Genomic DNA, 121,819 nt, shown 5'->3' on the forward strand with positions numbered 1-121,819 from the left:
ATAAAATTTGTTACGTCAAGACGCAGCCCCTAGAAGATCGGTTCTGCTGCTACATTCTTATATTTTTTGCATGCTATGTTTTTTCTCTACCTTGTTATTTCTATGTGAACCGTCATTATAATATTAGGGTAATAAGAAGTTTAAAATTTCTTGGTCTCAATAAATTAACTGTTTCTTCATTAATAAGAAAATTTTACATTTATACTCTCTACATTCCCTTACACTCATGCTATAAGATGAGAAATGATGCTCTATAGAAATTTATGCCCATTATTTCATCATCTCTAACACGCTTTATTTTTATGTACCATTCTCTCCGCACGTATATCCCTAACTATTTCTGATACACCCTCATCTTCAGTGTTTCCGTGACGACTACCACTATCGCGTGCAAACATTGTCTATAACCGTGATATAAGCAAAAATTATGAATATACCCTATTCTCCCTAAACATTGCATATGTTCACACTCTTTCAAGTTGAAGTCTTTTGGACGCAGTAATTTTCCCTTCAGTTTGCAATTGAAAGATAATAAATGTAATTAGAATAACTCATTGACTAATGTAATCAGTATAAGAACTCATTGATTATGTCATATTCCAGTTTAAAGCTTACTTCTATGTATTCTTTTAGCACTGGGTGCACTTCTACTGTACACTTATCTCCAGTAGTTTGTAAATGTCAATCAGTAGAAACAAAATCATATTCTTTTATGTATATTTTTCTTCTATTTTCCAGAAAAAATACAAAATAAATACGTCATTAAGTTATACAAAGATCTCAATCTTACAGTAGAAGAAAGAAATAAAATTTTGTAACAAATTCAAACAACTTTTCTCAAATATAAAGATTTACTTTTTCACTTTAATCATGAAGTAAACTAACTTTCAGACAGTGAAGAAACACAATTGATAATGATTCTCCTGCAACAAGCGTGGTGAATGATAGTGACAGTGACAGTGACAGTAATAGTAAAATAGATACTAATCATACTGATCATAAAAGCCAAGTAAGTCTATGAAAAAGAAATGTTGAAACACCATTAAAAGAATTTAAAATATTGAAGACTTCAAAGATTATATGAGAAAAACTCAAAATCGATAATACATTAACATAAATGAAGATTCATCTTCATGCTATACGAGGAAAGATGACATGAATAAGTAAATCATAACTCATAATGGAACCTATATATCTTGATTTAACAAATGTTCCATTTAAAGATCAAGAAATGATTATAGATGATTAGGCCTAATCCTTGTCCATTGTCATATTCAACCACAAAACTAGTTGGAGTAAAGAAAAATTTATAGATTATATTGTTTCAAGAAGATGTCTTGCAATGGTTAAAATAGTGGAAAAAATCTATTTAAGGAAAAAAATCAAAAAGCCCGATTATTAACAAACTTTAATTCTTTTGAAGATATACTAAAAAACTTCGCACAAATAATAAAATAAAATTTTTGTGGGACTACGGGAGAGATTTCTCTCCAAGAAGAGGCGAATAACATATTCTCAAAACTAGAGTTTGTTTTACTTACATTAATTGGGCGTCACTTGCGATAGGGTTAATCACTAGGAAGATAAATCATACTTTGTTTGCTTCCCACAAAGTTACATGTTTCGGAAAGATCCCTATGAAACAGCACATGCACAACATTTTAATGTTAAAATGTTGTGCAGACAAGCTTATTTGCTTGTCGGTTTCTATAGAGTATTAATCCCAAACAATTAGCTTTTGAGATTGACCAACAATCATCGTCTCTTTTCTTGTGATAGAAGGATTGATCTTATCAAAACGCAGCTCCTGGAGTACCGATCCTGGTGGTAGCAGGATCGATTCCATCATAAAAATCTTTACGGCTACGACATAAAGATCTTCATGCTATGACGTAAAAATCTCTAGTATCACATATACCTTGTTCATATAAACATGATTCTTTGGAAAAAAAAAATTAAATAAAAGAAAAAGAGTTGGAAAGTGAAAAATTGCCGTGCGAGTTGAACAACAAATAAAGAAAGGAGCAGAAAAAAAGACAGAACAAAACACCTTTAATTTAATGATAATTATACAACTGTCTTATGGGTTGTTGTGTCTGATTATTGCGACTGTGTTGTTGTGTCTTATTAATGATCATTCATGAGTTGTTGTGTCTTATTAATGCAACTGTGTTGTTGTATTTTATTAATGATTAGATCCTTGTTTGTGCCCAGCTCAACACACTAAAGAAACAGTCTTGCTTTCTCACTCTCTCATGGATCTTCCTATTGGGTGTGAGCTGAACCATGAAAAAAGAGCTCTTAATTACAACAACCCGAACATATATACCAGGTCATACAATATTCACCATGAAAGAATTCTCATACTTATCCACCATCACTCGGATGATATGGATTCTGTTATAATGTGGAAGATTTTCTCACTTCAAGATTGTCGCTTTTTAGTAAAAGTAATAGTACCAACTCAAACTTCTACTGTTATCACAGAATCTTCTGAAAGAACATTCATGGACTTTCTGAACGTAGGTAGCTAGGTTGTTCAAATAGGTAAATTTGGCTAATTGGCTGTTATCATCTCTTTCTTGCACTTACTCAAATCTTCAGGTATTATATTTTACATTTTTATTTTATTTTTTACTTTTGCTTTTGCTTTTGCTTTTGCTTTTGCTTTCTTCTTGTACACATGTGTATTCTGCCATTTGGTTTTTTTAGAGAGAGAGAGGGCATGTGTATGGAAAAGTAACTATTATATTCTTGGTTACTACTGATGTTGAACACTTTGTAGCGAAGTTGGGGCTCCCCAACGCCCACAACGCAACCATTCCAAATTATGACATTGATTTATACTGTGAAATAGTATGAAACATTCTTATCCCAGGCGGACTTAGATTGTGCACAAAATGGTCTTTACGATCATTCGCAGTACAGTACGCTGTTTGTCAGACTATAGTGTGCGTCGAAGTTTCTACAATAGCGTAGGTAGTCGAATGGATTTTCAACATTGTATGGAGTCTCACTAACATAATCAAGATTTTCAATGTAGTAAGAAATTTTTTTACACTTGCCCTTAATCTCTGCATCAAAATCTAGTAAATCACCTAAATTAGCTCTTAATCTCTGTTTCATTTGCTGAAAAAGTCCTAGATCGGTTCTTGAAAAATTCATAACTATAATATTAGCTTTTTTCATATATTTACATCTCTGGTAGGCCAACAATAATACTAGGTGATACATCATCCTTACATCTCTGTATCACCCGGTATTATTGTTGGCCCACCATAGATATAAGTACAGGAAAAAAGCTAATACTATAGTTATGAATCTTCCAAGAACTGATCTAGGACTTTTTCAGTAAATGAAACAGAGATTAAGAGCTAAGTTAGGTGATTTATTGGATTTTGACGCAGAGATTAAGAGCAAGTGTAAAGAATTTTCTTACTACATTGAAAATCTTGATTATATTAGTGGGACTCCATACAATGTTGAAAATTCATTCGACTACCTACGCTATTGTAGAAACTTCGGCGCACACTATATTCCGGGCAAAAAAAATTACCTTCAAGCAGATCGAACCTTAACCGCTATATGGCCAAGCTATTTATCTACAGTGCATGATGTTCTCAGTAGGTTCAGGTTTATGATTGACATGGTGGAACCATTTGAAGCATAGCTGCTTGGTTCGTTTTGATATTTGTTTTTTAGTTTTTGGTCAAAGATCTTTGTCTAAATTGAACTTTTGCCTTTTTTTTTTTTTTTTATAGCTTTGTGTTTTTAGTTTGATTTGTTTGCTTTTTTTTTTTTTTGGCCTCTTGGTCATTTGCTTGTTTATGCATTTCTTGTACGCCCACGTGGCTCTTTCTATTCAATGAAATTGATTGTTATGTTGTGAGTTAATTTAAATATGTGTGTTTGAAAACTAAGAAAACAAATAAAAGTAGTTTGAAGGAATTTTCTCCTTGATTTTGAAGAAAACAAAAGCAAAAAAAGTAGGGATTTATGCCACAAATCCCGAGTTTTATACAAAATTAATTATAAAAAATAGATAATTAGTAGTACACATAGTGGAATGAAGAGTAAATGGTATACAAGAACAACATATAAATTAAGCTCAACATCTAACACACACACAACATATAAATACATTTGTGGCATTTAAAAATCTCCATCCATAATTAAACCTATGTCTTGGTTTGTTCAAAATACGTACCATGTTAGGTACGCACAAAACATATCAAACCCATGTCTTGGTTTGTACAAAATAAATAAACCATGTAACCCTAACTATCGTGTTAGGTATGTACAAAAGATATATCCAAAATGATTCTTAAATGTAGCTTTAAGAAATTGAAGAGTTCGTTCAAAAAAAGAGAAAAAAGGTCACCACCATGCATGTAGTCCTCATCTACCAAACTGACCAAAAAGTAGTTGTTTTGCACCTGCAGAAGTCATAAGAACAAGATCGTGTCAACGTAAAAAAAGGTGTTCGCAGGGCTGTGTGATAGGCATGTATTTGAAGAATCAAACCATAATTATTTAATATGTAGTAAACATGCAAGAAGATACTAGGATGAAGAAAGCAAACCTCCTCAAGCAATTTCCTAGATGAGTCGCCCTTAGGCTCAGGGTAAAAGTTGGCCCATCGTCTGGATCCAAATGATCCATTCTGCTTGTTTAGGCCCAATAGATTAAGCTACGTCATGTGCGACATGTTGCATATGGTGTGCGATGAACTATTGTACATTAACATATTATATTATCAAACTATTAATTTAAACTATTAGTTTAAAGGTCTATTGACTTTATGTATCAAATTTCAATGTTATTTCATTTTAATTACTAAAATATTTATGTCATTTCACTTTAGATACTAAATTTCAATTTAGGTACCAACTTAAAAAAATATGGTTTTACTGAGCTATGACTGTTTAATAGTCACAACTTTTTATTGATTTGTTGTTTTTTCAGTGTTTGCAAGGCTTAAACTTTAATGTTTAGTCTCTAGGTTATAGGACTTCATCTCCCAAACCTAAATCAAAAGCATTAGACTTTTATAAACTTTGAATTTTTATAAATTTCGAATAGTCACAACTAAGTTCGACAATCACAACTGTATAACAAATTGATTTATGACCTAATTCAAAATGTCTTGCTCTAGGTTAATACCTAAACTAAAAAAAAAATTAGTGTCTTGCTGAAAAACTATTGATATTTGATATTTAATCCCAATTTTCTATTAGTTTAATAGATATTTATTTAATTTGAATGTATAATTCTTTAGATAATTTAGCAATATATCATGGTATATATCCAACAAAATAGCATTACCCTATATAAATTAACATACAAGAAAATTTGTATTTGTCCACTTAAAAGTGCAAATAATGAGAGTACAGGGTGGACCATGATTACATATTATATTATTTGCATACGCCTCCACAATTTGGCCCCGTTTGTTTGACCGGAATCCTAGAATATGAATAGTAATTGCACTCATATTCCTGTCTATCCCGGAATGTAATGAGTTTTCAATTTCTATTCTAATGTTTGGAATAAAAACATAATCAAAGTTAATGGTAATATTTCCTGTTATATTTTCTGATTTGGTAATTTACACATATCAATATAATAGGAAAGATAGGTGTCATAATTATGTGCCAATATTTCCTATTTCTCAACGTTTGATAATCTTTCCTATTATATTTTCTAATTTTTCAATATAGCCAAATAATAAAAGAATACATATGGTAATTTTTTACATTTCAGATTAACTATGGAATAGAAATACCACCCCCCTCATGGTATTTTTATTCCTCTTTTTTTATGGAATTAGTTTAGAGTCAACTAAGGTCAATTCCTTAGTTTTGTTTCCTTTCCAATCAACCAAATATCAAATCTTCCTGGAATGAAATCTAATTCTTATTCCAAACTTTGGATTACAGCCAAAAAAATATGACCTTTATGTATTGCTCCAAGAATGGGAATGAGTTTGAAAGTTGGGTGAATGGTCTTTTAACCAAGAAGATAATAGAAACATTTTTTTACATGCAAATCAATCATAAAATAGAGAAAAAAGAAAAAAACTGTAATATACTTGTCCAATGAAGTGTATTTGTTGTTTTGTGGATTTTGGCCTTTTTTTTTATTTATTTATGTATTTGATGTGACTAGCCTGTTAGGGCATTTGAGCTTGTTAATGTAACTTTTTGTCTTCTAGGCTATTTGCCTCCATAAAGTCAGTATCTTAGAAAGTTGATCAACAAAAAAACTTCTACCATGGGTGTATATATGTATATACTATTTATGGATATATACAACTATTATTTCTATTTCTTTTATCATATGATAATGTAGCGTAAGAAGGAAAATATTACTTATTCTATATTTTTTATGTTTTTCTTTTTCAACTTACATGGATATAATATACGACATCACGTCATTACATGTTAGTCTCTCACATAGTTAGGTTGGAAAAATAGGTAGGCTGAATAGCATTGCCTGTACATAAACTCTATAGCATACACATCCACAAGTTATGCTTATATTGACAAATAATTTTTGGTGAATCTTTTTTTTTTTTTCATAAAATGTAGGCAAAATGTTACTTATTTTTATTTCTCGTCTCAACTTATAGTACCATAACATTATCCCATCACATCATTACATGTAAGAGAAAACCAATACCATATCACATATGTTTTAGATGGAGGATTCTATTTTGAGCTTTGTAGTTTTGCTTTTAGGATTTAGTTTTTTTATGGATATTTAATATTTTGTTTGAGATTTGAGTGTATTTGGACTATGATTGACTCAGTACGTTAATATTGTGAATCCGTTTGACTCGTGTATTTGGATTATGACTGACTCAGTACTTAATGTGATATCATCACACGTAACTTGTCATATAGATTTAAACGAAAAACATTGATAAAGAAAAAATTGAGTTGCCTAGTATTGTTCAACAAAGTAAATCTAAAACTTAGAAACAAAGTGGCTTGTGTGTTATTAAATATATGTTAGAGGCTTCTTGGTGGAACACCATTCTTTCTAAAAGAAGGGAAAAAGACATACATATAACATATGCGATGACATTATATTTATTTTTCTAAAATTATAAGACATGACATTACCTTCCTTTTGACTGCTCTAACCAATCAATTCTTCGTGTTTACAATCAATTTGAATTTAATTGTTGAAAGATCAGCAGTTAATTGGAAAGCTAATAAACACATTAAATCAATGTTTCCAACTTTTTTAATACTAAATTAGTCTAAACTTCCTAATTACTCCTTTTGGTCAATTTTGTAAAGTTTGTGTAAAGAGCTGAGGACAAATTTGTAAATGTACAAAAACTTTTTAAGACAATTAATTACCACAAGGACAAATGGACAATTACCCACAACACATAGAGGATGATAGATCCACCGCTCTGTCCCTAATCAAACCCAAATAGCAAATAGGTATATAAGCTTTTCTTTGTTACAGGGATTGTATGATATACAATTAAAGTATAAAACTATAACATTTAAAGGTGAGCTTTAGCCTTTAGGGTTGGTCTTAACTCTTAAGAATTTAGGGATTTTAGGCAAATTATCTAAATGGGGTCTTGGATCTTTATGTACTTTCACGTGAAGTTTTAAATATTTTTTTTACATTACTTGGGCCTAACTACTTCTCATTCCATTTCTGGAAATTTGATAATCTATGAACCATCCCTAACGAATGATAAGCTCATGTTTAAACACGATGAATCACTTCGTATCAACCTGTGACCAATAAACTTTCCGACCTCGTATGAGAATGGAAAATTGGAAAACTATAGTCTACAAGAAACACCATTCGCTTATATCAATAATACACTGTCTAATGTAAATATATAAAGAGTGGTTATATTCCCACCCCCATATCTTATTTTCTCACCCATATTTAAATGAAAAAAATAATGAGAAATTTATCTTTTTATAAAATAACCTCTAAGGACTTGACTAAAAAAAAAAAGAATATAAATCTATTCTATCCACCCCTCCCTACTCACACACCACCTTATAATTAATAACCTAAACTCCATAAGCTCTAAATTTTATTTTATTTTCCATATCTTTACTCCTTTTATTATACTATTTTTGGGTTATGGACAATCAAATTGACATCGGAAAGAATTTACCTAGTGAATAGGAAGTAATAAGGTTAACACATAGAGTCAAGAAGATTGGTGTGGTGAGAAGATATACAAATGAAAGAAAGAATAAGGTTGAGTAACCAAGAGAGCACAGGTAGGTTTTTGATTGCTCCAAGCTATGTCCTTGTTTTATCTCTTTCATATATGAATATCAAGCTAAAGAAGAAACAGTTAGCAAGCTTGGCAACTGGGCGTTCATGCATAATAGCTACGAGTTGGTTTCAACTTTCATGTGTGTATATATATATATATATATTACGAAAAAGAAGTTGTCAGTAATTATTGGATGGGTAAAAATGTTTATTATGTTTGAGTTGGTATATCAAAGGTATTATATGAATAAAGAAAAGTGTGAATAATATTTTAATATTTTTTTCAAATTTAATAAAAAGTGTAAAAATAAGATGGGTGAAAATATAACTTGTAATTTATGAAACCCATAATGATGAGAAGATCTTATGTGTGAAAAAAAAGAAAAATCCTATAAATTGATTTCAAGTTATATAATCGCTATATGACATCATTAATATATAAGTCATTCAAATAATTGGATTTACAAACAAAAGGGCAATCTAAGAGGGGTCACATTCACATACACAAATGCACAACAGTAGATTTTGTTGGTTAAATGTCAGAAAACTCTTTTTTTTTTTTTTTTTTTTTCTTGTGAGGTAGTATATTAGATATAAGTCATATAACCTCCTCAAAGAAAAGGGCAAAAAAACCCTTAAATTTTGTTAAAAAAAAAAAAAAAAAAAACTCCTATTTGCGGAAACACGTGGCTATGTTCCCACTATGCTACCACGTAGGAAGTAGTAGAATGCTATTTCCAGCTCAAAATGTAGGCAAAGCCATGATCTCATATTCCAAAACCAGTCGTTTTTCTCATTTAATGAGACGATCAGACAAACTTCACCGTAATTTTATTAACTGCATGTTACATATGGCGGGTAAAATTGGAAAATTGGGAAAATAATTATAAACAAAAAGACAGAAAAGTAAAAAAATTTAAAATCAAAATAAATAAACTAAAATTATAATAGCGAAGCTCTTGGTGGGTGGGAGGTGCGAAATCGAGGGCTTTCCTCAACTCTCAGACTCTCTCTCAAACACAAACATTTTCTTTCTCTCTTTCTCTTTCTCTCTTGGATTTTTATTGTGAAATTCCATCGATCTGTATGTTATTTTGTTTTTTTTTTAAATTGAATTTATGGTATTTCTCTTTCGAACGCAATGCGTTGAATTCAAGCCAAAAAAATCCAAATCTGCGATATCGGTTTTGCTTGATTTGCAGTTCTAGAATTTGCAGGGGAGCTCAGAAACCCTAGATCTCGTTCGTTTCGGGGTTGTATTGTCTGTGTGTTTTGGGATTGGTGATTTGGAGGTGGGTTTGTGCATGTTTGTCTCTGGATCTCGGGCTCATCGTTGTATTGGAGCTCCAATTTCGAGGCTTTTGGCTTTTGGGGGAGGTGTGTGTAGTTTTAGAAGGATTTGAAGCGGTGAATTGCGTCGCGGATTTGGTTGATGGCTTCGAATCCTCCTCCATTTCAGGTGGAGGATCAGACCGACGAGGATTTCTTTGATAAATTGGTTGAAGAAGACCTGGGGCCCCCCGAATCGGGCCCCAAAACCAACGAAGGAAGCGATTCCGATGACGTAAAGGCCTTCGCCAATCTGAGTATTGGTGATTCTGTAGCTGCATCTGAGGATTCTTCGGGTGCTGAGAAGAAAGCTGAAAAGAAAGACGAAAAGGGTCATGTCGATTTGGTTTCGGAAGAGTCGAATTCAATCGAACCATTCGGGTTTGATAGCGTAAATGAGCCGAAGAATTCGAATTCGGTTAGTTTTGATGGAGTAATTGAGTCCAGCAATGATGGGGCGGGATCCCAATTGGTTTCGGATTCGACCGGGAGCAAGAGCAATGATTCCGGGGCCTCAGGTGTTAAGGAGGTCGGGTGGGGTGCGTTTTATGCTGATTCTGCAGAAAATGGGAGTCATGGGTTTGGATCGTATTCGGATTTTTTCAATGAATTGGGAGATCAGTCTGGGGATTTTCCTACCAAAGTGGACGAAAATTTGAGTACTGAATCGACAACTATACCCAGTAATGAAGATCATCATACAGCCGAGGGTTTGAACAATTCGGTTTATACCGAGCAATATCAAGAGTCTAGTCAGACTCATCAAGCTTATGGAGCAGCTGTGGAGGAAAGTAGAAATGAGCAGCAGCCGGATCTAAATAGTACAGAGTATTGGGAAAGTCTCTATCCAGGTTGGAAGTATGACTCTAACACCGGACAATGGTATCAAGTGGACACTTTTGATGGGGCTGCCAGTGCTCATGGGAGCTTTGGCACTGAATCGGCCTCTGCTGCTGGTGATTGGGCCGCTGTCTCTGATAATAATACAACGGAGGTTTCTTATTTGCAGCAAACAGCACAGTCTGTTGCAGGAATTGTGACTGAAACTAGCACTACTGGTAGTTTGTCTAACTGGGATCAGTTCTCACATGGGACGGCTAATGGGTACCCGGAACATATGGTTTTCAATCCCGAATACCCTGGTTGGTATTACGACACAATTGCCCAAGAATGGCGGTCATTGGAGGCGTATAATTCGTCTTTGCAATCGACTGCGCATGTCCAGAATGATAGTAGTTTATATAGTGAGTATGGGCATGCTGGCAATTATGGGTCACAAGGGGTTGGTAGCCAAGGTCAAGATGGAAGCTGGGGTGGGTCTTATGGTAATTACAATCAGCAGGGTTCAAATATGTGGCAAGCTGAAGCTGCAGCTAACACTGCTAAAACTGAGGCTTTTTCAAGTTATGGTGGAAACCAGCAATTGAGTAATTCATTTGGTTCAACAGCAGTCAACAAGGATCAGCAGAAGTTGGTAAATTCTTTCGGAGCAGTTCCTTTGTACAACAAAGCAAGCCAAGGTCGTGGTGAGGCTAATGGGACTGTTGGGTTCCAAAGCTTCATCCCAGGTGGAAACTTTAACCAGCAGTTTAATCAAGGAAATGCAAAGCTGAATGAACAAACACAATTTTCAGATGATTACTACGGCAGTCAAAAACCTGTAAATTATTCACAACAATCTATTCAGAGTGGCAATCAATTTTCATATGCTCCTAGTGTAGGAAGATCATCTGCTGGGCGTCCTCCACATGCCCTAGTAACTTTTGGATTTGGCGGAAAACTCATTGTAATGAAGGACAATAGTAGTCTTAGTAATTCGTCATATGGAAGCCAGGTGATGCCTTGAAACCTTTTCTCTTTTTAAGATTATTTAAGGCTCCATTTGGTTGACAAAAGGCTGAGGGAAGGAAATACAGGGCCAAATCTTTTAAGGTTGTTATATCTTGCACTAGTTTCCTGGAATAAAAATAAAAGCTAGAAATAATTGTTTTTATCGATTGATATTACTGTATTAAGATTTACTGACTGGATTTTTTTTTAAATACAATTTGGTTGGTCCCAAAATCTTTTCTTATATTATCTTAGAGTTGTGGCCAAATGGAGCATTCAACTGTTTGTTTACATTGATGTCGTGAAAGGCCTAATTTTTCATGTTTTATTATTGGGTGAAGGCTCCCGTAGGAGGCTCAATTTCTGTTCTGAACCTGATGGAAGTTTTCACGGAAAAGACTGGTGCTTCAAGTTTTGGAAAGAGTAGTTGTGATTATTTTCACGCTTTGTGCCAACAGTCCTTTCCAGGTCCCTTGGTTGGAGGGAATGTTGGAAGTAAAGAGTTGAACAAATGGATTGATGAGAGGATTGCTAACTGTGAATCACCCGACTTGGACTATAGGAAAGGCAAAATATTGAGGTTGCTTCTTTCTTTGCTAAAGATAGGTTGTCAACATTATGGAAAACTTCGATCTCCTTTTGGTACCGACACTGTATTGAGGGTAAATCACATTCCTGTCCTTTGATCTTGTTTCTAATGTGAGCCACTTTTATTACTCTTGTTGTTTCCGTACATTTAAGACTGCAATTTTCTGTTTACGTACTTCTACTGATAACTGTATGATGTCTATATAGGATGTAACTAGGTAAGGTTGTCATGCCATGATCCGCTGTATTATTGTGATAGTGGACTCTCTATAAGCCTAAAGCAAAAGTTATATGAGATAAATGCTTTCCAATGCCCCTTTCATCAAGCTGCCTTAATTATTATGGCGTAACTGCGTGACTCAGATGCAAAATTTGACGCTCTGAGGCCACAGTAACAAGGAATTCTATGAGATGTTACATTCTTATTCTTGATGCTTTAAGTTATTAGGAAAGATGTGACAGAAAAATAGCGATTTCGTATTCCTGTGGTTACCTAAGCTATATCGAGCATACAATTGGAGGTTCAATGAACTTATTTAAAGTGATTGCTTTAAGAATTTATGTTCTTCTGTAAGTATTGGAGAAATAATGGTACTGTTTTGTAGCTGTAACTGTTGAAACTTGTCTGAAGTTGAATTCTTGTTCTTTCAAATTGTCCTGCATTGAGTCTCTCTCTCTCTCTCCTTCTCATAAGGACATATCTTCCCATAATGGTTTCTCAATTTTTCTTTATAGCTATATTATTCTTTAAGAGCCATAGAAATATCACTAATATGTATTTGGTATACTTTTGGGCTTCTCTTCTCTATAGGAAAATGATACTCCAGAATCAGCAGTTGCCAAACTTTTTGCATCTGCAAAGACCAATAGTGTACAATTTGGTGAGTACTGTGCTGTTAGCCACTGCTTGCAGAATTTGCCTTCAGAAGGACAAATGCGGGTATGGAACAAATCATTCCGATACCCATCTCTTTTCTCTTCATTGTCAAAATTTCATTTTGTAATAGGTTTGATTGTATGTTCTAGGCAACTGCTTCTGAGGTACAAAATCTTTTGGTTTCTGGTAGAAAGAAAGAGGCTTTACAATGTGCACAAGGAGGTCAGTTGTGGGGACCCGCGCTTGTTCTTGCTTCACAGCTTGGCGAACAGGTTAGTTGATCATTTCACATTATATCTGGCAACTTAAATCAGATGCTTGCTTTTTTGAGGTACATTGTCAGTTTATACTGAAGCATGAAGTCATCTCACCTTTTTTTTTTTCCCTCTTTCTTCCTCTGGTGGGGATGGTGGCTTTGGACCAATTCAGTTCTATGTTGATACAGTGAAGCAAATGGCACTTCACCAGCTGGTTGCAGGATCACCTTTGCGGACTTTATGCCTGCTAATTGCGGGGCAACCTGCTGAAGTGTTTTCTGCTGACACTCCATCTGAAATGAGTTTTCCCGGTGCTGTTAATACGCCTCAACAGCTTGGACAGGTGAGATATTTTTAGCAGATTTGCCTTTTTTTTTTTTCAGTTCTTTTGAAAAATAAAAATAAAAAAGTGTACCAAATTTTTTAGCAATACCTTTGCGTTAAAAAGGCTTTTGTTTTCCTTATATAACTACAGTTTGGTGCAAATAAAATGCTTGATGATTGGGAGGAGAATTTGGCTATGATAACTGCAAACAGAACGAAAGATGATGAATTGGTGATTATCCATCTTGGAGATTGCTTATGGAAGGATAGAAGTGAGGTATGATATCGTAACATGTAACTAGTTTGCTTTACATCTATCAAACTTTTCATTCCTTTATCTGACATGAGCTATGTGTCAGATTACTGCAGCACACATCTGCTATTTAGTTGCAGAAGCAAATTTTGAGTCTTACTCAGATAGTGCAAGACTGTGTCTAATTGGAGCAGATCACTGGAAATTGCCCCGAACTTATGCTAGTCCAGAGGCCATTCAGGTGCTTTCAGAATGCTGTTATCTTCTATGCATTGTCTCTTTCATTATTTTTCTGAAATTTCTTCTAGTGCAAGTCTCTTTTCTGGATGCCGCTGTTGTACCTTGCAGAATGCATGCTTTTAATGAAACAGTGCTAGTAGTTCTGGACTCCAAGTAACTGTAAGATGGTTAACTTTATCAGAGATTACAAGGTCGAAAGTTGATGCTTTCTGTAACTTCACAGTATGATTACACTTAACATAAACCAGGACTTGGACATTGTAGATCAGTAGCATCTAGTCTCATTTGTCTCTCTTTTCCCTTCTCCTAAATCATAATTGAATTTTTTTGGATGTTTTTGTATAGAGTGGGATGCATTATATACTTTTCACCATAGCCTGTTCATTTATCTTCCTTTCTCTGTTTGATCTTTATTTCTTTTAATGTATACCCAATGAGCTACAAATAATGACTTCATAACATCCTTTTTCTTATCCAGAAACAAAAAAGAAAAAAAAAAAAGACAATAAAGCGAGAAAAGATAAATAAGAGTTGATATGCGCCTGACACAAAGCATGGGATTATTGCTAGTAATGTAAAACCCATCATAGGAGACATGGTTAGATCATCTGACTTGAAATGTAACAGTGAACTGCCATGTCAACTGGTATTATTATATATCGACCCTATTTTTCTTTGATAATCGCAGTATTCTGACATTTTTCCTAAGTTGTGATGTCACCTGGTAGTCCTGCATATGAATCGTATTTTCCTCTAATGATTATAGTATTCAGACATTTTCACTAAGTAAACTATATCTCTACCCAAAAATTTCTCTCATATCTTCAATATAAATTTTCTCCTGTTGTAAGTGATTCTTATTTGTTTGTTCATATGCAATGAGACATAATAATTACCTGATAAGAGTCTCTTATTAATTACCTTACGTATTTCTCTGTTGAGCTTATACTCAATTTGTCCTTATGTTGGTTGGACAGAGGACTGAATTATATGAATATTCAAAGGTGCTTGGAAACTCTCAGTTTATCCTTCTACCATTTCAGCCGTATAAGCTCATATATGCATACATGCTTGCTGAAGTTGGAAGAGTTTCTGATTCGCTGAAGTAAGTATGTGTGTGTTTTTTTCTTTCCTATTTGATGTTTTCTTTCACATTTGGTTTTCATAACAAGGTGCATTCAATTCAGGTACTGTCAAACAATACTAAAGTCTTTGAAAACTGGTAGAGCACCTGAAGTGGAAACATGGAAGCAGCTAGTATTATCCCTTGAGGAGAGGATTAGAACCCATCAGCAGGTACTTTTTTGTCCTATCGTTTGTATGTTCACCATCTTTGAGCTATTATGACTAATCCCTCTGAATGCACATTCAATTTGCAGGGTGGATACTCTGTAAATTTGGTTTCTACAAAGTTTGTAGGTAAATTGCTCAACCTTTTGGATAGTACTGCACATCGTGTTGTTGGGGGCCTACCGCCACCTGCCCCATCCACATCTCATGGAAGTTCTCAAGGTAATGAACATTACCAACAGCCAATGGTCCATAGAGTATCTGCTAGTCAATCAACAATGGCCATGTCGTCATTAATACCTTCTGCTTCAATGGAACCCATAAGTGAGTGGGCAGCTGATGGCAATAGAAAGACAATGCATAACAGAAGTGTTTCAGAACCAGACTTTGGTAGAACTCCAAGACAGGTGTGTAATGCTCTCCGAATGGGTAGATTTTGAAATTCACATCTGCACGCATACAAATACTCAACATTAATACAACACCCTATATTTGCCGTTGATCACCTCTTTGGTTTCGGTGTGCTTGATTATACAATCCATGTGGCATCTAACTCATGGTAACAGGTTGATTCATCAAAGGACTCATCTGATGCACAAGGAAAAGCCTCAGGAGGGACTTCTCGCTTCGCTCGTTTTGGTTTCGGGTCACAGTTGTTGCAAAAGACTGTTGGTCTAGTCTTAAGACCTCGCCCAGGCAAACAGGTAGTTTTTGAAGTACTTTTATATATTAGGTTTTTCTTTTTCCCCCTTCTTTTTCTGAGAAAGAACAATGGAAATTATTTTTTCTGGTAAACCTTCTATAATGAATTTTCTTATGCATTTGCTACTAAAGGCTAAGTTGGGAGAAACAAATAAGTTCTACTATGACGAAAAACTTAAGAGATGGGTCGAGGAAGGTGCTGTACCCCCAGCTGAAGAAGCTGCCTTGCCTCCTCCGCCGACAACTACACCGTTCCAAAATGGTGTGTCTGATTACAACTTGAGATCTGTTTTGAAGAAAGAAGGGTCTCCCACTAATGGAAGCCCAGATTCACAAACTTCAACTTCTTCAGTACCAACATCAGGGACCCCACCTATCCCACCCAGCTCAAATCAATTCTCAGCTCGTGGACGGATGGGTGTTCGATCCAGGTACAACAAACTCTCTCTCTCTCTCTCTTTCTCTCTCTCTCTCTCTAAGTGGAGGTCATCTTAGTGATGTCCTTGGTTGAATTACTACAAGTCCTTTCTGTTGTTGTAGCAAAGGGTTGCTTCAGAGAACTTGAATATTTGAATGAAACTGCCCAGCCCTTAAGCCCTTAAATTGTTGGTGGCATAATATTGTTTGAATCAAACTGTCAAACTTTGTTTTAAAAGCAGACTTCCTCTCCAGCAGGGGTTTCTGTACGGAACTGGAGAACCAGATCACCCAACTGGCAATCCTACTGGTAAAATGAACTTGGGCGTTATTCTGACCACACTAAAACACAGACAGTTTTTTACTTTTTACTAAAACTTTCGGTGGCTTTCAAGCTTGGTCTTTGAATGCATTGAAAGAATACCTGATTTTCATCGTGTTAATTTAGGGTTCATTTGAGTTTGTGGACTTAGCATTATTAATTTCTTATGTTCATAAAATTGAAATAAAACTTTTTTCTTCAGCATTTGAAATCCCCCCTTTTCATAAATAAGCAAAGTTTATATGTGGATTCTTTGAACCTAAGAGATTACATTTTTGAAGTCCAATTGAGCAATTTACACTAAAGGTTCAAATCATAATCCCTCATTTTAAATCGTTCCACCCAAAGTTGTTTCAAGGTTTTAGTATGCAAAACTCTTTGCAGAACAAGTCAATGCTTTTTGATAAATTACCTAATTTCTTTAAAAAGGAAAGAATTATTCTTGAAAGCTTATGCCGTTTCCCAAAAATTTCCAGTAAGCAAATGACAGGAATGATTTTGACTTGACTATTGTTTATGGGATTTTGGCAGATATGTTGACACTTTCAACCAAAGTGGTGGAATGCCTGCAAACTTGTTCCAGTCACCTTCTATTCCACCTGTTAAGCCTGCTGTTGCAGCCAATGCAAAGTTTTTCATCCCCAGCCTAGCATCACCAGGTGAACAGACAATGGAGGCTATTGTTGAAAGTGTGCAAGAAAATGTTACAACTAATGAAAATCCTTCAACATCTGCTAAGAATGATTCATTCCATACGCCTCCACCTTCATCATCAACGTCCATGCAGAGGTACCCAAGCATGAGTAATATCCAAGGCATGGGAGTTGCCTCAAATGCCAATGGATCTGTTCCCTCTCAGCCACCTCACTCCCGTAGGACAGCCTCTTGGGGTGGAAGCTCCAATGGTATATTTAGCCCTCCATCTCAACCGGGTGAAATAAAACCTCTAGGGGAGGCATTAGGCATGTCCCCAGCTTTGTTTAGGCCTAGTGAGCCTTCTCTAATGCGTGTGCCAGTGAATGGAGGCAGTGTTGGTGATGATCTTCATGAAGTGGAACTTTGAGCCCAAGTAATGAAGATGTAAATATCAAGTTTTGCTCCTAGTGATCAATACAATACTTGTGATGTTCCTGCTCCTGCATCTCTCAAAAAGTCAAAATGGTGGTATGTGCCGGCAGTAAGTTCATAGAACAATTATTTTCTTTCTTAAAATTCCTACACGCCCACCCTAACATGTATGCTGAAATGTAATTGGCGCAATTCCTAAATCCTGAGCCAATATTTTATTTGAATGCCCAGAGAGTTGCCACCATTTAAGGCTTGGGAGCTGGGTTCTTTTTTTTTTTTTTTTTTCCTTTCTTTAACTAAAAGGCCTGCATGGGCACCATTGTACAGATCATTTGTTCATTTGTTTAAAAACAGAAAATATTCCTTGAGGTGGATAAAAAGGAACCTCCACCGATCTTCTCAAGGAAAAAGATAGTGTATTGAATCGAGGGAAAAATAAGATGTCCTGTTTGTTCTTCGGATATAGATTGCTTTTCCAGTGCCAACGAAATTGAATCAAGCATTTAAAGCTAGAAATGTTAAATAAATTTGAAACAAGTTTCCATTGTTATCTAGATAAACAAATTTCTTTCGTCTATTGCGGAGAACTTTCACTTTTTATCCCTTTGCTCGTATTAAAGGAAAAATTATAAGATATAATCGATATACCGTTACGTGGTATAATTAATTTAATCCAATATATAAGAATATTATTTGACGATGTGTTTATATTAATATGATATAATATTAATAACATCCACTTATATTATAACATATAAATTGATTATATATGTGTCAATATATTAATTTTAGTACCGTTATACAAAATAATATTAATATCTCGTATTAAAAGGCTCAAAAGTTAACTAAAATCACTACTGTGAAAACTGCTATTCTTATCTGGAATTTTATCCTTCAAGTTTTTTTTTTCCCTTTTAGATTGAGAACTGAACAACCCATGACATAGATAGTTGAAGGGAAGATTTGAGGGGGAAGGTTTTTTGGTTTTCTTGGACTGAACCTGAGTGTAGTTTGTTAAAAAGAAAAGATTTTAAAAAACGCTAGATATTGTCAGCCAAGTAATGTGTGTAGAACTTCACTAGGACAAACAATATATAAGACAACATCTAATATCTTCATAAATATTTCAGTTCTTACACGAGATATTGACCTTCAGGCCTAAAAGAATGGAAGCCCCTTTGAGGATTAAATTTTGTTACACAAAATAAGTTGAGAAAACAGTAAAACAAAAGGGGAAAAAAACTGTTCTGCGATCAAAGAATGTAAGCAATATACGTATCAAAATTCTGCTGAACCAGGTGTCCGGGGAAAAGGGATCACATCTCTGATATTATCTATTCCAGTTGCAAATTGTACAAGCCTTTCAAAACCTAAACCGAAGCCCGCATGAGGAACTGGAGAAACAACAAGAATGGAGATTTAAATATCAGGCAATTTATCTATGCAGAGTGTAGAAGCTTGATAACTAAATAACATCAACAATATTTAGGCATTGAGAAAAAAGACAATTTTTTGCAACTTTGTTAGGTTCCACCTAAAAGAACTGTAAAGACAGAAGAAAAAAAAAAATTCCAATTGTAAACTTTTCACATCAGAACTCTCCAACAAATTTTTAAAGTTCAAATAATAGAATCCCTCACCTGAACCGTACCGGCGCAAATCAAGATACCACCAGTAGCTTTCCTTGTTCAGCTTTAGTTCATCTAACCGACCTTCTAGATATTCAAGCCTCTCTTCTCTCTGGCTTCCGCCAATAAGCTCGCCAACCTGACAAAAGAACATCACAATATATTAGCAAACATAAAACTATACAACAGAAACAATAGGCATGAGACTCATGTATAGCTTATTCACAACCTTTCAGATTTTATAAATACAAGGACATGCACTAAAATGTTAATATTGCCATGGAACCACATGGGCCATATGACGGATCTAACTATCACCAAATTCAACGTGATTGATTGCTGGACCACAAAACTTGGGGCTCTAGAACATCCTCCCTCTGTTATCACTGTCATTTGACTTGTGTTTGGCTTGTTGAAGTCTTAGTTGGTTTTAGGATTCCTAATCAGTTTAGGAAACTAGAGAAAAGTGTGCACAAGTATTTCCTAGTAGCTTTAGGAAATAGTTCTCTTGTATTCCTAGTTGATTTAAAGTTAGATTTAGGGAAGAAAGTTCCTTTCCCTATTCTAAAAGGTTTAGGCTATCCTAATAAGTCAAGGAATGTAAGCTAAACCCTATAGTCTATAAATAGGGCTTGGCAGGTCTAAAAAATTTAGAAGAGAGGAGTTTCTCAAGTCTTCATAAGTTCTGAAGAAAGGCAGAAACACAAGAGTGATAGAGAGGGAGAAGGAGCTGCGGGTAGAGGGTTAGTTTTAGGGTTTCAATAAGCTCTTGTAATCTATTTCTAATGTTCATAGTGCAGCTGTGATTCTCTAAAGATCACACGGGGACGTAAGCAAAATTAGCGGAACCTCGATAACAAATCTTTGGTGTTCTCGTGTGTTTTTCTATCTCTTTTACCCTCTAGAATAAATTTTAGACAGAAATAAAACTCTGTTAATAGCTATTTACAGGCGACAACCATAGAAATGAAAAAGCATATCCTAAAATTACCCGGGGAACCAGCATATCCATGGCTGCAACAGTCTTCCCATCATCATTTTGCCGCATATAAAATGCTTTGATCTCCTGAAATAAATGTCTTGAATAGCTTCAGAACAGTAGTTCCAAAAGTGGAATTAAATGTCAAATTAGTTTTCCCCTTCTATGCTTATTCCATAAAATAGGAAAAGATAGAAAATAGGGGTTCATGCCTTCGGGTAGTCTCTGACAATTACAGGGCATCCGCTAAATGCCTCTTCAGTTAAATACCGTTCATGCTCACTCTGCAAATCACACCCCCACTTGACCTAGAAACAAATAAGAGTTCAGAATGCAAAATGTAAAGACTTCTGATTGCCACATAATGAGAAAGAATAATAATATTGCCACAGATGCACCAGTATATGATGATGAAAAGAAACAGTTTTTTTGTAACCAATGAACATTATATGAATTCTGTGTCACAACATGTTTTACCTATTGAAAATGCTAAAAACTATTAATGGGTATCTTCTGACTCATTGAACTTAATCAACTAAGCTTCTTTTCTAATATCAAAGTATGCTTAAAGAGGTATCACCCGTTATATACCATGAACATCAGCCTGAGTTACCATTTACATGTCTAAAGCTGTGTATTTTCAAAAGATCAGAAAGTGGCAATCCAGTACTACACATATTGACAAAATTAATGCCACTAGTATCTGATCCAAATAGTAGAGAGCCATTTTTGGGTATGGAAAAATTTAAATATTAATCAAATCCTCCCCAGAGCCTCAAAGAAAGGAGCAATGGTTACAATGAGGTCAGGTCGCATAATTTTACAGAATTAGGTCCACACAAAAAAAAAAAATACTGAAGACTATCCCTACAATAGACACACTAGAACATAAGTTGAGTTGATAAGGATGGGAAAGAACGGAAGATTATGGCTTTTCAATCGGTTCAGATTCCAAAGATCGTTTTTATCTTCAAAAAAAAAATTCTAGAGATCATATTTTTTTTTTTTTTGCCACAAATTCTAGAGATCATTTTAATATCATGACAAGAGCATCAAAAAGAAACTTCTAAAAAAACACAGTACATTTAATTAGCAAGAAAATTTATTAAAAGCTCTAAGTGGTTGGTCATACAGGGAATTCAAATTTCTTTTTTGCTCTGAGAAGAAGTTCAACTGCATCAGTATAAGTCAACTCCACGAAGTCTTTCTCGACCACATTCTGTTGATTGGACCCAGAGAGAGAGAGAGAGAGAGAGAGAGAGAGAGAGAATCAGAGAAAACAATAATTATTTGAATTTTGGAAAGCGAGGCATTGAGCTAAATCAGCACATAAATGACCAATTCAAAAAACAAAATATTTGAAGAGGATTTAATTCATAAGATAAAGGATTAAGGACAAGTTACACCAAGAGCTCATACACTCAATCGGTCAATGATTCCTTTCTCAATCCAGCTATTGAAAAATTCCATGTCTTCCTTGCAATTTTCGAGGATATATCTCACCTTCAAGCATGAAAGTATATGTTACTCTAAAATACAAAAATAACAATGTCACTTGACAATTTTAGCATGCTTGCTGATGAGTTTGCAAGAATAGTCTGATAATAGTGTTGATGAAAATAGTTTTGAAAGGTAACATACTACATACTGGAGATAGGCAGTTGCACAGGCCATGTCATCGTTCAGATCAGCAAATGCAAGTTCCGGTTCAATCATCTTAACCAAGGCAGAAAAGGGGAAAAGATTACAAAAAAAAAAAAAAACCCTGAAAGAGCTAAAATAACATGTAAGAAAAAAAAAAAAACTAAAACTTACCCAAAATTCAGCCAGGTGCCTTGACGTGTTGGAATTTTCAGCCCGAAATGTGGGACCAAATGTATACACCTAGAAAAACAATGCATCATTTTATCTTGAAAATATTTGCACTAATTGCAATTCCACTTGGTACTAGAATGAGGATAAAGAAAACATACATCTGAAAGAGCAGTAGCATAGGTTTCAGCATTGAGTTGGCCAGAGACAGTCAAGAATGCTGGTTTCCCAAAAAAATCCTGACATCAACAATTACATAAAAACTAAGAAATGGAAGTCACATCAATTGCAATTAACTATAGGACCCCCAGTGGCATTGGTCTTTCCAAATAATATCAAGTCCAATCTTAGAAATGGAAGCAACAGAGATAAGGAAATTTTCAACAGAAAAATTCCTGTTATGATAGTTTATTATAGGACATAATATATCCCTGCAGAATATCCAGTCGTAGCATAAGATATTTAAGATGAATTCCATCATAAACATAAAAGCCAAACTTTTGGCATACTACCTCTTTCTTAATTGTGATGTCAAAAACTCTCCATCCCAAATTGCAAAAATTCAAATGTTGTATAGTCTGCATGTTAAACTACCCATGCGTCATTTACAGGTTTAAGTCTCAATTTGTCCATATCCTGTTTCCTGATTAATACTCCTGGGCAAAAATAATTTAGGCTTCCTCGAGATGCTAACTTTTACAAGGAATTCAATCTTGGACACATATAACAACTTAGTGGTACATTAGTGCCATATAACTTGATAGAACCAGATGAAGCCAAATGATGCCATATTCATCACAATAATGTCATGCTCTTATTTATTTAATTAGATTCAATATATCAGATGAACTCCAAATAAGGGACAAAGGGGAAATACCTCTGTTTTAAACTAGAAATTCAGAATGCAAACCATCACTCCATAATTTTTATAAATTAAAAGATACAAGGATATATATGTCGAAGGTACTTTTCTTTTCTTGTTTACTTTTCTATGGCAGAATAGACAAGGGAATGGTGATAATAATGCAATAATACACTTGGTGTGTTGTTGCACTTGCTTTGTTATAACTTAGAAAAAATTTGGAAACAAGTCCAACTCACTTGTGACCAATCAACAAGGCCATCCTTCATTTTTGGAATGCCATCCACATGAGAAACAGAGGCTTCTCCGGAGCTTGGAATCTGTTCATTGAACAAATATTAGAGTTTACAAAAGCATTGAGCAACATACAGAAGATTTAAATGCAATGGCAGTGTTATAAGACTTAAATGCACTACAAATCATTCTAAATGGCCTCTAGTATAATATGACATGACACCATACACAATGCATTATCTTCAAAATGCTGACTGCCTATGTATCTTAGTCATACGTCTCCAAGGAAGCATTAGAAAACAAGGAAACAATCAAGCAAGCAAATCAATTCAGCTTAAAATACAATATTGTCCCCTTGAAAAACATATTATATATATATATATATAAAGTTTGTATGAATGGCATATAAGACAAAAAAGGAGTGAAAAAACATAAGATAACTACTACAAATAGCATACTAATACACATGCTGTAAACTAATATATGATTTCAGCAGCTCAGAAACAGCTATGCTTTGAAGAGAAAAAAAAATAATGAAATAAGAAATTTTACAGTGCTCACCAAAGTAGTCACACAGAATTGTTCACCTGCTCCTTCACAATCGGAAGCAGTAATAATGGGACTTGAGACCCAAACAAATCCATTTTCTTGGAAAAACTTGTGAGTAGCATATGCCAAAGCATTTCTCACTCTTGCAACCTAAAATCAGACCACACGGTAGAAAAATAAAAGATAATCAAATAACACATTGTAGCTCCAAAGAGAAAATACCCGAAAGATGCACATGAAATTGATTGCCATGCTAAAATTTTGTCATACTCAATTAGGTAAGACTCTGTCTTAAACTGATGAACGCATTGGAACAACAATTGAAAGATAAAAGGCAGGTAAATCTACAGAAATATCAAGTTGGATTTTGACAAAAATGTTGCGTGGTATAGGACGATCTAGGTCACTTAAACTTGAGCTTCTATACAAGCTAAACCAAATTATATGGAGGCATCTTAGTCACCCATCAAAGGTCAGTTTCAGCACAACCACTCACTTTGAACTGAAAATTAGCTATCAGAATTGTTATTAATGCATATTTATTGGCTCCGAAATATTTATAGGTTCAAGTGAAATTCTAGTCTGGCTAACCGAAAGCCATTTAAGTACCCAAAATATCAGATGAGTATCTTCATTATCTACATATACATCTCTCCATCTCTCCATCTCCCCCCCCTCCCCCCCCCCCCTTCCCAAAATATTAAAAAGGATCCATTTTGCAATTCTCATCCCTTAGACATGCTTCCACATTCTGAACCACGATGTCTGAATCGCTCAAATAAGATTCATGCATCATAGGTGATATATAAAAGTAAAAAATAAGAAAGATGTAAAAGGAAGGCTGATTCAAACACAATCAACAACATATAAAGAGAACTTTCTAGAAAGATCAATGCAAGCATATGCTGAAAATGAGAAGTGAATTTAATTAAGATAAAATAAAATGATTGACATAAAAACTAACAGAAAGAAAAAATGGAGCTAACAAATTATGTAATTACAGAAAATCAGTAGCAACAAAGAAACAGAACCCTACCGCACTGAAAGTATTTGTTCTTGGCCGAAGATGAGCTTTTGTTCTCAAAAATTCTCTGCTCACCCTTTTCTTTTGGATGGGATAGGAAGGATCACTTTTTCCAACCTACAAGGTGAAGAACACATACAAAATTATTCCAATTATTTTGTTGGAAAACTAGCAGCTTGAAATACATGATGAAATGCAGATCTGTATTTGCACATCGAAAGGGAGCAAACCTACTTCTTCTATTCCCAGTTATCCAGGTCATTTTTTCAGAGAGACACCTCATCACTGCTTGTAATTATAATTCAAAGTTCTCTTCGTTATAAATTACTCATTAAGAGACCTGAGAGTAAGACATACCTACATGAACACATCCCAAAAGTACCAGACGATGTGGGACTATGCTAACACTCCCCCTGAACACCATATCTAGAGCCACTCAACCCTCCCCCTCCACACAGGGCAGGAGACATGAACCTAACTCATCCCTACTATACAGATGCATTGAAACAATGATAAACCTATGGGTAGAACTCATCCTTAAAAATTGACTTCAAATAAAGGGTGTCCATGTGTTTATACAACACACAGAACATCCCAACAGTTCCCAAGGGGTGTGGGACCGTACTAACAATGATAACAACAAGAATTCAGGACTCAGGCTTACATCTTGATGCTTATCCTTCAAAAAAGAATCTACTAAGTTCAGGCATGGTCCCAATACATGGAACAGTAGTCCTTAATTAGAGATATATCATGCTTTTTATTTATAGTAGGAGGCTTGAGGCAAAACCCTTCACCTGTAGTTGTGTGAGTCAAAACCCTGACCTTTTTCCCCCAAAAATACAGACTTTTTATAAGGCACGAACCCCACCCTGGGCCCCCCAGGCAGTGCATGCACAATGAGAACCAAACCCTAAATCATTGTGGACATATCAAATAAATGTAGTAAAAGATTCCATTTTAAGTGATTGCATGGTCCTAAACAACGCAACATTGGTACAACTGGAAAACAATGAGAAGGGGCAAACAGGACTGAAGAAATGATAAACTCCCATCACATTCCATCAAAATAGCAGACAAGCTAGACATAGATGACAAGAAATACTAACCACAACAATTTTCTTGACCTTCAATTCCACTTTTTGCTTTGATCCTTGGCTTGTAGCTAAAATCCCTTGCACCCATATCGATGCACCAGTTGTAATTGAGCCAGATTCTACCTATCAATAAGCTCCACAGCTTGAAGTAAAGACACAATGATATGCCTCAAATTCCATTTTAATTATCAGGAAAATTCCTCTTGCTCTAACACAAAAGAATGAACAGAACAAACCCATATTATTATAGATAGAACTCATGCAAACCAAATATAGACACATTCCATAAGCAAGCCCAAGAATGCTTGCTCCTTTCTTGAAGCCTACGCCAATTCTAATACACATTGACTGGTAAAAGTACCTGATCATAACCATCAACATCTGAACCCATCACACATTGCATGTTTGACAGACAGGACCCATCATTAACCTAAATACGAAATTCAACAAAAAAATATATTCAAATTACTAAACGAAAACCAAAGCATTAGGAAAAAGAATTACTTACACAATTATTGTTATTTGTTAGAGTTACCTCAATGAACGTAACGCTGCTTTGGACCCGAAGAGTCCGAACCCAACCCGTAACCACCAAAGTCTGGCCCAACCGGCCCAGCCCTTCATCGGGCCCACCCTTGATGTCCGCGACCTTGAGCTTCTTCCTGAACTCCCCAACTCTGCTGTTGCCGCCGCTTTCGGCCTTCCACTTTTCGGCGATTTCCGGCTTGGTCCTCTCGGCGGCGCCGCCGGAGTGAAGAGCTCCGGCGATAACGGTGCAGAAGGAGCTGCGGCGAGGGACGGAAAATGGGCGGGGAATAAATGGCGGGAAGATTGGAAGTTTGGATTGGGTTGGGGTTTTGGGGTAGAAGGAGAGGAAGCGGAGGGTGGTTGAGTAGGGGTTGAAGCGGAGAGAAGGAGCTGGTGCTAAGGCAGCAGCCATTTTTGTGCTTCTGTATTTTGGTGGCTTTTGCTGTGTGACTGTCTTTCAGTGGCGCCTTTTAAATATCCGCTCTCACACTTCGTCTGCCTTCCTCCACGATTATTTACACTAGTTTTTTAAAAAATAAAAAATAAAATTAACACAATTGTTTTACATCCATTGACTTTAGCCTTGAGCTATGTTTTTTTATTTTAATTTCCAAAATGATTATGATTAGATATTAAATTTTGATTTATGTATCAAATTTAAAAAATATAGTTCTACCGAGCACTCGTGGCTGTTTATGGAGCACTCGGGAGACCTTTTTTTTTGTGACCAGTTTGAGTTTGTGTTAGTTTAGGACACATATTTATGATTTGTATTAATGTGGGACAATTTGCCAATTCTGTTAAACTTTTTGTTAAAATGAAAGATAATTTGGTCATTTTATATTTTAAAAACAAAAAATAATAATAAAAAACTATAAAAAAATTTTTAACTACTACAAAAATCATTAAAAGTTTAAAACTAAAAAAAGTTAACATTTCAAAAAGATTAAAACTAAAAACCCACAAAAATAGAAAATTACATAAAAACAAAAAAACAGAAAATGAAAAAAAAGCAAATTACCCAAAGCCAAATCGGGCTGGGCTTGCTGCTGGGAGGGGATCGGGGTGGGGAGGAAAGGGGGAAAAGAGGAGAGTGGGTTTTGGGTTCTGAGTTTCAGGTGGGTTTGTGGATTCTAGGTTTTGGGGGTTTTGGGAGTTCTCAGTTCTGGGTTTTAGGTGGGATTTGTAGGGGTCTGGTTTCGGTGGTGTTGGTGGCAGAGGGTGAATTGAAAGGAGCGGGGAGATAGAGTGAGGCAGAGAAAGAAGTAAGGGGGTGGGTTTCAGTGGGAAGCAGGGGGAGGGCCGGCAACAAGGAGGAGAGGGGAGGGGGCACCTGCGCCTGCTGGAGAGAAAGGGAGGGAGAAGAGAAGGAAAGAGAGAGAGGGGCTCGGGGTGGGGGGAAAAAGAAGAAGAAAATAAAGAGAGGAGGCGGTGTGCACAAGATGGGGCTGGGAGAGAAGGAAATGGGGCTGAAAAGGTAAGTTCGAGGCTGGCAAGAGCACCGAGGTTGGGTGGAGATGGGATCGAGAGAGGTGAGAGATGAGAGTTTTGACAAATCATAAAATTAGTTTTAAATATTTTGATTTATTTTTAGTAGTAAATTTTTTGCTTTTTTTTTTTTTTTTAGTTTTTTTCATTTTTGTTAACAGAGTTGACAGATTGTCTCATATTAATACAAATCCTAAATATGTGTCTTATGTTGAGAGTAATGTGGAGCAATGTCCCACATCGGAAAACTAAAGCTTAGCATATGTGCTTATAAGCCTTGGGCCTCTCCACCCATTGCCAATTGGTTTTTGGTTGGATGCTCTAATTCTATCATGGTATCAGAGCTTGGTTATCCGCATGTAAGGCCTAACTGCCACACGTGCTCCCACGTCACCCAATACAATTTGTTCACGTGTAAGGCTCAAAATATCGCCACACGTACGGGGGCGTGTTGAGAGTAATTTGGAGCAATGTCCCACATCGGAAAACTAGAGCTTTCTAATTCTATCATCTTAAATTAGCACAAACCCAAACTGGTGTCCTAAACTAAGATTAACCCCAAAATAAGTGTCATGTTTGAAATTTTATTTTATTTTTATTATTTTTTTTATACAAACTCAACTGTGAATGTCTAACAATCACAATTTTTTTATTGATTTGTTCTTTTTTCAGTGTTTGCGAGGCCCCCAAGCCTAAATAAAAAACATTAAACCCTTTTAAACTTGAAAGCAAACGTGACTTTAAAGCAAATGTCTAACAACCACAACTTTTTTACTGATTTTTTACAACTGTGACTGTTCGATAATCACAACTTTAAAATAAACCGAAAAAACAAAAATAAAAAACTAATGAAAAACCACCGAGCGCTATTTGTCAAAAAATTCACATTTCATACAAATTTGTGACCTAATAAAAAATGTCTTGCTCTAGCTAGGTTAGTACCTAAACTAAAAAAAATTAGTGTCTTGCTGCTTTGTTGAAAAACAATTGATATTTGGTATTTAATCATTATCTTCTATTATTTTAACACAATTAGCTATTGATGCCATGATATTTTTATCTCAAATAATACAAGAAAAAAGAGAGAATGATCATTGAAGTCCACTTTTAAGCCTGCTTTGTTTAATAATTTACCTAATGTTTTCAAATGGTAAACTGGGCATATGATTGTGTTAGTATATTTATTTTTCACACATATACATGTAACAAAAAAACAAAAGAACCAAACAGTCTGTAAGGTCAGATTGAATCTATCTCCACCTTCCAGTTTCTATACAAAGCCCCTCTCTTCTTCACTCAAAGAGGTAATGCACTCTCTTTATCTGTCCCTAAGTTTAATTATGCCAATATATTTGCAGTGGATGGAGAAGAACCATAACTTTGGAGACAAGGAACACATTTTTCTCTCAACAAAGTTTACATATCGGCATGCATTAGGAACTGCCTTATTTTTCTTGATTGCTGTTTTATAGTCCAGTTATCACTCTCTTCAACAATGCATAGAATTTTTGGTTGTTACAGGGCCTGAGTAATTTAGATGCCCATTTGTGTGTTTGTGTTTAGCCTTGAATGTTTAACATTCAAAGAAGATGCATGTTTTGGAGTATATGCCAAAGATTGAAGAGATATATCAGTTACACTTCCAAGTTCCAACGCCTCTAGGAAGCGAAACTTTATGCAATATTACACAGATTTAAGTTAAACTTGTGTATAGGCACATCCCAACACAGTAGTAGAGACCCCTTGCTAGTAGTTGCGCTTTGAGCCATGTGCAAAAATATTGCAATGGTCAATGTCAAAAGTGCTGCTGCAGGGTTTTTCCATAACATACAAACTCATCGCAACGGCCAGTGTCAAGAGTTCAATATCAAAATCTCAGGCTTTCAAATTCCATGCTCTGTCTGCTTGAACTCATTTTAGGGAAAAAAAAAAAAAAGATCCTTAGCATGAATGCTTCAGTCCAAAGAAAAGAGTAGTAGAATCTCACTTTTCCAAGAACAACTGTAGACTTTTTATCAGAAAACAATATGTGAAAAGAATAAACACACATCCAAAAAAGAAAAAAATGATTTGGGTTTCCACAAGGCTTGAGCTGTTTCCTTATTTTATCTATTTTGTAACTAATGACATGGACTCAACCAGTTTGTTTCTACAATAGAATGCAAGGTTTGACAGAGGCTTATTAATGAAACTCACTGTTTAAATGTAACATTACAGAGGCTTCCCTGCATCATTTCTCACAGAAAGCGAAAGGGAATAACAAAACAGAGCCACTCTATTCCATAAGATTGCTTTTGTATTTCAAAGATTCACACAAAAAGGTGTCCCAGATGCGGCGAAAATTTTGCTGATGATTGTAGGGACTCTACTCAATTTTCTATTGAATCATCTCAAAAGGAGACGCTAACAGCATATACAAGAACAAGATAAACATGTCTCAGCTGATCCCACAAGCTACTTCATCTTTCTAAGCGTGTTCACGTAGGTATAACTGGAAAATGCTACAAAAAGTTTGCGGAACCTGCAGATATCAAAAGCAAATCTTTTAAAAAGGAAGAATAGCTCATTGGACTGTCTCTAGAAACATGTCCAATTTAGGGATGGCCAGAAATTTATTACTTTGATTTTTTTTAAGTTGATGAAAGTCAATAAGATTCACAAAAATGGGAGAACATTGGTTGAGATCTCACAACAACGGTTTCCAACTACTCTCAATTTTTTTTTTTTGGTCTAAATACTTATTAGTTTATTTTTTCTGGTCGAACTACTTTCAACTGATAAAAAGTAAAAACATACCAAACCCATTGGCTTGAATGTTGTGCCATCGCTAGGAAGCTCTTTCGGGGCTGCTCATTTAGCAAGCAATGCAACACTTCGTGTGAGCAATGCATGGGATACAAATCAGACAACCATATATCCAATGGTCCGCTATACTTGCGTAATATATTGGTACTGACCTGGAAACAATAATGGGGACAACAAAAGATAAATTTATCACTAGTTGAACAATATATATGCTTAGTATATGCTACTTCTTTAACTAGAATTAGAGTAACAGAGTGCAAAAAAATAAAAAGTCATCACCAACATGACATTATTATGTAAGAACTTAGTTGAAATAAAGTTTCGTTATTTGAGAACAGATCAGAATTTCAGAATACTTAATGATTGTAGATGGTATTAATATTTGTGAACCTGTCAACCACTAGAATTGGAAGAGTTAACTAAAAGCCACTGATTTGAAATAAAAGAAGAATAAAATCTAAAGAAGAGAAAACATACAAGTTCCCAGGCTTCAATATTCCTTTGTGAAGATGCATCTAAGAGCTTCCTGCTTACAACATGAACAAACATTAAAGAGACTTGGACCATATTCTATCGAGCAACAGTAAACAGATAATACACAAAATTGTCATCCAGGAAGTGGTACAGCCACCAAAATGGGAACCAACAATAGGCAACTAACTGAATTCATTTAAGGCAACTACATCATTGTCTTATTTTATGCAGTCACAACAGTTGTAAGAATTTGCAGGAGTATTCTCATCAATTAATAATGTTTTAAATGCTGTGCGGAGACCTAAGTGGAAAACCTTTTTCAATGAGAAGACTTCAGTTTGGGCTGAGTGGTATACACTAGGCTAAGCAACAATACCTCACAGCCAAAACTAGAGGTTCACTCCTTTCATTTTATCACCGTCGGAAGTACAATTAAAAATTAAAAAGAGTTTAAGCTTTTTTTAAAAAAAATTTGTCAGAAGAAGTTTCACTCCTTTCATTTTATTTCCTTGAAGTCTTAACAGTTAGCAAAAAAAAGTACCAAAGAAGTCCAATACATTTGTAGTAAATTCAAGACAAAGGTAATATCAAAACAAAATGGCCAATTGAAGACAAACCATCCACATCTTTATTAAACCAACTTGCTAAAAATTGGAAAATTTAATCACAATTTCTACCAATGAAACAATGTTCAAAATAGCTACTTTTAACTCTCCCAATTCCTTTTAGGGGATGACATTAGAAGTTAAAGTTTGTCTGAAAGTGGTAAGTATGTAAGGTTTGAAACTTTAAATGATAGATGGTAGAAAAACTGACCAGCAAAAGAATATATTCACTTGACGTAAAGAGTAGTTATCAATCTTAACTTTTTGTAACATTTATTTTAGTGTCATAAGATATCAAACATATATAGGTAAACATATAAGAGGAAACTCCTTTCAGTTTTAAAAATATTAATCAAATGTGATAACAGAGTTCAACTAACCTTACCCCATAATGCACAGCACGGTGATTACAATGGCCTGAAACTCCGTGATGATCAAAAGTAATTATCTGATAAAGCCCATGTGGAATGGATCTTAGAAATTAGAAATGTGATCGAAACATTAGCTAAAATTTTTTACAAAAACAGCAGTCCACTAAATGCTTATTGCATCACCATGAAAAGACAAGAACTTCAGCAGAACCAAAATTCACCAGCAGAAATGACAATAGATGGTAGAAAGATAAAGCATTAATTTGTTTTGAAGGGTTATCTTACCAAGTCAATGTCATGACTCACAATTTCCTCTTCAATAATCTTTGCCAGTAAATTATGGTTCCAAACTTTGCCAAAACCATCCTAAGGATTGAAGAATATGCAGTTATAGACACCTCAAGATAGTAATAGAAATTATACTAGTTGAATAGTTGAGCAAAAACCTGAAGATCAGGGTGGTCAAGAATCTTCACATGTTGATGTGGAACCTGAATATCCAATTTCGAATGTTATAAAATCTAAAATAATGCTCTGGTGAAAATACTTAACAATGATTCATAGGTTACAAAGGAAAAAAAAAAAGTTCTGCAAGCAACAACCCTTAATAGGATCTTCAGGATTGGATGAAATGAAGTTAACAACACTTGAACAACTTTAGTGATGGGTGGAATGCATGTACAGAAGCTTAAGTTTTAGCTCACAACATTATACCAAGTGAATTTCAAAGCCTCAACTCTCTTGTTCCACATTGCATACTACCTTGAGGATTGCAGAAGCCTGGTAGAGCTCTTCTTTTCTGGTAATTCCTTTGCCATCTGCATCACCTACAACAGATGAAACTAAAAATTAATTACTCTCTGGAAAGATACATAACAATTAGTTACAATAAGCTGTGGTTAAGGCTAAATCTATTGTAACGCAATAGAATGAAACCACCAGAAAGATCTGGAGGGAAATTCTTATCCCATCCCAAGGAATGGGCTTACCTTTACTCTAGATACATTTATGGATGGAAAACTTAACTCTTGTATAAGTTGCTACTCAAACTGCACTCAGTGTGTAAGTTGTTACTATAATACACACAAATCTTATAAGTTGTGATTATAAAATTTTTAACCCACAAAACCTAAGTTATTTTCACTTTTCCTGTTGGTTACAGAGAACCAAAACCAATACTTCAAAACCGATTAAGTAGAGTTAAATAGTTTCCATAACCAATGATGACCTCAGCTGTGCTGTATAATTTACAACTCTGTCATTTGATCTGAAAGATCCCTAATAATAGTCTAGGGTTGTGTTTATGTAAAATTGATCCACTTGATGTAATCAAAGGAAAATTACCAAACCAAGTACAAGGCAAGGGGTTCAACCTTGTCTTTGTCCAGCAGAGGAATTCGAACAATAATATATAGACAATCCACAAACTTATCTAATGTGGAAGAGTTCCTACTTCAAAGGGCTATTAGGAGAAAAAGTCATTCCACCACAATTTTAATTTGTGAGCAAGTTTATGGTTTAAGTTAACGGAGATAGAAGTTTAATTAAAATACCAAAACGAAAAATGTAAAATGTCTAACAAACCAGTACATGTATCTGAACTTGAAAAATGCAAAGAAAAAGTTATATGCAGATGAAAGTATGTTACAGATTTTAAACAACAAAAAAAAGTGAGTATTACCAATTGACAAGCATAAAATGTGAATATCATGCCCTCTCGAGGTGAGGTAGTTTATTGTAGGAGTAAAAAACCTGCAGAAATGCAACAAAAAGTTTTAGCACAACATAACTATAAATCGCAATGCATCACACTATACACTTTGGCCCAAAAAAAAGACCTCATCTCTAAACATAAAAGCGTCACAGTTGGATAGGAAAAAGAAAACCCTTCAAACAAATGAAATTAGGCCATCAGCCAATCAGTAGAGTAGTGCCAACACCCATTTTTCCCTTTTTGGCCACTAAGTAGTGCTAATCGTCATGGATAATATTTAACTTTGAAAGTATATTCATATATCAACATAGAAGGGCATTAGAGGCAAGCTGATGTTTATTTGGTCAAGATAAATTCTCCCAAGACCCCATTCCAACATTCAAGAAGTACCAACTCAAACTAAGAGCTAAAGAACTCAGTTGAAATCAGCAGTATTAGAAGCAGTGATAATGCAATTTTGTATGGCTATGCTTACATGGACTCATCATCTGGGTGGGCAACAACCAGCAATACATTTCTCTTGTTGACACCACCACCTGATTTAATGAATACATTGTACTTAATCAATAAACAGAAAAAACACCCAGAAAAGAAGAAAGCTCATGCAGACCACCCACCATTACTCGAATTATTCAAAAAAACACCCTTGGAAGGTGAATATGAACCAAGAAGAATTTTGCATAGAGAAGCTACCCACAGTACAATCACAGAAGAAATAATCAAGAACCATGCCATCTAGCATGCCCCTGCAGACACAAAAAACATGTTTTCTGTGATACCCAATTCATAAAAACAAACAACCAGCACTCCGAAGTCAAGAATGGAACAAACAGAGTAAGCCCACAAAAAAAAAGATTGAATATAGTCCATTGCCTGCAATTTTAAGTAGCATTTATCAAACACATGGATTCCAATACCAGAAAACTATGAATGCCATCAATGGTAGTAAGAGTTAAACATTCACTTATAAATAAGCAATACTGAGTCTGTGATGGGTTTAAGGAAGCCTCAAAAATTTGATAATAACAATAAATCCAATAACCCAATATGGATCTCCGATAACTAAAATGAAATGCATAAAAACAGTTATAGATTAAAATAAAGAGCAAGATCGTGCTCTTGAAATAGATTTCGAGGTCAGAAGATAAAGAGGAGTTAAGTAGCGTGCTCACCTGTATGAGCCAGAGAGCAATCTCTTTCTGTTTCAGACGAAAATTTTCTCAGAAAATTACTTCTGGGAATTACCAGGACGGATTCAGGATTTCAAACTGGAGTGGGCTAAAAAAAACTCGACTGTACGAGGAAATTTCATTAATAAACAAAAAAGATACACCTAGCAACCTTACTTCTAGCAATATGCAACTAAGATTTTAAGATTGAAATATGCAGCTTACCAAACCAACAATAATGAAATATACAACTTGTTTTCCGAACTTCCACTTCCAAAGATTGAGCTTACTGAACTTGGCACCTGAAATTTACAAGCAATCCCACATCAATCAAGTTGATCACATATGCTTTTACTAATGAAATCTGTGTCCATATGTTCGGACATCATATACTCTCTCACACTCTACGGGACCAAACTTCGTCTTTGTCTTCTTTTTACTAGAATTCTATGATTGCTTTTATGGCCATCGGCCCATGGCTTGTTCTATTCAGCAACTGGAGACTATACATATACAAGTTAGACTTTACTAAGTAAACAAGAATGCAGATAAACATACAAAACAATTCTACTGGAGTAATGGACTTGCTCTTTCTTCCTGCCCCTCACCAGGCAGTCAGCACTCCCACCCCATATACAAATACAACGCAAGTATTGTAGCTGATAATTGGTAATGGAGAACCAAAAGCTATATGTTTAAGAAAAAAAAAAAAAACTGATTTGTTAAAAATTTGGGGTAATATTGAAATGGGTATGGGTCTGATCATTGGGAATTCGGGCATAAAATCCAACAAAATAAAACATTCCTAAATTTAATCCCTAAATTCAAATGGGGTTCTCAGTTCTCACATTTAAACCTAACCTAAATACTCAAATTTAATCCCTAAATAACTAAATTCACACCTAAATTCATCCCCAAAGATTTAAACTAAAATTAAACTTAGAAAAAAAAAAAAAAAAAAAAAGAGAGATTCAAGAGAAATACCTGCCCATGCGGAAAATAAAGATTGAAGGCGATGATTTGGATGGCTAGTGAGTGGTGAGACTGAGTGAAAACTGAGAGTTGAGAGTCTTGAGACTTGAGTGAGAGTTGAGACAGAGCGAGGGACCAGAGACCAGCGAGAGAACGAAGAGTGTGGTCGTTTTGTTATTTTAATCAGGGTGGGCTGGGCTTATAACATACTAAAAATGTACGACATTCACTCGTCCCAATCGTCTATTTCTATTAGATCCCCCATCTTTGACAGAAGAACACCCTAATCATCCATCCCTTACGGGCAAGACCACCGGACCGGAGCAAACGATGGACCATCACCACCAACGCCTTCAGCAACAACAGTTCCAAGCCCAACAACAACAACACTTCCAACAACAACAGCTTCAGCAACAACAGTTCCAACAACAACAGCACCTTCAGCAACATTTTCATCGTCAACCTCAATTACAACAACAAAATTATACTACTCAAGCTTATAATACGTACCAATCAAACCCAGCTTATCAATTCCCTTATCGGTACCCACAACATGCACAACAGCAAGTACAACATCAACAGCAGCAACATCCTTATAATTACCCATCAGCCAATGCCTATCAGCAACAACCTTATCCACAACCGGTCCAACTTCCCGAGCCGGCACAGGTCCAAACGCCCGGGGTTTCGGTCCGGCCGCTGCTGGACCCCACGGAGACTGCGGCGCTTGCCGTGTTGTCGCGGCTGGGGCAATTTCCAGGGACTCAATGGACGGTTCCAATGCATCCACAGGTAGAGTGTTTTGGTTTTTTTCATTGGACTAGTGGCATTTTCATTTATTTGGGCGATTGATTTTTTAGTTAAATTAATTCTTTTTTTTTTTTTTATATGATTGATAACAATGAGTTGGGTTGGTTCGGTTGCTTATGTAATGCGTTTTTGTATTAATAGTGGATTCAATTTGGAACCCCCATTGTATACTTCTTTGCATAATTGAAGTTCTATAACATATGCTTCATTTTGTTGAATTTGGATTTCTTAAGAGCTTATTGGGTCCGCTTTGGTCTATAGAATTTACATGAAATGACACACAATAAGGAGTGAGTGCACTCACTTATATCAATGAGTCAATGACCCTATGTTCAGAACTACTTTAGTTAATTTCTTAGGTAACCCATGTACTATGCAACTTTCATTTTCTTTAATTTGATGTAACATGCTTGACTGATTCTACAGATGCTGTTGTTTTGAACTGTGGCCCTTAGCATGATTTTCAAGTGCCCATATGTTAAAATTGAAAAAAGCACTTATTAGTTGCTTTGTTTTTGTGTTGTTTGTTTGAATTTTAGTTAGCGGACTTATGACCTTTGGTTTTTGTTTGATAATGTTACAAATGACTGTATGTTTCATGTCATTCTTCACTAATCGATCTTAGGTATATAATATGAATTCTGAAATATTTTGTAAAATAAAATTTAATCTGTAAAATTTTAAAAAATTGGTCTCCAGAATGAGCAACCATAAAGCAACTGAAAAGACAAAAACTATGTGGATCATTTTTTTCCATAGTTGAGACAATTCAACCCCATTATAATCCAATAGAGGCCCTTGCCATTGGGCACACTCCACTTTTTGGTTAATCTCTAGGGGTTTTTGGTAGCCATCGTAAGAGTTTAATTTGCATAGTGTGTCTGATCTGTTGGACTTAGGTGCTGTTTGTTCAGGGTTCTTTGTAAGATTTCTTGATGAGTGCAAGATCTTTTACCAACATGGTGCCCAATCTTTTGCATCAAGATGGACAGATTGAGGATGTGGCAGAAAATGGTTGGTTGTTCTATCCTTCTGTTTCTTTTGTTGTTTTGCCCAGAAAACAAAAGATTTGGTGATAATGGACTTTAGAAATAAGTAGTAAGGGAAGGATATCTTCTTTTCTTTTTTCTTTTTTCTGGGTTAAGTGAGATACCCTTTCCTTATAAGATCACATATACTTATTTTATAAAATTCCTATCAATACTTGAGGAAAGTAGGCTGCGATTATCAGGAAATCGTCTAAGTTAATGACATGTTCTGGAATCAAACACTAGTGGAGTTTTCCTTTTAACGTTTTTAAATGTCTTTTCAATATTTTAGTTTACATGCTTTGAAAACACAGCTCTGTGCTGGTTTTGGTGATCAGAGAGTGATGACTTGTGTGATGAGTGATGGCTATAATGTAGTTGCTTCTCCAAACCTACCATATCTTCTTTCTTCCAGACACCATCCTCTTCCCATTTTTTGTTTTAGAAGTTCTCTGGTGAAATAATAACATACTTTAAGATAATCTGCATAAACTCAAAATAGGTGCAGATACATGAACTTAAAGGAGGACTTGTTTGAAGTTCAGCTGATCTTAACCATTCTAACTTTTTTCTTGCTCAAATATGGTAAAAGTAAGCCACCAGCGTTGGTGCAGGTACTAGCCTTATTAATTGAAATAACCTGCAAATTTAGGAAACTTCTGTACAATGAGAAGTAACATATCAGATTTGTTGACAGCTGTTTGGAGACTTTTATCATCTTTTTTTACAAGTAACTGTTCGAATTAAGTTTTTATTTGTTGTTGGTTTAGCTTCACAAATATTGTTTTTCTGCTTTCTGTCAATTAAGGTTTAAGCCCAACCAGAGGTTTTGTACAGCTCTATGCCTGGTATCTGCTCCTTTATGTCGCCAGTTATCATTTTTGTCTCACCATACTTTCTTTTCAAAAAGCCTTTATGTTGGTTTTAGGTGTATGTATTTCTTTTGAGCAGAATTTAGAAGCAAATCTATGGTCTTCATTTCTTCTGACTTGTGTTGAAGTTGAAGCCACTTTTTATGATTATCTTGCTCTGTTACATTCTGAAGGGTTGAAGCACTGATAGTGCACAAAATTCTTTATTGGCCAATGTAATTGATGTTGGTATTCTAAGCCACAAAAGGTTTTTCTTGATTGCAAATTCTATGGGTTAATTTGTAAGTTAAAGAGGGTTTTTTTCTGATTGCAAACCTTATTGTTTTCTTTGTCTTTTCATTTGGCTTGTATCCATTTTTCTACATTCTTGATAACCTTCCAAGCTTTTGCAGGTTGGTCAGCCTCCATACAACCTCCATACAGCTTCCATACACCAAGGAAATTTTGGTTACAGCCACACGGGATCTGGTGGTGCTGGCCCATCTTTCATTGGGAGAGCACATGGTCCGGGTAATGGTGGTCCTCTGCACTTCCCTCAACATGGTGTCACTTCAACATCTTCACACCCTGCACTTACAGTTGCTGCGAAGTTGAAATCTACATCAGCACTGAAAACAGAAGTTCCAAAATCCCTGAAACCTCAGCTTAGGTGTGAGATTTGTCAGGTTTCATGCACTACTTTGGAAATTCTTAAGCAGCACACTAATGGAAAGCGACATAAAAGGAACATTGAAAATGCTGATGCACAGGATGGAGAAGAGAAGAAGCCAACAAAGAAGCACAAGGTGAGGAGCGGTGGTAGAGGCCACCGAGCTACACACGGGCCAGTAGGGCTTCAAGTTCTTTACCCCCCTAACCCAAACGATGAAACTCTTTTCCATCCCCAGGAAGGGAAATATATGCCTCCCCATGTGTACCAAGACATACTAGTGGAAACAAGTTCAAACCCCGAAATTCAACAAAATCCTACGACCCAATGGTCAGAACCCCTTCCTGGAAGTGGAAGCCATAGTATTGTCACAGAAGGACCAGAAATCATGCAAGCTGTCACGGAAGAACCGGAAATCAGGCAAGCTATCACAGAAGAACCAGAAACCGGGCTAGCAGCTTCTATTGAGGCCAATAATTTGAATGGGTCTTCAGAGACCAAAGATCAGGGGTCAGACCCTCAATCACATAACACAATTTTAGAAACTGACCAGGTGATTCCAGTGCCCCAGTAAGTTGCTCTGCTCCTAAATCATGGAGCTGCAATGTATTAGACGTGTAAACAAATGAAGTAAAATGGCCCATGTAGCACTACATGCTTTTTTGTTTTTGGATTTCGTATACAACATCTTTTGAATTTTACCCCATTGAAAATGTTCTTCAATTGAACACCAAGTTCAATAACATAGTTTTTCTTTAAGCTAATTTACAGGGTACTTGCATGTTAGAATGATTATGGTCCATCTTATTGTGTTTTTGTGCAATGGCACTCAGTGTCGATTAGATGTCAGAATTCTGTCATGGGGAACAATTTGTAATGAATACATTCATCATGGAAATAAAATCGATAGTTGAAATTTTCTTTGAAAGAATTTGCGGGTAAACTTGGACTACATTTTTGTATTCTTTACATCTATTCACTACTCTATTTCAACCCTTCCACCATGGAATTAGCATTCTTGCCCTCCTTTCCATCCGACTCCAATTATAGTTTTTAGTTGGATTTATTGCAAGGAAAATATAGAAGAAATTGTTTGCTTAGCCTTCTTCCAGCTTGCAGTCCAATGATTTTTTTTTTTTTTTGAAGTGTGGTCCAATGATTGAATTATCATTTTTTAGCTTCCATTTAAGAATTATCCTTCCAATCCACATTCCCATTAATTTTAAAGATAATTAGACTTGAGTTTTTTAGAAAAACAGTTTTTCGATAGAAACCAAAGTCATTTTAAAATTTATAAAAAAAATCATTTTAATTCATAATAAAATTCTTTAATTTATAAGAATGTTTTTTTAATTTACAATAAAGTCTTTTTAATTTATAAGAAAATTATTTTAATTCATAATAAAGTATTCTTCTGATTTGAAGGATATTTCCCTTCCTAGGGTGTAGAATGAGCTTTATAGAGACTACATGTTAAGTTTTAACTCGCCCAAAATCCCGGAGTTAAAACCTAACATAAAACCGTATAAAAAAAAATTTATTAAAAATCATAAATCACTACCGGTCTTAATCTAAGAAAAATTTATAAAATTCACTTAATTCTAAATTTTCCTTAATTTTATCTAATTAATTATCGTCTTATCATCCTTTCAATTCTTCCACATAATGTGTTTGTCTAATTTAGTTGGCAATTTTTTATAGCAAAATAGCATATGGGCTACTTTTGGGTCTAAAATGTTATTAGATTACTATTTTGTCTACAGATCATTCTTTATCCCTCACCACCTTAATGCCATCCTCCAGCCAACTGCCGGTCACATTCCGGCCGGCATCCGACAACCCATCTGGGATTGGCCTCCGGGGAATATGTTTATATAAATATGTTTTAAAAAAAATTCACTTTTTTTTTTTGTTTTGTTACATTGAAAGAAATATTTTTTTTAGAAAAAAGAAAAGAAAAAATACATAGCACAGAGGTTGGGCGTGTGATAGTTGTAGTCATGTAGATACTTGGGAAAAAGCAAAGAAAATATCTAAAAGTGGAAAGCTGAAGACCCTCGGCCCATATCCGGTCCATGTTGCTTGACCGCCCCATTACGTCATTTAAGCAGCTTTGCCCTGTAAATAATCACTTCAATCCACACCTACGCACAACAGAGTTTTTGGGACTTGAGACAGAGCTTCAAGTTTCATCCATGGCTGCCCACTCCGACGATTTAGACCAACTCCTTGATAGTAATACCCACAAGCTTTCACTTTCTCTTTCCCTTCCCTCTCTCTTGGAATCTTGTAATTTTACCTTTCAATTGCTTTTTCAGGTGCTTTAGATGACTTCGAGAATCTCAACCTCAACAAACCCTCCCTTCAAAGGTTTCTCTCTCTCTCTCTCTCTCTCTCTCTCTCTCTCTCTCTGTCTCTCATATTTTTCTCCAAAGCTTGAAGCTTTTACTATGGAAATTCTCATGCGTGTCTTATGGAGAAAAAGGAAAAAAGTTAAAACCATTTCCGTGTTTGTTTTTTATAAATATCTCTGTGTGTGTATGTGCGTATAGTTAGGCAGTTTATAATTCTTCAAAAATGCTTGTCTAGAATTGTTTATGAAAGTAGAACCAAGAATAAAATGTCATTCAACTTTCTGTTTCAACCCAATAAAGAAATCATAATGGGTGTTTATATTTTTCTTTTGCCCAAATTGTTCAACACCATTTTTAACTAAATGAACTTCTTTATAAATTCAACCCATCAAGAAAATGGTAAAAGAGGGGGTGTAAAATGAATTTTGTTTTTGTATTTATCTCATTATTCCAAGTGGGATTGTATAAAACTTCTGCTCGAAACTGAATTTTCAACTTTCCTTTGCTTATTATAGAAGTAAAGAAGCTGCAGAGAACAAGAAAGAACCTCCTTCTTTGCCTTCTGGGGTTCAAGGACTTGGCTTGGGATTACCTGACATTAGAACAAAAAAAAAGGGAAAACAAAAGGTTTCAGAGGAATCCCATGTCTCTGAGGCACTCGATAAGCTCAGAGAGCAGACAAGAGAGGCTGTTAAGGGACTGGAATCCGTGACAAGTGCGCAACCTGGTGGAGATGATTTAAGTAAGGAGTCAATGGAGGATTGGGTCAAGCAGTTTGAGGAACTTGCTGGGTCTCAGGTAATTGGCTTTGTTTTTTCTTATGAATTGCGGTTTCGCTCAATGTCAAGCTTTAGTTTCTAATTGTTTGGTTGAGTTTTTATGCAGTTTGAGCTGTTATTGGCTTGTGAATTGGAATTGAGACATGATTATGCTTGACATTTTTTATACTTATTAAGATAATACATAGGTTTTTTTGGATTAAGGTTGGAGTTTGATAAAATTTAGGCCATAAAACTTATCATTCTTTTTACTTGAAATATGGATTAACTTTTTTTTGGATTAAGGTTGAGGAACTTTCCATTTGTTTATCTTTTACAAAGTTTTGAAATATGGTCTGACGTAAATTTTAATTGCAAAATGGTTGTGTGTGATTGTGCTGCCTTGTGTTCTGATTTCGAGTATATTGATAAGGAGAATAATTGTCAATTGCTTGCTGAGTATCACTCATTCTGGGAAATTTTGTTTGCTAAGAATTGGATTAGGTTTTTTTTTTTTTACTTTAGTCTTGTTTAAGCTTGGTTATGAACTTGTGATAGTGAAGCATTTTGGATCAATTTTCTCACAGAACCATGGATATGAAGGCACTAATTAACTTTATTTTGTGGGCTTGTGCTTGAGGTACATTCAATGTGAGACGATCATAAAACTTTGTGCCAACCATTCCGTTAGTTCTACTACATCTTGAGTATTATTATTCATAATAGGCATTCTCCATGTACCAAATATATTTTCCATTTAGTATTATTCATCATAGACATTTATTGGGGGAGGGGGTTTGGCAATAATTGGGGAGAGGGCTGGTGATTTCATGGGATAGCGTTCGTTTGTGGGCATCCCTATGGGCATCTGTTTCTTCTGAATTCTCGGAAGCACCTTCTTTTTGCAATTGTTACAGAGTGGAAGGTAGCTGTTATTTAGGGAGAAATTTTAGTCATTGTAATTAAGGTTCTCTTTAGGTCTGTAGCAGATAGTTTTGTTTTTAAGTGGGAATCTTGTCCTCTGAAAGGTTGTACTTTCTATTTTATTTAATAAAATTTGTTTCTCATTAAAAATCAGATATTTCCTGGTAATCTTCTTTTTACTAAACTTTTGGAACTCGGATGGCGGTTCTTTCTTTCCTTTGGAGAAGCATAGTTAGAAGTTTTGATTACTATTTCAACAAAACATTAGCCAACTCCTAGCTTTTGGGTGTATTTGTTAGCATTATCTTTCAAATAACAAATCTGTCTAGGTTTAATAAAAATGGCGATTGTTGTCATTTTAATAGTCCATTCCAATGGGAATACCAAAAGAGAGTCCCAATTAAAATGACATGGACAAGTATGTTTCTGAAATTTGAATGTCCTATGCTTTGGACTCTTTATTTTATTAGTATTTTTTTTTCCAATAGCCTAGGGGGTGTACACATGTTCAGAAGAAGTATTCAAGCTTTAATAGACCTGTTAATGCAGTATCTTTATATTTTTTTTCTTGTTCTCTTCCGTTTTTTCTTTCACCTAACTTGTATGTGAGACTGCTTTCTGTTGACTTCTTTTCAAAAGAAAGAGACTACTTTCTGTTCAAGTGTTTACAATGTGTTGGCTTTTGATCTGAAAAATTTGAACCAAAGTGGGTTTAAGACTGTGTCACGTTAATCACAATAATGAACTTCGACTTCTCTGCATTGTTAGGTTTTGAGCCATTATGGCTTGTTGTAGCTACTAAATTTTTCGGTTATTTGCTAAATATGCATTATCTTTTACATTCCTCCTTGATGCTTTGTCAATTTGGTCAAACCTCTATATGTCCAAGATGTTGAATAAAAGCACTAATATCTTGTTATTGTTGATTTTCCCCTTGCTTCCTAGGACATGGGATCTCTTGTTGACACCATGATGCAACAGCTTTTGTCTAAGGAGATTCTTCATGAACCGATGAAGGAAATTGGAGAAAGATATCCAAAGTGGTTGAAAGAGCATGAAGAAAGTTTGAGTAAAGAAGAATATGATCGTTATTTCCACCAGTATGAACTCATAAAAGAACTTAATGAAGTCTATGAAAATGATTCTGGTAACTTCAACAAAATTTTTGAGCTCATGCAGAATATGCAAGAATGCGGCCAGCCACTTGATGATATTGTGCAAGAGCTAGCTCCTGATTTTGACCTAGCTAGTCTTGGACAACTGTAAGTTTTCTACTGTGTTAGTTATGGGAATCTGAATTTATTGGTTCACATGCAAGATTCAGAGTGCACATATATCTTAAATTTGCTGGTAATCATATTTGTTATTGTTTTTATGTTTTTCTTAGATGTTATTTATTTGGAAGGACGACTGTTGATTGGATGACATTAGGAAAATGGTTTCTGAATAAATTTATTGTTAGCTAATGAATCAATTGCTTCAGTCTTATTCATTCTAAGAGTTCTAGACCATCTGTTAGGTCAAAATTTATGTACTACTAAGTTGAGAATATAAGTATGGCTCTTCCTTAAAGCTGTGAGAACTTGAAGAGAGGAAAAAAAAAACTGAGATACAAATTTAAAGAGAAGTTCTGCCTGTTTCTTTGTCATGTCAAAATTTAATATGCACTCAAGTTACTGGAAAAATCAAGATAGCTTTGTTTTTGGAATTAATGTCTATAGCTTATGCAACAATTACTATTGATAGGACATCAGAAATATTATCTCAGTACATGCTATCCTTGTGCCAGTGGCACCATCTATTTGCATAGTTTAGAACTTTGGTCAGTTGTATGAACTTACTGACCAACATTGCTCTCCTTTGCAGATCTCCAGAGATGCTAGAGTCGCAGACAAATTGTTGTATAATGTGATCAAATGTCTTCCATTTTGGCTACCTACATTACCCCCTAGCTGTTTCCTTTACCCTTGGGGGCACACAGTTCTTTTTTTTTCAAAATTTGTGAAAATAAAGTGGTTATTGCCTGAATTGCAGTTTAATTTTGTCAAGTTCTTATGATTTTTTTAGCTGACCAATTTCAGAAAAAGGTTTAGGACATGTAAGCTTGTATAAAATTTGGGATGATATGGGAAGGAAAATTTCTTAGAGGCTGCTGAAGTACATTATTCTATTTGTTTGGTGATTTTTTTAAGCATCTTTTTCAATTACATTATTCTATTTGTTATATTCATGGCTATGATTTCCAGGCTTACATTGCATGCATAAACACAGCAATTCCGTTACTGTATATTTCCGTTTATTAATTTTTGTTTGTCCATTCGAGGAAAAGGATCTTCCCAGCAACCGTTGTATACTTGTATATGCCCAACCCTTTACGGGGCTGGTCACGTGATTGGTTGTTGTGAGAGTTGTGTAGAATTGTTGTAAGGAAAATTCTCCTAGACCCATGTGTGTGAGAAAGAAGCATGCAACTGTAAGCACTATAGTTCCAAATTAAAAACAATTGAGCCATTTTTATATTAAATTCATACAACCAAATACAATGAAAGCCTTTGGCCAAAGATTATTTCAAGTGAAGAAACATAAATGGTTTTAGGATTGAATGAAAGAATATATGAATTGTGAAGAGAAGGAATTAAAGAATTGTGTTGTGGGATATGATGGGAAAGCTAAGCATCAGAGGGAGCAATCCAGTGCCTTCCATTGACGAAACTCTTGACCAGGAATGGATGGGCCAAATCATAGTCAAGCTCTGGGGCACGTGACACCCCACGCAGGGCTTCTGCTCCAGGCCCCCAGCACTTGTACACTCCTAGAAACACACCCCTGCAGTGCAACAAACAATGCAACAATTAAACATCCTCAACCCAAGTGAGGTCAGGTAAACAAGTCCTAGGTCTGTTTGGGGATAATAGTTTTAGAAACCCAAACATTCTCTTCTTTTCCCAGGTCTCTCGACAAGAAATCTTTGTGAATTGTGAAAATATTGGACTTGTTGACTATTTGATGCCATGATAATGATTAGGAAGCCCAAACCCCCATAATTGAACACAAAACCCAAAATAAAATGGGCCCTACAGACGTGTTTGTCAAAAGATAGACACAAAGGGTGGGCCTATTAATCAAATAACATAATGGGGTTGTGATCTGGGAGCATAATGAGGAATGATTAAGAGAAATTATGGTTCAAAAAGAAAAATTAACAGCAAGTAAAAGATGTGGAGTTTTACTTTGTATCGGTTGTGTTCTTCCAGTCACCCCAGGCTCCATGCGCGACCACCTTATCAAAGTAGGTGTAGGAGTATACGATCCTGGAGTACTTGCCCATGGCCCGGCCCACATATAATGGGCCTGTACCAGTCACCCGGCAGTTCACGAAAGCAAAGCCCGATTTCTCATCCGGCGACTTTCTGAATTGGGCCGCGATTGACCCGAATTTAGTGGCTATTGAGTGCAGCTCGCAATCCTGTGCCAGCAGTTAAACAGTGAAACATTAAACACTCAAAGTCAAACAACTCATTGCAGCCAAAAGTCACCGCAAAGCAGTAACAAATATAATTATAGCATAGAGTCGTAGACCCACTTGGATTTGTGATGAAAATAATGTTGTCCACCACTTTTAATCTACGTGTAATATCTATCTCTCATCAAGTCGATGATAAAAGAGATAAATACGTAAAGTATATGCAGAAACTTTTTAGTTTTTATTAGTGGTTTTGTAGATGTTAACTAATAATGTGATTAATTATGGTTTCGAATAGCTAGCCTCACCTCAGTCCATCTTTGTATTATATATACTTGGTTTTTATTTAGTTCGAATTTACTTTGAGATCTTATGCACGATGAAAAATGTGAGTTTGACCTCTATCAGATATATGATAGACATATATATGGTGTATACAAAAATGAATTTTGAAGAGATCTTTTTTTCTTGCGACCCAAAAAAGAATGATTGCTGCCATTGGCAGAAAAAACACTGGTGAAGGAAAAGCTTTCTTACCTTTCTTGGTCACTTTATGCAACAAGCTGATCACTTTTTCAGACACACACAGATGCTGCAGAAATGCAGCATGCTTTTTCTTTCGGCAGATTGATTATTATAATTTATAATAATGTGCATATATATATATATATATATATATCTACGTTTCAAATATAGAAGAGTCACGGGGTCACGGGATTCATAACTTTTTCACAATTGTATGTATATATACACATACTTCAAGACAATTAAGCACTACTTCTTGGTTAAATAGAGCACGTACAACACAAAGACAAACGTAGCATGCACAGTACTATATATAATTTTTTGTTGATGATATTGAAAGTTGAAAACGACAACTTAGGTTAAACGTTTTAGGTTTGGTGTTTAATGTATGGTTTAAAAGTGTGTTGAAAAAATCATCAAATGAAAGTTCAAGAAATTAAATAATTAGACATATATAGTTAAACATTATATGAACACAAGAAAAAATGAAGTGCCATAATTAAGTTAATGAATTATGGGTCCTCACTTTGTACATGGAGCGGCCATTTCCAAAAATGAAGTCTATGGAACCCTCAATGTAACACTCCTTGAAGTAATGGCGTCCCACATCGTCACAAAGCGTGTCTTGGGCGCCGTAGAAGCCGCAGCCGGAGAAGTACGCCTTGTCGCCTGATATCCGAAACGCCGCCGCTTGCCAGCCTTGCATCCCCGGCATCGGAGCCGGTGCTGTATTCTATATATATACAATATATTAATTAAAAAAATTATTTATGTCCATGCATGCAAATAATCACATTAATTACCATAATGAATAGTACTTTGATATATACTTATACTATATGTACCTTGAAGCTAATGTTTCTAGCAGAAAAATAGTTGGCAAAAACAGTAACAGAAGCTGTTCTGTAAGTGCGTAGCTGCTGGCCATTGGGTCCTCGGTCGTTGGCTCGGTCGTGCCATTCGATCACCGTCACGTCTTTCCCTGCGCCTTGAAACGTGATGTAAGGCTTTGTCGCCGGCACTACCACTTTCTCTCTACATATCCATTACAACAAAGTTTTGAATAGAAAGCGTACGTATTTTAAGACAACGTCTTGAAATAATTATATAAAAAATGCTACCGAGTAAAAACCGCTTATTAAACTAGAATGTTATTATTACATGTAATATCCGGGGTTGATTTGGATGACAACATTGACCCTATTGTTGTCCGGGACTGCATTGACAGCGGATTGGACGGACCGGAAATTGCCGGAGTCGTTTATGTCGACGGTGATGAGCCGGTAACCGACGGGTCCGACCCACTTATGGTGGTGCTTGGTAGAGTTGTTGGATGATGAAGTAGTAGAAGTAGGACCATTCATATTACTCCCAGCTGGGGCTGATGAGCTGCTCATCACTCGCACTGCTTCTGCATGAAACAACAACAAAGTAGTAGTGAGTATGAAGCTGCAGCAGAGCAAGTAGAAATAAGTGAATGACAGAAAAGAAGCCATTAAATTAAATAAAAATAGAATTAAATGGTCAGAGAGAAATCGAATGATAGAAGAAAGAGAATGTTGATTGAATGTCTTTAATGTGGGATCGATTGCAAGAGCCAAGAGCTAAGGAGAGATATGAAGGAATATATATATATATATATAATGCAATGTGTGTGTGGAAGACACAGAGAAACAACATTTATAATCTGAATAATATTGTAAAGTATAATTTTTGTTTTTTAGGGAGAGACCTTTGTAATCGTTTCCAACGGTCATTTTTTAGGCTTATCCCTGTGGGTTGGTTATAGAGAGCTTGGGTTTTTGGCTATACAGCTAGCTAGCTATATATTAATTTTTTAGTGTGACGTGGATTGTATATTCTATTATGTGGAATGTGGGTCAATATGTTTTTGGCTTTTGCAGTAGTGAGTGTCTGAGTTAGATACCTCCTAAAGTCTCCTAAGTACTAGTATGTCTCTTACAGGCTTACCACAGCTTGGAATCTAGCTCAGTGTACATATATAATTACACTCATTCCGTGATTTTAGTAATTGTCTAATTAGGGTTTAGACTGATTTTAGTAATTGATGCAGACAGATTTGGGAAATGCATGTGAAATGATTATTCCAAGTTGAATTATGTTATCCTATGTTTGAGGTGGCTAGCTTTTATATCATATGGGAGTCATGATGGGTTACAGTCATTATTTAATTTTAAGCTGATCAATCATCTTAATTATAAATTATATATTTGTATGCCTGTATGGTATGGGTTACCATCATTTAAATTAAATTAATTTTCTCTACAGTAACGTACAGCAGCAGCATTCATTCATATATGGTCTTCCTGGTAGCTCTGGTCTGAACTGTCATGCATATTTCACTTTAAATGAGTATAGGAGTACATCGTTTTCTGTAAGGTAGCATTTTTACCATTAAATGATGGATATATGGTATCAGTTGTCATAGACGCTCTCCATTTTTCGTGATGATAGAATGATCTTGTCTTGTACGTATGGGCAATGTTAAAAAAACACTACCAATGCAACACAATGGCTTATGAGATTTTGGGGTTCAAGAATCACAGAAAACCCATATGATATACCCCCAGGAAATCCTGCTATATATGTGAAATTGTGAACTAATTAATGAACTTAATGTTGGGACAAGAAATCAGAAAATAAAAAAAACAAAAGAATTTATTAGCTATGGTTCCTTTTTTTTTTTTTTGTTGGTGCCATTCCTCTACTTCCCTCAAACGGTCATCTTTGCCCACCATCCAGTGGTGCAGTGGTGCGGTGGTGGCGTGCATGACAATCGACAAGTGATGGTCCAGGCATGGTTAAATACCATTTTGTATTGTATTGCAGCTCACTTCCAAACATTTCTGGACCATGTGGGCCCCTACCTGTTTTTCGAAACCCACTTTTTCGAACGTTGGGACGATCTGAGCCCAACCCATTTCCTCAATTTGGACATGGAGCCAAATTGCCCAAACCCAGACATACATTGCCTCTTCTGACTAAATTGCCCCCAGTCAACCACATGCGTATCAGAAAATTTCCTTATGATTTTTTTTTTTTCAAGGAATAAACTGCAACCCTCATAATAACGGTTAGGATTTGGATTCTCTACTAATCCAAATTTATTAAACATCGAAAGTAAGAGGTGAGACAGCAGTTATCGGAAATAAATGAATTAAAATCGTAGTGAAATTTTGAGAATAGCTCATTCAAATCATGGATGAATTTTGATAATAGCCCAAAGATGCAAAGACATTATCAACAAAGTTGATTTCTTTCATAATGTTATGAAACTGAATACTCTCAAACAAAGGAGCAATAATGGTGCAAATCTTCTAGGGAATAGAGCATTGCTCCATGGACAACTAATGAGCAACTTAAGAGCTTCTTTCAACTTATAAAATTACGATAGTTAGAGTGAGTGATCTTCTTAATTTTTTCCTCTTTTGGTCTGTATAAGTGATTATATATGCAAAGCAAACCAACATTATTTTATAGCAATCATACTAGAGTTATTAAAAACTTTCCTAAAATATTAATCATTATTATAGGTAGGTTATAAGATAATACTAATATTTCACTTGTTAAAAATAAAAAATTTTAGAGTGAAGCTTGGATATAAACTAATAAACATTGTCACAATCAATACACACTTTTAAACTTTGTTATATTGTTTCCATTCACATTTGTCACATTTCTAGGGTTTGACTTGTTGTTCCTTTTGGGCTTTGTTGTTGTCTTTTTGGGATTGGATCTAAGCTTGGGCATTGTGTTTGGTTTGTTTCTTTATTTCGATCTTTCTTTTTGTGATGTTAGTGTTGGGACTTTGCATTTGTAGTTTGATTTTGTGATGGTGTGTAGTTCGGCCTGGTAAGAATGGGTTGGGGATATGGACTTTGGTCCATTTGTATCCAATCTCTACTTTGTATTGTAAATTTGTAATCTCTCTCTTCTCAAATCAAGTTCTATTTACCGAAAAAATAATCAGATACTTGGAGTCATCAATCGTACCTCATGAGCTTACTAGGGTATTAAAAATTCAAACCAATCAAATCAATCCAATTTCAATTGAATTCGATTGGATACTTCTTCTTTTTTCTTATTAAAGGGATTGGATGCTAATTATACAAACCCAATTTAATTGGATTAGTAAAAAAATAATCCATCAAATTAGTATTGGTCAGCTGACAAATTTGGTCCTAGTAGTTTGGCATGGTATGGTTTCTATTTTCTTCCGTTTTGTCTTAATTTATTTGGACCACGTCCCATGTACTTGTTGAGACTTTTACATTATTTTTTAGTGATTAAATTAGTTAGTTAAAATTACCGGCAAAAAAAAAATTAGTTAGTTAAAATCGCGCCATTATACAAAGTAAGGTGAATACTTTTGATTCATTAAAATGACATAAATTAGTCAAAATAATAAAAAATATATATCAAATTCTAAAATTGTTCAATGATCATTTAGTCTAGTGGATGACACCCAATCTCTTTTTGTCGGAAGATATCTTAAATTCAAATCTCATAAACGACAATTGATTAATAAAAAAAACTCTAAAATTGTCCTCAAATTACAACACCATGCGGGTACATAGATATTATTATCAATGGCTTCTCTCTACAAGGGTTTTTTTTTTTTTTTTTACATTTTGATCTTATTCTTGGTAGGGTTTAATAGTTTTGAGTATAAATCGTCATATGAGACATAATCCTCAATTTTAACTCTCTTGATTTTGAGCTCTCACCCTCAGTTAGATTTTAATTTTTTATCTCTCAAGTTTTGAGCGGTAAAACAATAATAAATCCTAAAATATAACCTCGAACAATGATTCTATACCCTCAAATGGTAAATCCTGAACAAAAAAATATTGTAAAAAATTGTAAAAAAAACCTAAGTTGGTGAGCCACTTCTGTTCTTTAGTTAAAGACTAAAGAAAGAACTTGTATTATTATCAAAATCAAAACTACAAAGTCGAATGTGAAAACCCTAGCAAGTTATAAGGACCAAATTTGTTATTTGACCATTAGTTATTCCATAAATTGAAACATGCCACGTGTTCTAACGTTAGTGGGTGAAGTACTATGCTATGATGGGTGGTCTACACCTTATGATATATTTGTAGTAGGGCTGCCCATCGGTCGGTTCGGATCGGTATTGAGGCTTGCCAAACCAAAACTAAAAAATTCGGTATTTTTCGATTTCGGTATTTTTTGGTTTCGGTATTTTTTGGTTTGGTAATTTTTGGTAAATTTCAATATTTTGTTCAATTTCGGTAATTTTGGTATCGGATGTTTTTTGTTCATTTTCGATTTACTTCGGTATATCTTCGGTTCATTTTCGGTTTACTTCGGTATATCTTTGGTTCATTTTCAGTTTAATTATAATAATACTAATTATTATATACCAATATAAATTAAAATTTAATCAAATATGATGCATAAAATATAATGTTTGATGAATATATATTTGCACGAGTAGTATTGGTAGTTTAGTATAGTACTAGTATTTTGCCTTAGTAATAATATATACTAGTATAATTAATTTAATAATATGTATTAGTACATATCCTATTAATTTAGTATGTATATATACCGATAAATATGAATGTATATATATATACATATATATATGCATTACTTACCTAAAGATGAGATTTTTATTTTCCTAAAAATAATAACATTTACTTTATTAGAGAATGACTCTATATCTTAACTCATACTTTTGATAATATTAATATGATAACATTATACAATTATATTTTTTAATAGTTGTTTAAGATATTAGTAGTTTAATATTTATTATACTACTAACATAATAGTATTATATAAATATATATAACTAAATTTCGGTAATTGTTTCAATTTTTTCGGTATATATTTTGGTTTTTTTTATAATAATCGATTCGGTTTCTTTCAATAATAAATTTCGGTTTATCAACTTTTTTCGGATATTTTCAATTTTCGAATTGTAAAAATTGATATACCAAACTAAAAAAATTTCGGTCGGTAGTCGATCGGTTCGGTAAAAATCAAACCAAAGGACAGCCCTAATTTGTAGCCTATATAGCTGACCCTTTTACCTCCAGCCACCTCAGATAAACCCTAAAAGGGTCCACTGCTCCAGCCACTCTCACTCAACTCTACCACCTCTGCTCTCGCCCTCTTACCTCTTCAATTTCTTACACAGAGCTCAGACTTCACCTCTCGGTAAGCACTAAGGATCTGTAATTTTTAATTCTCTTTATTCGCTTTCCTTGATCTATAATGCGTGTTGTTTGATTGTTTTCCTTGATCTCTGAATCTGTTTATTTGTTGGTGGCGTTGTTATATGCTAATTTTATGCAAATGTATGTTTTCAATATACTGAATGCATCATCTATATGTTCTCTAGTTTCTCTGCTGTAGAACGTGTTTAATATTGTTTGCTCTTAAACAAGGGACATCAATTTCTATTTGTAAATTCTTTGTGGGTATCTCTTTTTTTCAAACTACATTCTGCAACTGATGCATTCTTATGTATTCTTTATGGGTTTCACTTTTTAAATGAATATAAATTAACTTTTGAGTGTTGGCTTGTTACCCAGTAAGAATCAACTAAGAATAAGGGAATGTAGATCTTTATAACTGGTTTCATATCTACTTTATGTATGATGCTCACGTTATAGTATGATATCATCTATTTTGGGCTAGCAGTGTCCTTTTCTTTCTCACTCCTTTATTTTTTAGATGACTTTATATAGCCTCTGATGATGATTAAAAAATTACTTTCGTTCTTCCGAGATGCTCCGTGCGGAAAAAATTTGGAGACCTGAACTGAAGAGGCTTGATTATGTATACTTGCATTTAAATAGGCATATACAACTATATGTCCTTGGATACAATTTGAAAATATTTAATCTCCTTTTTATGATGTCCTCTATTTTGGTCTAGCAATGTCCTGTCATTTCTCACTCTTTTATATATTTTATGAATTTAGATTGCCTCTGATGATGATTAAAAATTACTTTCGTTCTTCCGAGATGCACCATGTGGAAAGTTTTTGGAGACCTGAACTGAAGAGGCTTGATTATGTGCAATTACACATATAATGATGCTTGAACCCTTTATGTGATAATTGCTAAAGTGGTATAATTAAACTGACCGAATATCATTGGCATGTAAAATTTTAGAATTTATTCAAAAGTTCTGTGCAAAATTTGTTATTTTTGTTGTTAAGAATGGCTGACTATGATATGATGTCCTCTACTTTGGGCTAGCAGTGTCCCATCCTTTCTCACTCTTTTATATTATATGACTTTGTATCGCCTCTGATGATTGAAAATTTACTTTCGTTCTTCCAAGATGCTCCATGCGGAAAAATTTTGGAGACCTGAACTGAAGAGGCTTTATTATAAATTAATTCTGGTATTGTGTGGGTATTTGAATATTTTCATTGTTTTTACTGTGTCACTTTCATTCTTACAACATCTTTTGCTTCGAATCATGTTTCTGATGAAACTTTTATTCTCCTGATTTTTTTAATGGTGAAATTCAAGGAGACCTGAACTGAATAACATCCTAAGAAGATTTATCTTGTTTTGTATAATTTTATTATTAAATGGATATGGTAATTTTTGGATATTGGAATACTTCTGTTGTTTTTATTGTGCTCATGCATACTTGTATTTCTTAAATTCTGTTGGCTATGCATTTAGTAAATACGACCAGTGTCTGTCATTCAGTTATTTCTTAATACTCTGGTTAACGTGATTTATCTGGTTGATGTATTCATTGCCAGGTTGATATTCAGCTTTTGGATTAAGAAAGTTGTAGAAGCCTACCCATTAGCTTTTGCACTGGAATACTGACAATTGTTCTGTTGGTGTGTTTCGTAGCCCTCCCTTTCCAGCCAGCCAATGGAGGTTGATGTAAGTTGTACTGCTCTTGAGCTAATTTATTTTATGCTTATTATATCTCTCTTTGCACCATTAAATGTAACGTTTTATTTTTCTCTGAGATTGAGGCTAAATGTTTCTGTTGTCCTGAATTTGGATATGGAATTTGCAACTTTAAACTTGTGGCAGTTGGCAATATCTGATGTTACAGAAAACTTCTTGGAGTTTCCATTTGCAATTGTATTGAATGATGCTCCAATATTTGAAATCTTAAAAGTTTGTATGCTTTGGTATTTTGGGTAAGGCAATGGTATTTCTTGGAAACAAGTTGGGTCCAGAATATTTTTACACTTGAATTAGTGTTTAACATGTCAGAAAACCTGTAATTGTCAAATGAGATCGTCATAAGATTAATAGCTTCTATGTCTGTGTATGTGTCGCTTTCTTACTATCTTCTAATAGATTGCCAAATAATGTATCTATTTCATGTCTCTGCTAAATAAAACCTCTGGACCAAATATTTGAGAGGTTATCTCTCTTGGTGTATCATGATCGTGTGACTATCTTCTCCTTCTTATTTTCAAAACCCCTAAGTCAGCTTTATTTATTCTTATTAATTTCATCATTTTGTGTTAATGCTTATCCAACCTGACTGCTGCAGGGTACCAAGAATGAGGAAGAGGAATTTAACACAGGACCACTTTCTGTTCTTATGATGAGTGTCAAAAATAATACTCAGGTAATCGTTTCTTACAATTTTATATTTCTTCATATCCATCAAGGCTTTGCATGTCAAGGTTAAGAATTCTAATTCAAATTGGTTTTAATTCAAGCAGGTGCTCATCAATTGTCGGAATAACAGGAAGCTTCTCGGCCGTGTGAGAGCGTTTGATAGACATTGCAACATGGTTCTGGAAAATGTTAGGGAGATGTGGACTGAGGTATTCGATCATTGTTTTTTTTTTTTTTTCCCTTTAGGGGACAATCTGTGGTTTATCTTCATCAATCATCAATGTTGACAATAATTGTGTTATATTTTTCTTTCGTCTGTGCAGGTACCGAAGACTGGAAAAGGCAAGAAAAAAGCCCAACCTGTTAACAAAGATAGATTCATCAGTAAGATGTTTCTGCGTGGAGATTCTGTTATTATCGTTCTTAGGAATCCCAAGTGAGAATATGTCTTGTAGCATTGACAATTCCAATGATATGTAGAAATAGATTATGTGCTGAAAATTAAGTACTTAGGTTGGGAATTCAAATACGCATTTAGGGCAACTTTCCAGTGGTATGTATGGTTCTTGTAAATCCCCTCCTACCCAAGATACAAGCATCTCCCCTCCATCCATCACACACCCTTTTGAACTCTGAAACTAATACAATTCCAATCTATTTCATATCGGATCATACGAGTCATGTTGTGTTACTTGTTTATTAAGCAGGTCATATTTGTGTTGAGAATTCCAACATTATTAGTTAAACAAGTTGTATTTGAAGTAACTAACTTCATGATATGAATACGAAATTGTTACCTTTAATGCTCTTTTGAGAGACGAAGAATGTTTATGTAGAGTTATCTATTTTATTTCTCCAATATTATAATATGGTATTATTCTCTTAGTAACATTTTTAAAGCAGGAAAGACATGCCGTAGTCATATAATCCAATGTGTTTAGCAAATGCCACATCATTTGGTGATAGAATTTGGTAAACAATTTTAGTGAGCATAGCAATGCTCATAATAGGACATTTCTCTCAATCTCTCGTCGGCAAAATTAGGAATGTCAATATTACCCCGAACTTTTGGAGCTAAACCATGCAAGAGATGTAATAAAAGAAGAGTGCTGCTATTTGCACACCCTAAATCTCTCTTTGCACACCCTTTCTTGAAAAAAAAAAAAAAAAACTCAAGGAAAAAGACCATTTGGCCCTTCCCTCACCCACACACCCCCATCCATTTTTCTTTTTGCACACCCTCCCTAAACAGAAAAAAAAAAAAAAACACACACACACCCAAAACTCACACACCCCATCCCCATCTCCCCCCGTACACACCCCCTCCCCACCTTTCCACCATGCTGCACCACCCTCCCCGTGCGCAGCACCACCACCGTGCGCCCACCACCCTGCTGCACCACCCTCCCCGCGCCCACCACCATGCTGCACTACCCTCCCCGCGCGCAGCACCACCACCTTGCGCCCACCACCATGCTGCACCACCCTCCCCGCGCGCAGCACCACCACCGTGCGCCCACCACCCTGCTGCACCACCTTCCCCGCGCCCACCACCATGCTGCACTACCCTCCCCGCGCGCAGCACCACCACCTTGCGCCCACCACCCTGCTGCACCACCCTCCCCGCGCGCAGCACCACCACCTTGCGCCCACCACCCTGCTGCACCACTCTCCCCGTGCCCACCACCATGCACCACCCCTCTCTCTCCTCCCTGCTGCACCACCCTCCCAGCGCCCAACCCAGCCCCGACCACCCCAGCCCTCCAGCCACCGCGCGCAGCGCTCTCTCTCTCTCTCTCTCTCTCTCTCTCTCTCCTTCCCTCTCTCCTCTCACCCAGCAGACAGCCAAACAAATTTATAAAAAAAAAAGTTGCAGCGGGTTCGGCGGACCAGTGCCGAACCCAGTGGTTTCGTTCGACAGGTACCCGCCGAATAGAATAGGATTGTTCGGTGGGTACTTACCGAACGAATCCATCGGGTTCGGCACTGGTCCGCCGAACCCACTCCAATTTTTTTTTTTAAGTTATCTTCTCTCCGGCGCGCGACGGTGAGCTAGCTGCGAGGAAGGTGGTGGCGCGCGGTGGTGGTTCTGCGAGGAATGTGGTGCTGCTGGTGCGAGGAAGATGGTGATCGGCGGAGGGAAAAAAAAAACAGAGCAAGGGGGGAGGAGTCGGAGAAGAGAGGAGAGGAGGGGAGGGCTCGGGGGGAGGTGGTTGGGGTGGGGGGAAGAAGAAGAAGATAAAGGGTGGAGGGTGCGACGGTGAAGAAGAAAAAAAAAAAATTTGCAGGTAAGGGAAATTTGCAGGTGAGGGGTGGGGTGTGTACGGGGGGGGGGGGGGGGAGATGGGGATGGGGTGTGTGGGTGAGGGATGGGGTGTGTGGGTGAGGGAAGGGCCAAATGGTCTTTTCCCTTGAGTTTTTTTTTTTTTTTTTTTTTTTTTCAAAAAAGGGTGTGCAAAGAGAAATTTAGGGTGTGCAAATAGCAGCACTCTAAAAGAAATCTTGTACAATTACAGAGAATTTTCCATGTGGGTCCCGCCATGGAGTGCCCCTTCTGTTTACCTCAAACTAGTATCAATCAAGTTTATGGTACAAAATCAATGGTACAAAACAAAGCTTTTCCATCTGACTCATTTCCTCTTGTCCCCAAAACAAAAAGGCAAAAAAAAGCTTCAACATTTTGTCCAGGTAGATCCTCTCTCAGCCCTGGCCATTTAATCCTGGGGAGCTGGTATGTGCTTTCAGAGTTCAAACCTCAGAGGAGGAGAGGACTCACCCAATTTTCGGAAAATACGTTCCCCTTTCAAGTGAGGCTTGAAAAGATGTCATGACCTTTACCATCGACACCCATGCGAATGGCGCTGCACAAAATGCATAGACAAACACAGAGAGAGCTCTAAACACACCATTTGGGAACCAAGGAAATGCCATGACCAAAAGAACACCAAAAATCCCAAGCCATAGAGTAAGAACTGCCAGCATTGGCAGCAAAAGAGCATTGATTGCTACAAAGCAAAGTGCGAAAGAGCCAAGCAAATACAAACTCCAGCCCAGCAGTGGATGAATAGTGTGAGGAATGATTACGAAAGGTACTATGTAGGCAGCTAGAATGGACCACATAGCTATTAATTTGAGGGCTGTGTGTATCAAGGTGATGTTCTTGTCTGAGCGCCTGTAGCACAACTTAGACATGTTCGGCCGTGCTAGGCGTGTCATTGCTATGATTCCTACATAGATTAACGCCTGGATGAGCACCACAGGCATCTCTGCGCCATACCTGTACAATAGAGGAAGACGGGGGCAATGAAAATCCAGTGATTTTTAGTGTTATGCATGCCATAACTAATTTGAACAGAAAATAATGAATTCAAATGCGAGAGATCTATTGCTTATAGCTGTTAGAGAACTATTAGATCCTAAAAACTAACACCCTATCTCATGTGGGGTGTAAGCAACATTGGATATCCATCCTAAGAATTTAAGTTATTAGGCGAGGAGACCCAATAAATATTTTATAACCTTAGACATCTAGTCTAGCCAATGTGGACTAATGCTCAACAATCCCCCTAACATGAAATCCTTCTTTTAGGTGATCAAACACATGAGTAAATTGTCTCTCTTTTGATTAGGGTAACCTACATTAGGTGGCTCTAATATCATATTAAATATTCATCTTAAAAGCTTAAGCTAAAGAGACTAAATGAGTATTTCACTTAGCCTATCCAATGTGGGACTAGTGCCTGAGCAAGAAAAAACATATACCATGCAAATTAACAAAGAATTGAGAATGTGGATTGAATTTTAAACCTAGGACCTCTTGTAGTCAGACTCTCTTACCATCTTAGACAACCACTAGATAAAAACAATTAAGGTCTTAGGAAATAGGCCAACAATGTATATCAAGCTAATAATTGTAAGGTTGAAGCTTTCCTATACTTAGTCCAGGAAGTAAATAAATTGGAAGATAGCACATCTGCATACTGGGTAAAGCAAGTGCATACTGGTTTTGTATTGACCAACTTGAAAGGTGTTCCAAAAAGTTTTTGACATAGCTCAAGTAAACATTTGCATAAATGTGTTTTGGTCTTACCCGAGAGTTTTTTGGCGTTGTTCATGCCATGAAATGCCCAATGGCAGAACAGGCCATGCCCACCAGTACCACGGCTTCAACCACGCTGCACCAGGGAAAGTAACCACGCTGTTTGGTCCGCAGGGTACACTCCAATGCAGTCTAAGATCTGGAGCAAGCAAAAGTAGAGAATGACTAAGATACAGTCATTGTTGGACACATTATATGAAAAATGGAAATGCATGCTTTTTTGTTTCACTTACAATAATAAGAGGCATCCATTTGGTATCCCAAAGGAAGTCTGTAGGTTCCATTAAGCTTGGAGCCATTAGGAGGTGGATGGAACAAGGGCTGATCAAGCAAGTCTGGGAAGTAACCACCTATAAAACCCTGGTCTGCTCCATCTGGATTATCTCTCCCAATTTCCAACTGATGAATCATGTCCTTGAATACATCCATTGATGGCTGCAATACCATAAATAAATGAAGCCCGAAGTGGACCCTTTTTAGGCAACTACAAGAAAGAATTCAAGTAAAAGTTTGCTTCTGATAATTGCCTAAAGATGGACTCCAATTTAGAATTTTTTGAAAGAAAATCAGAGTAGGAGCCTAAAGTAGTAGTATAATATAAAGTAAAAAGGCTATTCTGTCAAAGAATTTCTCAATCATTAGCTTCCTATAAAACCAGCTATAGCTATTAGATTTTTTAATTTTTTCCTTTTTTTTTTTCGGTTGGGGGGGTGGGTGGGTTGGGGGGTGATGTAGTATAAGAGAACTAAGTAGATTATGATTCACAAAAATTGCACATCATTTTTTCTAACCCAAATCTGGAGGATGTCAATCAAGAATCCATTGTGGAACTTTGGAATAAAAAAGTCAAAAAACCAAAACATTTTACTGTTTGAACTGGTTGCATAAACGTTTTCAAACAAAATATGCTTGAAGGTAGGCATTTACCTGCAACACAAAGAGGCCAGTATGGAAGATACAAGGGTTAATGAAAGCTGCACAGAATTGTCCACATTGGAACAGCTCATCAGTGTTTTGGAGGAAGAGGTTGTCAGCATCAAGCATGACCACCCTGTCATAGTCCACTAGGCTCCATGCATAGAGTTTGTTCAGGGTTAGCTTGAATCTGTTGTCAAAATTGTTCTGGTTCTTATATGGATTGTTCAAATTTTCCACTCTCACCACCTTTGCCCCATCTTCCTGTTCTCTGAGTCAAACAAAATAACAAAACTTGTCTTAATGTCTGAACAGCTAAATCATTGTAACTTATGAATTAAAAAAATACCAAGATACTTTTTCGTAAACAATGTACAAAATGAAATTATGAATTAGTATATAAGCAGCTATGAACTTTTCCTTTTTGTATACCCTTTTCTTTTCATCATATGATGATATCAAACAAAGCTAGAGAAATACATTTCTTGGACTCACCGACTCAGAAACAATTTTCAGGGTGTTATCATTTAGAACAATCCTCCATACATTCCTATTCAAATTCAACTTGTAGGGCCCAAGGCCTTGGCTCGGCGTGAGACGTGTTACATCCTAAGTTGTCAACTAGTGGTGATGTAACAAAGGGGGATCTGACAAACAATAGAATGGCAGTCCAATAATCTATGCCTTGCTTGTCATTATATAAAGCATAAAAAGGTCTATTTCTTGATGTACAGAATTGTTAATAATAATTTAAGAAAAAATGATAAGAAGACCATCTCTTTGAATAGAGATAGGTTCTATTTGTATTGGTAGGTCCCACCTTTATTTAGAAAGATGGTTCAAATAAATAGTCTCCTTAACACTATCTATAATTTAATATACATAGAGGAGAGCATACATATATCAACTATCATACAATTCTTATAAAAACAAAAAAACCAAGTTAAAAATATAAATATAAATATAAACATATACTACAAGGACAGAACGGTAATATCAACCTTATGTAACATACCTCACTTTCTTTCCATGTATCACATGTACCCACATCATGTGTGGGTTCAATCTATAACTAAAAGTTTCTAAATCTTATACACCAATTATTCAATTAATATGGAAATGATATGGTGGTATCTTAATTCTTAAAAATAAATAACTCAAAATAACACCAATACAAACAAAACAAACAGTCGCAATAAAAACCATGTCATATCGTCCAACATATAAGTTTTTAATAACGTTAGAAAAACAATTAATGTCACGGAGGTGCAGACTAGTTTTGCCAAAACTTTGATTCTCACGGAGGATGAAATTGATGAAGCACCGGTGGGTGGGATGGATGCAGCGACGAATACTGAAACTCTCCGCTTGAGTGTGGTGGCGCAAGTATTAACTCTGAAACCTTTCAACAGGAAAGCGTTTAAGAACACAATGATCAAACTGTGGGACACACTGGGGGTGGTACATGCAAAGGATTTGGGTGAAAATTTATTCCTTTTCACATTTGCTTTTGCCCAAGATAAGAAGATGGTCATTCAACAAGGTCCATGGACTTTCGACAGGGCTTTGGTGCTACTCGAAGAGCCAGATGGTACGATGGCCCCATCGGCTATGACGCTAAAGTGGGCTGACTTCTGGATTCAATTGTATAACATCCCACTTCTTTACATGACAGAAGCAACTGGAAGGGCTCTTGGGGATGCAATGGGAAAATGTCTGGATGTGGGTGACGGTATAGAGGCCGATCTTGTGGGAAGATTTTTGAGGATCAGGGTTCGAATGGATGTGACTCGGCCCCTACCAAGAATCAAGAAGATCAGATTGGAAGGTGGAGGAACTCATATTGTTGAACTACGTTATGAACGACTCCCCACCTTTTGTTTCGACTGTGGTAGACTAGGGCACACTTTCAACCGTTGTCCTATATCTACCGCAGCCCAAAAAAAGGACTCTGACAAACAGTGGGGAAAATGGTTGAGAACCAAGGTGGAGTTAGGGAAATTGAAGGTTTCAGACGATGGGCAGTCCGATGAGGAAGATGAGAACGTTGCAGGGGAGAACAATTTAGTTGAACCTATTGTGCCAACTTTGGGTGAGCATGGTGGGCACAAGGGAGCTGAAGGAGGGCGCCTCCCCTACCCTTCGCCCTCAACGACCCCCTCCAGCACTCTTGCTGGAAAAACTGCTACCCAACAAAAGGAAGATAATGGGCTAACAATAAAAGGTGCAGAAACTTTTGACAGGGGGGATACCGAACGACACCGAACACCAAATGCTCACAATGGGGAGAGCTCCTTGGGTATTCCAGTTACAAAAACAGCTACGGAAAGGCTTAACCCCCTTGGAATGGAAAATGCCAAAACTAAGACTACCACAACCCAATCGCAGCCGCCAATACTGACGAGTGTTGATCCAATACTTCTTGCTGAGGTACAGGGGAAAGGAAAAGAGGCTGCTATACGGGAGTCGGAGGATATTCTTTTATGCACTCTTCAACAACCAAAAACCTCTAAGGTGGCCTACGGGGGGAGTCGAGGGAAGAGTGGCCCAAAACAAAATAGTAAAGTGCAGGCTGAGGGGGCTGCTTTAAAAGCCACTGAGGGGAGCCAGCTTAAAACTAGGGCCTGGAAAAGACAAGCACGGACAAAGGAGGGAGATACTTCCATTCCTCAAAATACAGCGGCTGTGACGGAAAGGAAGAGGAAAATTGATAAAGAGATGGAAGATACAGAAAGGAAGTCGAAGAAGAGCAAGACCCCGAACGATAATGATGCGCACCACGTGGTGGGACCGGACGCTCCGGCCCACCACGAGCAATGAGGATCCTCAGTTGGAATGTTCGGGGTCTCCGGCAACCTCGAACATTCGACTCTCTCAAGTTTGTGCTGAGAGATAAACGTCCGGACGTCATTTTCTTAATGGAGACGAAAATGACGGACAAGCAAATGGAAAAGCTTCCAGGGCGACTTGGTCTACAGGGTGGGATTAGGGTGGAACGTCATGGCTTAGGCGGTGGTTTAATCATGCTCTGGAAGTCTGGTTGGAATCTAAAACTACTGAGTTCTTCTACAGGTCACATTGATATGCAAGTTGAATCACCTAATGATTATAACTTGCGACTTACAGGTTTTTATGGTCACCCATCCACGGCGGAGAGACGCCACTCATGGGAATTGCTTCGCCGTTTGAATGGAGTCGGTCATGGAGCGTGGCTGGTCATTGGGGATTTTAATGAGATTGTAAATGCCTCTGAGAAGGAAGGTGGGCGAGACAAGGCGGAGTACCAAATGAGGGATTTCAGAACGGCACTTATGGATTGTTCTTTGGAGGAGGTCCCATTTCGGGGCACTCCTTTCACTTGGGAGTGTTCTCGGAATGGGGCGATCTTTGTTAGAGAACGTCTGGATCGATGTGTAGTAAATCATGCTCTTCGGGCACACTACCCACACATACTTACGTATCATTTGGAGGTTCCTGGCTCTGACCACATTCCGATCCTCACTGAGGTTCTCACACAGGAGGCTAACAGAAACAGTGTCAGAAGGAGTCGAAGATTTTATTTTGAAAAAATGTGGTGCAGGGAAGCTAGCTGTGAGCAACTTATAACCGATACTTGGAAGGGAACGGTGACCAATGGGGAGCAAACTTTGGCTGGCGTGAAACTTTGCGCACAAAAATTAAAGGCCTGGAGCCGGGACTTTTACAGTGCTAGGAAACGTGAAATGAAGCTCCTACAAGATGATCTTGGTAGAGTAAAAATGGGCCCCCAAAATGCTACAACTTTCGCTCATCAAAAAGACATTGAGCAAAAGTTACACAACCTGCTTGTTTCAGATGAGGATTACTGGAGACAACGATCAAAAATTACCTGGCTTAAGGAGGGAGACAAAAATACCAAATTTTTTCATGAACAGGCAAAGGAAAGGGGAAGGCGAAATTTCATAAAAGGGCTTTTTAATGAGAATAATGAATGGATTGAACAGGAAGAGAGGGTTGGCTCAATGTTCTGTGATTATTTTAATTCCCTCTTCTCTATTACAGGTGGATTAGACATACAACGGATTTTGGACACTGTCACTCCGAGAGTCACTTCTGCTATGAACGCCCGTTTAATGATGCCTTTCACAAGAGCGGATATAGAAGAGGCTTTGGCGCAAATGTACCCCACAAAGTCACCTGGTTATGATGGTATGCCCGCGCTCTTTTATCAACGATATTGGCCGGTGGTGGGCGATGATATTTGCAGTTTTTGCCTGAATATTCTCAACGGAACTGCCAGTGTTAGGGGGGTCAATCATACTCTTATTGCCCTTATTCCAAAGACTGAACAGCCGCACTATGTGACCGATTTTCGGCCCATCAGTCTCTGCACCACCCTATACAAGATAGTCGCTAAATCTCTTGCAAATCGACTGAAACATGTTCTACCACAGGTGATCTCAGACAAGCAAAGCGCTTTTGTTCCTGGCAGACATATATTGGACAACGTGATGGTTGCTTTTGAAACCACCCACACTATTAAACACACTTCGGAGCTGGAACCTGCAAAAATGGCTATAAAACTGGATATGGAAAAAGCATATGACCGGGTCGAATGGAATTTCCTTGAGGCAATGATGCTCCGGCTGGGTTTCCACACGAATTGGGTGAACAAAGTAATGGATTGTGTTACTACCGCATCTTTTTCAGTATTATGGAGGGGTGCGCCGCTGGGACACATTGTTCCTAAGCGAGGCCTCAGACAAGGCTGCCCGCTGTCACCATATTTGTTTCTCTTCTGCGGGGAAGGCCTCACTAGCCTCCTACGTGATGCCGAGAGTAGTGGGGATATCATTGGCGTTCGGGTAGCTCCTCTGGCTCCTCCTGTGTCGCATCTTTTTTACGCGGACGATTGTATTATTTTCCTTCATGCGACACCCAAGGCCAGCTGGGCGGTCTCCCAAATTCTAAGGATTTATGAAGAAGTTTCGGGCCAAAAGGTTAATTTGAGGAAGTCAGCAATTTTTTATAGCCCTCGGACAGACCACCTTATCAAAGTTATAACTTCCCAAGTGCTTGGCATCAAGATCACTGATTGTCATGAGAAATATTTGGGACTTCCAACAGTGGTTGGACGAAAAAAGAAAAAATTGTTCCAACCTATCAAAGACAGAATCTGGAGGAAGTTACAGGGGTGGAAAGAAAAATTACTCTCCAAGGTCGGGAAAGAGATTATGGTGAAGTCTGTTATCCAAGCAATGCCCACTTATTATATGAGTCTATTCCGCATGCCTCAAGGGATCCGAAAGGAAATTACCTCTCTGATATCGCGGTTTTGGTGGGGAAAGAGACATATGAAGCAAGGTATCTATTGGCTCAAGTGGGCAGCGATCTGCAAGCCCAAGAAAGAGGGCGGGTTAGGCTTCCGTGATTTGGAGTGTTTCAATAAAGCTTTGATAGCCAAGCAGGGATGGAGGCTAGTTCAGAACCCAACTTCACTTATGAGTCAGGTACTAAAAGGGAGATACTACCCGACTGGATCCTTTATGGAGGCGACCATTGGTACACGCCCCTCATTAATCTGGAGGTCTCTTATTTGGGCTAGACATTTGTTGGATAGGGGTCTTCGTTGGAGAATTGGAGATGGTATGTCCGTCAATATTTTTGAAGATAAATGGCTACCACAACCCATAACCTTTCAGATACAATCACTCCCTTCCCTCCCCACCGATATGAGGGTTTCCCGGCTTATCACCCCTGAACGGCGATGGAATTCTGCTCTCATTTATGAGCATTTTCGATTAGAGGAAGCCGATATGATCACTAGCATCCCTCTAAGTACCTCAGCTCGACCTGATCACCTTATATGGCACTACACAAAGAATGGGCTGTATAGTGTCAAAAGTGGATACTGGTTGGCGCTTTCTATGAGGCAAGATGGCCAGGGCAGTGACGCCGGCGGTGGGATGGCTAATGCAAATATTTGGAAAGATATTTGGGCTTTAAAAGTGCCTGGAAAAATTCAACATTTACTCTGGCGATGTAGTCATGAGATTATTCCGTGCAACTATGCTCTCTATAGACGCACACTAATCCCTACTCCCAGGTGCATGCGCTGCGGAGAGACCTTTGAGACTGCATTACATGCAATATGGGGTTGTCCTTTGTCTCAAAGAATCTGGCAACTTTCAGCCTTCGGGAATTTAATGGAGCTGGACTTTGAGGGGCGTTTTGATGTATTTCTCCGGTATGCTATGATGGTGTTGACTGACAATGAGAAGATCCTTTTTGCTTTCTTATGCTGGGCCTCATGGAATGCACGGAATGACTACGTGATCAATGGAATCAACGAAGATGCACTGGGGCATTATGGTCGGATTCAGAAATACGCGGAGGACTACACAGTAGCAAACCATACAGAGGTCCCAACCCCACAAGTTGCAACACCTCCGAGTCGATGGGAGAAGCCAGGGGAGGGTTGGTTCAAAATTAACACTGATGGAGGGATGAAGCCAAAGACCAGAGGGCGTGGACTTGGTGCTGTCATTAGGGATAGTGCGGGGCGACTTGTGATTGCTGCCACCAAATCTATTTTCGGTGGCTATTCGGTGGAGGAGACAGAGATGATGGCTGGGATTTTCGGGCTGCAGCTGGCTCAAGATTTGCAACTCACTCAGGTCATATTGGAGATGGATTCCACACAGGTTGTTCAAAGAGTCAATCGGCAACTACCCTCAATGGCGGCTGATGGAGTGATTATCGAGGATCTCAAGGCTCTACTGGCGACTTTTGATCATTCTCTGTGTCAATTCCGTCGGCGAGATTCCAATACAGTAGCTCATTTATTAGCTCGTTTTGCTTTGTCTAACCTTGGGTGGTCCCTTTGGCTGGATGAGAACTCGGGACCATCTTGGCTCGAGCATGCTTTGTATGAGGATTCCTCTTATTAATAAAAACAAAGCAATTTCTCTCAAAAAAAAAAAAACAATTAATGTCTATAATATTATTATAAGTTTTAACATCTACCCTTCCTTCTTAACAAAGCGTCAACTTTGCACATTGCACCCAGAAGAAAAGAAACTGTTCAACATATGGACAAACAGACGCGTTCCATCGAAACCAGCATTTCCACTTCTTGGGTTGCGTCGACTTCCTCCACCAATCCAAATACGCCATGTCATCCAAATATAAATATTACCCCAAAAAAAAAAAATTTCACGATATTAATTCCGCCATGTGGCATGTAGTAATGAATGTAGTGGCACTGTTGCAGGCAAGTTTTTTTCCATCAATGTAATCTCACATTGTGCGCTGTGACTCGATTAGGCAACAATTGGATAGGATTCTTGCATTTCTTATCCCATATATGGAACGAATCAAAGAGGATATAAAGGCTACATCCAAGACCACCGAAAGTAAGATGGTCTTAACCAATCAAAACCGTTGACCTATAACTCAGCCAATCACAAGACACCAAGTCACACCTAATTCTTCAACTCAAGTTGACTGACCTTTCCAACCTCAAAATAGAACAGAACGCACGCGAAGCCCCCCCAAGAAATTTTTTAACGTACTCCTGGACGGTTAGGTGCGCACGTTACGGCATAAAAAAGAAAAAACGAAAAAGACAAAAACGCAAGCGGAGAGTGTCGAAGTTTCGGACTTACAGAGTTTGGACCCAACGAAGAGGGACGTCCAGGGAGGCAATGACGACGAGATCGGCCTCCACGTGGAGGTTGGCGAGCGATCTGATCATGACACGTGTCGCCACGTAGAACTCGTAGTCCCTCGGCGTCCCCATGTACATCATCGTCGCGTACGCATTCCTGTAGTGCTGCTGCTGCTTCTGCTTCTGCTTCCCCTCCTCGCCGCGCCTCCTATACGCCGTCGTTTCGCAAACTGCGAGAAGCAGCAGCAAGATAACCTTCAAAATTCCAATGCTGCCCTTGGCCATTGAGCTGTCTCTCTCTCTCTCTCTCTCTCTCTTCTCTCTCTCTAAGCCTCAATCGCCATTACTGCGAGGTAATTAGGACTTGCATATAAAGAAGACGCGGACAGACAGGAGACAGAGGGAGTTTGAATTTTTCTGAATAGGAGACAACGAGGGAAGGCTAGCTTTATAAAGACAACAGAACAAGAAAAGGCGCTTTGTGAGATCTGAGCCGTTGATTTGTTTTTCAACGGTCGAGAATGGAACGAGGCAAATGAACCAGCTGGCTCGCTCTTTTTTCTTTGTTTTCTAAGTGATTGTATTATATATTATTATTATTGGCCAAAAAAACAAGTATTATATATGATTAAAACGCTTAGTTTTGGTGGTCTGGGGCAGGGGCAGGGGCAGGGGCTTTACTCCGTCGTAACGTTGTGTGTTGTTATTTAGTCTATGATCTATTGCTCTGTATTTGACTGGGGGTTCAAGATATTTTGGCTAACTCTTTGATATTTTTGTGTGCTGTTGTTTTCTTTCTTTTGACTACAAGTTGAAAAACTGCAAAATAAGGATCTGCCACGTGTCGCTATGTATGGCCCGGAGGTTGAGGAAATGGAAATCTGATTGACCCTGTTGCCCTCTGCAAATGAGATGATCGGCGACTAGATTTGCAAATCATATGTTACTTATAATTTTTTTTTTCGGTCGAATATGTAACTTATAATTATATCAAGGATTATAATTAGGAAAGAGGTCAGAAGGAGTGAAGGACAACTAATCATGCCTAGCGTTTCATTATATTTAGACATGTAAACGAATCTGATTCTAATTTAATTCACCTATATTTAAATCCCAATTGGATCAATCATAATTTGGATTATTAGATTCAACTTAATAATCCATATCCCATTATCCATTTAGAGACCTAGGGAAAATTCAAATTTGATTTGTATATAGGGAATATTTTCCATTTAAGACAAATACTTTGGTATCAGTTATAACTTATAACACATATTTAGAAGTGTCTTAATGTAGGACATATACTTATACATTATGTTAATGTAGGCCATTTGGTAAATTCCGTCATGACAGATGTTAGTTTAAGGGTTACAATTGTTATTTCTATTAAAAAAATTAAATTTAAAACTAAAAATAAAAAATAGAGGGGTAGGGGCGGGGAGGGCTTGGGTTGGGGGGAAGAGTTGATAAAGTTAGTAACATAGTTGACGATTCGTCCCACATTGATACAAATTATTAATAAGTGTCTTACATCAATATACTTCTAAATATGTATCCTAAATTACGATTGACACTAAAGTATATGTTTTGAATGAAAAAAAATTTCCTTGTATATACTTGTGGCCATAATGTACTTGTCATGAGCATATGTATTTTTGTCATCTAATGTGTCTTTAAACCTCTTAATTACCATTCCACTAACCTGCCATAATCATGACTTTGGAAGAGTTTCTGTTTAGAAAATTTGTAAATTTTGGGATGAAAATGTCATCATTCCATCCATTTCATTGAAAAAATTAGGTATTTGGACTTAATTACAATTTACAACCTGATTTCAATTATAGAGAATTGTACTTTTTTTAACTACCGAAACAAAATTAGAACTTTTATAAATTATATGGACTAAAAGTGTTATTTGACTTTTATTTGTTTACAGACATCTTGGCCTCCTAGGCTTTGAAAATTTAGCTTACTAATTTTGAGGTGTTTTTAATTAGACAGTTTTTAGTGACTACCAAATAAAATAAAATTTGATTCTTGAGATTGAACGCTAATTTTAAATTGAGATTTTTATCAAATAAGGGCCATGCATGTGGGGAACTATAGGCTTGTATATATAGTGTTGCCTTTTTATCTTTAATTTGTCACTTCTACACCATATAATATTCTTTGAGTTAGAGCTTATTCTAAAATGGTCCAAAAACTTAAATCATTATAACATTCATATATATTAGGTGATCTAAAGCCTAACTTTGCTAGCGAGAGATGGTAATTTGGCAAGACTCATACCAAACTCCCACACTAATTAACTTCATAAATAAAGAACTTCATAAAATTTTTGGATTATTTGGTGGGGCAGCTCTATGATATATATTCTTTGTCCAAATGGATATTCATATCTAGACGATTACTTGCACGAATAGAGGTACCTTCACCAGATAATCATGAGTACGTCGTTAGATAAAGTCGATGATAATACAAAAGCGACACCTCTTTGTTAATGTCACCAACTTTGTAAGCTATGATTTTACGGGTCTAACTATTATATTGAGAAATGTTGAAATACAAACCATTACGTAACTTAATATAGCAGAAATACATAACTTATCATTTTGCCTTTAGTTTATTTAATTATTTTAATTAAAAAAATTTTAATAGAGACATTTTTTAATATTTTGAAAGTAGCTCTGTTTATTTTATATATATAAATAGAAGATTTAACTCACCCAAACCATCTAACTTAATATTCCCATGTTTCAAAGTAATCTGTTGGATAAGGCAAGTGAATGCTTATAAGCTTATTATAGTTGGGGATTGACTAGGACGGAAATGGGTAGTGCGATGGTATGCAAGTACAATGAATGATGGAAATCAACTTATGTACGTTATTATAAAGAATAATGCTATACTTACCACATTTTTATACCATCTGACGTGTCATTATTTTATTGGACAAAGTTTTTCTTTTCCTTTTTGGGTTTTTCTTTTTATTTTTTAATATCCAATGTATGAATACCATGTAAATTGCCACATAAGGTGGTATGAAATTATAGTATAAAAATGTGGTATATGTAGCACTACTGTATTATAAAATGAGTATCATTATTGAGATTGCAGAAAAAACCAGTCTAGGGTTTATGCAAGCATTACCCAACAACTAGCCCGAATATATCCCCGAATAATCCTCCGCTGGTTTTAGTTAATTAATTAATTAAACGTAATTTATCAGTTAACTGGTATATGCTGTCTGTGGTCTAATACGAGTTGACAAAATTTAAAATGTCCCTTGATAAGCTCAAGAGCACTACTGAAGAGATCGATGTAGACAATATTTGATTATTTAATTTCGATCCTTTTCATCATGTTATAACTTATAAGTGTGTCGTTGGCAAATGGGATTTGGCAACACGTCTTACTCTTTTATGGGATAAAATGGGGGATGATGTAGACTCAAGGAATTCAATTCACGCTTTCTTAATTTTCTTTTTAATCCGTAGTATCTGGTAGCTTGGCATGAATGGTAGAGGAATGACATCACACATGTATAGTGAAGGAATCTATTCATTTATTTCAAAACCAATTGAAAATGGGGGATTAGCTCAAATTCTTATAAACCACAGTGTAAGACCTCACATTTTAATGTAAGATATTTCTCTCAACACGACCCTGCATATGTTGCATCACTCAAGCCTAACACGTGAACAATTCATATTGGGTAACGTAGGAGCACGTGTGACCATTGGGCCAAGCACGTGGATAACCTGCTCTGCTCTAATACCATGAAAGAATTTAGACATTCATCCCAAAACTAATTAACAATAGGAGAAGTAGCTCAAACCCTTATAAGCCACTATGCAAGACCTCACATTTTTAATGCAGGATCTTTCTTTCTCTCAACATAGATTACAAATTATAATTCTCCAAATTGAGCTAGCTAGTTAGGTTAAAGAGAAGAACTTACTTATCTCTTCATGTGATACCACATGATATATCCCTACCCTCTCTCATTAGTTCTCTCTCTCTCTCTCTCTTATCTTTTGTCTCTATCTCTCTTTTCAAGGGATGCCACATCACTACAACATGATAATATGTAAGTTTTTTCTTAGGTTCAAAGATCTTATGGAACCCTCCAATTGGATAGGGATAAATATATGGAGAAATTTTTTATATCACGTGTACAATTATTAATATCTAAAACTTTAAATCTTAAATTCTTAAATTAATTCTTAAATAGATTTGTGACACTACATCAGCATTCCACGTTGTGTCACAAACAAATTTTTTCTTATAAACATGTAAGTTGTTCCACCATAATGATTATATATACAATCTAAAATAATAAACTTTATTAATTAAAATTAGAATAAATATACTACAATAAAACATGGATTTGGCAACAATTGAAAGTCGTTGTCTAAACTTAAAAATTCCTTGCCTAAACAAATAGGCAATGATTTTTTACCGTTGCTAAGGTTGTTGCCCTAGGACCCTTGCCTATAACTATAGACAACGATTTCGGCAGTTGTTGCGAAATTGGCAACGACTTTATTGTTGTCTATTGTGACTCAAAAATATCACTTTTCGGAGGATTGAGCAACGATGGCCTCGTTGCCTATTACATTATGCAACAGTGTCGTCATTGCCTATTCTATTTATAAGCAACGACTCTATTGTTGCCTAATATCACTACAAGAAATTTGGGCAAGGAAATCTTCGTTGCCTTTTAATAAGCAACAACCCTTTCCATGGCTATTCTCACAACAGGCAAGGAAATCCTTGTTGCCTTTGCATAGGAAACAACCATTTCCATGCCTCTTCTCACAATAGGCAAGGAAAAAGTAGGGGTCGGTAATGGGCCGGCCGAGCCAGCCCGGCCCAAATTTTTCGAATTCGGACCAGGCTCGAGCTTGAATTATAGAAGCCCAATAGGGCTTTCGGGCCGGGCTTGGGCTTTAATACACAAGCCCAAGGCCCGCTCATCGGGCTTTGGCTTGCGGGCTTGGAGGGCTGGGCCGGGCTAGGCCTGAACGGGCGGCCCAAAATGGGCTCAAAGCCTGTTTAGACACATATATATCTTAAAAAAAAAAATATAGGATTTTGGCTATGTTGTGATTTGAATATGAGACCTCACATAACAAGCTTTAACTCTCAACCAACTGAGCTAATTAGTTTATTTGTCAAGTTTGTGAATCATAACATATTTAATAGCTCTTTTGTTTGTTTATTTCAGTAAATTATTAATATGCTTATTAAGTTATTATATAATACTATTATGTTAATAATAATGTAATACCATAAATAATAAACTTTTAAAATTATATACAACATTACAACTATAATAAAACATAAATGTACATATGTTTTATTATATATTTTATTACATATTTTTATAAACAAACGATGCAATTGTGTTGTCAACAATCCGAACAGTTTAAATTTTAGTTCCTCACTCAAAGATAATTCGTGCAAAAAATTAGCTCAATCAGAGATGTAAAAGTGACATAATGGTGGTCGAATTAATGAACGATTGTTGTTTTTCTAATGATGATCGAATGGGTAGATGAATTTCGATTTAGTCAATTTTTTGTACGGATGATCTTTGACTATGAACATAGAAAATTAACGGGTCAGATTGTTGAAATCACGTTGTGGTCTTTATAATTATGGAAATAACAAGGTTTCAACGGGAAAGTTATTAGAATTGTACTCTTCAAGTGTATTTATATGTAGAAGCTCACATATCGATCATGTTTCAACAATCCAAACCATTCAAGTTTTAGTTTCTCACTCAAAGAGAATTTTTGCAAAAAATTAGCTTAATTGGAGATGTAAAAGTGACGTAACGGTGGTCAAATTAATGAACGATCGTGGTTTTTCTAATGATAATCGAATGGATAGATGAATTTCGAATTTGCCGATTTTTTGTAAGGATGATCTTTGACTATGAAAATAGAAAATGAACAGTTCGATCGTTGAATTAATGAATTGACGATCGTGGTTTAATAACTTTAATTATAGTTATATTATAAAAGTTGTATATACACATATACATTTATGTTTTATTATAGTTGTAATGTTGTATATAATTTTAAAAGTTTATTACTTTATTATTTATGATATTACATAGTTTACACTATTATTATTTACTAACATTATAGTATTATATAATAACTTAATAAGCATATTAATAATTTATTAGAGTAAACAAACGAAAAACCTATTAAATATGTTATGATTTCCAAATTGGGCCGGGCTTCGGGCGGCCCATGGGCTTCAAGTGGATGGCCCAAGCTCAACCCAAGAGACTTTCGGGCCGGGCCGGGCCGGCCCAAATTTCAGGCCAAATGGGCCGGGTGGGCTTCGGGCCTTGGGCTTTTTGGTGAGCCCTAGGAAAAAGGCATTGCTTTTATGGTATTTTGCAATTAAAAAATATAGTCTGCATCTTCTTTTTTTTTTTTTGGTATTTTGCAATTAAAAATATCATATACCATTTTTTTTTTGGGTATTTTCAACCATAAATTCATTCAACCATATAAGTCCATTCAACTATAAATCCATTCATTCAAAATCTATTCATTAAAGCAATCAATATTTGTTCAAGATAACAATCAATTGCATGTGTACCAAAACCTAGCTACCTAGACTTACAAAATATTGTCATGGCAGCAATCTACCTACAATCTGAACATCTACACCCTTGTTCAATAATCTATCCATATTTACAAAAATTAGAACCACGTGTACTAGCATTTGTCTTATTTACCAAAAATATGACATACAAGAAAATCACTATCAATACTGCACATAGAGTTCATTTATGTACACCACTCAACATGCATATAACTCAAACTTCGCTTGTATACCTGCAAATGCCTAGATTAACTCAGCCACATTGAGATTTGGAAGTAACACATCCTGCAATTTCAATCCAAACAAACTTGAATGGAAACATTGAATTCACTTAATCATAATATACTTAATTTTATAATAGATAAATCTGGAAGAAAAGTAAAAAAAAAAGTGAGTATATAAGAAGAACAATACATCAAACGAGTTACCTGCTAGAAGGCAAAAAGATGTACAAAACTACATAAACCAACAACCACACTCAACTGCATAACTCAACAAGCAAGCACATTCACTTCAGCCGGCTGGTGAAGACATTGTCAGCCAAAAATGTTTAAGAACTACATAAAAAAAAAAAAAATAATAAGGGAAAGGTTTATATTTTAAAAACCCATCTCTTAGTTGGAGGGGTCAGAAACTGCCATTTTCATGTAGTTCTAATATTTTCATGCACAATATTGTAAAAAACATATACAAATGAAACCGTATGAAAAGGGACAAAAAAGAGCACAATTAAAATGTGTAATCATGGTTACATCCTTGGTGTGGACCCTCACACCAAAAACTGAATGTATTCGATAACCTGGGAACCAAAATAATAATAAGAATGAAACTCCAGTCAGTCAACAATTTGGAATGTACCTCTAATAAAAACAACGCCTTATCTCTTTCTTGATCACTATGGGGAATGAGCTCTCTCAACATATGGAATATGCAACAGTAACTTTAAGAGTCAATCACTATGATAACGTTTTTAAATGTTATAATTCATTATAACTAGCACATACAAACTATAAAAATTACATTTATACAAACACAAATGTAATTTTAAAAAAATTTAATATACAATCAATAACGTACACAATGAAGAGCATTATAATCAACTATATGAAAAACACCACAAAGTCATGGGAAACCACTCATAATCATTCCCCAGAATTGCCCTTACCGGCCAACCACTCACACCCGCCAGAAAGCTCAAGCCCAGCCAACCTGCAAATTTTTTTTTTAAGTGGATGTTCGGAGGGGAGAGAGAGAGAGAGAGAGAGAGAGAGAGAGAGAGAGAGAGAGAGAAGGGGAGGGGTTGGGTGGGTCGGGTGGAGTGGGGAGGTGGTCGGTGGCCGGGGGAGGGAGGGGGAGAGGTTGGGTGTGGGCTGGATGTGATTTTTTTTTTTTGAAATAGATAAAATAGGGATATTATGGTAATTAAGAAGGGTGTGTATATGAGAAAATTTAATTGTGGGAGGAATGTGAGGGTGTGAAGTAATAAAAAAGTGAAAAAAAGGTGTGCAAATAACAACACTCTTTTGAGTGTGTTTAATATATTGGAGAGAGTGGTTGGCCAAAAAAATGATATATTGTGGAGAGAGAGAGAGAGAGAGAGAGAGAGAGAGAGAGAGGTAGGTTGGGAAAGGAAGAGGGTTAGAAAAAGAGATTAGAAAGGGAAAAGGAAAAATAAGGTGGGAAATTGAAAATTTTCGATCAGGCAGGTAATCTCGAAAAAAATATAGGCTTACAAAAAAAATAAGAATAAAAATTAAAATAAACAATTGTTTTTTTTTTTTTAAGTTAATGCAAAAATAAAATTCGTCTTTAATTTTTTTAAAAGTTTATTATGTCAACTTTCTTGATCACCGTTACTTAATTTCAACGATCGGAGCCGTTCATTTTCTATCTTCATACTCAAAGATCATCCATACAAAAATCGGCTCAATCGGAATTCACCTACCCGTTCGATTATCATTTGAAAAATTATGATCGTTCATAAGCTCGACCACTGTTACCTAACCTCTACATCTCCGATTAGGTCGATTTCTTGCAAGGATGATCTTTGAGTGAGAAACTAAAATATGAATGGTTTGGATCATTGGAAACACGATCGAGATATGAGCTTCTACATATAAATACACTTGAAGAGTATTATGTTATTAACTTTTTCGTTGAAACCTTGTCGTTTCAATAATTGTGAAGACCATAACGTGATTTCAATTACCGGAGCCTTTCATTTTCTACGTTTATACTCAAAGATCAATCTTGTAAAAGATCGGCAAAATCGAAATTCATCTTCAGGTTCCATTATCATTAGAAAAACCAAGATCGTTCATAAGTTCAACCACTGTTATCTAACTTCTACATCTCTGATTGAGCCAATTTTTTGAAAGGATGATCTTTGAGTGGAGAAATAAAAAATCAATGGTTCGGACCGTTGGAAACATGATCGAGATGGAGCTTCTATATATACATACACTTGAAGAGTATTATGCTATTTAACTTTTTCGTTGAAACCTTGTCGTTTCAATAATTGTGAAGACCATAACGTGATTTCAACGATCGAAGCCGTTCTTTTTCTACATTTATACTCAAAGATCGATCTTGCAAAAAATCGACTAAATCAGAATTCATCTACCCGTTTGATTACATTAGAAAAATCACGATCGTTCATAAGTTCGACTACTGTTACCTAACTTCTACATCTTTGATTGAGCCTATTTTTTGTAGGGATGATCTTTGAGTGGGTAACTAAAACATGAATGGTTCAAATCGTTAGAAATACGATCGAGATGTGAGCTTCAAAAAAGAATTACAAATTCTTTTTTTCTTAGCCTATATTCTCGTAAATAGGCAACAAATTTTGTTTTTTCCTTGCTGATAACATTAATGGGCAACGAACGATACGTTGCATATTATTCTAAAGTTATTTTCTATGTATTGTTCAATATCTAATGTTCAATCGTTGCCCATGACTAAACATTCCTTGCCTATTCGGACTTTTCTGGCGTTGCCTATTGTTCCGTTGTCATTCCAAGTTTTCTTGTAAATAGGCAACAAACTCTTTTTTCCTTGCCTATAACAGTAATGGACAACGAATGAAAAAATATTAGGCAAGGAAATCATGGTTGCAATGGTTAGCGCTTCAACCCGCGTAAAAATAGGCTACAAGATGGTACTTTCCTTGCCAATTACTCTATTTGGCAACGAAATAAGCGTTGCCTATCCAAAGGATTCGTTGCTGATGAGTTTTTCAATACCAAATTCAGATTCGTTGCCTATGTGCAACTATTCCTTGCCTATTCCCGGAATAGGCAAGAGTTTTAATTCCTTGCCTATTGTTCTGTTGCCTATTCCATATTTTCTTGTAGTATATAATTACATTAACCATACATATCCCATTTCAGTCAATCATATTCCTAGTTGATATAACTTCACAAATTCTTCTATGTTGATTGATTAATTTGTATTAATCAACAAGGAGTTTGAAACTTTAAGAAGTTCAGGAAGATTTAATCTGAGAATTTTTATTTATTTATATAATTAGTCTTTAATTTTAAATACTTTTTATACTTTTTAAACATTATATATGATCATAGATAGGTCGCAAAGCCATGGGAATTATACCCTATGTTAAGAGAAATTTGGAATCTATCCTCCAATTTCTCTTCAGTTTGCTGGTCATAATTAAATAGATCGCAAAGCCAATTGGGCTGCTGATGCAGTCGTGAAGCTATCAAAATTGAAGATGTGTCCACTGGATTGGGGTTCTACACCCCATCTTCTTAATTTGCTGGGAAATTTGTTAGCTGATCGATGGCTTACCAGTTGATTAACTGTGTGTTTTTGTTGTTGTCGTTTCCTTCTCCTTTGTAGTGGTTTTTGATTTGTTCTATTTCTTACTAGTTTTTTTTGTTTATATGAACTTTTTGTAGCCTTTTGGCTGATTTTCTTTTAATTGATAGAAGTATTTTTATTGGCAAAAAAAAGTTGAAAAAAAAAAAAAAAAAAAACACCCTCACCAGTCACCACACATGCAAAAGTTGAACATTGGCATTGGACATTCTTTCCTGGTGCATTTGAAGGGAAAGCAGGGGTATTCTTCATAGATACCCTTTCTGTAGTATTTTAGTGTTTGACTTTTATCTAGTGCCAACAAACATATTCCAGGTTGCTTGTTCAGAACTTCTATCATCTCTTCTTCACCGCAAGCGTTGTCATATCCTGATATATACACTTTCTTCTCATTTTCCTGAAAACAAAAAACAAAAAAATTAATGGCATTTTATCCCAAAACTGTTTTATGCCGTTTCATTCTAAAAAAATAATCACCACTTATATTGGTTAGTCTATTTTAATTATAAATGGATGGAAATGAATTCATATAAATTTATAAAATTATAGTTCAAGGTTAAAATTCTTCTTGATGGGAAAATTCAAAATGATCGATCACTCAATTTTTTTTTCTATAATCCTGGGAGCTTGGAGAAATGCTAGGAGACACAAGGTGTAGTAGAATTGCAGCATGACAGAGCAAGGCTCAAAAGAAAGCAGCAAACAAGTGCACCATCTGGTTGATGCATATTAAAATGATATGTACATTCCTCAACCATTTATTAAAAGCATTAGTATTATGTTCCAGCATTAGCATCATTAGTATTGCTCTTCCTATTTTTCGGTACAATTAGAGTTTCAGAGCTTATGGCTTAGGGTTTTTTGCCCAAAATTCGAGAGCTAAACCCTAAGCCGTTTTGCTGCGTAACAGTCAAATACAAAGCTAATATTTTTTTAATTGATTTATTAATTTGTAATTGATCATTTTTTTTTTATTGTAGTAATATATAATGTAATATTTGTGAATTATAATACCATTTACCATATTATTATATTTTAACTTTTCAACTAGTACCTAATCTAAATTATTATTAAAGTCTAATATTTAAACTAAAAAACTATTAAAATTTAATACCTAAAATCAACGTACTTTTTATATTATTGTTTGTTATATAATGTGAGTTATATTATTAATTTACAGTGATATTTATCTTCTTTTTTCTTAAAAGGTGGCAGGCCTTGTCGTGGTCCTGGCAATTGGAGATTACATAGGTTTATAAAACGATTGTTCTCATAGACTGAGTAATAAATTGAAGGAAAAGGTTTGGACCTTGCCTTATGTAGAAGCCGACATGTATTCATTGGGCTTAATTTATACCTAAGCCCAATATCATATTAACTGTGGCCGCATTTGGAGCTTTATTCAAGCCCTTGGGGCTATAGGTTGTTCAGAGATGTGTGCTCGTGAGTTTCTGATGCTGTCGTGGGATTAAGAAGAGGTTTGCGGTGGTTGTAGCTCATTTTGGAGTTGTGCTAGTAGTTGGAGTTTGTGTGTGTTGTTGGATCTTCCGATGCTCTTGGGTTGGTTTTGGACTTTTGGGGCAGCGGGGTGTCAACAAAGGGCTAGTTGGTTTGGAGCGATCAGTTAATTAAGGTTGGCTTTCTAGACTTACTGGCCATTTTGCCCTTAATTAATGTCATTTTCCGTGTAGATAGTTGTCAATGTCATACTCTTTTCTTCTCACCTCGCACCTTTTATTAACCAGAATTTTTAATTGTAACTAATATATCGTAATTAATTTAATATATAAAAATATTGTTACACAGTATATTTATCTTTTTTATGATATAATATTAATAATAAATATCTATATTATGACACGTTAAATTAATTACATCACATGACGGTATATCAATTACACAAAAAAAATCTCTCATACTATACACCTCATACATTTCAAAAACACCCGCACCAGTCACCACACAAGAAAAAAGTTGAAAAAAAAATTATAAAAATAAGAAAAGTAACCGCCCAAGACCACCTGATCCCACATCTCCTACCACTCTTTCCTCTCTCTCTCTCTTCGCATCTCTCTTCGCACCCTTCTGATGGAATTTCCTTTCCATCCAAAGGGTACAAGGAGAGAGAGAGAGAGAGGGATTGAGAGAAAGAGAGAGGTTAAAATGGGATAAAAAATATAAATAAAATTAAAAAAAAAAAAAAAAAAAAAAAACCCTTTGCATTGCTCACCACCTCCACCGTCGCTTGCCACCAACGCCGTCAAACTCAGAGTCGATCGAGCTACAAAGCCATGGCTTAGTCTGTCTAGCTTGGTCTTGAAAACCCAGGCGACATATATTCCTGGCATTCGACGCATCCATGATGATGGGAATGAAGTCATGAGACTAGTGAGGTGAAACTTGATGATCAATGCATAAGTGCCTACATGGTTAAGGGACCGTGAATCACCATCCACGTACGCACTACTGTTCTCATGATAGAATGAGTGCGATCATAGATGATGGTGAGTCCATAACTTGATGGTGAGCAAATCAACCATCATATATATATGGGACTTGGAGCTCAAGTTCAGAAAAGCCTATAAAAAGGCCGGTTCGATCATCTACAATTCAAGATATATACCAGATCACTCCCTACAATTTAAGAGACTTGCTTGAATAGAAACTAACTTTAATTGAGGATCAGAGTGTTTTTTTATGTGAATGGTACCAGATATAGATAGTTAATGAAACATTAATCTAGCTATTAACTAGTTAATTAGACAGTAAATTAAGTACGTAGCTATTAACTAGTTCATTAAACAGTACTCTAGCTCTTAACTAGTTCATTAAACAAGATTACTTCTAGAATAATCATGCAGTACTAACTCGATCGATCAGTCTAGAATTCAAAATTCCGATAAAATGTAACAAATTAATTAATTACCCAATCCCAAAAAGAAATATTCATATGTTCATCAGATCGATCATATACATATATATGTGCATAATTAACTAAAGTGCAAGCATGGAGAGGGTATGAAAGCTTTGCTCATCCAATTCCAAGGCTTGTGATGATGTTAAGTACCGTTGTCTTCTTACATGAGTCGTGTTCATCACAGTCCGACGTAGCAGCCGAAGAAGTCGTCCCAGTCTACTCATCATGCTGTTGTTGTTGTTGTTGCTGTTGCTGTTGTTGTTGCTGCTGCTGCTGTTGTTGTTGTTGTTGTTGTTGTTGTTGCCAATAACAACAGCAGCAGGCTCAGGCTGATCAGCAGGAGCATCAAAAGCCGCGATCTGCTCCAACTGGAAGAAGAAAAGCCTCGATGCATAGAAGAGATCGGTGTAGGCTCGACGTTGAAGGAGCCTGAAGCTGAAACAGAGTTTGAGCACAAAAGGCCAGATCAACCCACTGATCACTGCACCACTTAGGCTGCTGTGAGAGGAGGACATGAGTACTAATTTTAGTGTACCTACCGCTGCCATGTGCAACCCCATGGGAACTTAATAAGCTAGCTGGGATATGGAATAAATATTGGCTATTATTGGTTTTGTCTATGTTTATATAAGTGTGCTGGTATAACCATTCATTCATTCATACAAGCTATAGTGTGCTGTCCTGGTATTATTGGCTTTGTGTGGGACCCATTTTGCATTATTCTTTGATGATCAAGATCGTATTTCTGCAAAAAATTTGACAATTTGACAATTCAAAAATTATTTAAAATATTTAATTATAAATAAATAAATATAGTGATTTAAATAATAGAAAATTAGGATTAAATACCAAATATCAATAGTTTTTTAGTAAAGCAGCAAGACACTAATTTTTTTTAGTTTAGGTACTAATCTAGAGTAAAACATTTTGGATTAAGTCACAAATCAGTTTGTTATACAGTTGTGACTGTCGAACAGTTACAGTTGTAATTGTTGAACAGTCACAGTTGTGACTATTTAAAATTTATAAAAAATCAAAATTTTTAAGGGTTTCATAATTTTGATTTAGGTTTGGAGGATGAAGTCCTATAACCCAAAGACTAAACATTAAAGTTTAAGCCTTGCAAATATTGAAAAAACAACAAATCAATAAAAAAGTATGATTGTTAGACAGTCACAGTTCGATATAACCATGTTTTGTAAAGTTGGTACCTAAATTGAAATTTAGTACCTAAAGTGAAATGATATAAATGTTTTAGTAGTTGAAATGAAAAAACATTATAATTTGGTACCTAAAGTCAATGGACCTTTTAAATAAACACTCAAAACGATAATTATTTAATCAGATGATTAAACGATTAAACAGTTCCGATTATCGAATTACAATGCAAAATAGTATTACAAATTATATCTCATTATTTGTAAAATGAGGTATAACTTAACAGAAATGGCCTCACTGTGTATATATACAGTAGTTAAACTTAAATATCACTCTCAAACTTAATTAGGATGGTGTACGTGTAAATGTGTAATTGAAATTTATTTTAACTTGAGCATGGATGAGAGCTGCCAAAACTTGAGACGAATCGCCTCTTTACTATGTGTCCGCTCTACCTTGAATGATCATCATATCATGTGTTGTATGTACTAATTGAATCGGAACAATAGTTTTGATCCCACTTGTCATGAATCCATATAGTCTGCCTGTTACACAGCATTGCATCCAACTTAATCACTTTACGGAATTCAGTTCATGACAATTTATCATTATAAATTTATTTGATGGGAAATAATTGTATTTTGATTCACAGTTTTACAAACATTGATGTCACGATTGCATTTCTAATAAACTCTAAATACTTACTAATTAACTTCCCATTCAAAAAACTTACTTAAGAGCATATATAAGATATAGATAATAGGTTTATTTTTGCTTAAATAAATGGATGATTATGATCCGATAAGTTTTTTTTCTTTTTTCCTTTTTCTGGGGCCAGAAACATGGGGAATAATTCAATATGACTTATTATTGGAGATCACCATCCATCAAAAAACCCAAATTGTACATGCATGATGTTAGAAAGATGGGTTACGTGGTCTGAATAATTGGATTCAACCACTATCTTTGTTTTGTTTTGCCGACAAAAATTTCCCATTCAATGCTAATTTTAGCAAAACTCGATTTCACAAAAGAAAAATGCTCATTTTTGCAAAAACCTAACCCGTACACAAACTATAAACCCACAAAAACAAAACAGATATTGTGGCATTTATAATGAATTGAAGGTAATATTTGTTTTCCTCCCATAATTGTTCTTTATTAATCATCTAAATTGAGGACTTGAACTTAATTTCTTGAATTCATTATGCAATGGAAAATTTTATGTTATTTTTTTGATCGAAAACTCCAAAAACAAAAGAAAGCATAGAAGCAATTGATGTAAAACAGCTGATCTCACTGAAGGAGGCATTAATTTATGGGTACTTTAGTATGAATGCATCGACAACCGTAAATATTGGGGCATCATTGTCGTCTGTTGTGTGGGCCTATATTGGTTTGGGACAAGGAAATTTCTTGGAAATTTCTCATGGTGGTTATAGATATTTTCATCTTTCTAGTTGGGGTAGGATATTTTAGCACCACCCATTCTAAAAACAAAACCGTAAAACATTACAAATATCAAACTTTGGATATGTTGTAGTATATTTATGTTTAAATACGTAAGATATTGTCATCTTATCACCACATTATTTGATAGCTAAAATTTAGAAATTCTTTTGCTGTTTTTATTAGGCAATGTCAAGATAACTTTTCTTGGCATTGGAAACGTGTCTTTTTTATGAAAGAATCATACAAACAAGATTTTTTTTTTTTTCTTATCACACAAAAATTCTTTGATGATGTTTTGGTCACCTTTAGAGGAAGTTCACAAGCATGCTAATAAAATTTTTCTATTATGCATATATGGGCATCGTAAACATATTTTTTGATGAAAAAATCATACAAGTAAGACTTTTTCTTTCACACGAAAATTCTTTTATGATGTTGTGGTCACATTTACATGAAGGGTATATTTAAATGAAAATGAGATACCCATTAAGACATTTTAAAATATCAAACTCTATTAATATTTAAGGTCTTGAAGCAGATTCAAATGCATAGCCAAATACACAGATACAATTCTATTAATATTTCAATATTCCTATAAATTTAATGATTATGAATATATTTATAACTATATTTTTTCTTTTACTTTCACACTTTTAATTTTATATAATAAGAATAAAAGTCAAGTGAAACATTTACCTTAAAGATCATGACCACTTTTAGAAGTAATAGTATAACAAGTTCATTGATTTTAACTACTAAATTTCAATAACTTTTTAGTTTAGGTATCAAAATTAAATAGCATCTTAGATTAAATACTACTTAAAAAGTTAAACAAAATAATAAAGTAAAAGATATTAAAATTTACAAATATTACATCACATGCCACTACGATAAAAAAGTAAAAATAATATTACATTAATTTATACTATATTGTATTAAAAAATAAAAAATCAATCTAGTCATAACTTAACTGTGACTGTCTCGGTAAATTGAAGGAGACAACTCACACCACTATACTATGTATTATTTTGAGTAAAAGTATTGTTTTGATCTCTATTTATATTATATTGTAGTATAATTTCTCTAAAAAAAATTCAATTAAGTCACAACTTAATTGTGACTGTTTCACAACTTAGATGTAACTGTCATTCAGTCACAACTAAATTTGAAGTTGTGAGTGTCGTACAATCACAACTAAATGTGAAGTTGGGATTACATTAGCAAATTTTCAAGATAATATAAAAGCTTCAAAGGCAATTTTGTCAAAACCTTATAAATTTTAACTAAGAGCCATCATATATGGGCCAAAGAACAAAAATGTCAAATAAAAAAGGCTCAAATCAAATGGGCCAACATATTTGTGACATAATCTAAAAAACTACATTTAAATTTAGTAGTTCAATTGAAATATTATATGGTCTTCATGCTATATCAAAAAATTATTGAAATTTGGTATTTAATCCTAATTTTCTATAGTATAACTATATTGTCTTTCAAGTTTTTTTCTTTTTATTTTATTAATCAACTGTTGTGTATTAGATTTGAGCTCAAAACCTCTTTTGATAAAGGGAGACTAAGTACCAATGTACCATCCACTAAACCAAATGATCATTAACATATTGCCTTTCAGGTTGTTTTATCAATTTGTGTCTTTATGGTTAAAAACTTAAGTTGTTTCATAGTTAATAATAATAAACCTATGCACTATGGGGGTAAGACATGTATGTATAACATCTTACTCAATATCATCATACGAGCTCTACATGCACCTAGACGGCTAGACATTTGCCCAGGGCATCTAAATTCTAACTTTTTTCCCTATTGTTTCTCAATCTACATGACACATGAAATAGCACACCATATCACCATATGCCATCCTGCTACATAAGTTGGGAAAAAAATTAATAAAATAAGATAATAATTATTTTAAAGCCCACTTTTGGACTCTTAATGATACATTAACCCACATATTTTATCCAAATGATGAAAATGTCCACTTTTTAAACCCACCTTTTAAAAAACAGTAGTGCTAGACATCCCACATTTATATACCATAATTTCATACCACCTTATGTGGCAACTTACATGGCATTCATGCATTGGACACTAAAAAATAAAAACAAAAATCTAAAAAGAAAAAAAAAAAACTTTGTCCAGTAAAATAATGACACGTAAGATGGTATAAAAATATGGTATAAGAATATGGTAAATATAGCATTATTCTTTAAAAAAATAGGTTGTTGTCTCTCTCTCTCTCTCCAATCTTCTCCAACCTCTATTTGATTTCCTCTCTGATCTCTGTCTCCGATCTCTTTTCTAAGTGTCTCTCCACCTTCTCTCTTTGTCCTCTCTCTCTGTTCTCTCTTTCATCGCCTGTTCTCTTTATCTATTTCTTTCTCTCTCTTCTTTTCACTATAGCCCATCGCTGGAGGCTTGAAGGAGGCCAGCGACCTCCAGATCAGAGTTTGTTGACCGTCGATCTGGAAGTATGAAGGCCAGAGTTTGTGAATCGCGCGATCTAGAGGTACTGTGCCGATTGTTAATGTACGACATTAACTATTTGATAGTTACTGTTGGACAGTGACAATGATTTGTTACAGTTGAAATTAGGATTTTTGACTCCATAAGCTTGAATTTTTGTGTTTTATATTTGTTTATGATTTTTTTTGACATGTTTATGTAAGAAAAAAAAAATGATGTCATGTTTATACATCTTTTTAGTTGGTTATTGCATAGTGAGAATATTCGTTGTTGAGCAATAACTATAATTGTCACTGTCTAACAATAACAATCTTGTACGATGCGGTAAAAAAAAAAAAAAAAGTTGGGTTCGCTAGGCTGTGTGCCCAGCACATTTTTTCACGTGATTTCATTAAAGTGGATTGCATTAGGACTTGATTTTTTATAATAGGCCTTAAAAAAAACTTTCTTTCTATAATGGGCTTTAAAAAAAATCCTAATTGAAATTGTTAGTTGTATAACATTGTTGTTTTTCATTTTATTTGTAGGTGTATTGAGAAGAAAATTACAAAAATTGAATTTATTGTTTTTTTTTTTTTAAAGGCCTGCCAGCCCCTTGCTTTTCTTATAGAAAATTCAAAATTTTATATAATTTTTCATTAATTATATTGGAGGTAATCGAACCGTCAACTTATTCTAATGTTGACCTATTATTTCACTCATTCCTCGTCACTTGGGTTAAACCCAGGCCTTCAAATTTTGAAGTCCCCTACTTACTGCTGCTCAATGCATTAATCATAGGTAAAATAAAAAATTTTGAAAAAAATAAAAAATTTGAATCCTAGATGTGTCCTGAGAAAATCTCTGGGTCCATATAGAGCCCCCATTTATCAGTAGCAGATGGCTGGACATACGACGTAAGGCCTTTCTTGTTTGAGCAGCCCAACCCGGCCCATAAAATAAACGGGTCGCAAAGTTTTTTTGGGTACACGGCAAGTAAGAAGAAGAAAAACGAAAACGTCGCCGTGTAGACACTGTACAGTGAACAATCTCCAGTCCTCCCCGCCTTGCCAAAAACCCCTAAAACCCCAAAATTTAAGTGCTACGGCAGGGTCTGTAGGTTCACAGAGGAAGAGAGAGAGCGAGAGAGAAAGAGAGTGAGTGAGTAGAAAGATGAAGGAAGAAGACGAAGGACCGCCGAATAGAGAACTGTACGCACTGCTTCACTTATCACCGGATGCCTCCGATGAAGAAATCAGAAAAGCTTATAGGCAATGGGCCCAAGTGTATCACCCTGATAAATACCTAGAACTCCATGTATGTCTTTCACCCACACCTTCATTTTCATTCTTTTGTTTTGTAAATTTGTAAGATTTTTTTTTTTTTTTTTCAGAAATATAAAATAAAATTCTTACTCTTTCCCTTATTGGGTTGGTACCCAAATGTTCTTTTTTGGCATTGATTTTGGTTTTTGAAGTTTGAACTGCTACATAGGCTCTATTGCCTGGTGTCAAAGATGATTGAAGGGTGAGCAGTCATAAACTGTGTTATTTGATTGTAAATTTGATGGGTCTTCTGCTTTTGAAGACATTGGTGTTTATTGTTTAAGGTTGAAACCTATTGGAAAATTTGGACTGTCTTTTTTATAGTATCTTAATGCAAGAAAAAATATTGCTAAATTGGTTTACAAACTTTGAACTTCATGCAACTGTCTTTGGCATTGGAAACAAAATGTTATGAGTTGTTAATATCTCATGAAAGGCGGCAATTGATTAGTTCTATCATTCAATACTTGTTTTTCAGATGAAAGATATTGCCACAGAAAATTTTCAACGGATATGCCAAGCGTATGAGATATTGTCGGATGAGAATAAAAGGAAGATATATGACATATATGGTATGGAGGGGTTGAATTCTGGTTTGGAACTTGGTACAAAACTGAATAGAGCAGAAGAGATAAAGGAAGAGCTTGAGAGGTTGTGGAAAATGAAGGAACAAGAGAAGGTCTCAGCACATTTCCGACCTTCTGGTACAATACTGGCCAATATGTCATTGCCACACTTTTTGCATGGTGATGGCATCATGAGAGGGTACAGCCAGTTTGTTTACCTATTATTATTATTATTATTGTTATTTTGTTCCTTCATGTAATTGATCATCTTGAATAAAATTTTATATTTCTGCCAATAATCGTTTTACAAAAAGAGAGAATATTTTAAATGTTAATTTACAAAGAAATTTGTGCCATTTTAGAAGCACAACATATACGGCAACAATATTGCTCAATCTGAGTGTCAGCTGTTTATTTCTTGTGCAAATGTTATACACACTCACACACACAGGTGATGTTTTAAGTTCCTTTTCTAATTAATTATTTCACACCTGCCATCATTATGTCTGTGCATTCTTATAATTGGAGCTAGTTGCATTTCATATGTCTTGACCTTTTTCTGTAGGCTTGCAGTTTCATTTCTCATCTTATTAAGATATATCTTGATCTAGAATCCGGTCAAAATCACATTGGTCCTTGATATCTCTAAGGCATGATATTCAATATGGGTGTATGCTTTGATTAAGTTTTCTATATCATAGTGCCTATTGTTTTATCCGGGCACTGATTTGTTTATTACACAAATGTCAGAATGGCTATGACAAGTTCAGTTCAGTCTCAGATATCAAAGCACAATAGCCTTTCAATTGGTGGAAATTTGGCAGTTAATGGGGACGCTGGTGGTGGAGCTGCTACTGTTGTTTTTGGGCATCAGATTTCTTCAGTTTCTTCCATAGAATTCATAGGTTCAGCTGGTTTACAGGCACTCATTGGGGTGCAAACATCTCGGTGAGCTTATTTCCTGTGAGTGAGTTTGAATTTTCAACACTTTGTTGGTTGCTCTTTACATCTTCGTTGTCTCTTTGTCTAGCCACTTATCACAACATTTGACTGCAACAATGGGACTTGCAATGTCTTTGAGAGATGGTTCTCTGAATCTCTCCAATACCTGGACACGACAACTGTCTGAAACTGCAAGTGGAAATGTACGTGCCTTTCTTTCTCCAGTTGGCTCGTTTTATTTATATTTTTTAGCTTTCCATTGTATTTTGTAACATCAGCATGAACATAAGAATTTGAGAAATGGTGGCATGTGCATGAAGACATGAATGTGCCAGATGCATCACAATCACTATGTTTGTAATGCAAATTTATTCTATCAGCTACATGGGACACACTAGATCTTATATAATGAGACATGTTTTGTGGAGGAAAAAGATAGAAAGAAAAGCAAATGAGTGGGCAAAAGCTTGGCAGGATTAAAAATATAAATTGACCTAGTTGAATGTAACTTATTGAAAACAAAAAATACAGTACACATCTGAGTTAGTGCATTTGTATACACTTTTTTGTGATTGCTAATATTTTTATTTTTTCTTTGTCCCCTGGGGTGGGGGGGTTCACCTTCTCCTTAACAGATACAGCTTGCTGTAGGCTCAGAGTCATCGATTGCAGTGGGATGGCAAAAGAAAGAAGAGAAAATGTCTGCTGCTGGAGAGCTGAAGGTACATCTATATTTGAGACATATAATAGTTTAAAATGAGAATAGACACACTATTATGTCAAGACTCCTTATCCGTTTTAGATCTGTATACAGTTTAGAATTATAACTATGCACCCATGCATGCCCTGTTTTATTTTTTAATTCAACATTCTATCGGTTGTTATAAATTCAATTGCTCTATGAACTTGCAATATGTTTTACATTGTGTCATTCATGTATAAGCTTTTAAGTCGTGCATAATTTACTGCCATTTATGAAATCAATCTTAAATTGTACATAATCGACTTTCTCTTCATTCATGTTCAACTTCTACAGGTTGCCACAAATTCTTTTGGGGCATCAGCTCATTATGTTCACCGCTTTTCAAAAAAGTCTCATGGCCGTATTGCAGGCAAAATTGGAAGGTATGCTCTAAGTATCTCAATGGATATTAATTAAATTTTGTAGGGGGTGATAATTTGTCATCAGTAAATGCTATTTGTGTTGATCACTACCTCTTGTCTTTTGCTCAACAATTTTATTCCACTGTTAAAAATTCTTACCAGTTATGTCTACAATTAAAATTTTTCTATTATACATACTTATGTTCCTCTCTTAATTTTATCACACTATAGAGGAATCTTGTTCTGGTTGTTTAGGGACTTATATGTTGCCTCCTCTAGTGCTCAACTATTAATATATGCTACTTGTGGCCAAAAAAAAAAAAAAAAGTGATTTGCTAATTTGATATGTAAATACTAATTAGGAACTAGGAAGTATAAGTGCTTATGCTTATATATATTTGTTTTTGCAATTCTCTTCTGACTTTAGACATTATTGATGCAGCCATGCCCTTGAGATTGAAGTTGGTGGTGGGAGAAAGTTATCCAATTTCAGCACTGTTCGCATGTTGTATACAGTAGGAATTCAGGTGATTCAGACAGAAATACATAAATGTCTTGGAAGTTTAGGCTGCATTTATTTCTTGGAAAATATTTTCCAGATAAAACTTTTCTTTCATTGGGAAAAAATTCAGTTAAAGTTTTTCTTTTCTTAAGTTTTCAATTTGTTTGGAACTTACTTGAATTTTTTTTGGAATGGTTTAAAAAAGGAAGTAAAAAAGATGGCCAATTGAATTTTCTTTTCCCCCTAAATCCATAATTCTCACTGCCCTTCTCTCTCCAATTCATTAGGCTTTTAAACTTGACTTTTTAATATGTTGGAGTGTGGTTGTTATCTTATGTACTTCCTTCTATGGCAGGGTATCTTTTGGAAATTCGAATTGAATCGTGGGGGCCAAAAGTTAATTATTCCTGTAAGCATTATCTCATTATTTCACCCTTATGCATTTTGAGTGTTAGTTTGACTTTTATTTGGCATTTAATCAGAGATTGTTTATGTTTGTGTGCCTTTTCATTCCTGCACTTGGGTATTAGAAATGCTGCTTGTGTAGAAGGCTGAGCAACCATTGGGATTAAATTGTTGCATAAAATTAAAGCATGAGTTATTCTAGGTCTCAGATTGTCTTTTGAGTTGATGCTTTGTTAGAATTGCTCAAAATGTTGAGATGGAGTAGCACCGGTGGTGGCTATAGATTTTGAATAAGGCAGATATAAGGCTAATAAATTATCTGGGACTTTTCAATCACTTAGTAGAGAGCTACTTTACAGAAGAGATTTCATCATGCCCCCACATTTGTCCATACAATGTCCAACACCTTTTTAGAGACCAACTACATGTGTCCTGTGAGAGTTACTAATTGGAGTTTTAGAACTTTTCAGATCATGTGAATGACAATGATATGTATATCTATCATTTGTAGAGACTAACTTCTTGTCATGGATACATTGCAAATGTCTTCTTTTAATATTTTTCTGGAAAGAATATAAAATACAACATCTTGTTAGTATCACTTTGGTTTAGTCATCACAAATTTTGATCAACTGCTGGTGGGCTTTACATGCAGATTTTGCTTTCCAGGCGTTTGAACCCCATTTTTGCAACTGGAGCATTCTTAATTCCGACATCAGTGTACTTCTTACTTAAGGTTATTACAGAAATTCTCAAATTTTTGACCAATCTGTTTTGAGTATGTTATTGTTCCTTACCCTATGCAAACAAACTTGTAACTATTGCTAGGCTTTCGACTGCAAGGGTATGCTCACTATTTGTTTTATATGTTTTCTTATCCTTTTTTTTAATGCCTTTCAAAGTTAATATATAGCAGTTTAAACTGTGCTTAGTTTGAAATTTCAAACTGTATAGCAGGAAGAGGTTTCTTTCTTTCTATTTATTTGATAATTTATTTGAATGTGAATTATACTTTGATCCCTGAGCAGACATTAAATGAATGATTCTAACTTTGGTCTTGTGCTTGCAACCTTGAAGTAGTCATGCAAATCTGATGTAGAGAGCTACTGTTTGTTGGGCCTCTAACAGTTGCTGCCATTTATAAATTTCTTGAAGAAAATTATAAAATGGCTTGTATATGGGTTGGAGTCTTGAAGATGTAATTTTTTTTATCAGTGTGTTCCGTTGACCCAGGAATTGTATGTTCTCTAGGTCCCAAGGTTGGTAGTCAATAACCAGGTGGTTGTAAAAGAGGAAAAGGGATTGTACATCCATCAGGTGGCCAAGATTTTAGTTCTTTGGCAGTTGTACTGCTTTCCACTATTTAACGATTACTTTATAGTGTTTCCATGGTCTATGTGGCTTTAATGTTAGAGGTTAGCCAACAGAAAGATTCGATTCTGACTTTGTAGAGCTGGTGCTGCTGTTGCCTGAGCGTAGGCCCCGCCATTAGCTGCTAACTTATATTAGTTTGTCTGCAGAGTTCCTAAGTAGAGCTTTACATTTTGTGTAGTGTGTAGTGTAAAATCTTGGTATTTAAAAATGGAAGTTCCAATTTTATGTTTTACTAACTAACCATTTTGATTATTGATTCTATGCCCATTTTGTATGCTCGCAGAATTTTGTTTTCAAACCTTATTACCTTAAGAGGGAAAAGCAGAAGGCTTTAGAGAATATGGAAAGAACTTCAGCACAGGTATGGTTATCCATATTTCTGACAAAGTTGTGCTTAGAGCATGCTTTCTTGGTTGCTCTGTGATTGTTTATTTTTGGGACTTAATTGCTGCCTGTGTCAGATTTCCTAAAGTATTGTTTTCTTGTTTTAGTGTAAATAATCATGATACTTTAGCAAGCAATTTCTTTACTGTACCATACGTTTCTTGTTAAGTGCAAGAAATATTTGTGTGCAATTTTAGAGCACCAAGTTTAGTGCTCTGTTTTAGTGTTGGGTGAGACGCTGAAAAGCTACCTGTTACACCTGGCTTCAGTTGGGTGCTTATGCTTGCATATTTTAGAGCATATTGCAGGCTTAAGTGTGTTCTGTAATTCTTTTTCCTGAATTAAAACAATGCTGTATGTAAATGATATCTTATTTTCTTGTTGCCCCCCCCTCCCCCTGGGTTGGCCCTGTGAAAATGTGGAAGAATTTATCAACCTTGTTTCTGCAGGTTCTAGAGGCAAGAGCAGCAGCAAACAAAGCTCAGCAGTTACTACAGAATGTAGCGAATAGGAAACAAAAGAAGCAGCTAGAAATAGGGGGCCTGGTAATAACAAAAGCATGGTATGGGAGTATCAAAGCTTTGGAGAAAAGAGATGAACCAGTGGAATCAAATGATTCACCTGTGATTGATGTCAAATTGCCTCTAAATTTCCTTGTTGACGAATCTGGGCAACTCAAGGTTCGTTCTTTTTTGAGTTTCGTTGTTAATGTTTTGAGTATTTTGAGACACTCCAAGTGCTTATTGATTTTCATTCTAGGAATGCATTTCACAGAGGAATACTTTGTTGGCCCAACAATAAGTTTGGCTGAAATAATGAAATTATGTAATTCTGAAAATGAAATTTAAAAACCTCAAGTGATGGAACATGGGAACCTTGATTTTTTATAACTCTACTCTAACAATTGTACCCTAAAGATGCAATCGTTTTTCTAAGAGTTCTGGTTGCTCAATTAATCTGGCAGCTTCACGAAGGCATAAAGAAGTCTGGCATTATGGGCTTTTGTGATCCATGTCCCAGAGAGTCTAAACAGTTGTATGTGGAGTACACTTATGGTGGCGAGAGTTATGAGGTATCACAGTGCGCCCTCCAATGTTTAAAACACTAGTATCTTGATGCATTCAGTATTGGGTGTTGTATGGCTGATATGAATTTTCGTGTACCAGGTGGTAGTTGGTGATTATGACAAGTTACTAATACCTCAGGAAGGGCACAGAATTTGATTTCCATTTCACCATGTTTAAATCTACATTTTTTTTTTTTGGTCGAATCTACATTTTGTTTACCTCACAGTTTTGCATGTTTTAGAAGCCTCTGAGGGGGATCTAGATTTGTGTCCCCCAAAATGAAAAGGTATCTATACACCTGCTACATTTATTTTTTATTAAAATGTTGTATTTAGTCAGAACTCTAAAAAAAAAATTATATGTTTCTGTGTATTACACACATTGACAAAAATGGAAATAAAGTCTTTTCTTTTTTAGAAACAGGTGTTGTACCATTTCGTGTGACTTCCTTTTTTGCTTTTGGGTTTGGCCAGCTATGCTTAAGAGAATAGATTTTTATTGGTGTCCCTACCCAGTGTACCTAATTGATCAATCAGATGTAGAACTTACAGTAAAACTTTTATGCAATGGGTATATACACCTTATGTGTCTCTTTCTCATCACATGACCTTGCATATAAGAGAGAGAAAGAGACAAATGGTGTATTTGTCCGTGATAGGTAATTTTTTTTCTACTTTCTCCGATCCTCCTAAGCCTTAAAATATGTTCATTTTGGAGCTCAAGCGGCATTGGAGTGAATAGAGAAGTGGCAGATTCTAATTTTGTAAAAATTATTTTGGAATTGCAAATGAAACAACTCTATTATATGTGCACACAATTCAAGTTAGAGTGGAAACAAGCATAATGATGAGGTGAGCATACACGGGTAATTCTCCCTGTATGAGAACCTTACCTCGGAGTGACTCAACTGAAGATGAGCCCAATCTCGACAAAAACTTATGAGCAACTGTAATAAAAATGCTTGATTTGACACTTTTTTTTCCGTTTTTAAATCTATACTACAATATAAATATTTATATAAGTTGAAATATTCTTCAGCAAATGTAAAATTAAGACAACAGTTAAAATAAAATATAAGTCCTTGAAGGGTTTATGGCCCGATACTGAGAGAAGAATGATTCAAATTTATGATCTTGTGATGTGAATTTGGAACCTTAGATGTAAAGGCAAATACTTTTAACCAGTAGAGTACAAGCCCCCACTTGTTCTCTCTCTTTTTATTTGTCTTTATGAGCATTCTTATCTCCTTCAATTTTCCCTCTCTTTTTTACAGAAAAGAACATATCTTTCATAACTATGTGTTCCAAAATTTAAAATATTCTCTCATTTTGTTGATCATACTAACACCAGTAGTGAAATTAAAATACCAATTGATCCACCCATCAAATGGAGCAAACCCTTAAAAAAATTGGGATTACACTCAGTTGTAGACAATGGACTCTAACAAAACCCTTAAATATGACAGACCATGTGCAGTTGTTGGATAGCTTAGTTGGAAGGGCCATGAAATTGCATACTTTGCATCCAAGTTCGATCACTCCTGCCCCAACTCAAAAAAAATAATAATGATAGCTCAGGAGAAGAACCACAGAATGCAGTGCAGGTACCACTTGAGAGGCTATGAGAAAGCATGTTTGATGTTGAGTTCACCACTTGATGGATCAAACGATGCTTGAATCACTGCAGAACAACTTTCGCCCTTACTTCTTGATCCTCCGTTAATTCTGACTGCCACAGGCTCCACCAGAAGCTTTACTCCTTGCTTCCAATATCTCTTATCTGAATCCACATTTAATAACACTAGAAATGTGAGCAAAAGCTTATCAAGTTCACAATCAAATTTGTTCAAATTCAACAATGTGCAAAAAACCAATTTTAAGTAAGAAATTTCCATTGAACTACTTCAACAAGGAACCTCAGCATACCTGGCCCTGTAGACAACACAATGGAGTTCTCTGAATCCATCACCCAATCAATCCATAGAGCAAACCCATGGCATGTCCCAGCCTCAGTAAATTCAACCTGCCAGGAATGTATTACAACCACCAATTAAGCAAAGACCATAGTGATGCTTTATATGTATGATAAACTTCTGACCCAATGCATTGTTATGATAAACCAAGAATTTACCTTCAAAGTTTTTCATAAAAAATTTTTTGTGGTGTTATAAGATAAATGTGACGTCTTATGTTTACCTATTAGATGGCACACAGAGATCATTAACTAAGTAGATTACAAGAGAATTAAACCTTACCTCCTAACTACCAAGGTTAAAGAATCAAATTTTAGTGACCGCAATAATTTGTACCATGGTTAGTGCTAAATAAAAGAGACCAAATGCTTCATTAAGTCTGCTTAAGAAATATACCACCACTACTGCACCTTGCAATAAGTACCAACTGTGACCAACAGTCAAAAAGGATGACCACAAATATTACCATCCAGATTTCATGGTGCGATTGTAGTACCTGGGTTTTCCCAGAAGATGGCATTATAGGTTTTGAGCAATCAAACTCCATGACCGTAAATGCTTCACTGAGTTTCTGAAATATTTTTGAAGCAATTGCCTGAACATTAGTGACATATTTGCCATTCCTAAAATGGAACTTAATTTTGTTCTTCCCCAAAATAAAACTCCTCTTTACAAAACCTAAATTCTACTTTGATTGATTACCTTAACATTTCCACACTGCCAAATATAATATGGCAGACAAGGACAGTCTTGCTCTGCAGGTAAGTCACCACATGCCCCTAAGGTGGAATTTACAACTGAATGGTCAAAACCTTCAATCTTACTCAAGCAGCAACGACTATTCCAAAGATCCTGTTCAAAAGTCAGATGCCATGACTTATAATCCATAGAGAACAATCATGTACAAGGTTCAACAAATAAGATATAGACCTTTTTTTTTGATAGGGGAAGTAGGGAGGGGGGTGGTGGGTAAGAACAAAACTTACTGGGATAGACAAGGCACAAGCCTTCAATATTGCCTTACAAGGCATTATCAATGCATCTTTGGATAGGACTGAGTCAAGCATTGACCGCTCATTCCTTCACCCAATCCAGAACAAGAAAAGACATTATTTTACCAACTTTTCTGAAGCACAATGTAACAACTAATAAACTAATGACTGTAAAATCAATTAACATCTTACATATTGCATAGCCAATGGTCACTATATATGTAAACAATGATATAAAGGACAATGGTTCTGTGGACAACTATGCCGAGAAAAATATACACATATATCCATATGTTATCTAGCAAATGATATATATTGCTACTCAAATCTACATATTGTACATATCAACCATGAAAATCTCATAAAGCAATTAATTTGAATTACTGCAAGAACAAATAACAATAATATACCAGAACCGTAGATTCTGCCATGGAAGCATGCCATCTGTTCCATAGTAGAAAGGTTCTCCAATCAACAGGTCAACCTACAAATAGGACAAAAGAGAAAACATCATAATTTCACCCAATGGCCAACCTCTATTTCTGAAGTCCGAACAACAAGGTTTGGGTACAAATTCAGTTTTAACGGATTTGACCACCTATTTCCTCCCACCAAAAGAAAGAGGAAAACTTATCAATCAACATATCATTGTTTGGTTTTGAATCCTACTGCAACATTTCTCATAGGAAGCTTAAAGAGCATCTACACATACGGAAATTTAATTTTCGAAGCCCTGTCATACCAGTATACAAATTAAATTGGAAAGAAAATACCTTTTTCTGATGAGTGTCATGCATGGTTAACGTAGTTTTCCTCTTCTTAAGAAATTCTACACGATCCATTGAGAAACCATTCGCATCGGCAACAGCTTGCAAATATTGGACACCCTTGTCTTGCAACCCCGGAAAAAATGACATCACATGTGATGTTTTAGAAAGATGTGTAACAAGTAGTGTTAAGAAGATGCTATCATCTGCAACAATGCATAATGGATCAACTCTTCCCTGTAACTGTGAAGAATACCATTCATGTCAAGAAAGTGAAGTTTTTTTTTTCTTTTCTTTTTTTCTATTGGGGAGGCGGGGGTTGAGAGAGAAAGAGAGATCTTAATTCTTACAGCTTTACTTATGGCACTAAACATGGCTCGCCTCCATTCACTGTCTCCGTAAATTGCAATTCTTTCTGGTGGTAGCATGAGCTTGAAATCACCACCTTTGAAGCCATACTGCATAATCTCATTTCTTGACACTTGATTCTTGAGGTTATATGAGATGCTAGTCTCTGTATGAACAGCCTGTAAACAAACCTCTTCATCCTTTGTTATGGACATACCTTCACCAGGAACAAACCAAACACACTGTTTCCAATGGTCACACCAATCCCCATGACCTGGAAAAAAATCAAAACCACTATCTTTATTGCATGAACATGAAAGAAAACTCAAGCACTGGAAAACCCTTATCAATTAACTTGCACAGCAAAATTCTGAATATAATATAAGTAACAAGGTGTAGTAAAAAAAAAATCTCTGACATAATTTCTGGAAGACCCAAATGCAACCACGGTTGGTTGAGAATTCATCAATGCGAATAGAAAAAAGACATTCATAATGTCCTAACACAGTTTCACATGACAAGACATATATAGTGAGCATAAAAAAGAGACTACATCAATAATTTATTGAATTCTCCATCGAGCTGCTTAACTTACTTTGAAGAATGCAAAAAGCAGTAGTTGTGGCCCAAAGTAGAATGACATTGGTGATTACTCACAAAGGAAAATTTCTACAACTTACTTGTGTTGATTGGCAAATTTATCCACCTAGGGGCAGTGGAATAAAAGATTGTCCCTTCGCGATCAAGCTGAAGTATCCACCTGAAACATCACCACACACACACACACACATAAACATTCCCCTAAGTTGTTATAACCATCTCTTGAAACAAGTATTTGGAAACAAATGCATGATACAGCACACACTCTAATTACCATGAAATTACAGCATGAACTTGACCATCATTAGTTGCCTTCACAAATAGCTCGGTCTCCCCACGACTGTCTGGCCGTTTCCAAAAATCAAATTCAAAAATTTTGAAGGGTTCCGACAGCTGGAAGAATCCAAAACTGAGCAGAAATTAAAACCACTAATAGCTTCCAAAGAATTTGTCGAAAAGCAATATAATGTCATTACCAGTTTCACTTCTTTTGCTATTGAATCACAATGAAAGGCATATTGTTGCGGCTTAACACAAAGAATATCATCAAACCCAGTTGGAACAAGACGAATCCCATCACATGTTTTTACCTCATTACCATGTAAATCATGAAGCTTCCACAAAAATGTACTTTCAACCAGCTATCAGGGAGGTTAAAAACAAAATGGGTTAACACAAAATTTTTGTCTCATGGGAAACACATAACATCCACATTTTGAAACTCTCTGTATCTTCACATACCTGGCCATAAGTGGTTGCTCTGTACGGCACCGTTTCAGGATTTTCCACCAACAACATGTCATGGGCATGTTGTAGACTCGGAATGAGCCCTTCACCCAATAACTCCGAATCCAGTATCTCACTAACCTACCCATCAAAACACACACAGACACAGTCCAGTGGTACATGCTTGAAATCAAAATGGCAACGTTTGACAAAATTTGACAAACTTTTTTACTTACAAGAACATGAGCGCGTGAAACGATGTCGTCTCCGAGTTTGAGCTCATCAGAACGTTTGTTGATGAGCTTTATCTGCTTTTCCATGTCGTTCAGGCGCAGCACTTTCTTCATTAACTTCACCATTGGCAGGTAAGACTCGCAGGCCGTCACCATACGACATGTCGTAGTGGAGCCCATTGCCCGTGCAGCCATCATCGATAGCAAGCCAGTTCCAGCACTTCAAAATAAATTTAAAAATTCAATAAATTAATCTACATTAAATTAATTTGAAGTAATAATTGTGTACAAACCCGATATCAAGAACATGGCAGGGTTTGGTTATGGTCTTGTCTATGGCTTCACGGAAAGCTCTGTTCCTGGGGGAGTCGTTGAGCATGTCGAGATACGACGTCGTACCGAGAAGGGGCTTTTGGGAATCGTTGAAAGCTTGTTGTCCTTGTAGTTCTTCATCTTCTTCAATGACGAGCCACTCGGAAATACCAGTGAGTGGGTTGACTCGGAGCTGGAAGGCGCGCTGAGTCGACTGGGAGCTCATGGCTGGGGTGGAACAGGGTTTAAGGAGAAAGGGTAGTTTGGGAAATTGGGTTTTGGAGATTAGAGAGAGCATTAGAACTCGTAGGCATGGTGAGTGAGTGTGAGTGATTGTGAAACTCTGAAAGTGGGGATTTCAGTTCAATGTTTTGTTGACAAGATGAAACATTTTAACTCATACCGTAGTCAAGGAATAAAATTTCGGGTTTCGATAAAATTTCGATAAAAATTTCGATGGAAATTTCGACGGAAATTTCGAAAATTTTTAAATTTCGACAAAAATTCGACGGAAACGACGAAAATTATTATCAAAATACGGAAATTTTGAATGAAACTTTACCATATGTTTATTTAACATATTATCTACTACAATGATAAAAAACATTGAAAAAACCAAATTATATGGTAGATTTAATGTGATATGTAATGAATATAATGCGCGCTGGAGGCAAATACTATTAAATAAAATTAAAATAATAAATAAATAAAATTATTATATTCTTTATACTCTATAATTTATACACTAAATCATATATACTCTATATACTAAATCTTATATACTCTATAATATATACACTAAATTTTATATATTTTATAATGTGTATTCTATATTCTTTAAGATATGGTATAAGATATTAAAGTTTAGGCTCTTTAAGATATTTTTAATTATTTTTATATAAAAATGTAATAGGATTTAAAATTTAAAAACAATTAAACGAAATCCCAAATTTTTTTTTCTTTCTAATTACACAAAGACCCCAAACCTCAAGTCCTCAACAAATTCTAAACTTTTTTTTTCCTTTCTCTTTTCTTTTTTTCTTTTCTTTTCTTTTCTTTTCTTTTCTTTTTCTTTTCTTTTCCTTTTTCTTTCTTTTTTTTTTCTTTTTCTTTTCTTTCTTTTCTTTTCTTTTTCTTTTCGTTCATTCCTTTCCTTCTTTTCTTCTTTCTTCCCGTGACTTCACCTTTTTTCCTTCTCTTTCTTCTTTGCCACTACCCAGCCACCAAACTCATTATCTTTCTTCTTTCCCACTCCATGCCCAGCCACCAGACCCACGCCTTCTCTCTTCTCCCTCTTTCTCCTCCCTCCTTCTCTTCCTCTTTTCTCCTCCCTCATTCTCTTCCTCTTTTCTCCTTCTTTCCCACTGCCCAGCCACTAGACCCACGCCGATCTCTTCTCTCTCTTCGATCTACTGCCTTCGGCGACGGTCGGCGACGAGGCCAGCTCGCCTCTTTCTCCCCTCTCTTCCTCTGGTCTCCTCTTCCTCCTCAATCCCTCACTGGCTTCAGCTGGGTATTTAGCGAAATTTCGTCGAAATTTCGCTAAATTTCGAAATTTCGGCGAAATTTTCTGAAATTTGGTCGAATTAGTGTTAAAATTTCGAAACCCTTAAAAATCAAAATTTAAACCCTTGCGTGTAGTCTTCCATCTTTTTATCGGGAAATTTTGAAAATTAATTTTTGTATTTTTATTAAATATTTTTAATTTAGAAATCTAAATCTTAAATACTGTTTGAGCTCCAATCGAAAAGTGTTCGAACTTTGCCGAACACTACTCAAAGAAAATTCGAGCACTTCTCTCACTCGGTGCTGAGTATTACTCAAAAGTTGGATTTTTAAATTCTACAAAAAAAAAAAATTAAACGACTTAATGAACATATTATGGCTAGTTTTTCAAATTTTTCCTTTTTATCTTTTTAATGGCAGGACCTTCATATAGATGTGATTTATCCTTTTTTTTTTTTTGGGAAATTTAAAAAAGAGATAATTAGAATTAAATCTTTTAGAAAAATAATTTTTAGATGAAGACCGGGAGTATTTTAAAATTTATAAAAAAAAAATTTAATTCATAATAAAGTCCTTTTAATTTATAATAAAATCTTTTTAATTTATAATAAAGTCATTTCCCGATTTGAAGGGTATTTTTCTCTTATTTGAAGAATATTTTCCCTCTTAGGGTGTAGAGTAAGATTTGTAGTGACTGCATGTTAGGTTTTAAAACCTAACATAAAATGATCAAAGAAAAAAAAAAAAAGACTTAATTAAAAACTCTAAATCACTACCAGTCTTAGTCTAAAAAAAACTCATAAAAATGGACTGAGCTCTAAGTTTCCCTTTAAAAAATCTAACCAAAATTTATTCCATTTAAGACTTTTAACCATTTTTTTAGAAATTTATAAATTTAAACCTCGGATAGTACTGAAACTCCCATCATGAAGAGCTTGAACCCCCTTAAGTAGTGTTCGATGAGAGTTCGAGTACTTTTTTATGAGAGCTTGAGCACTATTTATGGATTAGATTTTTAAATTCAATAATAAAAAAAAAAGTTAAAAATCTTTAATGAAAACAAAAAAAGTTAGTTTTCAAATTTATTTTTTTTTTCTATTAGAGTTGATATAATTTTAAATGATCGTATTTTGTGTTAATATATTCACTTTTTACATATATATGCAACAAAAACACAGTGTATTTATAAATTACCATAATTTTATGCAATAGGATTGAAACTTGAAACTGACCAACAGTCTTTTTCGTTGGATTGAAATTATCGAATATTTTCAAGTGCTGAGGGCTCGGTGCTCGTGGCTCAATTCACCAAAAAGTTAACTAAGTTATCACCAATTTTTTGACCAAAAAATAAAAGTTATCACCAATTTGAGCACTAGATCGGTTTACCATGCTATTTTCCACTTTAAAGAACCCTTATTTTTATATTATAAAGTTTAACCAATTTAAAAAATGGAGACCCAGAGTTCAGTCCATTTTATGAGTTTTTCTTAGACTAAGACCGGTAATGATTTAGAGTTTTTAATTAAATTCTTTTATTTTTCCTCTACAAAGCTCATTTTACACCCTAGGAGGGGAAATATCCTTAAAACAGGGAGAAATACCTTTCAAATCGGGGACCAACTTTATTATGAATTAAAATAATTTTTTATAAATGATTATGAATTAAAATGATTTTTTTATAAATTTTAAAACACTCTCGATCTCTAATTAAAAATTATTTTTTTAAAGAACCAAAGCTTAATTATCTCTTTAAAAAATAACACGGCTTAAATCATAAGCAAAATAACCCCAAAATGTATGGAGAGAGGGAACATGACTTTGTGGGAACTTGAAAGAAGTAACCCCAAAATCAGTTTCCAGCAAAGCAAAGTCAGCGTCATCCATGCCTGACAAAAACAAAAAGTCAGCATCATCCATGCCTTACTAAAAAAAAAGGCATAAATTCAATTTAAACACATAACTATATAAGTTATTTCAACGGGGTCCATGAACTTTAAAATATTTCAAATATATACCCGATTTATTATCTAAATTGAAAAATGAATTTCTGTCCATTGATTCGTTGAGAGATCAGTTAAATGACAGCTTGGCTTTTGCTGACCGGGATTACTTGACGACGTAGCGCTATCTCAGCAAACATTTTCCGCCAAATAAGCGACACTGGCCCACAATTTAATAATAATAGAGAGAGTGAGAGTTTGTAGGCCCGTGCCAGGGGTTAAGTGGACCCGTGTCGCTCATTTCCCTCCCAATGAGCGACATATGTCCACCTAACCCCTGACACAGGTCCACAAAGTCATCATCTCTTTCTCGCTCGTTGAACACAAGTGAGAGATTTATATTCGAATTTGGGGGAAACGTGATATTTTTTTGAGACTAAATGGTCAAGAGAGCGTTCGACGAGCGGAAAAGAGGTGATGAGTGTGTGGGCTCGTGTCAAGTGGACATGTGTTGCTCATTTAACGGAAAATGTATGCTGAGTTCGTGCCACATCGCCAATTAATCCCTATTAGCAAAAGCCAAGCTGACATTTAACTGATCTCTCAATAAATTGATGGACGAAATTTCATTTTTCAATTTACTTAATAAATCAGGTGTATATTTGAAATATTTGAAAGTTCGTGGACCCCATTAAAATAGCATATATAGTTATGTGTCTAAATTGAATTTATGCAAAAAAAAAAAAATGTCAGCGTCATCCATGCCTGACTAAAAAAACAGCCAGCGTCATCCATGCCTGACTAAAAAAAAAAAGTCAGCGTCATCCAAATACCAGAATGATGCCACAAAAGCACAGAGCAAACTCCAGCCTCCAGGCATAGGGTTGCCAATGGCGGGAGTAGCAGCTTCACAGTGCATCTTCTGCCAGATCGCCACCAAATCCACCTCTACCACTTTCCTCCACGCTGTCTGCTCTCTCTCTCTCTCCATTTTATTTTTCCCTTTTACTTGTTTTTGACTGCTGAGAAAGTCAACCTGCCAAATGGGTTTGTCCTAATTTTCATTTTCTCAGTAACCAAACGCTGTGTTTCATACTTTCTCTTGATCTTGGGGCTGTAATGATTGGTCTCTGGGTTGTCTTGCAGGATGACAAGGTCGTTGCTTTTCAAGACATCAGACCCGCTGCTGCAGGGTACTGAATGACTCCCCCCAATCCCATTCATCAGTGTCACCATTTTCAATTTAAAATAACAATCTTGATTCTTGTAGGCATTACTTGGTTATTCCTGTGGATCACATCCCAACTGTGGAGGATCTTCAAAGAACACCTCAAGACTACTCTTTGGGTAATCTAAATGTTGCTCAAGCTTAATTGATTCATGGTTCAACCAATGTGGGACTTTTTTCTTTGTTTTTTCATCAATATATGTCTTAATCTTTCACCCCATTGTTTTTCATTGTTGTTCAGTATGTCACATGTTAGAAGTGGGGAAAACTCTATTACAACGAGATGCACCTCAATGCCATCAGTACAGGTACTGCCCTGTTCTCGAAAGCTTTTATCTTTGTATTATTTTCTGATATACAATATTGCACAATTAGATTGATTTTTGGGTGTGCAATTGTGCACAGTTAGATTGATTTTCAGAAGCTGTTCTCTTAGGTTGTTTCCTCTAGCGTTGCCTCTGCTGGAAATTATGTAAATTTGTATTACAACTTGATTCAGTTATTATGCTACTATTCTTGAATTCTTGTGGCACCGATTGCACCAACATTTGCTTCATAGCCAGCCCCTCCTTGTTTCTTTAAGCCATTTGAATGCTTATTATGTACCATGGAAACGATGGATGTGAAATTGTGTCTTGGTGGTGAACACTGGATTGTTGACTGTCAAACAATAAAAAACACTAGATTAGTTTCAATATTTATATTCTGTCTTTGTCCTACTAACATGTCACCCATATTGCTTAATGCAAAGATGGGCTGGTTTAGAATGTGAATGTTCACAATTTCTCTAATTTGGGCTATACATTGACCAATTTGTCCTTTACATCTTCTTTGGAAGATTTCTTTCTGTAATGATTTGAAGAGACCTAGGAAGTAGAAGATCAATACATGAGTTATTCGGCAGATTTTGATTCCTATATCCACTTATACTTGTGAACCTAAAATGATTACACACAAAAAATTGAATAAATGAACTTGAATTAGAGTAGGGCATGCATGCAGTATTCATCTGAAAAACAATTAGGTCAAAATAATCATTACTTGGTTTTACTTACTTTGAACTAAGGTTCTGCAGATGAATTTGGTTATGAAAGAGTTTTGAGTGTGATGTTATTATGTCCTTTTGACAGATTTGGCTTTCATCCGCCTCCATTTAATTCTGTTTACCATTTGCACCTTCATTGTTTGGCACTACCCTACATACCCAGGTAAGCTATTTTGGGGTTTACGATATGCCTGAGGTTTCTCTTACCTCCTACTTGTTCATTGAAGTGACATTCCTAATTACACTTGAACAGATGGAAATATATAAAATATACGTCTGTGGGATTTCTTGAAGCTGAAAAGTTGCTGGAGAAGATAAAGCCTCTCTCACCAATTACTTCAGAAGTGATTAGCGTTATAAATTAGTAGTGAAACATGTTACATTGGCTTTCCATAATTAGTGGGTAAACTATGTAAAACAGAAAAAAGCATATACCATGTTAATCGTTATGGTGAATCATATATCTTGGTTTGCTTACCCTTAGAATATGTATTGCTTCAAATTCTAATACAAGTATAAATATTTTTATTCTCCATTGATGCTTCTGTTTCAGTTTTGTAGTGCTTTATATTAAATTACTGTAAGTTTAAGTGTAAGTGATGCACATGAGAAATGCTAAGATTCTGAGAAAGGGCCATTGGTGGCTGGAGTATAAGCCTAGTTGGTAGTTTCTCTTCTCTGAAGAAGTGTCCAAGAATTATCTCCTTACCAGCATGGGTTTCTTCCTCTCTTTTTTTTGGGGGAAATTTAAAAAATCTAACCAAAATTTATTCCATTTAAGACTTTTAACCATTTTTTTAGAAATTTATAAATTTTAACCTCGGATAGTACTGAAACTCCCATCATGAAGAGCTCGAACCCCTTTGTTCGATGAGAATTCAAGTATTTTTTTATGAGAGTTCGAGCACTACTTTTAGATTAGATATTAAAATTCAATAATAAAAAAAAAAGTTAAAAATCTTTAATGAAAAAAGAAGAAGTTAGTTTTCAAAATTTCTCAATATTTTTTCTATTAGAGTTAATATGATTTTAAATGATCATATGTTTGTGTTAAAAGTGAATATACATATATATACAACAAAAACACAATGTATTTATAAAAGTACCATAATTTTATGCAATAGGATTGAAACTTGATACTGACCAACAGTTTCTTTCGTCGGATTGAAATTGTCGAATATTTTCAGGGGCTGAGGGCTCGGTGCTCGTGGCTCAATTCACCAAAAAGTGAACTAAGTTATCACCGATTTGAGCACTAGATCGGTTTACCATGCTATTTTCCACTTTAAAGAACCCTTATTTTTATAGTATGAAGTTTAACCAATTTAAAAAATAACTGGCTTAAATCATAAGCAAAATAACCCCAAAATGTATGGAGAGAGGGAACATGACTTTGTAGTCTTTGTGGGAACTTGGAAGAAGTAACCGCAAAATCAGTTTCCAGCAAAGCAAAGTCAGCGTCATCCAAATACCAGAATGATGCCACAAAAGCACAGAGCAAACTCCAGCCTCCAGGCATAGGGTTGCCAATGGCGGGAGTAGCAGTTTCACAGTGCATCTTCTGCCAGATCGCCACCAAATCCACCTCTACCACTCTCCTCCACGCTGTCTGCTCTCTCTCTCTCTCTCTCTCTCTCTCTCTCTCTCTCTCTCTCTCTCTCTCTCCGTTTTATTTTTCCCTTTTACTTGGTTTTGGCTGCTGAGAAAGTCAAGCTGCCAAATGGGTTTGTCCCAATTTTCATTTTCTCAGTAACCAAACGCTGTGTTTCATACTTTCTCTTGATCTTGGGGCTGTAATTGGTCTCTGGGTTGTCTTGCAGGATGACAAGGTCGTTGCTTTTCAAGACATCAGACCCGCTGCTGCAAGGTATTGAATGACTCCCCCCAATCCCATTCATCAGTGCCACCATTTTCAATTTAAAATAACAATCTTGATTCTTGTAGGCATTACTTGGTTCTTCCTGTGGATCACATCCCAACTGTGAAGGATCTTCAAAGAACGCCTCAAGACTACTCTTTGGGTAATCTAAATGTTGCTCAAGCTTAAATGATTCATGGTTCAACCAATGTGGGACTTTTTTCTTTGTTTTTTCATCAATATATGTCTTAATCTTTCACCCCATTGTTTTTCATTGTTGTTCAGTATGTCACATGTTAGAAGTGGGGAAAACTCTATTACAACGAGATGCACCTCAATGCCATCAGTACAGGTATTGCCCTGTTCTCGAAAGCTTTTATCTTTGTATTATTTTCTGATATGCAATTATGCACAATTAGATTGATTTTTGGTTGTGCAATTGTGCACAGTTAGATTGATTTTCAGAAGCTGTTTTCTCTTAGGTTGTTTCCTCTATCGTTGCCTCTGCTGGAAATTATGTAAATTTGTATTACAACTTGATTCAGTTATTATGCTACTATTCTTGAATTCTTGTGGCACCAATTGCACCAACATTTGCTTCATAGCCCGCCCCTCTTGTTTCTTTAAGCCATTTGAATGCTTATTATGTACCATGGAAACGATGGATGTGAAATTGTGCCTTGGTGGTGAACACTGGATTGTTGACTGTCAAGCAATAAAAAACACTAGATTAGTTTCAATATTTATATTCTGTCTTTGTCCTACTAACATGTCACCCATATTGCTTAATGCAAAGATGGGCTGGTTAAGAATGTGAATGTTCATAATTTCTGTAATTTGGGCTATACATTGACCAATTTGTCCTTTACATCTTCTTTGGAAGATTTCTTTCTGTAATGATTTGAAGAGACCTAGGAAGTAGAAGATCAATACATGAGTTATTCAGCAGATTTTGATTCCTATATATCCACTTATACTTGTGAACCTAAAATGATTACACACAAAAAATTGAATAAATAAACTTGAATTAGAGTAGGCATGCATGCAGTATTCATCTGAAAAACAATTAGGTCAAAATAATCATTACTTGGTTTTTACTTGCTTTGAACTAAGGTTCTGCAGATGAATTTGGGTATGAAAGAGTTTTGAGTGTGATGTTATTATGTCCTTTTGACAGATTTGGCTTTCATCAGCCTCCATTTAATTCTGTTAACCATTTGCACCTTCATTGTTTGGCACTACCCTACATACCCAGGTATGCTATTTTGGGGTTTACGATATGCCTGAGGTTTCTCTTACCTCCAACTTGTTCATTGAAGTGACATACCTAATTACACTTGAACAGATGGAAATATATAAAATATATGTCTGTGGGATCATTTGGATTTCTTGAAGCTGAAAAGTTGCTGGAGAAGATAAAGCCTCTCTCACCAATTACTTCAAAAGTGTGATTTGCGTTATAAATTAGTAGTGAAACATGATACATTGGCTTTCCCTAGTTAGTGGGTAAACTATGTAAAACAGAAAAAAGCATATGCCATGTTAATCGTTATGGTGAATCATATATCTTGGTTTGCTTACCCTTAGAATATGTGTTGCTTCAAATTCTAATACAAGTATAAATAGTTTTATTCTCCATTGATGCTTCTGTTTCAGTTTTGTGGTGCTTTATATTAAATTACTGTAAGTGTAAGTGATGCACATGAGAAATGCTAAGATTCTGAGAAAGGGCCAGTGGTGGCTGGAGTATAAGCCTAGTTGGTAGTCTCTCTTCTCTAAAGAAGTGTCCAAGAATTCTCTCCTTACCAACATGGGTTTCTTCCTGAAAGAGTTATTCAAGACAATTTTATCATGGTCCATGAAATCTTGCATTCATATAGAACAATAGAGGAGAGATTGGTTACATATATATGGATTTTCAAAAAGCATATCATAATTGAATGGTCTTTCTTAAAACCCGACTTTTTAATTATAGGTTTTTCCTAATTAGTGGGTCATAAGTTTGTGCAGTGCATTGCCACTCCATTTCAAATCCTTATAAATAGCAGAGCACTAGCAAATTTAAACTTGAGCTTGTAGAATGAGGCAAGTTGATCTTTTAACACCTTATCTTCTTATTTCTTTGTATGGATCTATAAATAATCTTTGGGCCAGAAGCATGAATCAAGCCCATATTTGGAAATGCTCCTCTTTCAAAATAGCTCCAAGAGGTCTATATATTCTATTTTTATGCTTAGATGATGATTGTTTCACTTTTATTAAATCTCAAAAGAATACAGGAACAACTTACAAATATATTCTGCATTGCTTTTTATTTTTATTTTTATGTACAGAGAGTTTTTAATTTTATCTGTGTATTGTGCAATATTTTTTAATGGCATTGAAAAAGAATTGAAGGACCTAACAAAAGAATTTTTGTCTTCATGATATCCAATAGAGCTCTAATAACTCAGTGATCCATAGCAACTTTGTAACTATTGGATGGTGATTGTACAGTAGTTTACCCCCAAAACCCAAATTTCTTGTTGGATGGAGCATGAGCTATCAACTATTCGGATTCATGGGCCAAAAGAGAAGAGTGGGAAACCATGTAATTTGAATGTCTGGCCAGGCTCATCTCATGACAATCACAAGGGGCAATTGCCACCTTTGAAGGCAAGTGCAAAACATGGACACTTTAATCTTCTATTAAAAGGGTTGAATCCGATAATACATGGGCAATTATTCACAGGATTCATAGGATGGCCAGAGTGACTTACTGTTCTTTATAGATTGTCTTGTTGGGATTTGACATTTCTGAGCTCGGTTGAGGATGTGATGCAACAGAGAAAGTCCGAGACTATATACAGCTCAGGGTTGCATGCATTTTGGCTTTTGCATCATCAATCATGCATTTATGTGATGTAGTTGTAGCCTATCCCCTCCTATGCAGAGAGAGCCTTCAGACCCATGACCTCAATCTGTCTCACATGCATCTTGTGTAAATTACAATCCCATCTGAAATTAAAAGGATAATGATCTTGTTTCTTGCACTGAAAGGCAGAAAAATATGAAAACAATCTATATGAATTAAGATTTATATAGTTGAAGGGGCTTTTGGGAATCGTTGAAAGCTTGTTGTCCTTGTGGTTCTTCATCTTCTTCAATGACGAGCCACTCGGAAATACCAGTGAGTGGGTTGACTCGGAGCTGGAAGGCGCGCTGAGTCGACTGGGAGCTCATGGCTGGGGTGGAACAGGGTTTAAGGAGAAAGGATAGTTTGGGAAATTGGGTTTTGGAGATTAGAGAGAGCATTAGAACTCGGAGGCATGGTGAGTGAGTGTGAGTGATAGTGAAACTCTGAAAGTGGGGATTTCACTTCAATGTTTTGCTGACAAGATGAAACATTTTAACTCATCAGGTAGTCTACCATCTTTTTATCGGAAAATTTTGAAAATTAATTTTTTTGTTTTTATTAAATATTTTTAATTTAGAAATCTAAATCTTAAATAGTGTTTGAGCTTCCATAGAGAAGTGTTCGAACTTTGCCGAATACTACTCAAAGAAAATTAGAGCATTTCTCTCACTCGGTGCTGAGTATTACTCAAAAGTTAGATTTTTAAATTCTAAAAAAAAATTAAACGACTTAATGGAACATATTATGGCTATTTTTTCAAATTTTTCATTTTTATCTTTTTAATGGCAGGACCTTCATATAGATGTGATTTATCCAAATTTTTTTTTTTTTGGGGAAATTTAAAAAAGAGATAATTAGACTTAAGTCTTATAAAAAAACAGTTTTTAGATAGAGATCGGGTGCGTTTTAAAATTTATAAAAAAATTCTTTTAATTCATAATAAAGTTCTTTTAATTTATATTAAAATTCTTTTAATTTATAATAAAGTTATTTCACAATTTGAAGGGTATTATTTTGATATTTTTCTGCTTGTGATGCACTTTGAAATTAAGGCTGCAACACCTGTTTCTACATGTATATATAGGAGGGAAATATTTCCCCTCCTAGGGTGTAGAGTAAGATTTGTAGAGACTGCATGTTAGGTTTTAAAACCTAACATAAATTCGTCAAAGAAGAAAAATAAAAAGACTTAATTAAAAATTTTAAATCACTACCGGTTTTAGTTTAAGAAAAACTTATAAAATAGACTGAACTCTAAGTTTCCGTTTAAAAAATCTAACCAAAATTTATTCCATTTAAGACTTTTAACCATTTTTTTAGAAATTTATAAATTTAAACCTCGGATAGTACTGAAACTCCCATCATGAAGAGCTTGAACCCCCTTAAGTAGTGTTCGAGTACTTTTTTATGGGAGCTCGAGCACTACTTATGGATTAGATTTTTAAATTCAATAATAATAAAAAAAAAAGGTAAAAATCTTTAATGAAAACAAAAAAAGTTAGTTTTCAAAATTTCTCAATATTTTTTCTATTAGAGTTAATATGATTTTAAATGATCATATGTTTGTGTTAAAAGTGAATATACATATATATACAACAAAAACACAATGTATTTATAAAAGTACCATAATTTTATGCAATAGGATTGAAACTTGATACTGACCAACAGTTTCTTTCGTCGGATTGAAATTGTCGAATATTTTCAGGGGCTGAGGGCTCGGTGCTCGTGGCTCAATTCACCAAAAAGTGAACTAAGTTATCACCGATTTGAGCACTAGATCGGTTTACCATGCTATTTTCCACTTTAAAGAACCCTTATTTTTATAGTATGAAGTTTAACCAATTTAAAAAATAACTGGCTTAAATCATAAGCAAAATAACCCCAAAATGTATGGAGAGAGGGAACATGACTTTGTAGTCTTTGTGGGAACTTGGAAGAAGTAACCGCAAAATCAGTTTCCAGCAAAGCAAAGTCAGCGTCATCCAAATACCAGAATGATGCCACAAAAGCACAGAGCAAACTCCAGCCTCCAGGCATAGGGTTGCCAATGGCGGGAGTAGCAGTTTCACAGTGCATCTTCTGCCAGATCGCCACCAAATCCACCTCTACCACTCTCCTCCACGCTGTCTGCTCTCTCTCTCTCTCTCTCTCTCTCTCTCTCTCTCTCTCTCTCTCTCTCTCTCCGTTTTATTTTTCCCTTTTACTTGGTTTTGGCTGCTGAGAAAGTCAAGCTGCCAAATGGGTTTGTCCCAATTTTCATTTTCTCAGTAACCAAACGCTGTGTTTCATACTTTCTCTTGATCTTGGGGCTGTAATTGGTCTCTGGGTTGTCTTGCAGGATGACAAGGTCGTTGCTTTTCAAGACATCAGACCCGCTGCTGCAAGGTATTGAATGACTCCCCCCAATCCCATTCATCAGTGCCACCATTTTCAATTTAAAATAACAATCTTGATTCTTGTAGGCATTACTTGGTTCTTCCTGTGGATCACATCCCAACTGTGAAGGATCTTCAAAGAACGCCTCAAGACTACTCTTTGGGTAATCTAAATGTTGCTCAAGCTTAAATGATTCATGGTTCAACCAATGTGGGACTTTTTTCTTTGTTTTTTCATCAATATATGTCTTAATCTTTCACCCCATTGTTTTTCATTGTTGTTCAGTATGTCACATGTTAGAAGTGGGGAAAACTCTATTACAACGAGATGCACCTCAATGCCATCAGTACAGGTATTGCCCTGTTCTCGAAAGCTTTTATCTTTGTATTATTTTCTGATATGCAATTATGCACAATTAGATTGATTTTTGGTTGTGCAATTGTGCACAGTTAGATTGATTTTCAGAAGCTGTTTTCTCTTAGGTTGTTTCCTCTATCGTTGCCTCTGCTGGAAATTATGTAAATTTGTATTACAACTTGATTCAGTTATTATGCTACTATTCTTGAATTCTTGTGGCACCAATTGCACCAACATTTGCTTCATAGCCCGCCCCTCTTGTTTCTTTAAGCCATTTGAATGCTTATTATGTACCATGGAAACGATGGATGTGAAATTGTGCCTTGGTGGTGAACACTGGATTGTTGACTGTCAAGCAATAAAAAACACTAGATTAGTTTCAATATTTATATTCTGTCTTTGTCCTACTAACATGTCACCCATATTGCTTAATGCAAAGATGGGCTGGTTAAGAATGTGAATGTTCATAATTTCTGTAATTTGGGCTATACATTGACCAATTTGTCCTTTACATCTTCTTTGGAAGATTTCTTTCTGTAATGATTTGAAGAGACCTAGGAAGTAGAAGATCAATACATGAGTTATTCAGCAGATTTTGATTCCTATATATCCACTTATACTTGTGAACCTAAAATGATTACACACAAAAAATTGAATAAATAAACTTGAATTAGAGTAGGCATGCATGCAGTATTCATCTGAAAAACAATTAGGTCAAAATAATCATTACTTGGTTTTTACTTGCTTTGAACTAAGGTTCTGCAGATGAATTTGGGTATGAAAGAGTTTTGAGTGTGATGTTATTATGTCCTTTTGACAGATTTGGCTTTCATCAGCCTCCATTTAATTCTGTTAACCATTTGCACCTTCATTGTTTGGCACTACCCTACATACCCAGGTATGCTATTTTGGGGTTTACGATATGCCTGAGGTTTCTCTTACCTCCAACTTGTTCATTGAAGTGACATACCTAATTACACTTGAACAGATGGAAATATATAAAATATATGTCTGTGGGATCATTTGGATTTCTTGAAGCTGAAAAGTTGCTGGAGAAGATAAAGCCTCTCTCACCAATTACTTCAAAAGTGTGATTTGCGTTATAAATTAGTAGTGAAACATGATACATTGGCTTTCCCTAGTTAGTGGGTAAACTATGTAAAACAGAAAAAAGCATATGCCATGTTAATCGTTATGGTGAATCATATATCTTGGTTTGCTTACCCTTAGAATATGTGTTGCTTCAAATTCTAATACAAGTATAAATAGTTTTATTCTCCATTGATGCTTCTGTTTCAGTTTTGTGGTGCTTTATATTAAATTACTGTAAGTGTAAGTGATGCACATGAGAAATGCTAAGATTCTGAGAAAGGGCCAGTGGTGGCTGGAGTATAAGCCTAGTTGGTAGTCTCTCTTCTCTAAAGAAGTGTCCAAGAATTCTCTCCTTACCAACATGGGTTTCTTCCTGAAAGAGTTATTCAAGACAATTTTATCATGGTCCATGAAATCTTGCATTCATATAGAACAATAGAGGAGAGATTGGTTACATATATATGGATTTTCAAAAAGCATATCATAATTGAATGGTCTTTCTTAAAACCCGACTTTTTAATTATAGGTTTTTCCTAATTAGTGGGTCATAAGTTTGTGCAGTGCATTGCCACTCCATTTCAAATCCTTATAAATAGCAGAGCACTAGCAAATTTAAACTTGAGCTTGTAGAATGAGGCAAGTTGATCTTTTAACACCTTATCTTCTTATTTCTTTGTATGGATCTATAAATAATCTTTGGGCCAGAAGCATGAATCAAGCCCATATTTGGAAATGCTCCTCTTTCAAAATAGCTCCAAGAGGTCTATATATTCTATTTTTATGCTTAGATGATGATTGTTTCACTTTTATTAAATCTCAAAAGAATACAGGAACAACTTACAAATATATTCTGCATTGCTTTTTATTTTTATTTTTATGTACAGAGAGTTTTTAATTTTATCTGTGTATTGTGCAATATTTTTTAATGGCATTGAAAAAGAATTGAAGGACCTAACAAAAGAATTTTTGTCTTCATGATATCCAATAGAGCTCTAATAACTCAGTGATCCATAGCAACTTTGTAACTATTGGATGGTGATTGTACAGTAGTTTACCCCCAAAACCCAAATTTCTTGTTGGATGGAGCATGAGCTATCAACTATTCGGATTCATGGGCCAAAAGAGAAGAGTGGGAAACCATGTAATTTGAATGTCTGGCCAGGCTCATCTCATGACAATCACAAGGGGCAATTGCCACCTTTGAAGGCAAGTGCAAAACATGGACACTTTAATCTTCTATTAAAAGGGTTGAATCCGATAATACATGGGCAATTATTCACAGGATTCATAGGATGGCCAGAGTGACTTACTGTTCTTTATAGATTGTCTTGTTGGGATTTGACATTTCTGAGCTCGGTTGAGGATGTGATGCAACAGAGAAAGTCCGAGACTATATACAGCTCAGGGTTGCATGCATTTTGGCTTTTGCATCATCAATCATGCATTTATGTGATGTAGTTGTAGCCTATCCCCTCCTATGCAGAGAGAGCCTTCAGACCCATGACCTCAATCTGTCTCACATGCATCTTGTGTAAATTACAATCCCATCTGAAATTAAAAGGATAATGATCTTGTTTCTTGCACTGAAAGGCAGAAAAATATGAAAACAATCTATATGAATTAAGATTTATACATTTTTGTTTTATATTCAAATTGAATGGTACTGTATTTTACTCCTTTTTATCATAAAAAAACAAAAGAAATTAAGCGAGATGTCATATCACGTCATTATACTAACAGTGATGTGCTAAAAGTTTTTCATTTCCCATATACACTATGCATTTTGGAAATTTTTAAACTCATCCAATCAGTGTAATGGCGTGGTATCACTGTCTTATCCAAAAAAATTTCTCCTCCATACCAACCTTGAGGTAAATCCTAAATTCTAAACCCTAATTCAGAAATTAATGATATGATCAACTCTGGAGGTATGCCCTACCAAATTTATTTCCAACTCAGTTTAGGATTTTAGAATTATGGCTTCCAGGATGTGTGACTCCAGGTTTGAGAATGGGAGTAATGTTGTTGTGCCCATCTGGATTTTTGTCAAAAAAACTGGATTTTTGTCCACAAATTAATGTAACCATGACTTCTGAAATGCTGCATAATTATGTAATAAACTACTTAATAATCAAATCTTGTTCCCATGGAGCTTTGAAGTGACAATGGTTTATCATATATCCCCACCTACACTGACCATCAATCATTTATCTTTGTATAATTAATGGTCGTCAAAATATGCCACTGCTTCTGCGGCTCTGCCTACTATATAATAATTAGTTTGTAACCCAAGTTTGCTCCTATACTGCTAGACACAAGAATGGTTGAGACTTGAGACTAAGGATTTAAATATGACATACCAACCATGCTAACTAATCATAAACACTCATTGAGCAGATTCTGCAGATAAGTATAACAAATTAGACCTCTAATATGCTTTTGTTAAAGCATTGATTGTTAACAATATTTGTGTGAGTTTGTTGACCAGGAAAAGGCTCTTTGCACAAATTTGTATAACAAACCAGAAAGCATACGCTTTATTAGCATAAACAGTTTTGCTGGAAGCATGGTTGTTTGTTTTAAAAGCCAAGAAGAATATGCTTTTTTGTATAAATATACAGAGAAAAGTTCTCTTACTATATATTTGATATAATAACAGACTATAAATTTAGACCACACATTTAATTAAAAGTTAACTTAATTAATGATTTGGATTGTTATATTGTTAGACTATCTGATAAATGAACAATGTTTGATTAAATGGTGATTATTTTAAATTTTTGTTGAAAATATTATATTCATGTATTATTTATTGGATCAAAATAAGATATTTTATTGAAATTTTTTAAAGAAATGATGTTTGAATAGAGACTTAAAAATATATAAATATGAAGTGGAGTCTTATAAAGAATCCCTAAAATAAAATTAATTGAAGAATTTCTTAAGAGAAGCTACCCTATACCATTGTTTGGTCACCATAAGGCCTGGCTAGCTGGCGTGTGATGCTTACAATGAGGATGAAAATGACTGGAGTAGGACAATGATACCATATATGGCCAAGGATTTTTCTTAATTTGTTTAGGTATGCATGTATGCATGATAGCAATGATTTGAATTATATACTGAAATACAATTATGGGGCATGACTGATGGTGATAGGGAATAGGTCTCTTTCAAGCATGCTGTGTATATGATTTTATTTGTGGGTACATATATGATATATATACAAATGGGTCTCCATCATGCATGAATGATCAAATTTTATAGCACTTTCAAGTGGGGAATGGGGAAGCAAAGAAAAAACCAATAAATAAGACTGACTTATATAGTTGGATACAACTATTTGGTTTTATTTGATGTTTTCTACTTTTCTCTACCCCACTGTCTGTGAAATATAACAGGGTGTTTTTGGTTTTGTCTTTTCTGGTAGAATAAGCCTGTTGTTAACAAGTTGTTTTGGCAGCAATATGCAAGAAAATCTACAACTTATGATGTATATATGTATTTCAAATTTTGGAAAACGGATTTTATTTAATTGAAGAAAATGTTTTGGGAAATCAAAAAGTTAATCCTTATAATTCTTTTTATTGACATGTAAACAAAGAAGGAGATTTGAGTTTGTTTAACTCATAGGAAGAATGAGAGTAAACAAAGAATAGGTAACATCGGAGTTTTTACTTAATTATTGCTTTAGTAGTAGAGTATTTGTCCAAACATCATTATTGTTCTCACTTTTTAAATCTTAGGCCTCCTTTGAACCACAAAAAAGACTTTATAACCTACAATTACAAAGAGCTTTGCTACCGACACTTTTTTGAATTGTAGAAACACTTTTTAGTAAGTGGCTCCAATTACATTTACAAGAAGATTTTTATTTTTAACAAAAAAATTTGTTTGATTCTAACACAAAGGCTACTAACAAAAACAATACCAAACAAACTTATGGTATTTAGAAAGGAGTACTGTGTTTGTCCTTACAACTAATCACATAAAATTATAATGAGATTCATTATTTTTTTTTTTTTAGTAGACACCATTATAAACTCATGTGATTTAACAAATTATATTCTCAGATTTTAATACGAGTGAGTCTTCAGTGGGACGTGCTCCAGTGGTTGTGGGTCCCACCTCATGTGAGAGATGTCCACTAAGGCATGCCTCATACAAGATTTATTCATTTTAATACTAAGGTGTTGACCAAATTAGAAGATTAAAAAAATTGTAATCTATTGTTGACAGCAGCGAGAAGGGCTGAGTTGAGTACCAGAGTGAGTGGGGTCACGGGAATCTAGCTACAATCCAAAACTCGAGTAGCAAACGCTGAGAAACCTAACCACGGGCCCACAAAGTACTACAAGCCTACGAGGGTTCCAAGCCAGCTACCTAATCATGCCACACGTCTTCATTTCATTCTCTTGCAAACTTGATTGTGTGGGCCATCTCATCCTTACAAAACTACACTCTACCTGTTCATTCATATATAACATCAGAGAATCAGAGGATTCAGAGGTGTGTCTATGACTCATATATATTAGGTGCTTTTAAAATGGGGAAATGAATGAAACAACCATATGAAAGATAATTGCCAATCATTTTTAACATCTATCTAATGCATATTTTGGGACTTTTAAGAAAATGAATTTCACGTGGCAATATCAAATTGTTCAGCATACTCGATTAATGAGAAATTCTGAAGATTGAACATTCAAAATGTAGGATTTGAATTCTTTGATTGTCTTAGTTTCACTTGTTTTAATCATAATTGTATAATATAAATTCAAGTGTTTATGTAATTTCATTTACACTCAAAAAATATAACAAATTTATTTTATCTTTACTCCATACCATTAGATAATAAATGTATAACTAAAATTAAAATTCAAATAAAAACAAATAGAGAAAAACACAAATAAATGATTTACATATATTCCAAAATGAAATTGCCGTAGAGAGCCTGTGAAAGCACAAATAGTTGGGACGTCCAACCAACCTTTGTAGACATGCTCCCACCAAGTTTAAATTTGTTCTTCCACAAAAGAGATGGCACATCTTAGTCCATATCCAAAACCTCCACTCCACCACCATCCATAACTTGAATACATTTTTTTGATATGACAATAATATCGTTATATGATGTTATTAATCCACGTAATATAATATGAGTGAACAATAAATTTATATTTTTAAGATATAATATAAATAAATTAATATATGTATTACAAATTAGTAACTAGATTAATAATACCACGTGACACTGTTATAGCCACACTAAAAATTGACTCCACCACTTAGTCTACGTACCGCACTGCATATTCCATTTTGCGACTGAAAAATCAATTGGATGTATAAGAATAGTGGAAACGAGGAAATCAAAAACATGAATTGAAGGTTTGAACCTTGGTTGAATTGGAACAAGGGCGGTAAGAGAGTGGAGAGTAGGTGCTTACGAAATTTGGGTGGAGGGAAAAGACAAGCATACTAAGTTGGGGGTCGGCCTGAAATCTAGTTCTCTTGCATTGTCGTCTAGAAAGGGAGAAGAAATGTTCAAGAATATATAAGGTTAAACTTAGAAATTCAATTGATAAAAATATAAGAAAAATATTTAAAAATAAAATAGGGTGAGTGTAGATGAGTAAAAGGAGTGTTAAAATCGCCCCCAATACCAATAAGGACTAAAACGTCAAAATTGGGTTCTTCAAGCGAGCTTCGACATCAGGATTCAGGCCAAGTTTATTGAAAAATTCTTAGGCCCAATGCCCGTGCAAAATACTTCGGGTTCGAACAGGCTTGGGTCTTGTCGGGGTCGGTTTAGGTTCAAATCGCCATTTTTTTAGCATGATTAATCGGGTTTGAAGCTTTCGAGCCATTTTTACAACCCTAGTAAGAGATGAGGCGTCCAAGGCAATGGAAGTGTCATTTACAACTTTGGCATCAATATATCTTGATTGTCGATCAACTGGAGGATGAGTACTACCAACTGGGTTGCAATGCTGGCCGCCTGAGCGATCGTGATTTGCCGTTGTCACGTCCCAAGTTTGTGCTGCCTGCTGTAGAAATTCAACCATAGCATGTGCTTAATTGGATGGAGAGAAAGTGAGAAATTAATTACTGAGCTTGGGACAAAATTTTACATGATGAAAAGTTGATTTAATTCTCTTGCTTAATTAATGAACAATTGCACATCGCTAGCTACATCTATTTATGCATGTATAACTGGGTAACAAACCCATTAGAGTTGTTAAGTAACCAAATATAGAAACTGGGTCAATGACCAATTGTTGTTAACAAACTAAAACTGAGTGTGAACTAATTCAGCTGCGGGAAGCTTTCATTCAGTTCGATTAGTTCTATTGGATTGATCTAGCTAGCTCCTTAATTACTGGTCAATGTCGGTAACATGTTATATGAATAACGACTTAGGTCAAAACCCAAAGCAAAGTTTTTTTTTTAAACTTTTTAGTTACACTCAATTTAAGATGATCTGAATAAAAAATGCATGTACATGAAAGATGAATATACTTATAAATCTAAAATTTAGTCAAGAATTATACGAAGAAAAAACCTCCTCTCAGTTTAAGCTCTTTTCAATACCTTAGAAATAAAGATTTCAAAAATCAACCAAAATATAAATTAATGGACTAGTGAAGAGAAGAAATTTAAATAACCCTTTTAATTAAAGGACCAGTGAACAAAAGAAATGTACGTACGTAAA

General features: G+C 35.5%; 14 protein-coding genes and 3 non-coding genes across 21 annotated transcripts; 11 read left to right on the plus strand and 6 right to left on the minus strand.

Moving 5' to 3' along the window:
• Window positions 1–9,249: 9,249 nt before the first annotated feature.
• On the plus strand, window positions 9,250–18,226 carry LOC147273774 (RGPR-like protein). Of its 2 annotated transcripts, none has more exons than XM_086256499.1 (13): window positions 9,250–11,431; window positions 11,769–12,089; window positions 12,827–12,955; window positions 13,042–13,164; window positions 13,322–13,492; window positions 13,625–13,750; window positions 13,833–13,967; window positions 14,944–15,071; window positions 15,154–15,262; window positions 15,346–15,663; window positions 15,823–15,960; window positions 16,091–16,389; window positions 17,229–18,226. In XM_086256499.1, exons 1-13 carry the CDS (start codon window positions 9,701–9,703, stop codon window positions 17,758–17,760), a joined length of 4,260 nt encoding a protein of 1,419 aa, XP_086112625.1. In that variant the 5' UTR covers window positions 9,250–9,700; the 3' UTR covers window positions 17,761–18,226. The 2 variants fall into 2 exon arrangements, with proteins under 2 accessions (XP_086112625.1, XP_086112626.1); XM_086256500.1 differs by having other exon boundaries at window positions 15,838–15,960.
• A 632-nt stretch (window positions 18,227–18,858) lies between these two features.
• NS1 (Class II aminoacyl-tRNA and biotin synthetases superfamily protein) lies at window positions 18,859–26,937 on the minus strand. Its single transcript, XM_086256359.1, has 15 exons — window positions 26,486–26,937; window positions 26,312–26,380; window positions 25,963–26,073; window positions 24,866–24,970; window positions 23,842–23,979; window positions 23,286–23,366; window positions 22,346–22,423; window positions 22,188–22,256; window positions 22,014–22,088; window positions 21,792–21,875; window positions 21,505–21,591; window positions 20,585–20,680; window positions 20,385–20,459; window positions 19,406–19,532; window positions 18,859–19,159 (listed from the first exon to the last, which is right to left on the minus strand). The coding sequence occupies exons 1-15, from the start codon at window positions 26,888–26,890 to the stop codon at window positions 19,044–19,046; spliced, it is 1,716 nt and encodes a 571-aa protein (XP_086112485.1). The 5' UTR covers window positions 26,891–26,937; the 3' UTR covers window positions 18,859–19,043.
• A 3,202-nt stretch (window positions 26,938–30,139) lies between these two features.
• On the minus strand, window positions 30,140–36,227 carry LOC147273776 (uncharacterized). Of its 2 annotated transcripts, none has more exons than XM_086257580.1 (13): window positions 36,089–36,227; window positions 35,330–35,406; window positions 35,108–35,228; window positions 34,553–34,681; window positions 34,411–34,471; window positions 33,903–33,973; window positions 32,984–33,048; window positions 32,668–32,712; window positions 32,507–32,587; window positions 32,231–32,298; window positions 31,249–31,297; window positions 30,763–30,923; window positions 30,140–30,487 (listed from the first exon to the last, which is right to left on the minus strand). In XM_086257580.1, exons 4-13 carry the CDS (start codon window positions 34,668–34,670, stop codon window positions 30,421–30,423), a joined length of 786 nt encoding a protein of 261 aa, XP_086113706.1. In that variant the 5' UTR covers window positions 34,671–34,681; window positions 35,108–35,228; window positions 35,330–35,406; window positions 36,089–36,227; the 3' UTR covers window positions 30,140–30,420. The 2 variants fall into 2 exon arrangements, with proteins under 2 accessions (XP_086113706.1, XP_086113705.1); XM_086257579.1 differs by having other exon boundaries at window positions 31,249–31,300.
• A 177-nt stretch (window positions 36,228–36,404) lies between these two features.
• LOC147273777 (uncharacterized) lies at window positions 36,405–40,314 on the plus strand. Its single transcript, XM_086257578.1, has 2 exons — window positions 36,405–36,868; window positions 39,179–40,314. The coding sequence occupies exons 1-2, from the start codon at window positions 36,407–36,409 to the stop codon at window positions 40,007–40,009; spliced, it is 1,293 nt and encodes a 430-aa protein (XP_086113704.1). The 5' UTR covers window positions 36,405–36,406; the 3' UTR covers window positions 40,010–40,314.
• A 1,136-nt stretch (window positions 40,315–41,450) lies between these two features.
• LOC147273778 (peroxisome biogenesis protein 19-2-like) lies at window positions 41,451–45,631 on the plus strand. Its single transcript, XM_086257080.1, has 5 exons — window positions 41,451–41,670; window positions 41,754–41,805; window positions 42,305–42,587; window positions 44,417–44,733; window positions 45,338–45,631. The coding sequence occupies exons 1-5, from the start codon at window positions 41,511–41,513 to the stop codon at window positions 45,381–45,383; spliced, it is 858 nt and encodes a 285-aa protein (XP_086113206.1). The 5' UTR covers window positions 41,451–41,510; the 3' UTR covers window positions 45,384–45,631.
• A 509-nt stretch (window positions 45,632–46,140) lies between these two features.
• PME5 (Pectin lyase-like superfamily protein) lies at window positions 46,141–49,036 on the minus strand. The gene is made up of 5 exons (XM_086228035.1): window positions 48,621–49,036; window positions 48,305–48,494; window positions 47,986–48,192; window positions 46,702–46,937; window positions 46,141–46,297 (listed from the first exon to the last, which is right to left on the minus strand). Exons 1-5 carry the CDS (start codon window positions 48,953–48,955, stop codon window positions 46,141–46,143), a joined length of 1,125 nt encoding a protein of 374 aa, XP_086084161.1. The 5' UTR covers window positions 48,956–49,036.
• A 4,512-nt stretch (window positions 49,037–53,548) lies between these two features.
• LOC147273780 (uncharacterized) lies at window positions 53,549–56,871 on the plus strand. The gene is made up of 5 exons (XM_086257694.1): window positions 53,549–53,669; window positions 55,240–55,369; window positions 55,998–56,075; window positions 56,173–56,277; window positions 56,392–56,871. The coding sequence occupies exons 2-5, from the start codon at window positions 55,358–55,360 to the stop codon at window positions 56,506–56,508; spliced, it is 312 nt and encodes a 103-aa protein (XP_086113820.1). The 5' UTR covers window positions 53,549–53,669; window positions 55,240–55,357; the 3' UTR covers window positions 56,509–56,871.
• Window positions 54,202–54,285, plus strand: LOC147273781 (small nucleolar RNA Z159/U59). The gene has a single exon (XR_015119800.1). It is a non-coding gene; the product is annotated as a small nucleolar RNA Z159/U59 (small nucleolar RNA).
• On the plus strand, window positions 54,442–54,524 carry LOC147273782 (small nucleolar RNA Z159/U59). Its single transcript, XR_015119801.1, has one exon. It is a non-coding gene; the product is annotated as a small nucleolar RNA Z159/U59 (small nucleolar RNA).
• Window positions 54,766–54,846, plus strand: LOC147273783 (small nucleolar RNA Z159/U59). Its single transcript, XR_015119802.1, has one exon. It is a non-coding gene; the product is annotated as a small nucleolar RNA Z159/U59 (small nucleolar RNA).
• A 1,708-nt stretch (window positions 56,872–58,579) lies between the features above and the next one.
• LOC147273784 (putative glucuronosyltransferase PGSIP8) lies at window positions 58,580–69,253 on the minus strand. The gene is made up of 5 exons (XM_086257696.1): window positions 68,729–69,253; window positions 61,095–61,353; window positions 60,401–60,602; window positions 60,159–60,306; window positions 58,580–59,345 (listed from the first exon to the last, which is right to left on the minus strand). Exons 1-5 carry the CDS (start codon window positions 69,013–69,015, stop codon window positions 58,841–58,843), a joined length of 1,401 nt encoding a protein of 466 aa, XP_086113822.1. The 5' UTR covers window positions 69,016–69,253; the 3' UTR covers window positions 58,580–58,840.
• Window positions 69,254–82,094: 12,841 nt separating this feature from the next.
• On the minus strand, window positions 82,095–82,727 carry LOC147273785 (uncharacterized). The gene has a single exon (XM_086228017.1). The coding sequence runs from the start codon at window positions 82,675–82,677 to the stop codon at window positions 82,195–82,197; it is 483 nt and encodes a 160-aa protein (XP_086084143.1). The 5' UTR covers window positions 82,678–82,727; the 3' UTR covers window positions 82,095–82,194.
• A 5,459-nt stretch (window positions 82,728–88,186) lies between these two features.
• OWL1 (DNAJ heat shock N-terminal domain-containing protein) lies at window positions 88,187–95,276 on the plus strand. The gene is made up of 13 exons (XM_086257317.1): window positions 88,187–88,504; window positions 88,991–89,277; window positions 89,829–90,026; window positions 90,109–90,223; window positions 90,656–90,742; window positions 91,057–91,145; window positions 91,567–91,651; window positions 91,982–92,035; window positions 92,687–92,767; window positions 93,689–93,766; window positions 94,239–94,469; window positions 94,754–94,861; window positions 94,956–95,276. Exons 1-13 carry the CDS (start codon window positions 88,361–88,363, stop codon window positions 95,010–95,012), a joined length of 1,614 nt encoding a protein of 537 aa, XP_086113443.1. The 5' UTR covers window positions 88,187–88,360; the 3' UTR covers window positions 95,013–95,276.
• A 661-nt stretch (window positions 95,277–95,937) lies between these two features.
• Window positions 95,938–101,168, minus strand: PRMT7 (protein arginine methyltransferase 7). Of its 3 annotated transcripts, none has more exons than XM_086257338.1 (14): window positions 100,788–101,168; window positions 100,498–100,714; window positions 100,277–100,402; window positions 100,126–100,176; window positions 99,810–99,928; window positions 99,616–99,695; window positions 98,938–99,209; window positions 98,594–98,830; window positions 98,231–98,304; window positions 97,815–97,908; window positions 97,531–97,680; window positions 97,325–97,399; window positions 96,782–96,878; window positions 95,939–96,635 (listed from the first exon to the last, which is right to left on the minus strand). In XM_086257338.1, the coding sequence occupies exons 1-14, from the start codon at window positions 101,102–101,104 to the stop codon at window positions 96,475–96,477; spliced, it is 2,070 nt and encodes a 689-aa protein (XP_086113464.1). In that variant the 5' UTR covers window positions 101,105–101,168; the 3' UTR covers window positions 95,939–96,474. The 3 variants fall into 3 exon arrangements, with proteins under 3 accessions (XP_086113463.1, XP_086113464.1, XP_086113462.1); XM_086257336.1 differs by having other exon boundaries at window positions 95,940–96,635; window positions 100,012–100,176; XM_086257337.1 differs by lacking the exon at window positions 97,325–97,399 and having other exon boundaries at window positions 95,938–96,635; window positions 100,012–100,176.
• Window positions 101,169–105,069: 3,901 nt separating this feature from the next.
• On the plus strand, window positions 105,070–107,057 carry LOC147273788 (bifunctional adenosine 5'-phosphosulfate phosphorylase/adenylylsulfatase HINT4-like). Its single transcript, XM_086227993.1, has 6 exons — window positions 105,070–105,223; window positions 105,402–105,448; window positions 105,526–105,602; window positions 105,725–105,791; window positions 106,614–106,691; window positions 106,782–107,057. Exons 1-6 carry the CDS (start codon window positions 105,146–105,148, stop codon window positions 106,891–106,893), a joined length of 459 nt encoding a protein of 152 aa, XP_086084119.1. The 5' UTR covers window positions 105,070–105,145; the 3' UTR covers window positions 106,894–107,057.
• Window positions 107,058–107,790: 733 nt separating this feature from the next.
• LOC147273789 (bifunctional adenosine 5'-phosphosulfate phosphorylase/adenylylsulfatase HINT4-like) lies at window positions 107,791–110,024 on the plus strand. Its single transcript, XM_086227705.1, has 6 exons — window positions 107,791–108,135; window positions 108,349–108,395; window positions 108,473–108,549; window positions 108,672–108,738; window positions 109,564–109,641; window positions 109,732–110,024. The coding sequence occupies exons 1-6, from the start codon at window positions 108,058–108,060 to the stop codon at window positions 109,835–109,837; spliced, it is 453 nt and encodes a 150-aa protein (XP_086083831.1). The 5' UTR covers window positions 107,791–108,057; the 3' UTR covers window positions 109,838–110,024.
• Window positions 110,025–113,053: 3,029 nt separating this feature from the next.
• Window positions 113,054–115,296, plus strand: LOC147273790 (bifunctional adenosine 5'-phosphosulfate phosphorylase/adenylylsulfatase HINT4-like). Its single transcript, XM_086227699.1, has 6 exons — window positions 113,054–113,407; window positions 113,621–113,667; window positions 113,745–113,821; window positions 113,944–114,010; window positions 114,836–114,913; window positions 115,004–115,296. Exons 1-6 carry the CDS (start codon window positions 113,330–113,332, stop codon window positions 115,107–115,109), a joined length of 453 nt encoding a protein of 150 aa, XP_086083825.1. The 5' UTR covers window positions 113,054–113,329; the 3' UTR covers window positions 115,110–115,296.
• Window positions 115,297–121,819: the final 6,523 nt, after the last annotated feature.

The sequence above is a fragment of the Dryas octopetala genome, chromosome 9 (genome assembly GCF_963921425.1).
Source record: "Dryas octopetala chromosome 9, drDryOcto1.1, whole genome shotgun sequence".
NCBI lineage: Eukaryota > Viridiplantae > Streptophyta > Magnoliopsida > Rosales > Rosaceae > Dryas > Dryas octopetala.

Coding starts and splice junctions, on each gene's coding strand:
- LOC147273785 (XM_086228017.1), bottom strand. CDS start 82,677: ATGGGGTTGCACATGGCAGCGGTAGGTACACTAAAATTAGTACTCATG.
- LOC147273790 (XM_086227699.1), top strand. CDS start 113,330: ATGGCGGGAGTAGCAGTTTCACAGTGCATCTTCTGCCAGATCGCCACC. Junction 114,011..114,835: donor CCTCAATGCCATCAGTACAG/GTATTGCCCTGT, acceptor TCCTTTTGACAG/ATTTGGCTTTCATCAGCCTC. Junction 114,914..115,003: donor GCACTACCCTACATACCCAG/GTATGCTATTTT, acceptor ACACTTGAACAG/ATGGAAATATATAAAATATA.
- LOC147273784 (XM_086257696.1), bottom strand. CDS start 69,015: ATGGCCAAGGGCAGCATTGGAATTTTGAAGGTTATCTTGCTGCTGCTT. Junction 61,354..68,728: donor CTTCGTTGGGTCCAAACTCT/GTAAGTCCGAAA, acceptor TGTTTGACTCAG/AGAACAGGAAGATGGGGCAA. Junction 60,603..61,094: donor CTGGCCTCTTTGTGTTGCAG/GTAAATGCCTAC, acceptor ATGGTATTGCAG/CCATCAATGGATGTATTCAA.
- LOC147273777 (XM_086257578.1), top strand. CDS start 36,407: ATGGACCATCACCACCAACGCCTTCAGCAACAACAGTTCCAAGCCCAA. Junction 36,869..39,178: donor CGGTTCCAATGCATCCACAG/GTAGAGTGTTTT, acceptor AAGCTTTTGCAG/GTTGGTCAGCCTCCATACAA.
- NS1 (XM_086256359.1), bottom strand. CDS start 26,890: ATGGCTGCTGCCTTAGCACCAGCTCCTTCTCTCCGCTTCAACCCCTAC. Junction 22,257..22,345: donor ATGCTACTGCTCTTTCAGAT/GTATGTTTTCTT, acceptor TTGTTTTTCTAG/GTGTATACATTTGGTCCCAC. Junction 19,160..19,405: donor TTTGCGCCGGTACGGTTCAG/GTGAGGGATTCT, acceptor TTGTTTCTCCAG/TTCCTCATGCGGGCTTCGGT.
- LOC147273788 (XM_086227993.1), top strand. CDS start 105,146: ATGGCGGGAGTAGCAGCTTCACAGTGCATCTTCTGCCAGATCGCCACC. Junction 105,224..105,401: donor CTACCACTTTCCTCCACGCT/GTCTGCTCTCTC, acceptor GTTGTCTTGCAG/GATGACAAGGTCGTTGCTTT. Junction 105,792..106,613: donor CCTCAATGCCATCAGTACAG/GTACTGCCCTGT, acceptor TCCTTTTGACAG/ATTTGGCTTTCATCCGCCTC.
- PRMT7 (XM_086257336.1), bottom strand. CDS start 101,104: ATGCTCTCTCTAATCTCCAAAACCCAATTTCCCAAACTACCCTTTCTC. Junction 99,210..99,615: donor AAATTTGCCAATCAACACAA/GTAAGTTGTAGA, acceptor ATTTTTTTCCAG/GTCATGGGGATTGGTGTGAC. Junction 97,681..97,814: donor CTTGTGCCTTGTCTATCCCA/GTAAGTTTTGTT, acceptor ACTTTTGAACAG/GATCTTTGGAATAGTCGTTG.
- PME5 (XM_086228035.1), bottom strand. CDS start 48,955: ATGGCTTCTTTTCTGTCATTCACTTATTTCTACTTGCTCTGCTGCAGC. Junction 48,495..48,620: donor ATCAACCCCGGATATTACAT/GTAATAATAACA, acceptor ATGGATATGTAG/AGAGAAAGTGGTAGTGCCGG. Junction 46,298..46,701: donor AAGAACACAACCGATACAAA/GTAAAACTCCAC, acceptor GTTGCACTGCAG/GGGTGTGTTTCTAGGAGTGT.
- LOC147273774 (XM_086256499.1), top strand. CDS start 9,701: ATGGCTTCGAATCCTCCTCCATTTCAGGTGGAGGATCAGACCGACGAG. Junction 13,751..13,832: donor TATGGAAGGATAGAAGTGAG/GTATGATATCGT, acceptor GCTATGTGTCAG/ATTACTGCAGCACACATCTG. Junction 15,961..16,090: donor GACCTCGCCCAGGCAAACAG/GTAGTTTTTGAA, acceptor TTGCTACTAAAG/GCTAAGTTGGGAGAAACAAA.
- LOC147273778 (XM_086257080.1), top strand. CDS start 41,511: ATGTTGCTTGACCGCCCCATTACGTCATTTAAGCAGCTTTGCCCTGTA. Junction 41,671..41,753: donor TTTAGACCAACTCCTTGATA/GTAATACCCACA, acceptor TTGCTTTTTCAG/GTGCTTTAGATGACTTCGAG. Junction 42,588..44,416: donor AGGAACTTGCTGGGTCTCAG/GTAATTGGCTTT, acceptor CTTGCTTCCTAG/GACATGGGATCTCTTGTTGA.
- LOC147273776 (XM_086257579.1), bottom strand. CDS start 34,670: ATGGCATGGTTCTTGATTATTTCTTCTGTGATTGTACTGTGGGTAGCT. Junction 33,049..33,902: donor CATTTTATGCTTGTCAATTG/GTAATACTCACT, acceptor CATCTGTTGTAG/GTGATGCAGATGGCAAAGGA. Junction 32,713..32,983: donor AGGCTTCTGCAATCCTCAAG/GTAGTATGCAAT, acceptor TTGGATATTCAG/GTTCCACATCAACATGTGAA.
- LOC147273789 (XM_086227705.1), top strand. CDS start 108,058: ATGGCGGGAGTAGCAGTTTCACAGTGCATCTTCTGCCAGATCGCCACC. Junction 108,396..108,472: donor ATCAGACCCGCTGCTGCAAG/GTATTGAATGAC, acceptor TGATTCTTGTAG/GCATTACTTGGTTCTTCCTG. Junction 108,550..108,671: donor GCCTCAAGACTACTCTTTGG/GTAATCTAAATG, acceptor ATTGTTGTTCAG/TATGTCACATGTTAGAAGTG.
- LOC147273780 (XM_086257694.1), top strand. Junction 56,076..56,172: donor GTGTCAAAAATAATACTCAG/GTAATCGTTTCT, acceptor TAATTCAAGCAG/GTGCTCATCAATTGTCGGAA. Junction 56,278..56,391: donor TTAGGGAGATGTGGACTGAG/GTATTCGATCAT, acceptor TCGTCTGTGCAG/GTACCGAAGACTGGAAAAGG.
- OWL1 (XM_086257317.1), top strand. CDS start 88,361: ATGAAGGAAGAAGACGAAGGACCGCCGAATAGAGAACTGTACGCACTG. Junction 92,036..92,686: donor GCCAAAAGTTAATTATTCCT/GTAAGCATTATC, acceptor CTTTACATGCAG/ATTTTGCTTTCCAGGCGTTT. Junction 94,470..94,753: donor ACGAATCTGGGCAACTCAAG/GTTCGTTCTTTT, acceptor TTAATCTGGCAG/CTTCACGAAGGCATAAAGAA.